Here is a 144,179-nt window from a genome sequence, read left to right as displayed (position 1 = left end):
TAAAGCAGTTGTAAAAACAGCGCATGTATTCGCAGTCCCAAAAATGTAAAGAGTAAATGGGATCAAATGAAACTCACGCATATAAATATTGTAAAACAGTTAATAAACATTTGCATGTATTCTCAGCCCAAAAATGTAAAGAGTAAAAGGGATCATATGAAACTCACCATACTGTATTTTGTAGTAAAAATACGTATAACATCATTGAACAAATGTAAGGTTGGCCTCGGATTCATGAACCTATATCGGATATATATATTAAAACATATAATTGTAATCAAACAAATTTATTTATTGTTAATTCTATAAATGTTATTTTAATTATGTGTTTCATTAGTAACCTAATTAATTACATTTATTTTGTATACATTAAATAAATAATTATAATATAGTTTTATTAAGTATGTTTTCTTATGTTTAATTTTTGTTGTAAATACAATATTAAAAATAATGATACTTATAATAATGATAATAAAAATAATGATAATAATAATAAAAATAATATTATTAAATATAATAACAAAATCATGTTTAATGATAATAATAATATTAATGATAAAAGTAATAATAATCATGATACTTTCAATAATAATAATAATAATGATAAGTTTAATAAAAATGATAATTTTTCTAATAATGATAATTTTTCTAATAATGATAACTTTAATAAAAATGATAGTTTTTAACAAAAATCATAATTTTAATGATAATTCTATTAATAATTTAAATGATGATTTTAATAAACATGTTATTCTTAGTAATAATGATAATCTTAATAAAAATGATAATTTTATTTAATCACGACTTGATTGTATTTATATTCATCTTTACTCATAAACGTACTTATAACTATACTTCTCGGTAATAATTACCTTAACAATATTCATGATCACAACCTTAATCGTTTTTAATTTAACATTCGAAATCCTAATTATATTAGTGTTAATAATATAATAATTATGATATCTAGATTGGTATTAATATAATAATAATAATAATATTAATAGTAATAATAATAATATAATAATAATAATAAGAGCAATAAGAGTAATAATAATACTACCTCACATGAAAAAGCTCCAAAAAGAAAATAACTGTCTTTGACAGGGCTCGAACCCGAGACCTTTCGCTCACTCACAACCACCCATAACCATGCGGCTGCTTCTGTTATTCTGATTTAGTTTGCTACCCAAAACTATTTAACCCGATTAAGGAGCCCACTGAAATCTTGACCCAACTACATTTAATTGGCCCCATCATGATTTAATAACTATATGGCCCGAAGTAAAGTGATGTCCCAACTACAAATCTGTAATCCATTCGGTAATTTATGGCCCAAGGATAATCTGATAACGTATCATCATACTTCGTTATTATTGAAAGAGAAAAAGAAAAATAAACAAGTGGGAGTTGCTGTAGTCACCAGGTAGGGTTTTTATGTTCGCTTTCTTTCTCTCTTTTTTTAATCGAACTTTAACAGCTCATACAGCACTCGTTGTTTATTAATCATTATCATTGTATTGCTTTTGTGGGGGCTCGGTTTAATAACAATCTTATAAATGAATTAGAACAGAAAAAAATATGAGGGAGAGGGAGAGATAGAGAGATGATGGTTGTGGTGTACGGTTATTAGTTGAAACAGAAACAGTAATGTTAGCAGGTATCGGGTTTACATGGTGGTGTGAGTGTGGGTTGCAACAAATAGAAAACAGAAACGTGTAATAGCAGTAACCACGATGATGGTGCGAAATATTCGATGATTTTCATGGTGAACGGAACAATAGTTAGCGAAGATGGATTGATAGATGAGAGTTTGTTGATCACGAAAAAAATTTAGAAGTATAGCAACAGCATAAATAAAGTGGTCTATTTGTATAGCAGCAGCATAAAAAATTAGAAGTATAGCAGCATCATAAATAAATTGGATTCGTTCGTATCAATTAGGTAGACAAATGTCAACAGAGAAGATAGCGATTGAAAACGGGAATTGTAATTATCTGCAATTATATTTGTATATAACTGTATTCATATATATATCTATATTTATATTTCTGTAAATTTTGTAATATTAATTAATAATATAAATCTATTAATAAATCTGTGAATGTTATAAATTTTAATAATAATTGTAATAATAGAAATATAATAATAACATTAATATTAATAATAATTTTATCAAAATTATATTAATAATAAGAATAAAAGTAATCATAAAAATGATACTAATCATATTATTAATGATACTAATAAGAATACTAATTATAATAATGTTAATAATAATAATATAACAATTTATATATGTATCCATTTTCATATTAATAATACTAATATAAATATTATTATTGAAAGTAGTAACTATAACAACTATAATTTAATTTTTAATTAAACTTATTATATTAGATATTAGTATTACATATTATTAATTATGTAATATATGTACTAACATACATTGAATATTTAATATTCGAATATTACAATATATAGAATTCATAGAAATATTCAACTTAATAATTCTATATATTATTTTATATATTTAACTCGAATGATTTAAGTTTATTTTATTAATTTCACATATTATATATACATTTATATTTATATTTATATTTGTATATACATACATTTACATATTTATATATATATATGTTTACAAATTTATTTGCACACCATCGTTCGTGAATCATCGGGTAAGGTTCAATGGGTAATTGATGACATGAATATAGATTTCAAAACTGTCGAGACCCAACATTACAGATTTTGTATATCGTGTCGGAAACATATAAAGATTAAAGTTTAAATTTGATCGGAAATTTCCGGGTCATCACACATATTGCTCTCACTACTGGTTCTTGGGTCCCCTCTATTGCTAATGAAAAGGAGGATGTTCTTGTCCGCTATACTAAAGATGATATTAATGAAGAAATGGATGTTGAACCTAAGACGGTTGCTACTATCATTGTTGTTGCTGATACTAAACCAGTTGCAACTGATACTGCGACTGCTGTTTCTACACCACTTGCCCCTGATTCAGAAATGGGCACTGGTTTTGATAATGATGCTGACAAGATTGGTTCCAAACCTTCTGATCAAGGCAAGGGTAAAAATGGTGATGATCATGGTGAAATGCACATTGATTAGAACTTCTTCACCTCCACCAAGTTCTTTAAAGGTGGATGAAATGTAAGGTTTAGTCATTCTGGATGTTCAGAAAGTTGTCTCACAACTGCTACCTTCAATAGAGCAGCACATTTATCATGCAATAGGCAAGACTTTTTAAACAGTTACTAACTTTGTTGCTCCGCGTGCCTCCATTACTGTTGAAGGCCATCTTAAACAATTGGTTGACTTCTCAAATCTCGTGGCTCGGGACATCAATCACCATCGGGTAGCCTCTACTGAACTGGGTGACAAGCTGTTGACCCATGAAGAATACATTGTTGATATCTCAAATCTTAAAGCTGAACTTAAAAGGGATAGACGAGTCAATCATTATCTCATTGAGGATAATGTGCTCTTAGAAGAAGAAAATCCCAACCTGCAAAAATAGGTTGTTGCCCGAGTTCCAGCTTTTGAGTTTGTTCAACATCTTTACACTCTCGGGCAGATTGTTGAATGGACTACTGATTAGGGAGCTGAAATGGAGGGTGTCACTAGGATAGCCTTCAGAAATGAAATTAGAAATGTAAATCTGTGTCGGCATACTTTTGAGAGTGACCCAACAATAAATATTTCGCGTGTTGATGTTGAATGGAATCATCATGTCTTGTCTAGAGACAGTGATAGTGACACTGAGCTCTCTGTTCCCCTAACTTCTGCTTTAATCCCTCATAATGTCAAAAAAGGGGAGAAGAAACAGCATGAAAAGAATAAGAAAACTATTGAGGGGAGCATGAATCTGAGAAGGCTCCCAAAAGGCACAAGAAAGATGAGGGTGATGATGATGGTACTAGTAGCTCACCAATAAAGCTCAATGATCGGTTCATAAATACCGATCGTATTTGATATTAAGAGATGGATTTTACGCATGCATTTGAAGTTTAAAAAGTCATTTTATAAGGTTTTCATAATGGGTAACAAGTCAAGACAAAACGCGAAAACGAGGGTTAAAACGAGAAAAAGACGCGAAAAATGGAACCCAGCCGCAAATTGTGGCTCGTGGGCGCAAGGAGGCGCCTGGCCTGGGGTCACAAACTATTCAGGTGGAATTCGAGCATAAGGAGGCGCCTGGAATTGGCGCCCGGGCGTAATTTGCGCCCGGTGAGCATAATTTACGGCTGAGGCTATTTTTGGATAGAATTTGAGGCCGAATTTGAGGGATTTCATGCTTGGGGAATACCCTACTTCGCCCCTATATAAGGTAAACCCTAGGCTATGAATTCCACACCTTTTCCATCAGTTTTGAGAGCATAAAATACAAAAAAACACACCATCAATCATCATCAAACAAAGATTCAAGCTAGGATTCAAGGAGTGTTCATCATGCAACTTCAAGAAATAACCATGATCATCATCACCAACATGCTTGGCTAGTCTCTTTTACTTTATTCCTTACATGAACAATTATTGTATGTTTAGTTCTTCAATTACTTATGTGATTCTTGATTTTGTAATCCTTATGTCTTTTGGTTTATAATTTCATTGAATCTTTTGAATTATCAATTAATGCAAGTTTGAAAGTTATTGATTGTTGCAAGACAAGTGATTGATATTTAACATCTTGTGCTTAATCCAACCTAGTTATAATTTAGTATAGGGATAAAGACAACGTGTGTAAGTAGCATTGCTTGTGCCCAAGATAATCATAAATTAGAAAACTGAAGAAGTCTTGTCTATGAGATTTAGTTGATAATTTGATAGCATAAGGATTTGTTGAACTAATGCATGCATAATTGGGATTGTAAAGGAATAAAGTCTTCCATCCAATTGATTACAACCTTTTCATTTAGCTCATTGTTTATGTTCTTAAATACTCAAAGTTTACATTTGTTTAGTAATTGTTAATCTATTCTTTACATTAGTTAATTTTCGTTAATCACAAACAAACCAATCTTGAAATTGCTTGCTAGTTAACTATAACTTCCTGCGGAATGAATCCTGCTTACCCTATCTAAAGTAGAGTAATTAGGCTATTTTTGACCGGCCCTTCGACACCGATCAAATTTTGGTGCCGCTGCCGGGGAAGTGTGCGCTTGATTGCAAGCTCTTATTTTATTTGCTTTCTTGTTAAATTAGAAAAACCATAAAAATCATAAAACATAAAAAAACCCAAAAATATTGTTTTCTTTTATTTTGATTGTTAGTTTTACGCTCGGTATTCTTGTTTCTGTTGAAGTGCAGGTTAGTGTATGCAAACTCGGAGTTCAGGAGATCAAAATCTTGAACCTTTAAACCCGAAAATCGAGAAATCTGCAAAAGCTAATCGAAAAGCTACAAGGATTCTTAAAAGCTCGACGGTGGCTTCAGCTTCAACACAACCACCACCCGAGTTACATCCTATCGTTCCACCAAACTCGCCTAAATAAGACTCCGACGTCGAAGAGGAAGTTTTTGTTGAACAAACCAAAATGGTTGTCCGTGAAAGAGGAGTAGACTCCTACTACCAACCGAGTGATTATGCGGACCATTCACCCATTGTTTTTCCTGCACCTGCAGGAGGAAACACACGACGATTTGAGGTCCGACCTCAACTCATATCGATCTGGCCAACCTACCGAGGTATGGCCAATGAGGAACCATATGAACACATCACTGAGTTTAATGAAATATGTGCTACTAATCAGGTAAACGGTTTCACTGATGAGAAGGTACACCTTCGCTTATTTCCTTATTCATTGAAAGATAAGGCAAAACGTTGGTTTCTCTCTTTACCCGTCCGGAGTATTAATACTTGGGCGGAAATGAAAAAGAAGTTTTTAGAGGAGTTCTACCCGATAAGTAAGACCTCGGAAATGCATACGCAAATAAAATCTTTTAGGCAATTTCCTGGTGAACTTTTTCATGAAGTGTACGAACGTTTGAAGGAATTACTTAGGGCATGCCTACACCATGAGATACCAAAGTGGGAATTGGTTAAAGTTTTCTATGATATATATTCCCAAAATAGGCAATTCCTTTTGGTGGCTAGTGGTGGGGCGTTTTTAACTCGATCTAGTGATGACAAATGGACCTTCTTTGAGCAATTAAGCAAGGGTTCGAAAACCCAAGCTTCAGTCAATCGGAAACAACCTAGTACTTCCTGAGTGAATCATGTTTCCGACTCAGGTGGTTCATCTAGTAACTTAGAACAAGAACTAGATGATTTGAAAATGCTTATATTTAACAACCCAAACCAGGGTCTTGCTTGTAATGTTTCGCAGGTTCAGGAAGTTTGTGAGATATGTGGAGATCCTTCTCATTTTGCGCACAGGTGTAGGAATGGGATTCCACCAGTGAATCAACAGATAATGGAAGAACAGGTTAACGAGGTTCAGGGAAGGAGATTTGATCCATACTCCAACACGTATAATCCGGGATGGAGAAATTATCCAAACTTTAGTTGGAGCAACAACAACGCTTTAAATGCTAACAATCAAGGAACACAACCAAGACCTCAAAACAACTTCCAAAATCAAAATAACTTCCAAAATCAAGGGAACTACAAAATTTTTTATACCAAAACCCTTATCCCAATAACCGAAACCAAAACCAAAACAATTACCAAAATCAAAACCAAAACCAAAATCAAAACGGTTCTCCACCCAATAACCATCAATCTTGGATGCCAAGATGGACGCGTTTATTTTCGAAATGTAGAAAATAGTGGAGGTGCAAAACAAGTCTATTGGTGCATTGGCTAAAGAAATTGGTAATGTAGTATTAAATCCAAATCATAAGGACTCGAGCAAAGGACATAGTGTGAATGGTAATGTAGCGGAGAGTAAGGGAAATCGGGAGTCGGGTACTATTCTGAGTTATACAGTATTAAATCCAAATCATAAGGACTCGAGCAAAGGACATAGTGTGAATATGGTAGGCACCTTGCGAAGTGGAAAGAAGTATGACAATAAGGTTGGTGAGAAAGAGGTAGCTCAACACGATGCACGTAAGTCTCCTATCATTCTTGATGAGGAGGATGAGGTAAGTGAAAATAATGACTTTGGGAAAGGGGTGGAAAATAAAGAACCCGTCATTGAGGAAATTGGGAAATTGGGTACGGAACCAAAACCCGTCCCATTTCCCAAAGCCTTAGAGTCACCGAACCACTTCCCTTATGGGAAGAAGAGACCACAACCGGAAGACATGTGGGAAACATTTAAATAGGTTAAGATTAATTTGCCCCTTCTCGATGCTATTAAGCAAGTCCCGTCCTACGCTAAGTTTTTGAAAGACCTTTGCACTCAAAAGAGGAAGCAAAGGGCGACTTTACCCAAGAAGGTGGAGCTAACCGAGCACCTAAGTGCAGTTGTCTCGGGTACACTCCCACCTAAGTTTAAGGACCCAGGGACCCCATTGATAGCGGTGACCGTAGGAAACATAAATGTGAAAAGACGTTATTGGACCTAGGAGCTAGAATTAATATCTTACCTTTTTGCCTAGTTGACCAATTTGAATTAGGATTGATGAAAAGAATAGATATAATCATTCAACTAGCAGACGAATCAATCAAAACACCTAGGGGTATGTTAGAAGATGTGATAGTAAAAGTGGAGAATTTCTATTACCCGGTTGGCTTTGTAGTGATGGATATTGAACCTAGGAATAGAGATACCCAAACCACGATAATCTTGGGGCGCCCAACTTTTGGCCACTATAAATGCCCATATAAACTGTAGAACGGGTGCCATGGACATATCATTCAGAAATAGGAAAATGAGGATTAATATCTTTAATCCTCTTCATGTCCCATATGTCCATGAATGCTACCAAGTAGAAATAGTTGATGAGCAGGTGGAAAAACATACTTCTCATTTGATAACAAATGATGTGGTGGAAGTATTTTGCTTAGGAGATGAGGATGACATTGAGTGCGAGGAAGTTAAGGCAGTTGAGTTGGCCATAGCAAGTATAATGGACTCTAGGTTACCACCTTAAACTCATAAATATGAGCCATTACCCAAGTCCATAGATACCAACACAAAACCTTCGTTAGAGTCACCACCGACCCTTGAGCTTAAACCGCTACCGTCCCATTTAAAGTATGCATTCTTGGGTACTAATGGCACTTTGCCAGTTATTATTGCTTCAGATTTGACAGGTGTGCAGGAACAAGCTTTAATGGAGGTGCTCAATAAGTACAAAGCTGCAGTGGGATGGACAATAGCTGATTTGAAAGGGATAAGTCCCTCAGTGTGTATGCATCATATAGTGACAGATTTTGAGGTTAAACCTTCTCGTGACACTCAAGAAGGTTAAACCCGAACATACAGGAGGTTGTAAAGAAAGAGGTGCTTAAGTGGTTGGATGCAGGGATTATCTTCCCTATTTCGGATAGTCAGTGGGTGAGTCCCACTCAAACAGTGCCAAAGAAAGCTGGAATCGCGATCATGGAAACCGAGGAAGGAGAAAAGATCACAACTCGTCCCGTGACAGGTTGGCGGGTATGTATTGATTATAGGAAGTTAAATGCCACAACTTCAAAAGACCACTTTCCCTTGCCTTTTATTGACCAAATAATTGAGAAGTTGTCAGGTCAAAGTTTTACTGTTTCTTGGATGGGTATTCGGGATACAACCAAATACCTATCCATCCTAATGACCAAGAAAAAACAACTTTTACTTGTCCATATGGAACTTCCACTTTTAGACGATTGCCTTTTGGTTTGTGTAATGCACCTGCTACTTTTCAAAGGTGTATGATGAGTATTTTTTTAGAATTAATAGGCGAGTCTTTAGAAATTTTCATGGATGATTTCTCAATATTTGGCAAGTCTTTTGAATCGTGTCTAAAAATGTTTGAAAAGGTTTTAAAATGATGTACCGAGACCAATCTCGTCCTTAGTTGGGAAAAGAGCCATTTTATGGTAAGGGAAGGGGTGGTTTTGGGACACACTGTGTCAGAACGAGGATTTGAAGTAGATAGAGCCAAGGTGCAACTAACTTCAACGTTGCCACCACCGACCAATGTCAAGGGGGTAAGGTCATTTTTGGGACATGCGGGGTTCTATCTTAGGTTTATTAAAGATTTTAGTGCGATTTCTAAACCATTGTACAACTTGTTGTTAAAAGCTGCACCGTTTGACTTAGATGACCAATGTCAGGAGGCCTTTAGCACCCTTTAGCGTAAGTTGACCGAGGCACCCATTTTGCAATCACCCGATTGGACCGAACCGTTTGAAATCATGTGTGATGCAAGCGACTACGCAGCTGGGGCTGTTTTAGGGCAAAGGGTTGATAGGAAGCCGGTAGTTATATACTATGCTAGTAAGACTTTTTCGGAAGCCCAAGTGAATTACACCACAACCGAAAAGGAGTTATTAGCGGTAGTATTTGCCTTAGACAAGTTTAGATCATATTTGTGGGGATCTAAGGTAGTTGTTTTCTCGGACCATAGTGCATTGAGACATTTGTTAGAGAAAAAGGAGACCAAGCCTAGATTTATTAGGTGGATCTTTCTGTTGCAAGAGTTTGATTTGGAAATAAGGGATAAGAAGGGAATAGAGAATGTAGTGGCAGACCCTTTGTCTAGGATACCCCCGCCACCTTTTGACCCTGCTAAACCAATCCAGGAATGTAACGACCCGGATTTTTCCGATCGTTTTACACTTATAAGATTAATATTTACATAAATTAAACCTTACCAACATGATAAGCAATCTAAATTGTTGAGACTTATGTTTTTGAAAAGAGTTTTACACAACGTTTGACCGTCCAATTTGACCGATGATATCACGAACTATATAACATACGATAATTATACGTTGGTGTATATATATGTATTTATATATATTTAACATGATCTAAGAATGTTTTAACATCTCATTGTGTACTAATAACAATGAGTTATAAGTATATTTTGAGACTACTAACTTAAGTTTTCAAAACGATAACTATATGTGACGTTCTTCGACTTAAATACTTAAAACTTATAATGCTTATACATGTATCGTATAGATATGTATTTTATCACTTTTAAAGGATTTATATACATAAAACAATATAAGTATATTTACAAAAGATAGCTATATTTGAATCCTCGTTCCGTTTTCTCAAGATTTTTATACGTATATCTAGGGTATATGTACACGTATCATACCCAGCTTCTATACGTATTTACTATTAGTATATACACATCACAATCACTTTATTAGCAGCCATGAGTCAGCCAATTTTGGATCTTAGCATGCATGATTAATCAATTTGGCATATTACAAGACTTTTGCATAATATTACAAATTTATACATCTTTTCACCACCATTTATACTCCATTCCATTTTCATTTTTACTACACATTTTCTCTAACCAAAAACACACTCTTAGGAACCTTAAGTGTTCTTCACAATCTCAGCAAATAACCATGAAGATCTAGCTTCAAAAACAACCCTTAATCATCATAAGAAAATCCATTCAAGAACACTTGAAAAATCCTTCCAAGTAAACAAGTTTACTTCCAACCTTTCAATCCAACTCCACCACTCTTTTGATTCTAGGATTTTTCTCATCTCTTATAGTAACTTTGTCCAAGTAACTTGAGGTAGTAACCTTATTCATAATCTTATTCAATTCATATTCATATAGCTATCTTATTTTGTGGTATAAAATTTTAACAACAAGAACATAGTTTGAATGATTTCAAACTTGTTCGCAAACTAAATAGATCCTTCTAACTTGACTTTTAAAACACTTTAAGACCTGTAATATATCATAATGATATGCTAACTTAACAAGATATAACTTGGTTTTACAAAGAACACCTTAAAAACTGAATCTACGTCGTCGGAGTGCAACCGGGGGCTGTTTTGGGTTGGATAATTAAAAACCATCTTAAGCTTTGAATTGGAAGTTCATATTCTGGAAAAATGATATTTCTTATGAATATGTTACACATAAAAATTTCATTGTTTAACTCAAAGTGTAAGTATTTTTAGAAAAATGATCATTAAATGTTGTTTTTATGATGGAAAATGATCACTTTCATAAGTTTCACCAAAGTTTGACCTATAACCTGTGATTTCAAATACAACCTAAGGTATTTTCAGTTCATATTCTTAAAATTTGACTCGATCCAAGGAAGTGGCAAGTTGAACCAACAAAAACGGAGTTGTAATAAAGAAACTACGACTAAAACAAGATCGGGTATGCGAAGCTAGTTTAGCTACGAAAATATTTGGAGAAAAATTAAATTAATCATATATTTCTAATTAATATGATATTTCATATATATTTACTTATGATTTGATTTTATATATTTCAGGATCACCCGTAAACAACACGAGAAGATTAATCATAAAACCTCATGATTGTACGCAACACGTCATTTGACAACACGGTACTTTATGTACGCAACACGTCATTTGACAACATGGTACCATGGGTCAAGATTAATTCTGATCAATACGAATACGATGGGGTCTTTATTTATTTTATTGAGCAACTAATTGTGGACCACTAACATCGGACTGCTAACTACGGACTAAGAAAATATTAAAAGTATTAAAAGTATATATATATATATATATATATATATATATATATATATATATATATATATATATATATATATATAACGATTACTTAAAAAGAAAATATGTTGATATATTATATATATGGTTAGGTTCGTGATATCTATCGGAGACCAAGTCGTGATAAATACCTTCAAGGCAAAAGTGAGTATATAGTCCCACTTTTAAACTCTAAATATTTCGGGATGAGAATACATGCATTTTATGATTTACGTTATGGACACAAGAGATTAAAAATATATATTCTACGTTGAGTTGTACCACTGGCATACTTCCCTGTAACTTGGTAACTATTATTTACATGAGGTATTGTAAACGCGAATCCTGTTGATAGATCTATCGGGCCTGACAACCCCAACCAGACTGGACGACCAGTATTCAACGGTTGCACAGTACTTCGTTTCGGTGACTACACTTGGTACGGTGTAGTAAGATTTCATAATAAAGGGAATATGCGACGTTGATTAAATGTTAAGTATGGTTATCAAGTGCTCAACAACTTAGAATATTTTTATTAAAACGTTTATATATGAAATCTTGTGGTCTATATTTATAACGCTGCTGGCATTAAACCTATATCTCACCAACTTTATGTTGACGTTTTAAGCATGTTTATTCTCTGGTGATAACTAAAAGCTTCCGCTGCAACATGTTGAATTTAAGCAAGATCTTGAGTATGCATATTTGTGTCAAAAATAAAACTGCATATCGGAGGATTTGTAATGTAAAATATGTTGGAGGTCGTATTGTTATTATCACATGTAAAGTTTGTAAGTCTAAGATTATCGCTAAACGATAATCATTATAAAGTTGTTTAAACCTTGTATTTGTAATAAAAGCTATGGTTTGTATTGTAAAAACGAATGCAGTTTTTGAAAAATGTCGCATATAGAGGTCAATACCTCGCGATGAAATCATATGTTATTGTATTCGTCCTTATGGTTAAGGTCGGGTTATGACATGTGGTATCAGAGCGTTGGTCTTAGAGAACCAGAAAATTTGCATTCGTGTGTCTTATCGAGTTTGTTAGGATGCATTAGTGAGTCTGGACTTTGACCGTGTTTGATTTCGAAAACTATTGCTTATCCTTGTTGGTTAAAAAAAATTAATATGTAAATATTATGTGGTACTAACGTGCTAGTTGTTATGTGATAGATGTCTGGCTTAGAACTTGTTATCACATTCAGCGACTCCGAACCAGAATCTTTAGATGGTGTTCCAGTCATTAACCTGTCCGATGATAAAAATGATACCTTTGGGGAAGACTCAAAATTTTTGGATGAATCAATTGAAGAGGATCCGGAAAGTGATCCTGAGGAGGAAGAAATACAGGAAATTACGAAAGACAAGTTTGAAAAAGGAAAGAAACGAAAGGCTACTGAATTGGAAAATCCAAATCCCAAGTTTAGTGAGGATGTTGTGGCACCAACTCCACCAGACACTTCCACCCCTATTCCCGCTATTCCTATTAGTTCTATCCAGGCATCCAGTTCTTCAGCCCCTCCGCCAAAATGTAGGGAGACAGTCAAGATAACCTATAAGCGATTTCTTTGAACACAAACGTTTTGGGTTAAATGATGCGCTGTTGTTTTAAACCATGGGATCATATAACGTTTTGTATAATATTACTAGTGTGGTTTGCTTAATGTTTGATGTAAGATAAGCATATGTAAAATAGTGAAGTGTGAAATGCAATAATTTTCCATGGTTGAGTATTATTTGGGTGATAGTAATTGATTTCTGTACTAAGCTATTAAGTATGAACTTTAACGGGTAGGTACTACCCTAGATATAATTATAAAACGCTTATAAGAAGAAAAGACTTTTATAATAATAACTGGTTCATATTATTAATAAGCTACGATGTACTGTAAATACATACTACATCTATAATATTCCATGTGAATAATTTTTTTTTTTCATTCTTATTGAAGATTATGGCGCGATTGAACCGAATGACGGAACAAGAAATCGAGGAACTCATCAATCAGCGAGTGGACGACAGAATGTTATGGGTCGAGGCTGTGAGAGGTGCTGCAGTTAACCCAAATCCTCGTGTGGGATGTACTTACAAAACTTTTCAAGGTTGCAAGCCCTCATCATTCAGTGGAATAGAAGGACCAGTCGGTTTAACCCGGTGGATCAAAAAGATTGAGTCTGTGTTTAAAATCAGTGGTTGTATTGAGAAGGACATGACCAAGTATGCATCGTGCACCTTACAAGATAGTGCACTCACATGGTGGAAAAACTATGTGAAGGCCGTAGGAGGAGATGTAGCTTATGATACTCCCTGGGAAGAATTCAAAACAATGCTAATCAACGAGTATTGTCCAAGGAATGAGGTTAGGAAGTTGGAAGCCTGAAAGTTGTTGGTACTGAACTCACCAACTACAATCAGCGATTCATGGAATTAGCTTTGCTATGTCCCAAATTGGTACCAACCGAAGAACGGAAGATAGAACTGTACAAAGATGGTTTACCTAAAAATGTCAAAGCAAATGTTGCAGCATCAAAACCTAAGACTATTCACGAAGCCATCACCATGGCGAACGAGTTGATGGACCAGATTATTCTGGATAAGAACACCGATGTCAAGACATCGGGAAACAAAAGAAAGTGGGAAGGTAATCATCAACAATCCAACAAGAAACAAGAAACCACGCAAGGTGCGGGTAGCGGTTCGAACTCAGGTTACAAAGGACGAAATTCTTTATGTAACCGATGCCACAAACATCACTCTGGTTATTGTAATGTGGTGTGCGAAAATTGTAATCGAAGGGGTCATCTTGCTGAAGATTGTCGGATTCCTGTTACAAATACAAATGGCACCAAGACTCCTGCCACTAATGCAAATAGAACTGCCTTGGCCACTGTTACCTGTTATGGGTGTGGGAAACAGGGTCATTATAAGAGCCAGTGTCCGAATCCAGAGAAGAATAATGGATCTGCACGTGGAAGAGCATTTGTTATTAATTCTAGAGAGGCGTGTGAAGACCCGGAGCTTGTTACGGGTACGTTTACCATTAATAACTTATCCGCATCTATTATATTTGATACTGGTGCTGATAGAAGTTACGTGAGTAGAGACTTTTACGCTAAATTGAATTGTTCATCATTACCTCTAGATGCTAAGTACATGATTGAGTTAGCTAATGGTAAACTAATTAAAGCCGATAAAATTTGCCATGATTGTAAAATAAATTTAGCTTGAGAAATATTTAAGATTGATTTGATACCCGTAGAATTAGGAAGTTTTGATGTAATAGTCGGCATGGACTGGATGTCCAAAATAGGAGCTGAAGTTGTGTGTGCCAAGAAGGCAATTCGCATTCCTCGTAAGGATAAAACGCCAGTAATGATTTATGGAGAGAAGGGTAACTCAAAGCTAAAACTCATTAGTTGTTTGAAAGCTCAAAAGTGCTTGAAGAAAGGGTGTTATGCTATCTTAGCACATGTTAATAAAGTCGAAACGAAGGAAAAAGTGAAGAGCATCAATGGCATGCCTGTGGCAAGAGATTTTCCTGAAGTCTTTCCGGAAGAGTTGCCGGGATTACCTCCATTTAGATCTGTAGAATTTCAAATAGATCTAGTACCAGGAGCTACACCAGTGGCTCGTGCTCCATATAGACTTGCACCATCTGAGTTAAAAGAACTTCAGAGTCAGTTAAAAGAATTACTGGACCGTGGATTCATACGACCAAGTACTTCACCGTGGGGAGCTCCGATTTTATTCGTCAAGAAGAAAGATGGATCTTTTAGGATGTGTATAGATTATCGTGAATTAAATAAGTTAACTATCAAGAATCGGTATCCACTACCGAGAATTGACGACTTATTTGATCAACTGCAAGGATCATGTGTGTACTCGAAAATCGACTTAAGATCGGGCTATCATCAATTACGTGTCAAAGAAGAAGATATTCCGAAAACTGCTTTTCGGACACGTTATGGTCATTACGAATTTTTGGTTATGCCGTTTGGGTTGAATAATGCGCCAGCTGTATTCATGGACCTCATGAATCGAGTTTGTAGTCCGTATTTAGATAAGTTTGTTATCGTTTTCATTGACGATATTCTTATCTATTCCAAGAGTGAGCAAGAGCATGAGCAGCATTTAAGGTTGGTATTAGAATTGTTAAGAAAAGAACAGTTATACGCCAAATTTTCTAAGTGTGCATTTTGGTTGAAAGAAGTACAATTTCTTGGCCACGTTGTTAGTAGCAAAGGAATTCAGGTTGATCCAGCTAAAATTGAGGCCATTGAAAAATGGGAGACTCCTAAGACACCAACGCAGATACGCCAATTTTTGGGTTTAGCTGGTTATTATAGAAGGTTTATTCAAGATTTTTCCCGAATAGCTAAACCATTAACAGCATTAACGCAAAAAGAGAAGAAGTACGAATGGACTTCTGAGCAAGAAAGTGCATTTCAATTACTGAAGAAGAAGTTGACTACAGCACCTATTTTATCGTTACCTGAAGGGAACGATGATTTTGAGATATATTGTGACACTTCGCGACAAGGTTTTGGTTGCGTCCTTATGCACCGGAAGAAAGTTATAGCATACGCATCTCGACAATTGAAGATTCACGAGCGGAATTATACGACGCATGATTTAGAATTGGGAGCAGTAGTGTTTGCATTGAAGATATGGAGACACTATTTATATGGGGTTAAATGCACTGTGTTTACTGATCATAAAAGCCTTCAACATATTTTTGATCAGAAACAGCTGAACATGAGGCAACGTAGGTAGGTCGAGCTGATAAACGACTATGATTATGAGATTCCCTATCATCCCGGGAAAGTGAATGTAGTGGCCGACGCTCTAAGCAGAAAGGAACGGGAACCAATTCGAGTACGAGCGATGAACATAAAAATTCGCATGAATCTCAACTCACAAATCAAAGAGGCTCAACGAGAAGCTCTTACTAAAGAAAACATAGGAAATGAAATAATGAAGAAGTATGGGAAACAACTCGTTATACGGGAAGACGGAATTCGATATTTTGCAAACCGTATTTGGGTACCAAAGTTGGGTGGATTAAGGAAGTTGATATTGAACGAGGCACATAAGACAAGATACTCGATACATCCTGGAGTTGGAAAGATGTATCAAGATCTTAAGACGCATTATTGGTGGCCTAATTTAAAGACAGATGTTGCAACATATGTTGGGGAATGTTTAACTTATTCCAAAGTCAAAGCAAAACACCAGAAGCCGTCAGGGTTACTTCAACAACCAGAAATCCCAGAATGGAAATGGGATGGTATTACCATGGATTTCATCACAAAGTTACCTAAGACTGCCTGGGGTTATGACACCATTTGGGTAATAGTTGATCGTCTCACCAAATCTGCACATTTCTTGCCTATAAAGGAAATAGATAGAATGGAGAAACTATTACGATTATACATAAAGGAAATTGTTTCAAGGCATGGAATACCTATTTCCATTATATCCGATCATGATAGTAGATTTACATCAAAGTTTTGGCAATCACTACAGGAGGCCCTGGGAACTCGTTTGGATATGAGCACCGCATATCATCCACAAACTGACGGGCAGAGTGAAAGAACAATTCAGACTCTTGAAGACATGCTCAGGGCATGTGTGATTGATTTTGGAAACGGATGGGATAAGTATCTACCATTAGCAGAATTCTCGTATAATAACAGTTATCATGCGAGCATTAAAGCTGCACCATTGGAAGCACTGTATGGAAGGAAGTGTAGATCCCCTATCTATTGGAATGAAGTAGGAGATCGACAATTAACTGGTCCCGAGATCATACACGAAACGACTGAGAAGATAGTACAAATCAAGGAGAGATTGAAAACAGCCCGTAGTCGCCAAAAGAGCTACGCGGATGTCCGAAGGAAACCATTAGAGTTTCAGATTGGTGACATGGTTATGCTAAAGGTGTCACCTTGGAAAGGTGTAATACGTTTTGGAAAAAGGGGTAAACTGAACCCAAGGTATGTAGGCCCGTTTAAGATCATCGAACGCATCGGACCGGTAGCCTATCGACTCGAGTTACCACAACAACTCGCCGGAGTACATAATTCATTTCACATCTCAAACCTCAAGAAATGTCTTGCAAAGGAAGATCTCACCATTCCTCTTGAAGAAATTCAAGTCGATGAGAAACTACAATTCATAGAAGAACCAGTCGAAATCATGGACCGTGAAGTTAAACGGCTCAAGCAGAGCAACATACCAATCATTAAGGTTCATTGGAATGCTCGAAGAGGTCCCGAGTTTACTTGGGAACGAGAGGATCAGATGAAACAAAAGTACCCATATTTGTTTCCCGAGAACGCAAAATAGGTACAACTTTAAAATTTCGAGACGAAATTTATTTAACGGGTAGGTACTGTAACGACCCGGATTTTTCCGATCGTTTTACACTTTTAAGATTAATATTTACATAAATTAAACCTTACCAACATGATAAGCAATCTAAATTGTTGAGACTTATGTTTTTGAAAAGAGTTTTACACAACGTTTGACCGTCCAATTTGACCGATGATATCACGAACTATATAACATACGATAATTATACGTTTGTGTATATATATGTATTTTTATATATTTAACATGATCTAAGAATGTTTTAACATCTCATTGTGTACTAATAACAATGAGTTATAAGTATATTTTGAGACTACTAACTTAAGTTTTCAAAACGATAACTATATGTGACGTTCTTCGACTTAAATACTTAAAACTTATAATGCTTATACATGTATCGTATAGATATGTATTTTATCACTTTTAAAGGATTTATATACATAAAACAATATAAGTATATTTACAAAAGATAGCTATATTTGAATCCTCGTTCCGTTTTCTCAAGATTTTTATACGTATATCTAGGGTATATGTACCCGTATCATACCCAGCTTCTATACGTATTTACTATTGGTATATACACATCAAAATCACTTTATTAGCAGCTATGAGTCAGCCATTTTTGGATCTTAGCATGCATGATTAATCAATTTGGCATATTACAAGACTTTTGCACAATATTACAAATTTATACATCTTTTCACCACCATTTATACTCCATTCCATTTTCATTTTTACTACACATTTTCTCTAACTAAAAACACACTCTTAGGAACCTTAAGTGTTCTTCACAATCTCAGCAAATAACCATGAAGATCTAGCTTCAAAAACAACCCTTAATCATCATAAGAAAATCCATTCAAGAACACTTGAAAAATCCTTCCAAGTAAACAAGTTTACTTCCAACCTTTCAATCCAACTCCACCACTCTTTTGATTCTAGGATTTTTCTCATCTCTTATAGTAACTTTGTCCAAGTAACTTGAGGTAGTAACCTTATTCATAATCTTATTCAATTCATATTCATATAGCTATCTTATTTTGTGGTATAAAATTTTAACAACAAGAACATAGTTTGAATGATTTCAAACTTGTTCGCAAACTAAATAGATCCTTCTAACTTGAATTTTAAAACACTTTAAGACCTGTAATATATCATAATGATATGCTAACTTAACAAGATATAACTTGGTTTTACAAAGAACACCTTAAAAACTGAATCTACGTCGTCGGAGTGCAACCGGGGGCTGTTTTGGGTTGGATAATTAAAAACCATCTTAAGCTTTGAATTGGAAGTTCATATTCTGGAAAAATGATATTTCTTATGAATATGTTAACACATAAAAATTTCATTGTTTAACTCAAAGTGTAAGTATTTTTAGAAAAATGATCATTAAATGTTGTTTTTATGATGGAAAATGATCACTTTCATAAGTTTCACCAAAGTTTGACCTATAACCTGTGATTTCGAATACAACCTAAGGCATTTTAAGTTCATATTCTTAAAATTTGACTCGATCCAAGGAAGTGGCAAGTTGAACCAACAAAAACGGAGTTGTAATGAAGAAACTACGACTAAAACAAGATCGGGTATGCGAAGCTAGTTTAGCTACGAAAATATTTGGAGAAAAATTAAATTAATCATATATTTCTAATTAATATGATATTTCATATATATTTACTTATGATTTGATTTTATATATTTCAGGATCACCCGTAAACAACACGAGAAGATTAATCATAAGACCTCATGATTGTACGCAACACGTCATTTGACAACACGGTACTTTATGTACGCAACACGTCATTTGAAAACATGGTACCATGGGTCAAGATTAATTCTGATCAATACGAATACGATGGGGTCTTTATTTATTTTATTGAGCAACTAATTGTGGACCACTAACATCGGACTGCTAACTACGGACTAAGAAAATATTAAAAGTATTAAAAGTATATATATATATATATATATATATATATATATATATATATATATATATATATATATATATATATATATATATATATATATATATATATATATAACTATTACTTAAAAAGAAAATATGTTGATATATTATATATATGGTTAGGTTCGTGATATCTATCGGAGACCAAGTCGTGATAAATACCTTCAAGGCAAAAGTGAGTATATAGTCCCACTTTTAAACTCTAAATATTTCGGGATGAGAATACATGCATTTTATGATTTACGTTATGGACACAAGAGATTAAAAATATATATTCTACGTTGAGTTGTACCACTGGCATACTTCCCTGTAACTTGGTAACTATTATTTACATGAGGTATTGTAAACGTGAATCCTGTTGATAGATCTATCGGGCCTGACAACCCCAACCGGACTGGACGACCAGTATTCAACGGTTGCACAGTACTTCGTTTCGGTGACTACACTTGGTACGGTGTAGTAAGATTTCATAATAAAGGGAATATGCGACGTTGATTAAATGTTAAGTATGGTTATCAAGTGCTCAACAACTTAGAATATTTTTATTAAAACGTTTATATATGAAATCTTGTGGTCTATATTTATAACGCTGCCGGCATTAAACCTATATCTCACCAACTTTATGTTGACGTTTTAAGCATGTTTATTCTCTGGTGATAACTAAAAGCTTCCGCTGCAACATGTTGAATTTAAGCAAGATCTTGAGTATGCATATTTGTGTCAAAAATAAAACTGCATATCGGAGGATTTGTAATGTAAAATATGTTGGAGGTCGTATTGTTATTATCACATGTAAAGTTTGTAAGTCTAAGATTATCGCTAAACGATAATCATTATTAAGTTGTTTAAACCTTGTATTTGTAATAAAAGCTATGGTTTGTATTGTAAAAACGAATGCAGTTTTTGAAAAATGTCGCATATAGAGGTCAATACCTCGCGATGAAATCATATGTTATTGTATTCGTCCTTATGGTTAAGGTCGGGTTATGACAAGGAAAATTTCTCGAACGAGTGTTTGTTTAGTGTTGTGCAGGTACCTTGGTTTGCTCATATTGTAAACTATTTGGTGACTAAAAAAGTACCGGAGCATTGGAACAAGCACAAGAAGGATTACTATTTCTCACAGGTTAAGCATTACATTTGGGAGAACCCGGTTCTTTACCAAATTGGACCCGACCAAATCATAAGGAGATGTGTAGCAGAAGACGAGCATAAAGACATACTAGCTCATTGCCATACTTTTGCATGCGGAGGGCATTATGGAATAAAGAAAACCGGGTACAAAGTACTCGACTCAGGTTTCTTTTGGCCTACTATTTTCAAAGATGCAAGTGAGTATGTTAAAAATTGTGCCATGTGTCAACGGATGGGGGGAATTTATAAACGTAATGAAATGCCCATGAACCCAATTTTGATTTGTGAAATTTTTGATGTTTGGGCCATAGATTTTATGGGACCTTTTCCATCGTCTTTCGGGTTTGAGTACATATTAGTAGCTGTTGATTATGTCTCCAAATGGGTGGAGGCTGAGGCTACTCAGACCAACGACCACAAAGTTGTCCTTAAGTTTGTCAAGAAAAATATTTTATGTCGTCACGGTGTCCCAAAGGCTATAATTAGTGATGGGGGTTCACATTTCAAGAACTCCCATTTTTCTAAACTCTTAAGGGATTATGGGGTAAATCACCGAATTGCTACGCCTTACCATCCCCAAACAAGTGGAGAAGTGGAAGTATCTAATAGGGAATTAAAAAGGATTTTAGAAAACCGTAAATCCTAATGGCAAAGATTGGTCTTTAAGACTAGACGATACGCTTTGGGCTTACCGGACAGCTTATAAAACCCCTATTGGTACTTCACCTTACCGACTTGTATATGGGAAGGCATGTCACTTACCTGTTGAAATTGAGCATCGTGCAGAGTGGACTATTAAACAGGTGAACATGAACATGGATGAGGCGGGAAAAGCAAGGAAGTTAGACCTATCGGCATTAGATGCATTGCGACGCGATGCTTATGAAAGTTCAAAAATCTACAAAGAGAAAACGAAAGCGTTTCATGATAAGTAACTCGTAAGGCGAACGTTTGTGGTAGGACAAAGTGTGTGGTTATTTAATTCAAGGTTGAAGTTGTTTGCGGGAAAGTTGAAGAGTAAATGGAACGGGCCATACGTTGTCACCAAGGTTACTCCACATGGGGCAATTGAAATACAAGATCCAAAAGGTGGAGAACCGTTTTTGGTTAATGGGTAACGGTTGAAAATTGCTCTAAACTCATCACTTGAAGATTCCAATGTAGTTGAAACGGTTCACTTTGAACCCATGAAAGTCCATCAACTTAGAACAATTTGGATGGATGAATCAAAGAATTATGTTAGTAAAGAGAGCATCAATGCGTGGCTTGATCAAAATGTTACTATTAGTCGTATGCCCGATTGTGACACTTGGGATGATGATGGGCGATTTGATGATGCACCCGATGACGCGGTATCTGAGGTTATTTCGGATGAATGTTTCGATGAGTTTAATGAAAAGTTGTCATTAGAAGAAGATGTTAAAGGAAGACCGGAGATCCTTCGTTAAGAAGAAGATCCGGGCGAGGTATTGTTCGAATTAAGTTTCATTGGGGTATTACCTCACTTTGCTAACGACCATCGTGAATTCAAAGTGATTGCTGACACGGGATCTACAATTAATATTATGTCATACGTGACGTACAAGCGATTATTTCACGACAAATGTACTCTATGTTCATTGATTAAATCCGATGCGACACTTGGCAACAATACTAAGTGTAGGGCACTCGGGGTACTTTGTGATGTGATGGTTAGTGTGAAAGGTGTTTTCCTTGAGGTACCATTCATCATTTTTGATATGCCAACGGATGAAGATGTTCCATTATTAGTAGGGCGTGGATTCATTGCAACCGCGGGTTGTAAAATAGACCCGGGGGCGAGTTCTATCACTTTTGAAGGAGGGAACGGAGCTTTTAGATTTTGTAATTCGAAAAATATACGGTTTCCCTCGGCCTATATAGTTGAGAGAGAGTTTGATGATGACTATTGCATGATGCTTGGGGTACAAGAGGTTGACACGAATGAAGTGGTGAGTGAAGAAAGGGTTGATGATACTATAGACATGGATGAGATCTATCAAATTGTTGAGTGTGGGAGAAATCGACCCGATCAACGCTTAAATTCCGAGTTGAGTGAAGATGAGAAAGCTGAAATTTTGTATGATTCCATGAAACAAAAGTATAAGGAATTCAAGAAAGCTAGGGGTGACCACAAGCTAACCGAGAAGATGTTGTTTGAGCTAAGACCGGAAGAACGTGATGTGCTTCTAGAGATTGTTGAGGAATAAAAGTCTTTTCACTTCTACTTGGAAAGACAATTGAAGAGGAAGAGCGATGAGAGTTCAAGCAAGGTTGAAACCATTTGTGTTAACACGGTTAATGAAGCACCCGAATTAGAAAAAGAACCGGATGTGGATGTAGAAGAGATTCGTAAGACGCTTGAGAGTATGTGGGGTAAAGAAAACACGGACAAGTTCATGAACAACACCAAAACGTCTTTTGTTAATAATGAGGGTTGGACAATTGAAGTTGAGTACGTTAAGCCTAAACCACAATGTGAATTCAAGCCTCGTATAAAATATAGAGATCCGGGCGAGTTTTCAGTTATGTGTCAATTTAAAAAGAAGAAGACTTACTTGGCGTTGTTAGACTCGGGTGCGAGTGTTAATATGATGCCAGCCAAAGTTGCAAAATCGTTAGGCATTCGGGAGTTAGTTCAAACTAATACGAGTATCCGGTTTGGAAACCAAACCGTTGATGATCCAAACGGGGTTGTGGTAGATGTCCTTTTTGTTATCCACGGTATTGGTTATAAAGAAGATTTATTCATTATGGATTGTGAACCGGATAAAAACACTCCAATTGTGTTGGGACGTGGATTTCTAGCAACCGCGAGGATGTCACTAGATTTTGATATGGGGACATTGATAATTAAAAATGAAGATAACATGATCACTCTCCATATGGAAGATGGATTCGGCTCTAGCACCACGGGAGTCGAGGATCTCGACGCGTGCTAAATATGGAAGAGGAGTCGAGTGCGCGACTCAAAAATAAATACCGCACCCTCATGTAAAGTTTGTAAGCTTTTTTTTTTTTCGTGCATACGGGCGGAAAAAGGACCACATTTATGAGGGAGTCAGGTTAAACTTATGGACTATCTCTATTTTAGAGCATTTAGGACAATGCTTTGCTCTAAGTGTGGGAGGGGGTCAAAGAAAAAATTAGTCCCGACAGCTATTCGAAAAAAAAATGAAAAGGGGGGTCCCAGCCGCAAATTACGGCGGCCAGCCGGAATTTGCGGTTGGCGTTTTTCATAGGAACCACTCAGGTAAAAAAATGGCGCAAGGAGGCGGCAGCTTTAGACGGCCCAGGCACAAAATACGCCCACCCACCGCAAATGGCGGCTGGGTCGGGTTTTTCAGCACTTATATAAAAAAAAATAAATAATAAATTTCAAAAACCCCCTTCTATTATACCCGCTAGTCGACGGTTCCACCCCAAAAACTCAAACTTTTTTTATTTTCTTTTCACAATCCACTCATAATCCATTGATTAATCTTAACATAATACCAATCCAACATCAGACCTTCATCAAAATCAAAAGTTTTTGGGATTAATTGGGTGTTCTTGAAAAAAAACCCAATTTCAAGGGATTTAAAAGTTGGGTTAATTTTGCCACTAATTGAGTAGATTGTTTCAATCATTCATCAAGGTACTTCAATTCCTATGTTCTTTTCTCTTTTTCTTTGTTTAATTTTTAATTTTTGATGATAATTATGTTTAGGGTTTGTGTAAGGTCCGAATTTGTTAGTATGCTTGTTCATATATTATTTAATTTAATTTTGTTTGTCTAATAGGATGTTTTAGGGTATGTCTAAGTTCGAATTTTGTGACGATCGCTCCAAATCCATATGGACAATACGTCATTCATTGATTTCATTGCGAGGTATTTGACCTCTATATGATACGTTTTGTAAACATTGCATTCTTTTGAAAAGGCACACCATAAATGAATATTTAAATCAAAGGTTTTCAACATCTGATGATTTCTACATATAGACAATCACTGTAAATAATAGTTTACAATAGTACTTCCGTTGACAGTGCAGTCAAAATAAGATACATGGTGATGATTTGGTGAATGCAACATTTCCTTGAAAAATATGCCATGTATGACTCCATGCACATAGCTTGTCTAACATATAAGCAAACAGCGGAATACTTCTAGGAAACCTGAGAATAAACATGCTTCAAGTGTCAACACAAAGGTTGGTGAGTTCATAGTTTTAATATTACACATAATCCGTATATCAATGTGGATTACAAAAGTTCAGTTGTTTTATTCAAAACGTTTATCAATAGGTTTTACATAAAAGGGGGATCACAAGATTTCAGTTGTTTCATCTGAAACGTTTATCAATCGGTTCTACAAAGTTGAGGACCCTGGTAACTAAACTTTAACGTATATATAATTTGTACCCTTTGTATAATCATCTTAATAATACACGCAAACCAACGTGTACGCTTATCAAATAGCATACGTCCGTTAAAAGGCTAGCGCTCTAGCTCGGACGGGGATGTCAAGCTCTATGGATCCATATACTACTACTCGCGCCCACCAGTTCTTATAACCGGCAGTTACTAGTTACCAAAGCTAAGGGATTTTCAGTTCAAACTCGGTGTAGAATTTAGTATGTACTTGTATCCATTGCGTTTAAAAATAAAGTGCATGTATTCTCAGCCCAAAAATATAGATTGCAAAAGCAATTAAAAAGGGAGCAAATGAAACTCACACAAAATCAGTTTTAGTATTTGTATCCATTTAGTAAAACAGTTTATAAAACTGCGCATGTATTCTCAGCCCAAAAATATAATTTGAAAAAGGGATCATATGAAACTCACAGTTTAATACAATATTGCAGGAAAGCACGTAGACGCATTGGAGATAATAAGCACGAGGTTTGATTCACAAAAATACCCCCGAATATTACCCATAACCTCCTTGGCAATAACCCATATTTTCCTTAGCTCTAGCTTTCTCGGAAACTCGTTTTGAAAAATTACTTGGACAGCACTCCGTCGTAATATTTTATGTACATTATTATTTTTGTATCGCAAAAATAATAACACTAATAATAAAAATAATAAGATTAATAATAATCTTATTAATAATAATAATAATAATAATAATAATAATAAAATAAATAAATACGGAGTAAAAATAATATATATGTGTGTGTGATTTATCTGGCCAAAACTCGAGAATTTATAGCACTTGGCCTGAAATTTTGCCTCATGCGATCGCATGGATTTTGGGCATGATGGCCATGCGATCGCATGGCCTCAATTTCCAGCTCAGAATCATTTGTCCATTTGTTTGTCGACATGATAAAATATTAATATAATATATATAATTTAAATAATTAATTATATATTATATTAAATTCACGTGCATAGTTGACTTGTAATTTTTGTTCCGATAAGTCGTACGTCATCACTCGACTTATGTCCCGGTTCCAGTTTTTCGAATGTCCTTTCGTACCTTTAGAAAACTTGCATTTTACGTTTCGTGTCACGTACCTTTGTCAAAATATAGTCTTAAATTATCCATAAACTATACCACTCATAGTATATCTTAAACTTTCAAATGTTTTGGTCATTTACTTCTATAAATCATCGTCTCGCTATTTGTTAATATATATATAATATATACATTTTCATTTTGAAATAGTGTTACTGCAGCAAAGTTACTTTCAATAGTGTAGCAAATACTGTAGCAAAGTTACTTTCATTTTTTACTGTAGCAATTCACTGTAGCAAATAGTGATTTTTGAAAACACTGTAGCATTTTGGGTACTGTAGCAATTTGAAAATACTGTAGCAAATTAGTATTTTACTTGTTCATCTTAAACGTTTTAGTTAACTTATCTAAATATCAATCGAATCAATAATCAAATGTTACTATCGTTTACTAAATAACTTGAAATCATATATATTCAAATAGATATATAAACCAATAAGTTTAATGTACGGTATCATGCAATTAAAACTTTGTTACGTTTTCAAGTTATAGTATATATATGTATCTGTTTACATATAATGGTTCGCGAATCGTTGAGAACAACCGAAGGGTAATTGAATAGTTCAAAATTTTGAGATTCAACTTCATAGGCTTTGCTTATCGTGTCGAAGTCATTAATCATTTAAGATTAAGTTTAAATTTAGTCGAAATTTCCGGGTCATCACAAATTTGTTAGTGTTTTGTTTATTTATTGTTTAAATTCGAATTTGTTTTGTTTAATAGAATGTGTTAGGTTATGTTTGCATAATTGATTCATGATTTAGGGTGAACCTGAGAAATTACTTGTTAGTAATTGACTAGGTTTACCTTTTTAAGATTAAATCGATTATGTATTGTGTTTAAGTGAGTTTCTTTTGTGTTTATCGCATACCTTGATGATGATAAAGAAAGTTTGTGGCATAAGTGTGATATCTTTTGAAGCATGAATAAGTAAATATGTATGGCTTTAGGAGTTTAGAAGTGATGAATTGGGGTATATTACAAGTTAAAGTGCATGATTTTGTAATTGTTAGTGGAAATAAGATTCGAAGGTAGAAGCTAAGAATGCATGTTTTGCTTTGTAACTTGAATGATTATTATTTAAGCAAATACATGTAGAGTGAATGTTTGTTTGGATACTAACCGTGTGATTAAGTGTTGCTTTTTCAGGAATAATGAAACGAGTGCGTGTGAGCAAAGGTAAGGAAGTAGTTGAGGGCTCAAGTTCTAACTTGGACTTGGCGGATTTTTCAAGGCTCAAAGAGGCACCGTATGAGGCACAAGCTCAATTATACTTGCAAAGAAAGACCACGTTGCTAAAAGGGTTATTATATGAGAGGGATTTAACTCGGGTAGCATGGTGAAGGTATGTTGTCTTTATGGTATTTCAAAAGTGGGGTTGGAAAGCGACTCATAAACTGGTGTTATGCGGTTGGGATGATAATCAAATCCCGATCAAATATAATGTAGGTTATCCGAATCACGTTTTAAAGTGGATGTCCATGTTGAAATCGGAAGAAGGAGATGATTTCCCGATGACACTTAAGCTAGTAGGGAAAGTGAATAATAAGGAGATTCCACTAACAATGGATACGTTCAACCAATTAGCACACTCACAATTGCAATATGATGCGGGTATTGATTTGCATAGCCGAACTGAGTATGACTATCCCACAAGGGAACAATTGTTTGAACCTCCAGCGGATATGTATGAAGAGATGATTCGGGAATTGTTTCATGTACCACAGGGTACGGTAATTCATAGGTTCATGCTAGAAAAGAAGAGGTTAAAGATAGTGCCCAAGCTTCTCTTAACAGTGATTACAAGTAATATATTGCCACGAAGAAGCGACTTAACCGAGGTTCGGATGTATGAGCTTCCTTTGTTATATGCCATGGTTACCAATTCCGTGGTACCATCTTTGAGGTTATTAATGATGTACTGGATTTGGGAATGTTGAGATTTGGTGAAATCAAGGGCTATTATTCCATACGCCCGGTTTTTGTCATTTTTCTTGTTTAAAAAGGGAGGAGTTCCAGCAAGCACAATACCCTTTGTAGCAAAGATACAATATATGAGGGATAACGTTGTTGGGTTAACCTTTAATCACCAAGAGCATGTGTATAAAATTGAGGATCGAGATAATGAGGAGATTCATATTCATGGGCTAGAGGATGACTATGTGTTAGGATCGGATGAAGAGGAAGCACATTCAATGTGTACGGAGGGGTGTATTATGAAAGGTGTAGGAAGAGCAGATGATGTAGGTGATGAGGATTACGACCTGAATGGGGAAGGTACTAGCGAAAGGAGAAACCGGTATGTTATGATTGAGGAAGAAAGGTTGGTTCGAATGGAAGAGAATTGTGCTAGAGCTCTTGAGACCGCCCGAGCCCAACTTTATTTGACCGAGTATTATAGGCAACGGGATTATGTTCGGGATAACCGTAGATGACAATATGACGATGTGATGAATGGACGTATGGCTACCCCTTATCATGAGCCTATTGATTATATTAACTATGCCTCATCTTTTCATGACGAAGCGGAGTATGTCGAACCACCCGCACCGTGTATCTCATCCACCGTTGTTTTTCCAACAACCGGAACCACTTCCCGAAAATATGGAGCGTGCTAGAGAGGAAGGAAGGAAGAGTGTGTTTGACATGTCGCCATTGTCCAAGAGCATCTTCGAGAGTGTGTTCGGGCCCGATCATAGGATGGGATGAGCCTCGCTGATTAAATTCAGGTCCGGTTCTCCGTTTGTAATAAAAACCGTATGTACTATGTTCTTTTCTTTTATTTATTTCTTTTTATTTTATTTAGTAGGTAAATGAACTTTGTGGGTATGTTCACTGCAAGCCCTCACGAGACAAAACTCCTCCACCCGAGGGAATCGGGTGGTTTAAAGCGGATCCCTCCGAAAGTGGGCTAGTTAGATTTTACGTTTTTCTTTTCTAAGTTGTAATGGAAGGATAAATGTAATCGAATGGAATGCGTGATGATGAATCAAAATGATGTGCGATGGTTACTATTAGATGGTGAACTTGCGAGTATCTCGGTAATATGTTAAATTTGTTCCTTTTTCTTTTCACATAAGTATTGTAATATTCTAAACATGCGTACGAGGGCGTAGCATGATTCAAGTGTGGGGGAGAGGGGAGATTTTAAATTTTTTTGGGATACATTACTTGGTTTGAAGCTTAAAGTGAGTAAAACATTATGGTTATTAAAATTGAACAAAAATTTTATCATAATTTTATAACAAACCAAGTGTGATTTTTGTGAAAAAGAGTTGAAGAATAAGTGAAGTGGCATGGTACTAATGGGTATTAAGAAAAAGTTGATGTTAGCACCTAAATTAAACAAAAAGTTTCAAAGTGGAAAAGTTAAGAAGTAAAGTCTTCTTAGTTGTGTTATCAAGGTGTTTTCAAAAAGGAAGTAAAGTCTTCCAATTTATGTTTCATAAGCATTTTTAGTGCAGCTTTTTACCCATGAATTGACGAAATTGAAAAGTATAAAATGTCATTTCCTGTTCATTCACATCTTGTTTCGATACCGGGAACAAATGCTAATGCTTGGACTTGTTCTGTGTCGCTATCTAAAACCAGGATTAGCTGTGGATGACACTAGCTATACCCGCAGTTCGCTGCAAAACAGCCAGTTTAGAGGCTGGATAAATATTCCTAAACGAGAGCCATGCTTGGGGCTAAAACCACAATACGAGAGCTCGATGGAGCCAAATCCATAAAACAGCCAGTATAGGGGCTGGATAAATATTCCTACACGAGAGCCTTGTTGGGGCGTATAATACCGTTAAAATAGAGCTAGATGGGGCTAAATCTACAAAAACTATTTCTCATTATAAGTCACGTGGGACTTAAATTCCACGACCATTCTTCGATTGTCCACCCTGCTCCGAGAGTCACCGGAGTAGTAGTTGGGACATGAGATGAGTGTCGTGATCCTAAAACACCGGGAGAACCAAAAATGGTGTCTTCGGACACTCTGGCACACCAACTTTCAAAACAAAAATGGAATTAACGGTAACGTTTCTAGCTTAACAACTAGAGCGTAGTATGTAACTTGTACCATGGCTCTCACTTGACTTATGTTTTATTTGAAGATCATCAAGTGTGATGACCCGTCCAAATCCATTTGGACGAATACATCATTCGTCGATTTCACAGTGAGGTACTGACCTCTACATGTTACGTTTTGTAAACATTGCATTCTTTTGAAAAGGCACACCATAAATGAATATATAATTCCAAGGTTTTTGACATCTGATGATTTCTACATTAGACAATCACCGTAAATAATAGTTTACAATACTACATCTGTTGATAATACAGTCAAAATAAGATACATGGTGATGATTTTGTGAATGCAAAGTTTTCTTGAATAAAGCATGAATGACTCCATGCACATAGCTTGTATAACGTATAAGCAAACAGCGAAAGACTTCTAGGAACCTGAGAATAAACATGCTTAAAAGTGTCAACACAATGGTTGGTGAGTTCATAGTTTTAATGTTGCGCATAATCTGTATATAAAGGTGGATCACAAGATTTCAGTTGTTTCATCCAGAAACGTTTATCAAAATATTCTACGAAATTGTGCACCCTGGTAACTAAACTTTAACGTATATATAATAAGTACCCCTGTTTTAACATACATGCAACCAACATGTACAATACACGTAATCCAACGCGTACTAAACTCAAATAGCATACGTCTGTTTTATAGTTCAGGCTAGGGTTTCTAAACCTGGAACAGACATGGATGTCAAGCCCTATGGATCCATATACAACTATTCACGCCCACCAGTTCTTATAACCGGCATCTACTAGTTACCAAAGCTAAGGGATTTTCGGTTCAAACTCAGTGTAGAATTTAGTATGTACTTGTGTCCATTGCGTTTAAAATAAAGTGCATGTATTCTCAGTCCAAAAATATAAATTACAAAAGCAATTAAAAATGGAGCAAATGAAACTCACCTTAGCAGCACATAAGGTCATTCACCGAAATGTGATCGAAACTCGGAATGCAATATATATATATATATATATATATATATATATATATATATATATATATATATATATATATATATATATATATATATATATATATATATATATATATATATATAATATATGTTGGTCAATACATGTCTAACAAGCTAGGTCAGGTCATAGTGTATCACAATCCTAATGCTCGAGACCGACATGCAAAAGTTAACAAAAGTCATCTCAAAAGTCAACCTGACCCAATATGATCTTTAAATCTCTACATGTTTATTATATTAACATAGTATAAGTCTTGATAATTGAACGAATTTATAGTTTATCAAACTCAAAATATTATTTATTTCAGGAGCTATATTATATTTGAATTATCATGGCAATCGAAAATATTTTATTATTTCACATAGTTTTCCAATACTTGTAAAATCAGATTATAGTGTTTATAAAGTTTTAAAACATGATAAGACAGTCAACTTTGATAATTGTTTAACAAAACGAGACGTGCCTTATATAGAAATTCATTTACTCAATTATTAATATCTAAAAATCCAATTTATCAATCTCATAGACAAGTTGTTTAAATATTAATTTACAGTTTCAAACACAATTTCAGTTAACGTCAAACATAATTCAGTTGACCATATATTTTAATCCGTTCATCGAAATCACACGATTTCTAAATGAAAAGTTATTAATTTTTCGATAGCTTTCCAACGACATGCATATCATATACTTTATATCAGTAGCATATGTATCAAATTCGTGATTCATCATAAACTATCTAACGACAAAATTAAAGCATACAAGCATACATAAAAATATATACTCGAGCACTAGACATGGATACACTATTAATATAAAAGATAAGATATGAATGCTCACGTATCAATATTGTGATTCAATATTGCAGGAAAGTATGTAGACGCAATGGAGATGATAAACGCTAGGATGACCTTTGACTAATGATCATAACCCCCAAGCAATACTCATAATTTCCTTAGCTTTGATGTGACACCGCAAAAAAAAATTTTTTTATATACACGTGTCGGAAGCATTTATTTATTAATTACAAAATAAACATTAACTTATGTTAATACAACCAGTGTCACGTGTCATTAAAAAATACATGTTTATACGGACAAGACGTATTTACAATATGTTTACAAAAGATTATTGTTTAAACAAAGCAAGACAACATCAGGGTTGACTCCTGTCAAACATAACATCACCATGCCCGTCTTCTCCCCAAAATGCACCACTTACAAAAGCTAACAACCTGCAGGGAGAGGATGGAGGGGAATTAGCACGAAGCTAAGTGAGTGAGACTAACTACAGACAATAGTATACAGGAACCGTCATACTAATCATGTCACAAAATCTAACACACAAACATCACCCGAGTGCCGTCTACAGAGACTCTGGCCGGCTCGGCCAAACCATTAACCACCAGCTGATCAGACTGGGGCTTACCAGAAGTTCCTCCACCACCGTGTTGAATATATATAATCTACAATCGACGGACGCGTTATTCACATATATATATACACCACGATTGTCTAGGCCACCACATGAGGAACCCAACCCCAGGTTGATCTCTCCTACCGAGGCCACCACACAATAGGGACGCACTGGGCTCCAACAGACAAGCATCAACCAACATGTAGTCATCACAATGTACTAACTAACTGTATCAGTATGTATAGCTAACAAGCATGGCAATCATAATATAACATGCTACTCTATACTATGTTCTCCAGTTAGTCCTACTCACCAATTACCAGCAGCCAGCTTAGATAATCTACTACTGAGCGGCTTCTTTATCCTTATCATCTGAACATAAGGCAAATCAAGTTAGTTACTATCCGTTAACACCAAATAACACAGTACGGAAATTTTTGTATCAGAAAGCGTCCGCTAAAATTTTTTGCTTAACACTTATGCACTTTCAAAATTTGCACTTTCAAAATTTACATCTTGATCATCAATATACAAACGGGCAGCATAACAGCTAGGAAAAAGCTAAATTTCACTATAATGCATCCTTGATCTACATCCGTACGGTTGCACATGCATCCGTACGATTACAGCCTATATCCGTACGGTTACAATATGTAACCGTGCGGTTGCAAGTTTCTGGCCCGGTTGCACAACACTGCTGCATCAGTACGGTTACACTTGCATCCGTACAGTTACACCACGCAACCGTGCGGTTGCAATCTACAACCGTGCGATTGTATTCATCGAGCTACAACAGCAGAAACTGACGGGTTTCGCACCAAAATCACCCAAATCTCGATTTCTGGACGTTTTGACACCAAAATTCGTTTAGAAAATATTTATAACACTTATAGAAACTTAAACCCCAACAAATTATGCCAAAACAACACCAAAATCACAAGATTTGACCAAAAACCCCCATTTTGAACCAAAACCAAATTAACAACACAAAACTCACTGATTTGAACACGAATTCAGTTGAGATATACCTTGATTAACACACTGAAATCACAAAGAACTGATTACCCACAAAGATTCAACACAAAAACTAGATTTAAGAGATTAGGGTTCTTGAAGATGAATTAGGTAGGTGTGTGTGTGAAATGAAATATCCAGAAGCTTCACAAAAATGAGCTGTAGTTTACTTATATATTTAGGCTAAACTCAATACCCCATCACACACGGGTATTTATCAGTTATCTGATATCTTTCGTACATTATTTGGAAACCTAAACGAAGTCTAAATTAAATAAACAAACCTGTTCTGTGACCCTTGTCACAAACTGGTCCTAGCCACATCATTAAATAATCATAAATATAAAATAAAATTCAAAACATATATTAACACAATACTAACTTAAGGGCAATTTAGTAACCTTACATCTAGGCCCAGTTGAGGATGTTACAAATCTACCCCCTTAAGAAGATTCCGTCCTCAGAATCTGGTCAAGGTCAAACAACAGAGGATAGCGCGCCCTCATTAACTCCTCGGTTTCCCACGTCAGGTTAGAACCTAAACTGTACCGCCATTCCACTAATACCATTGGGATCTGTTTCTTTCTTAAATTGGTGACTTTCTTGTCCACTATTCTAACTGGCTCTTCCACTAATTTCTTAATCAAGTCAACTTTCAAATCTTTCAATGGAAGAATCTGACTTTCATCGTCTACTTTACACTTCCTTAAATAACACACATTGAACGTGTTGTGAATTCCCGCTAATTCTGAAGGAAGATCTAAAACTACCGTTTGATCGTTCAAAATTTCCTTGATCGGAAATGGCCCAATAAATCTCGGAGCTAGTTTACCACGTTTGCCAAATCTGATAACCCCTTTCCACGGCGAAACCTTCAAGTAAACACGATCACCTACATTAAATGTCACCGGACTTTTGTCGGTCTCTGGCTGCTTTTAACTTCTCACGTGCAATTTTGACCTTTTCTGCGGTTATCTGAACAATTTCGGGACCTGCAAATTGTTTCTCACCCGCCTCTAACCAACATGTCGGAGTTCTACACTTACGACCATACAACATTTTATATGGCGGCATTCCGATACTCGAATGATACGAATTGTTGTAAGCAAACTCTATCAGTGGAAGATGCGAATCCCAAGAACCACCGTATTCTAAAACACACGCTCTCAACATATCTTTTAGTGTCTGAATTGTATGTTCACTTTGACCGTCTGTCTGTGGGTTATAAGTTGTACTTAGATTCACACGTGTACCCAGATTCTGCTGCAAACTGTTCCAGAAGTTCGATACAAACCGAGTATCTCTGTTGAAAACTATGGACAACGGTACACCATGTCGACTAACGATCTCTTTCAAGTATAAATCTGCCAAATCACTCAACGAAGCGGTTTCACGTGTAGCTAGAAAGTGAGCACTCTTAGTTAGATGATCCACTATCACCCAGATCATGTCCTGTCCCTTCTGGGTTTGGGGTAACTTGGTTACAAAATCCATCGTTATATGATCCCATTTCCACTGAGGAATTTCTAACTGTCATAGAGACCCATACGGTTTCTGATGTTCTGCTTTAACTTGAACACAAATATGACATTTTTCAACGAAACTTGCAACATCTATCTTCATTGTCGGCCACCAATACAACGTTTTCAAATCGCTGTACATCTTAGTACTACCCGGATGTACTGTCAATCTTGATTTATGCGCTTCTGTAAGTATTAAATCCCTCAATTCTTCAAGCATAGGCACCCAAATTCGGTCTTTATAGGACTTTAATCCTCTAGAATCATTGCATAGGTCAAATTTTATTTTGGTCATTTGTTCAGTCTTTAGGTTTTCGTCATTCAAAGCTACTAACTGAACGGTTTTCAATCGATCAACCAAGTCTGAAACTATCTCAATTCTCATAAATTTGACATTTTCGACTGTTTTCTTACGACTCAGAGCATCTGCGACCACATTTGTCTTACCCGGATGGTACTTAATCTCACAATCATAGTCTTTAATCAATTCTTGGCATCGACGTTGACGCATATTGAATTCTTTCTGCGAAAAGATGTACTGAAGACTCTTATGATCTGTATATATTTCATAATGTGTACCATACAAATAGTGTCTCCAAAGCTTCAAAGCAAACACAACTACAGTTAACTCTAAATCATGAATAGGGTAATTTCGTTTGTGATTCTTCAACTGTCGTGAAGCATACGCTATGACTTTATTTCTATGCATCAAAACACAACCCAGACCTGCACGTGACGCATCACAATAAACCACAAAATATTCGGTTCCCTCTGGTAAAGCTAAAACTGGCGCTTGACATAACAACTGCTTGAGAGTTTGAAAAGCCTTTTCTTGTTCATCAGTCCATCGAAAGGCTACATATTTTCTGGTTAACTTATTTAATGGACCTGCTATTTTAGAAAAGTCTTTAATAAATCTACTGTAATAACCTGCTAAACCCAGAAAACTCTTAATTTCTGTCAGTGTTTTCGGTGAATTCCAATTCATTACTGCTTCTATCTTAGACTGATCTACTTTGATACCCTGTTCACAAATCACATGACCTAGAAACTGTACTTCACGTAACCAAAATTCACATTTAGAAAACTTAGCGTACAACTGTTCCTATTTCAGAAGTTCTAACACCAATCTCAAATGTGTAGCATGATGTTTCTCGGTTTTCGAATATATCAAGATATCATCTATGAAGACAATCACAAACTTGTCAAGATACTGACAACACACCCTGTTCATTAAATCCATAAACACTGCTGGCGCGTTTGTTAACCCGAATGGCATAACTAAAAATTCATAATGACCATATCTAGTTTTGAACGCTGTTTTCGGTATATCGTTCTCTGCAACACGTACCTGATGATACCCTGAACGTAAATCAATCTTTGAAAAGTAGGAAGCCCCCTACAACTGATCAAATAAGTCATCTATTCTTGGTAACGGATACTTATTCTTGATTGTTCTCTTATTCAAGTCGCGGTAATCTATACACATTCTAAGCGACCCATCTTTCTTTTTCACAAACAACACACGAGCACCCCACGGTGAAGAACTTGGTCGAATAAACCACTTATCTAACAGTTCCTGAATCTGAGACATCATTTCTCGGATTTCTGACGGAGCTAATCTGTAAGGAGCTTTTGCAACTGGTGTAGCACCTGGAACCAAATCAATTTTATACTCTACTTCACTTACTGGAGGTAACCCTGGTAAATCATCTGGAAACACTTCTGGAAATTCTGACACAACTGGAATGTCGGTTACCTGCTTCTTTTCTTTCTTAACATCAATCACATAAGCTAAGAATGAATCACACCCTTTCGATATCGCCTTCTGAGCTTTCATTAGTGAAACCATAGGGAAGTTAAATCCATTGCGCTCTCCCCTAGATATCACTCGGGATCCATCGGCCAAACGGAAAGAAATCATATTCTTATCACACTTAATATTAGCCCTATTAGCTCTTAACCAATTCATGCCTATGACTACATCAAAGCTAGGTATAGGCATCAACAAACAGGTTAAAGGGAAGGAATTGTAGAGACCCGTCCTAATCCATCCGGACGAAGTCCACATCGATTATAAATGATTCACAATAGTTGATTACATCGCGAGGTACTTGACCTCTATATGATACATTTTACAAACATTGCATTCGTTTTTAAAAGACAACTTTCATTTCATCGTCAGTTGACAACATGCATACCATTTCGTAATATATTTTACTATATTTGACTTAATAATAATCTTGATGAACTCAACGACTCGAATGCAATGTCTTTTGAAATATGTCATGAATGACTCCAAGTAATATCTCTAAGATGAGCAAATGCACAACGGAAGATTTCTTTCGTACCTGAGAATAAACATGCTTAAAAGTGTCAACCAAAAGGTTGGTGAGTTCATTAGTTTAACATAAATAATCATTTCATAATTTTAATAGACCACAAGATTTCATGTTTCCATTTCTCATAACATACGTCCCATGCATAGAGACAAAAATATCATTCATATGGATTGAACACCTGGTAATCGACATTCACAATATGCATATAAGAATATCCCCATCATTCCGGGATCCTCCTTCGGACAGGATATAAATTTCGAAGTACTAAAGCATCCGATACTTTGGATGGGGCTTGTTGGGCCCGATAGATCTATCTTTAGAGTTCGCGTCAATTAGGGTGTCTGTTCCCTAATTCTTAGATTACCAGACTTAATAAAAAGGGCATATTCGATTTCGATAATTCAACCATAGAATGTAGTTTCACGTACTTGTGTCTATTTCGTAAAACATTTATAAAAGCAGCGCATGTATTCTCAGTCCCAAAAATATATATTGCAAAAGCATTTAAAAGGGAGTAATGAAACTCACCTACTGTATTTTGTAGTAAAAATACGTATGACGGCATTGAACAAGTATAGGGTTAGCCACGGATTCACGAACCTATATCATGTATATATTTATTAAAAGATATAATCATAATCAAACAAATGTATATATATTTAATTATGTAATTGTTATAATATTTTATAAGTTTTATTATCTAATTATGTATTTTCATTTTATATAAAGTTGGTAATATAGTTAAGTTGTGTGTAAAAATATATATATATATATTTTCTTTATATATATATATATATATATAGTCTTCATTTTTATATTTATAATCTTAACATTGTTATTAAAACCTTTATCTTCATAGTCGTAATTATTTTAATACTAATACTGATAATAATACTATTTATAAATTAAATTTTTTTACTGCTACTACTAGTTAAAATAATGATCCTACTAATAGTATAATAATTATGATACACATGGTGTTATTAATACTAATAATAACCTAGTAATATCAATAATAATGATAATAATTATTATTATAATATTAATAAGAACAAGAACTATAATAATCATAATAATAGCAATTATAATCAAAGTAATAACTAGTAGTAATAATAATAATAATAATAATAATAATAATAATAATAATAATAATAATAATAATAATAATAATAATAATAATAATAATAATAATAATAATAACAAAATTAACAATAATAATTTATAATTAATAATTAATAATAATAATAATAATACTAATAATAATAATAATAATAATAATGATAAGACTACCTTAGAAGGAAAAAGCTCCAAAAAGAAAATAAATTGCATCAATCCGGACTCGAACCCACGACCTTCTGTTCAACAACCACACCCTTAAACCAATGAACCACTAATGTTTTTCTGTATTAGCTCGCGTTACCAAGTATAATATAGGTACGTCGATTCAAGTGGCCCAACTATAATAGCAAGTACTCGGCCCAATATGCCTCGGCCCAACAGTGAATTACACAAGCCCACGTTGTAATCCATTTATGTTCTCATGAAGCCCAAGTTACAACCATTTAAGGTTTAAGTGACCTAACTTGTGTGGTCACTTGCTGGATAAAAAATATATATATATAAAACGTAGCCGCCCAGATTCTAACTTAGGACTTCTCTTTAAACTAACAACACCCCATACCACTCCTCTATCTTAATCTTTCTATGATACTTAGAACATTTAATTCTATATTACATAAGGGGTTGTTTATCATCATCAACTAACATTATTATCCCCATCATCTGTAACCATCATCATTGTTAATCAAATCAATACCGCATCATCATAAATCATGACAGTCACCATAACCTCATCATCATCATGTAAATTTCATCACACAACATCATCTTCTTCATAGAATCATCATCGACAACCGTCTCTCCAGCTCGTCACTACCATTATCATCATCATTATCCTTATATCCTTCATCATCAGTATCACCATATCATATTCATCATCGTATCACTCGCTTATCATTACTATACCGTAACAGTAAAATCATGTATTTCCGTCATCATTAAAGCATCACCACCGTTATCATCTTTATCCATTTCTATGTTCCTTCGATTTCCTTTTTGCAATACACAAAAAAAAAACGAAATGGAGACTGTAGCAGCAACGACGTCGAGAGAGAAAAAAAAATATAAATGTGGTGGTCTTTGAAGGTATGGAAGATGGCGTATGGAGGTGGCTGAAAAAATGATCCCGGTTGTTCAGAGCAACAAAAGTATCATGAAGAAAAGGAAACAAAGAAAGAAAAAAAAAGTGGTGATGGTTATCGTGACTGTTTGAACGAGAAGGTTAGAAGTGTTCATGGCGGTAGGTGGTACGGTTGTGGAGTGGTGGTGATGGAAGGTGTTGGAAGGTGAAGCTCATGGTAACGTTGTCATGATTGTTGCAGAAAACGAAAGAGAAATATGGTAAGATATGGAGGGTGCTGGTGGCGGTTTATGGTGGGTTGAGGTGATGATTGCCGATTGAAGGAGGTGGTGTTTGCCGGAGTGGTGCTCCGGTGGTGGATATGGTGGTAGGCGAGATTGGTTGTAAACGTATTCTCCTCTCTCTCATTACCCATGCTTAACATATAGATGTATATATTAGGTAATATATCTAATATTTAATATTAATAATTAATTATAATTATAATAATAAAACTTTAATTAGGTGGATGATTAGAAAAACAGTAACTAGTGCACATGGGTTTTTTTTCTTCTGCCGACATGTCTTCGCAGCCCATGTGTCGTGTACTATTTGAAATCAGGGGCGGATAAAAGTCTTCGGAAAATTTCCAAAATTTTAATTTATGTATCTTTATTTATTTAGGTCATTATGGTATAAAGTTTGGTCATTAACTATTAAATAAAAATTACTTCAACTGTCCCTCTCATTTATGGGTGAAAAAAAATAAAAAGTGTTGAATTTTAATAACTATGTCCTAAATATAATTTTTGTAAGCCTAAAATTTATAGAACTCATTTTTGTATCACCGTTTATTTTAAAATTACAATAGTTTGAATTTAACTTGTTTAATATCAATCGGAACATCAAACGAGTATTACAACCATTTAATATTTATTTTTAATTTACTTTATATATATATAGATATAGATTCAGGTTTTATTATATAAATAAATACATTAAGTATATATTTTCAAATAAATAAATTTAATATTTAATCTTATATATTTATAATTAATATTCATGTACATATATACATACATACTTAAATGTATATGAATCTATTTACAAATAGTTGTTCGTGAATCGTTGGAAATAGTCGAAGGTCAATTGAATATATAAATATAGTTTCAAAATTTTCGAGACTAATTATTACAGACTTTGCTTATCGTATCGAAATCATATGAAGATTAAGTTTAAATTTGGTCGGAAATTTTCGGGTCATCACAGTACCTACCCGTTAAAGAAATTTCATCCCGAAATTTGAGTGAGGTCGTCATGGCTAACAATAAATATGTTTTCTTGACGAATATGAGCTGATAAATAGAGTTTTATCATTATTGAATAATACAAATAAAATAATTTGATTATTCGAAGAGCATGAATGAAGCTATCACAAAAGAGTGAAATGAATGAATGTATATTGGTCATATCTTTTGACGTAGATAAGATTGATTTCCGAGATTTAAGGGATTTGAAGAAAATTTTTGAAATCTAAAAGATTTGATTCCTCGGCGAATAATTAAATTAAGATCTCTATAATTAAATACGGTGATCTGCCTCAAATTCTCCGTCTGGTAATTTCCATTATAAATTAAACTCTTCCAGTTCCATAATTTTCACCATTCTTATATTTTCTTTCATAGTTCTTACATCCACAAGATTGTGAAAATGTTTAATCCAGTTCTGATCCTTGTCCTTATCCTGACTATTGCAACAATCATTCTCTTTTTCTAACTTCCACCGGAGGAATCTGTTTTCTTTTACTTCGCCCTTGAGGTTATAGTGTTTCTAATTCTCCCGTGTCTTTATGTTGCGATAAACATTGATATACACTGTCTGTAATTTCCGTATTGTTATTGGGCTTTATATCTCCCCTTATATTTCAATGTCCCTATTTATGTTTCCTATAATCATTGTTATCCACAGTTAATACTCCCTCCTATTTACTGCGATTTATACTCCACTTTCTATTTCGGAGCTTTGTCCCTTCGTTTCTTCTTCTTGCGATTGGGCATCTCTTGTAATGGTCCAGAATTTGCGGATATAAGTTTCAGAATGAACATTGTTAATGTTCTAAGAAGGAAATGGTAATGGCACGATCTTGATTTATTAAATTACCAAAATACCCTGGAAAAGACCGAATCATCAAGGAATATTTTCTTGATATTTTAGAGGTTTAAATAGAATACAAGAGTCGTGTAACATGGCACATGATGACATTAGAGTCTGTGAATCATCATGTTTCATTAGAAACTCAGCATGACTTACTGTAATATAATCACGTTGATCAAGTGTCATTATATTATACTAACTCATGCATCAGTTCCCAACACTACTTCAAAAACATTCATATTTTAAACTCGAAAGTTAACAGAATATAGAAACTAACAGTTTCTATATGATGTAAAACTGATAGCACGAAGAGATTATTGATTTCAGATAAGAATAGTTATGAAAATATCTTCGGAAATATGGAGGATATTTATAATGAAAGATACGATGATATCTTAGAATTTCTAATATCGAGGGATGATGAAGAAGATTTATCCGTAAGGGTTTAGATTCGGAAGCAAGGTATTCGTTAAAGATTTCATCAGAAACAGAATCATTTGGATTCTTTGAAGTCAAACTTATTCTTTGTGATTTATCCACGGCTTCTTTCATAGTTTCGCATAATCCGCTTTTCGGTACTAAATTTTCTATCGAGCGTTCCTAACACTCCATTCTTTATCATCGAACTTCTGATGGTTAAGGTCATTTACGGTTGTCTACTGTTTCTGCTGCTTCATTCAGCTTTTTCAACATTCAGAGTATTGATTTGTAGACTGAGTGCTTTTCAGGATTTCAGATGAAAGATCATAATTCTAAGAGATGAATGTTATACATATAACTGTTGATGTAGATATGCTGTGAGTTTTCAAAGTACTGATTGCTGATTCCCGGTAATTGGTATGTCAGTTCTCGTTACAAGATGCGGATGAGTACATGATGAGACTTCAATAGATAAATATAGTGATTTGTCGGAGAGATTTAAACCAAGGAGCAACGAGGTTACTGGTACGTCTGCTGGTAATATGATGGAATATAAAAGGTTCCCCGGTAACAATAAGAGAGCACGCATATATATCAAGGTTATAATGAGGTTATTTCGAACGAAAGGTCGAAGTTGACTTGTTGGAGCTGTGACAAAATTTGCTACTTTGAAAAGGAATTGCAAAGTTGTTTCCGGTAATAACAACGCTAGAGGAATTAGCACAGCTACGCATTAATCGTTTACTCAGTTGCCGAGTGTTTCTTAGGTGAATAGCTATATGCATCAATCTTTTCTTCGTAGATGATTTGTGGTTGGTTCATCCTCTAGATGGAGGTGTTTTCAAGAATTATGTAGGATTTGAACGCAGATTGTAATCGTCAAAATACAAATGAGGTTTAAGATGAAATCAAGTGGCAAACTTGAAGAATCGTTTAGTTTCATATGTTATAATCAATATTTTAATTCATTTTAATTGTCCAATGTTGGTAGTCCACAGTTGATAGTCCACAGTTAGCAATTCAATAATTCATATATAGTTTAATATATAATATTTGAATTAATTAATACGTATCGTGACCCGTATTCATCTCAGACTCGATCACAACTCAAACTATATATATTATTGTAGAATCAACCTCAACCCTGTATAGAGAACTCGATCATTACTGCATATAGAGTGTCTATGGTGATTCCAAATAATATATATAGATGCGTCGATATGATATGTCAAAACCTTGTATACGTGTCCCGATATTTAAAGTGCGTAAAATGAATAACAGAAAATAAATGATGATAAATAAAGTGCGTAAAGTAAATAACAGAAATTAAATGACGATAAATAAAATTGCGAGAATATAAATTGCGATAATTAAATTACGGTAAATAAAATGTAACTAGTTAGCTAGGAACAGTTAGCGTGGATTCTTAACAATATTTCAATTAGTTAATTCGTTTGTTTCTAACAAATTTTATTTTGTTCAATGTTTTCTTCATTATGCCACTTGTTGGATTCTGAGAAGTCAAAATCCAAATATGAAATTGAATAAAAAATGTTATTCTGTGGTGAACGGATTCGTATATCAGTGGTTGTAAATAGGATAGTAAATGACTGTTGAATCAGATTCGAAGAATGTACAATATAACTTATTAATATGAAATCTAAATATTCCTCGGGTATTACCTACCCGTTAAAATATTTTCACCATTAACAGTTTGTACAATAAAACTTTTAATTACAATCTTTATGAAAATATATATACATATATATTTTCTTCAGACGTAATCATGGATTTAATGAGTCAATGTGATATTAAACTCATCAGATTTACAGCTAGAACTAGAGTACATAATCTCTAAAACATTAGAGATTACATAATCGCCATGAAGGACGAAGATAGTTTATGTAGAACGATTCGTAGAACGATGATTATGCTAGGTGTAGATTGCGATATTGAGGCATGTGATGTTGGTGGTATTGGTGCTGTTGGTGCTGATGCTGGTGGTGCTGTTGATATCGGTGATGTTGCTGAAGCTGGTAATTTTTGCACCACGTTTTCCAAATTAATTACTCGAGTGCGAAGTTCGTTGACTTCTTTGATTACTCCGGGATGATTGTCGGTAAGAACGAACGAATAAATAAGGTTGGGGATTTTGGATATCATATAATCATTGCTAGATATCTTGGAAATGAGGGTAAATATGGTGTTTCGGACTGGTTCGCTGATAAGTGCTTCAGGTTCATCGTCAATAGGTAAATTCGGTTGGTGAAAAGGATCACCTTCTTCGCGTCTCCATTGATTAAGTCAACTACGAACTCATCAGATGAATTGGGGATGGATGATTGGTTGATTCATTCTGATGACACCGCTTTCGGGGCTTAGGTGAATATCCATGTTGGAATAGCTGTCGGAATAACTATCGGAATAGCTATCGAAATCTGAGGGACTCGAACTGGTTGAGGGATTCATCTCGTACGATCAGACGAAGGATTTTCGATAAGAAATAGATTATAGGATGTAGATTAGTACCCTGCAATACATAATTTACATATGCATATATAATACTAAAATCTCATAAGTTACGGAGGAATCTACGGAAGCTATTAGGCAAAGGTAACAATAACAGATACGCTAAGATATGAATTTATCTATACACTGTCTATGCAATAGAGGCAGTAAGACGTGTCTAGACTTTAAGGATGATAAGAAAATAATTTTTGACACTATTGATAAGCAAAACTTTTGACATGCAGACACGGTCGAAGTCAAGACTCACTAATGCATCCTGACGACTTATCAGTTATACACACTAATGCAGACCTAGTTCGCTAAGACCACCGCTCTGATACCAACTGTAGAGACCCGTCCTAATCCATCCGGACGAAGTCCACATCAATTATAAACGATTCACAACAGTTGATTACATCGCGAGGTACTTGACCTCTATATGATACATTTTACAAACATTGCATTCGTTTTTAAAAGACAACTTTCATTTCATCATCAGTTGACAACATGCATACCATTTCGTAATATATTTTACTATATTTGACTTAATAATAATCTTGATGAACTCAACAACTCGAATGCAACGTCTTTTGAAATATGTCATGAATGACTCCAAGTAATATCTCTAAGATGAGCAAATGCACAGCGGAAGATTTCTTTCGTACCTGAGAATAAACATGCTTAAAGTGTCAACCAAAAGGTTGGTGAGTTCATTAGTTTAACATAAATAATCATTTCATAATTTTAATAGACCACAAGATTTCATGTTTCCATTTCTCATAACATACGTCCCATGCATAGAGACAAAAATATCATTCATATGGATTGAACACCTGGTAACCGACATTCACAATATGCATATAAGAATATCCCCATCATTCCGAGATCCTCCTTCAGACATGATATAAATTTCGAAGTACTAAAGCATCCGATACTTTGGATGGGGCTTGTTGGGCCCGATAGATCTATCTTTAGAGTTCGCGTCAATTAGGGTGTCTGTTCCCTAATTCTTAGATTACCAGACTTAATAAAAAGGGCATATTCGATTTCGATAATTCAACCATAGAATGTAGTTTCACGTACTTGTGTCTATTTCGTAAAACATTTATAAAAGCAGCGCATGTATTCTCAGTCCCAAAAATATATATTGCAAAAGCATTTAAAAGGGAGTAATGAAACTCACCTACTGTATTTTGTAGTAAAAATACGTATGACGGCATTGAACAAGTATAGGGTTAGCCACGGATTCACGAACCTATATCATGTATATATTTATTAAAAGATATAATCATAATCAAACAAATGTATATATATTTAATTATGTAATTGTTATAATATTTTATAAGTTTTATTATCTAATTATGTATTTTCATTTTATATGAAGTTGGTAATATAGTTAAGTTGTGTGTAAAAATATATATATATATTTTCTTTATATATATATATATATATATTTATATATATATATATATATATATATATATATATATATATATATATATATATATATATATATATATATATATATATATATATATATATATATATATATATATATATATATATATAGTCTTCATTTTTATATTTATAATCTTAACATTGTTATTAAAACCGTTATCTTCATAGTCGTAATTATTTTAATACTAATACTGATAATAATACTATTTATAAATTAAAAATTTTTTTACTACTACTACTAGTTAAAATAATGATGCTACTAATAGTATAATAATTATGATACACATGGTGTTATTAATACTAATAATAACCTAGTAATATCAATAATAATGATAAGAATTATTATTATAATATTAATAAGAACAAGAACAATAATAATCATAATAATAGCAATTATAATCAAAGTAATAACTAGTAATAATAATAATAATAATAATAATAATAATAATAATAATAATAATAATAATAATAATAATAATAAATAATAATAATAATAATAATAATAATAATAATAACAACATTAATAATAATAATTTATAATTAATAATAATAATAATACTAATAATAATAATAATAATGATAAGACTACCTTAGAAGAAAAAGCTCCAAAAAGAAAATAAATTGCATCAATCCGGACTCGAACCCATGACCTTCTGTTCAACAACCACACCCTTAAACCAATGAACCACTAATGTTTTTCTGTATTAGCTCGCGTTACCAAGTATAATATAGGTACGTCGATTCAAGTGGCCCAGCTATAATAGCAAGTACTCGGCCCAATATGCCTCGGCCCAACAGCGAATTACACAAGCCCACGTTGTAATCCATTTAAGTTCTCATGAAGCCCAAGTTACAACCATTTAAGGTTTAAGTGACCTAACTTGTGTGGTCACTTGCTAGATAAAAAAAATATATATATAAAACGTAGCCGCCCAGATTCTAACTTATGACCTCTCTTTAAACTAACAACACCCCATACCACTCCTCTATCTTAATCTTTCTATGATACTTAGAACATTTAATTCTATATTACATAAGGGGCTGTTTATCATCATCAACTAACATTATCATCCCCATCATCCGTAACCATCATCATTGTTAATCAAATCAATACCGCATCATCATAAATCATGACAGTCACCATAACCTCATCATCATCATGTAAATTTCATCACACAACATCATCTTCTTCATAGAATCATCATAGACAACCATCTCTCCAGCTCGTCACTACCATTATCATCATCATTATCCTTATATCCTTCATCGTCAGTATCACCATATCATATTCATCATCGTATCACTCGCTTATCATTACTATACCATAACAGTAAAATCATGTATTTCCGTCATCATTAAAGCATCACCACCGTTATCATCTTTATCCATTTCTATCTTCCTTCGATTTCCTTTTTGCAATACACAAAAAAAAAACAAAATGGAGACTGTAGCAGCAACGATGTCGAGAGAAAAAAAAATATAAACGTGGTGGTCTTTGAAGGTATGGAAGATGGCGTATGGAGGTGGCTGAAAAAATGATCCCGGTTGTTCACAGCAACAAAAGTATCATGAAGAAAAGGAAAGAAAGAAAAAAAATAAGTGGTGATGGTTATCGTGACTATTTGAACGAGAAGGTTAGAAGTGTTCATGGCGGTAGGTGGTACGGTTGTGGAGTGGTGGTGATGGAAGGTGTTGGAAGGTGAAGCTCAGGGTAACGTTGTCATGATTGTTGCAGAAAACGGAAGAGAAAGATGGTAAGATATGGAGGGTGCTGGTGGCGGTTTATGGTGGGTTGAGGTGATGATTGCCAATTGAAGGAGGTGGTGTTTGCCGGAGTGGTGCTCCGGTGGTGGATATGGTGGTAGGCGAGATTGATTGTAAACGTATTCTCCTCTCTCTCATTACCCATGCTTAACATATAGATGTATATATTAGGTAATATATCTAATATTTAATATTAATAATTAATTATAATTATAATAATAAAACTTTAATTAGGTGGATGATTGGAAAAATAGTAACTAGTGCACATGGGTTTTTTTCTTCTGCCGACATGTCTTCGCAGCCCGTGTGTCGTGCACTATTTGAAATCAGGGGCGGATAAAAGTCTTCGGAAAATTTCCAAAATTTTAATTTATGTATCTTTATTTATTTAGGTCATTATTGTATAAAGTTTGGTCATTAACTATTAAATAAAAATTACTTCAACTGTCCCTTTCATTTATGGGTGAAAAAAATAAAAAGTGTTGAATTTTAATAACTATGTCCTAAATATAATTTTTGTAAGCCTAAAATTTATAGAACTCATTTTTGTATCACCGTTTATTTTAAAATTACAATAGTTTGAATTTAACTTGTTTAATATCAATCGGAACATCAAACGAGTATTACAACCATTTAATATTTATTTTTAATTTACTTTATATATATATATATATATATATATATATATATAGATTCAGGTTTTATTATATAAATAAATACATTAAGTATATATTTTCAAATAAATAAATTTAATATTTAATCTTATATATTTACAATTAATATTCATGTACATATATACATACATACTTAAATGTATATGAATCTATTTACAAATAGTTGTTCGTGAATCGTTGGAAATAGTCGAAGGTCAATTGAATATATAAACATAGTTTCAAAATTTTCGAGACTCAACATTACAGACTTTGCTTATCGTATCGAAATCATATGAAGATTAAGTTTAAATTTGGTCAGAAATTTCCGTGTCATCACAGGAATGGCCGTCGATTTCGATGGTAATTCCAGACACAGATGATGTGCATGGAACCATTTTACCATCAGCTACTTCTATTTCCAAAGGCGCATCTAACATCATAACAAGCAACTTCAACTTATCACAGAAGCCTAAATACATAAAAGAACGATTCGCTCCTGAATCAAACAACACACGAGCTGGCAAGTAATTAACCAAGAACATACCGGTAATGATGTCATCTGTAGCGGTTGCAGCATCTACCGTCATCTGAAACGCCCTCGCCTCTGCTGTTGGAGGATTCTTTCTCTTCTGCTCTGCATTAGAAGCAGAAGATCCCCAGAAGTTACTGACCTCGCCCCTGACCCTGCCCCAGAACCGGGTCTTGACGTAGATGGACAATTCGATGATCTATGACCTACCTAATGACAACTCTAACAAACATCAGACTTAAAGGAACAAGTTGTTATTTCATGACTTAATACTCCGCATCTCAAACATCTTCGGGTCATTGGAGAACATGGACCGGCATGAGTCGACTTACAAACGTTACACCAACCAGACTGACAAGAACCCGATCCACTCATACCAGACTTACTTTTCTATTTAAACCCACCTGACTTCTTACCACGAAAACCCGATTGCTTACTTGACTGTTGAGTAGACTGACCACCAGTTTGACTTTCTGATATTCCCCCAAAAGATCCACCTTCTGAACTTTCTCTTTTCGATGCCATTATATCACCTTCTGTAACTTTAGCCATCTCATGAGCCTGCGCCAAGGTTGTTGCAAATCTCGTAACGGTTCTGTACTCCGGCTTAATCACCCGCATGAAATGCTGAATTTTATCCTTTTCAGTCGGTACCCATTGTTGAACAAACCTTAACTTCGATGTGAAATCTCTGAAAACTTCATCAATCGTCATACTTTCTGTCATCTTCATACTCAGAAACTCAGTTTTCAATCTTTCCATCTCATACTCAGAACAATACTGCTTACGAACCTTAGCAGCAAATTGTTCCCAGGTAATCTGGCTGATCTGTTCCTTGGGTAAATATGCAGTAATAGAATCCCACCATTCCATTGCTTCACCCTTGAGAAGCCTATTAGCAAATAACACCATAGATTCAGGTTCACAAAAGCTTGCTTCCAACGCTCGCTCTACTTCTCTTAACTAATTGAGTGTCATTGTAAGGTTTGTGTGACCACTGTACTCAGGGGGTTTGCAGTCTAGGAACTATTTATACGTACACTTCTTTCTTGTCTCAGGGATTTGAAATAGGTAGATCATCTGATTCGGAAGGGCGTGGTTAAACGGGTATGGCATTGCGAGGTTTTGATAGGTGGTTTGAGGAAACTGTGACTGAGAACTGCCACCAGCTTGAGTATAAAAGTTAGGAGGAAAGGTTGTGTTTAACGCAGTGGTATTAGGGTTCCATTGTGCCCGTTCTTGTTCCAATTCCTTAATTTTCTCATGAGCTTCTAGCAATCGACTTTGAAGGTTTATAACTTCCTGTGAGGTTTCCTCTTCTGATGATACGTGTCCATCTTCATCGGGAGCTCTGAAGATTCCAGTTCCAGGGGTGGAAGGGCCAGTAGCGTTAGCTTCATTATCTGCCATTACTGCACTACCACAACACTCACACCAAAGCTTAGTATAAATCCTATTAGTACTAACAACTAACACACATCCTGTCCTAATACTCACTTAATCCATCCCTAGCATGTTATGTTTGACATGACTCTACTAAGTTTGGGAACATAACATTTAAATCACAATGCACATGCTGCCAAACTAAGCTCTGATACCAACTTGTGACACCGCTAAAAAAAAATTTATATACGTGGCGGAATCATTTATTTATTAATTACAAAATAAACATTAACTTATGTTAATACAACCAGTGTCACATGTCATTACAAAATACATGTTTATACGGAGAAGACGTATTTACAATATGTTTACAAAAGATTATTGTTTAAACAAAGCAAGACAACATCAGGGTTGACTCCTGTCAAACATAACATCACCATGCCCGTCTTCTCCCCAAAATGCACCACTTACAAAAGCTAACAACCTGCAGGGAGAGGATGGAGGGGAATTAGCACGAAGCTAAGTGAGTGCGACTAACTACAGGCAATAGTATACAGGAACCGTCATACTAATCATGTCACAAAATCTAACACACAAACATCACCCGAGTGCCGTCTACAGAGACTCCGGCGGCTCGGTCAAACCATTAACCACCAGCTGATCGGACTGGGGCTTACCAGAAGTTCCTCCTCCACCGTGTTGTATATATATAATCCACACGCGACGGACGCGTCATTCACATATATATACACCACGATTGTCTAGGCCACCACATGAGCAACCCAACCCGCAGGTTGATCTCTCCTACCGAGGCCACCACACAATAGGGACGCACTGGGCTCCAACAGACAAGCATCAACCAACATGCAGTCATCACAACGTACTAACTAACTATATCAGTAAGTATAGCTAACAAGCATGACAATCATAATATAACATGCTACTCTGTTCTATGTTCTCCAGTTAGTCCTACTCACCAATTACCAGCAACCAGCTCAGATAATCTACTACTGAGCGGCTTCTTTATCCTTATCACTTGAACATAAGGCAAATCAAGTTAGTTACTATCCGTTAACACCAAATAACACAGTACAGAAATTTTTGTATCAAAAAGCGTCCGCTAAAATTTTTTGCTTAACACTTATGCACTTTCAAAATTTACATCTTGATCATCAATATACAAACGGGCAGCATAAAAGCTAGAAAAAATCTAAATTTCACTATAATGCATCCCTGATCTGCATCCGTACGGTTGCACATGCATCCGTACGGTTACAGCCTACTTCCGTACGGTTACAATATGTAACCGTGCGGTTGCAAGTTTCTGGCTCGGTTGCACAACACTGCTGCATCCGTACGGTTACACTTGCATCCATACGGTTACACTACGCAACCGTGCGGTTGCAACCCGCAACCGTGCGGTTGTATTCATCGAGCTACAGCAGCATAAACTGATGGGTTTCGCACCAAAATCACCCAAATCTCAATTTCTGGACGTTTGACACCAAAATTCGTTTAGAAAACATTTATAACACTTATAGAAACTTAAACCCCCACAAATTATGCCAAAACAACACCAAAATCACAAGATTTGACCAAAACCCCCATTTTGAACCAAAACCTAATTAACAACACAAAACTCACTGATTTAAACACGAATTCAGTTGAGATATACCTTGATTAACACACTGAAATCACAAAGAACTGATTACCCACAAAGATTCAACACAAAAACGAGATTTAAGAGATTAGGGTTCTTGAAGATGAATTAGGTAGGTGTGTGTGTGAAATGAAATATCCAGAAGCTTCACAAAATTGAGCTGTAGTTTACTTATATATTTAGGCTAAACTCAATACCCCATCACACACGGGTATTTATCAGTTATCTGATATCTTTCGTACATTATTTGGCAACTTAAACGAAGTCCAAATTAAAAAAAAAACCTGTTCTGTGACCCTTGTCACAAACTGGTCCTAGCCACATCATTAAATAATCATAAATATAAAATAAAATTCAAAACATATATTAACACAATACTAACTTAAGGGCAATTTAGTAACCTTACATCCGTGCCCAGTTGAGGATGTTACATTTGACTCACTAGAAGACTTGTTTTGAAATCGTTCGGGCATAACCTCGTCGTAATATTTTATGTATAATAATACCAATAATACTCTCTAACTATAAGATTAATAATAATATTAATCTTAATAATAATAACAATAATAATAATAATAATAATAATAATAATAATAATAATAATAATAATAATAATAATAATAATAATAATAATAATAATAATAATAATAATAATATATGTTTACAGAGAGAGTAGATGGAAAGATATCTTGTTCGACCAAAACAGAAAACGAATGAATTTATAGGACTTTTTCTGTCCATGACAGTCATGCGATCGCATGGCTTCCTAGCCCATTTCCCATGCGATCGCATGGGGTGGGTTTCCAGCTCACGTTGAATTTGTTTTGTAGTTTGTCGACATATTATTATAATTATATATAATATATATAATATATATTAATTAATTATATATTATATTATATTCTCATGCATAGTTGATTTGTAATTTTTGTTCCGATGACTCGTACGTTATCACTCGACTTATGTCCCGGTTTCGGTTTTTCAAACGTTACTTCGTACGCTTTAATAACTTGTACTTTATGTTTCGTGTATTGTACCTCTATCAATAACAAGACTCAAATCAATGAAAAACTATCTCACTCGTAATGTAGCTTGTATGTTTGAGTGTTATGGTCATTTGCGTTTATAAATTAACGTCTTAATATATAATAATATTATTTTAAATCAAAATGTTTTATATCTAAGTTAATATTATATTTTATAACATTTGTAAAATATACATACATTTTCATTTTGAAATAGTGTTTTACTGTAGCAAAATGATTTTTACGGTATCAAATATTGGTTTTTGAAAACACTATAGCTTTTCGGGTACTGTAGCAATTCAAAAATATTGTAGCAAATTAGTGTTTTACTTGTTCATCTTAAACGTTTTAGTTAACTTATCTAAATATCTATCGAATCAATAAACGAATGTTACTATCGTTTACTAAATAACTTGAAATTATATATATGTATATATCTTTATTTAATATACATAAATAAGTTTTTAAATACACATTGCAAGTTATTAATAATTAATTTTAATAATTAATATTCCAACTTATTATATATATATATATATATATATATATATATATATATATATATATATATATATATATATATATATATCTATTTACAAATAGATGTTCGTGAATCGTCGGTCAATAGTCAAAGGTTAACTGAATATATAACATTAGTTCAAAAATTTTGAGAATCAATATTACAGACTTTGCTTATCTTGTCGAAATCATATAAAGATTAAGTTTTAAATTTGGTCGGAAATTTCCGATCGTCACACCAAGTTTGAAGTTTTGTTACATTTTTGAAGTATTTGCTCGAGACGAGATGTTCATATAATCGAGAAGCTAAAGTTGATTAAGTGAGAGCCATATCGGGGGAATTTATGTTTCACATTGAGTTCACAGACTTTGCATACATTCTTTCGAAGATTTATCAGTTGTCAAAAGTTCAAGGTTAAAGGTTCGAGTCGAAGATTTGAGTTTGAGAATGTTTGAGGACAAACAATGATAAGTGTGGGGGAGTTGATTGGTTCATAAATACCGATCGTATTTGATATTAAGAGATGGATTTTACGCGTGCATTTGAAGTTTAAAAAGTCATTTTATAAGGTTTTCATAATGGGCAACAAGTCAAGACGAAACGCGAAAACGAGGGTTAAAACGAGAAAAAGACGCAAAAAAAGGAACTCAGCCGCAAATTGCGGCTGGTGGGCGTAAGGAGGTGCCTGGCCTGGGGTCACAAACTATTCAGGTGGAATTCGGGCATAAGAAGACGCCTGAAATTGGTGCCCGTGCGTAATTTGCGCCCGGTGAGCATTGTTTGCGGCTGGAGCTATTTTTGGATAGAATTTGAGGCCGAATTTGAGGGATTTCATGCTTGGGGAATACCCGACTTCGCCCCTATATAAGGTAAACCCTAGGCTACGAATTTCACACCTTTTCCATCAGTTTTGAGAGCATAAAACACACAAAAATACACCATCAATCATCATCAAACAAAGATTCAAGCTAGGATTTAAGGAGTGTTCATCATGCAACTTCAAGAAACAACCATGATCATCATCACCAACATGCTTGGCTAGTCTCTTTTACTTTATTCCTTGCATGAACAATTATTGTATGTTTAGTTCTTCAATTACTTATGTGATTCTTGATTTTGTAATTCTTATGTCTTTTGGTTTATAATTTCATTGAATCTTTTAAATTATCAATTAATGAAAGTTTGAAAGTAATTGATTGTTGCAAGACAAGTGATTGATATTTAACATCTTGTGCTTAATCCAACCTAGTTATAATTTAGTATAGGGATAAAGACAACGTGTGTAAGTAGCATTGCTTGTGCCCAAGATAATCATAAATTAGAAAACTGAAGAAGTCTTGTCTATGAGATTTAGTTGATAATTTGATAGCATAAGGATTTGTTGAACTAATGCATGCATAATTGGGATTGTAAAGGAATAAAGGCTTCCATCCAATTGATTACAACCTTTTCATTTAGCTCATTGTTTATGTTCTTAAATACTCAAAGTTTACATTTGTTTAGTAATTGTTAATCTAGTCTTTACATTAGTTAATTTTAATTAATCACAAACAAACCAATCTTGAAATTGCTTGCTAGTTAACCATAACTTCTCGTAGAACGAATCCTGTTTAGCCTATCTAAAGTAGAGTAATTAGGCTATTTTTGATCGCCGATCACTCAAGCTGAAGTAGAAACTAAAGCATAAATCCATGTTGTCTCTGAAATCATTGAAAAATCTACGAAAAATAAGACATAGAGGCATCAGAGGAAGCCAATCTCTATGATGAAAAAGATGAGAAAAACAAAAACATGATTGAAGAGAAAGTGCATATTTATCTGAAGCTTATAAAGATGTCTCCTGTAGAGAAGTTTGATGCACTCAAAGACTTTCCATCTTCTAAATCTGCTACCTCACAAACTATGTCAACTGAACCAGCATTAATAACAGAACAACAACAGCAACAACCAGTAGAGGCTAGTTAGTCCTCTGCTGGCCAAACTATTCCAGTAGGAACTAATCAGTCATCTATTGAGGGGGAGCCTCACATGTCTACTCCCTTTATGGCAACACAAGAACCAGAACTAACACAAGTACCATCACAGGAACTCGAACCATTAGAAAAACCAAGGGTCAATTCAAAGCCCAGTGACAATCAAGCTCTAAGGTGAAAACCTTGTTTAAGTTAGGTGATGAAGGTGTTGAGCCAAACATTCATCTAATTATCCAGGTGATTCTCCTCTTAGTGACAAATTGAAAGCTCGTGTACCTTCATCAAACTTGGAATAGAGATTTCAAGATTTAACTGGAGAAGTTGAGATAGAAGACCCAACACGAAGTGTGTTGCTGGGTGAACGAAGTGTTGAAGACCCACACATTCGGTTGAGCCGGGAATTCAAGAAAAAGTTCCAAGTTCTACTACAGGACCATCTACAGTCTCTGGTGATTAACCAGTTGCACCTTCTATTACCATTTATCCAGAGACTACTGCACAACTTTTAAAAAATTATGAAAACCCTTCAATAAGGGGAACCAGCAGGTCCTGCCAACACAGCTAAACCAAAGGTAATTCATGTACCTCCACCATCATCTTCTTAAAAAATAAATGACAAGCATGTAGTATGTGAAGATGGTGAACCTGAGAAATCTCCATCCCATCCACATCTGTTCTAAGAAGAAAGGGAAACTCAAAGGCTTAATATCTTTGTTGAGGAATGGCAGAATATCCAGAGGATTCGAGTAACTTACCATCCTCTAGACCAAGAACATTATGTGATAACCCGGAAATTTCTGACCAAATTTAAACTTAATCTTTGTATGATTAACATTTCCGACACAATAAGCAAAGTCTATAAAACTGAATCTCAATATTTGTAAACTACTTTCATATATTCAATTACCCATCGACTGTTCTCGACGATTTCGCGAACAATTATATGTAAATAGATACATATATATACTATAACTTGAAAGCGTAACAAGTATTAATTGTATGATACTGTGCATTAAAATTATTGGTTTAAATATCTATTTGAATATTTATGATAGGTTGGAATATTAATTGCATGAATAACTTACGACGTGTATTTAAAACGTGTTTATCGAATATGTATTAACTTGGTTATAAAACGTTTGATAATACTATTATTGTTGTAATTAACGAGAAGATGATTTATAAAAGTAAATGACCAAAACACTCAAATGTATAAGTTATATTTCGAGTGATATAGTTTATGGATAATTTAAGTCTATATTTTGACAAAGGTACGAGTCACGAAACGTAAAGTACCAGTTTTCTAAGCGTACGAAAATGCGTTCGAAAAATCGGAACCGGTACTTAAGTCAAGAGTCAACGTACTACACATCGGTGTAAAAATTATAAGTAACCTATGCACGAGAATATAATATAATATTTAAATAATTAAATAGATTAAATATATATTTATATATAATATTAATATATTATGTCGACATGTTAGAATCAAACGTGCATAAATTGGAAATTTAACCTCCGCAATTGCGGAGATGAAAGGAAGAAAAGTCCGCGATCGCGGGACCGTCAGTGGCAGAATTTGAGTATAAATCGAATTCGTTGCTACTTGAATCCATCACTCTATCTCTCTGTCTAATTTACTCCTTAACATTATTTTATTTTTATTATTATTAAGATTAATATTATTAATCTTATTATTAGTAGTAGTATTAGTATTATTATTATTATGAGTATTATACATAAAATACTACGACGGAGTGATGTTCGAGTTATTTCAAAACGGGTTTTATGAGCGGGATATAGTTAAAGAAATTATGGGTTATAGCTATGGAGGTTATGAGTATTGTTCGGGGGTATGCTCGTGAGATCAAACTAGTGTTTATCATCTCCGTTGCGTCTACGTACTTTCCTACAATATTGATACGTGAGCATTCATATCTTATCTTTTATATATTAATAGTGTATCCATGTCTATTGCTCGAGTATATATGTTAATGCATGTTTGTATGCTAAATTTAGTCGTTAATGAATCACGAATTTAATACATATACAACTGATATAAGGTATATGATATGCATGTTTTGGGAAAGCTGGCGAAAAATCAATAACTTTTCATTTAGAAATCGCGTAATTTCGATGAACGAATTAAAAGATATGGTCAACTGAATTATATTTGACGTTAATTGAAATTGTGTTTGAAATTATAAATTAATATTTAAACAACTTGTCTATGAGATTGATAAATTAGATTTTTAGATATTACTAATCGAGTAAATGAATTTCTATATAAGGCACGTTTCGTTTTGTTGAAAAATTGTCAAAGTTGAATGTCTTATAATGTTTTAAAGCTTTATAAACATTATAAACTTATTTTACAAGTATTGGAAAGCTATGTGAAATAATAAAATATTTTCGATTGCCATGATAATTCAAATATAATATAGCTCCTGAAATAAATAATATTTGAGTTTGATAAACTATAAATTCGTTTAATTATCAAGACTGATACTACGTTAATATAATAAACATGTATAGATTTAAAGATCATTTTGGGTCAGGTTGACTTTTGAGATGACTTTTGTTAACTTTTGCATGTCGGTTTCGAGCATTAGGATTGTGATACACTATGACCCAACCTAGCTTATTAGACATGTATTGACCAACATATGCTCTCTAGGTTGAGATCTACGGTTAATTTTGCATTCCAAGTTTCGATCTCTTTTTGGTGAATGACCTTATGTGCTGCTAAGGTGAGTTTCATTTGCTCCCTTTTTAATTCCTTTTGCAATCTATATTTTTGGACTGAGAATACATGCACTTTATTTTAAACGCAATGGATACAAGTACATACTAAATTCTACACCGAGTTTGAACCGAAAATCCCTTAATTTTGGTAACTAGTAACTGCCGGTTATAAGAACTGGTGGACGCGAATAGTGGTATATGGATCCATAGGGCTTGACATCCCTGTCTGTTCGAGGTATAGAAACCCTAGCCTGAACTATAAAACAGACGTATGCTATTTGAGGTTAGTACACGTTGGTTTGCGTGTATTGTACATGTTGGTTGCATGTATGTTAAAACATGGGTACTTATTATATAGATGTTAAAGTTTAGTTACCAGGGTGCTCAATCTTGTAGAATAATTTGATAAACGTTTCTGGATGAGACAATTGAAATCTTGTGATCCACCTTTATATACAGATTATGCGATACATTAAAACTATAAACTCACCAACCTTTGTGTTGACACTTGTAAGCATGTTTATTCTCAGGTTCCTAGAAGTCTTCCACTATTTGCTTATATGTTATACAAGCTATGTGCATGGAGTCTTGCATGCTTTATTCGAGAAAACGTTGCATTCACAAAATCATCACCATGTATCTATTTTGACTGCATTGTCAACGGAAGTATTATTGTAAACTATTATTTATGGTGATTGTCTATATGTAGAAATCATCAGATGTCGAAAACCTTGGATTTAAATATTCATTTATGGTATACCTTTTCAAAAGAATGCAATGTTTATAAAACATATCATAGAGGTCAAATACCTCGCAATGAAATCGATGAATGACGTATTCGTCCATATGGATTTGGAGTGATCGTCACAGTTGGTATCAGAGTGTTGGTCTTAGCGAACCAGGTCTTGCATGAGTGTGTCTAACTGATAGTTGTTAGGATGCATTAGTAAGTCTGGACTTCGACCGTGTCTGCATGTCAAAAGTTTTGCTTTTAATTTCTTGTCGGAAATTACCTGTCTATCATCTTAAGTCTAAACGCATCTTATTGCATTGATTGCATAGATAGTGTATAGACAAAATTCATATCTTGGCATACCTATTACAGTAAACTTTGCCTGACATCTTTCGTAAAATCCTCCGTAACTTATGGGATTCTGGTATTATAAATACATATGTAAACTATGTATTGAGAAATACCAAATTAGTCCTATAATCTATTTCATTCCAAAAATCTTTTCCTTGATTACACAAAATGGATCATGTATCTAGGTCAAATTCCTTAGATTTCGACAACTATTCCGATATGGATTTCCACTCGAGCTCCGAAAGCAGTGTGACCGGAATGGATCAACCAATCAGCCATCATCTATTCTGGATGAATTGGGGATGGGTTCGTAATCTACTTAATCATTGGAGACAAGAAGAAGGTGATCCATTCCATCCACCACATTCACCACTTGGCGAAGAACCTGAAGCACTTACCGGCGAACCTGTTCGAAACACCATTTTCTCTCTCATTTCCAGAGTATCCCATCACGATTATATACTATCTCAAATTCTGAATCTTATTCATTCACTCGTCCGAACTGACAATCATCCCGGTATAATAGAAGAAGTCAACGAGCTTCGCGCTCGAGTAGTGACTTTGGAGAACATGATGCGCAACTTGCAGGCATCACAGGCACCACCGGCATCAGCGGAAATAGTACCACCAACAACAACACCAACAGTACCATTACTGCCACCAACAACATCCACATCACACACCTCAACATCACAATCTGTACCTCGGATATCAACATCATACGCACCATAGGTAGCAAGGAGTACCAGCAACAACAAACGATGAAGTACGGATTCATAACTTCATCGGAGAAATATTCTACGGCGATTATGTAATCTCTAAAATCTTAGAGATTATTTATCCCAGTTCTAACTGTAAATCAGATAGAGTAGAGATGATAGAAGGAAGAATAGAAACCCTGACAGGAATGGAACGTGATTTACAAGCTAGACTTGTTATACAACATCACCAGAAGTACCACTAGCAACACCTGTATCACCACAAGCTCCACCAGCTCCATAACCACCGACGATATTGACACCACAATCACCAATAGGTATATTGTAATAATGAGTTATGAAGTATTAACTTATTATTTCCAAAGAATTTATAAATTATATATATATATATATATATATATATATATATATATATATATATATATATATATATATATATATATATATTTTGAAACCATAATATATCTTTTCTTACTAAGCTATTACGTATGAATTTTAAGGGGTAAATATTACTCGGTTAATTCATATTACTAATATGCTATAATGTACATCTTTCGCTAACGACTTAACCATCGTTAACTACAATCTCTGTTTCAACTCAATGAATTCCATTTCCTAAAAAACCAAGTGTATTATTCAATTACATAATTGATTTTACATTTTCATTTTCGATGTACTCAAAACTTTCCAGAAAACATCATCTGTGCCTTGTAAGGTTCACAAAAATTCCACGAGCACCAACATCCTTCACCAAGGAATATCAATAAGAATAAATAATGAAGTATTGATTTCATTAGTGAAATATTCCGCGAAGATTATATGATCTCTAATGTTTTAGAGATTATTCAATTCTAATTCAAGCCAAAAATCAAATGAGCTTAATATGATATTAACTCATTAAATCTGTATTACATCTGAAGAAATATATATACATATATTTTCATAAAGACTGTAATGAAAATTCTTTTGTACAAAATATTACTTGTGAAATCTTTAACGGGTAGGTAATACTCGGAAAATATATAAGTTCACAACTAATATGTTACACTATACATTCTTCAACTTTGATTCAAAAATTATTAACTATGCTCACAGCGATATACAATTGTTTCCATACAAATTCAATTACATATTCTGACAGAACAGAATCCAAGTCAAGATTTAACAAGTGACATCATTCTTAGATCTCTACAAAGCTATACTTTGACTTCAAAACTGTGAAAGATCCTTTAGCATTGTTATTACCGAAAATAATCTTGCAATTCCTTTTCAAAGTATCCAGTTTTACCACATTTCCAACCAGTCAACTTCGACTTTTCAGATTAACCTTATTATTACCTTGACATATACGTTCTTGTTATCGGGGAACCTTTCATGTCCCACCACATTAGCAGTAAATTTACCAACAACTACATTGATCCTTGACCTTCCGAAAAATCATTATACTCATTGAAATCCTATCATGTACTCATCCACATCTTGTAACGAGAGTTACCATACCAACTACCGGGAATTAGCAATCAGTATTTCGAATCTCGCAGCATTTCTACATCGACAGTTATATGCATACATATAACATTTATCTCTTAGAATTATGATCTTCCATTCTGAAATTCTGAAAAGCACCCAGTCTACGAATCAATACTCTGAATGTTGAAAAAGCTGAATGAAGCAGCTAAAACTGTAAACGACCTTAACAGTAAAAGTTGGCAAAGCTCAGAAAAGTTAGAACTGGAAAACGGATTGAGCAAACCATGAAGGAGGTTGTGGACAAATCACAAGGACTACACCTGCCTTCTGTCATACCCCGTCCAAAATCTTCCGAACGAATACAATAACATATGGTACCATCGCGATGAACGGACCTCTATATGCCTTGAACGACTCCATGTAATGTCTCTAAAATGAGTAAATGCACAACGGAAGATTTCTTTCATACCTGAGAATAAACATGTTTGAAAAGTGTCAACCAAAAGGTTGGTGAGTTCATAGGTTTATCGTAAACCATAAAATTCATCATTTTGATAGACCACAAGATTTAAATGCTGCATGGTACAAATGGGCCCGAATCCTATACCCACCTGTAATGTACACGCAATATCTTTTAACTACAGTACACATTTCTCGTGTACGAAATCCTTTTTCATAAATCTTAGTAACCGTACACATATCTCGTGCACAAAAATAACATACACATAACATGTGTATAAAATCATTCTCTCGATACATAACATTCACTTTTCATTGCTTTCATAACTTGGCTTGGTAACCGACCTTAACATATAATGCGCATAATAATATCCCCAAAACAGAACATCTCGTCTGTATAATAATCATATAAACTTCGAAGTACTAAACACCACGCCCACTAGCCCTTCCGTCTAGTGAACATTCTGGGTGGGGGTGTTAAACTCGGTAGCTACCTTTAGGATTCGTGTCAATTAGGCGTGCAACAATTCTCAAAATTAGTGATGTTCCCTAATTCTTAGGTTACCAAGCAATAATAATCAGGGGAAAAAATTCACAACAATTAGTGGCAATTATCACGTCCAACTAATTCAATAATAATCCACAGAACTTCCGTCTGCATAATAATTCATTCGAGGAATGTTTTGCTTATGTCTATCTCGTCAAACATTTATAAAAGCATTTCATGTATTCGCAGTTCAAAATGTATTGCAAAAGCATTTAATAAAGCAGTTGTAAAAACAGCGCATGTATTCTCAGTCCCAAAAATATAAAGAGTAAAAGGGAGAAAATGAACTCACCATACTGTATTTTGTAGTAAAAATACATATGGCGACATTGCACAAAAGTAGGGTTGGCCTCGAATTCACGAACCTATATCATTTATATATATTAACACACATAATCGTAATCGAATAAATTTATATATATGTATATATATATATATATATATATTAAGTAAATATTCATATTTAATATATTTAAGTTTTGTATTAAATATATATGTATATATATATATTTATATATCTATATTTACTTTATAAATATTGTCACACCCCCAAAATAGTACCGGGGGTAATCTGTGACTAACCAATACCAAAACACAAGTGTAAAGCGAGAACGACTCTATATGAGATGTTTTAATTTAAATCCAATGTATTAACGCAGCGGAATGTATTAAGTCATTACAATGTAAATTCCAAATGTAAAGGTAAATTCAAATGTTTTAATGCAATAATGTAAATGATAATATGCGGACTCCAAAAGCAGCAAAAGTCCAAATAGCACACAAGTCTTTAGCAATCTTCACCTGAGACAAAACATGCTTAAAGAGTCAACCAAAAAGGTTGAGTGAACAACATAGGTTTAATATATAGTTTTAGACCACAAGATTTAGTTATCAAAAGCAGATGCTGAAAGTTATGATATCGATACGTAAACAAAGTTACCCCAGGACACCTTGAACTGTCAGTGTCGTTTAATCATTATTATGTAACCAAAGACCAACGGTCAAATGGATAGAGACGTCACTCTCAATAGCGCTATTCACAATAACTAAGCTTTCCTTTATAAGTAGCAATTAACGATATCATGGTAGGGATTTAGCATGAATCAAAGCATGTCAGCACAGTTAAATAGTTTGCGGGTACTTATGTCTAAGCGTAAAACAGTTTAAAAGCAAGCATGTGTATCACCCCAAAAGTTCAAAACAAGTATATAAAGATAGTTAAAAAGTGGGGCTATGAAGTTCACCTTAATAGCAAGCAAGCAAATCCACGCAAGTAGTATGAATGGAGTGTGTAAGCAGAGATCTCAACCTAGAGATATAGTATTCAATTAGGTAATGTCTAATAGACATAAAGTTTGTTTATTAATATAGTAAACTATATTAACAGTGACCGTTTTCGAGAATAGTTATATTTATATATGTGATAATATACTTAGTATATTTAAATGTTACTATATATGTATGTGTAATGTTATTACTAATAATAGTATTATTATTTACTTTAATTAATTACTATGTATCTATCATTATATGTTACGTGTATAATTATATCTATGTGATACATACATATATATTCATTATTTATTATCATACATGTATTTACTTTAAACTATATGATACATATATGTTGTAAGTGTAGGTGTTACATATACATAAGTGTAAGATGTTATATATACATATACTTACTACTTTTCATTATTTAGTTTACTAACTTATTACTTATATAATACACGTCCACACATACATGCTCACGTACATACACATACATATATACACATACATATACACGTATAGTGTATACATGCACATACGTACGTATGCATGGATACATGCACATGTATTATTATTATCATTACATGAAATCATAACCTAATCTTTTAATCACAACCTTTATAGTTTTAACATAAAATCATGAGTTCTTAACTTAACAACTAGTAATCTTTTTAATCCATATCAATTCATAATCTTTTACTAACTAATTAACCATCTTTCACATAAAATCATATCTTTTCTTCATAATTAGTAGTTACATTCATTAACCCTAATCACAATATTCATAATCATTCCCATTATTATTTTTTTACTAATCAACTTTCATTAAACCTTCTTAACCTTATTACTCCATAATTTTAATTCATACATCTTTTATCATTATCACAACTTAGTTACTACATAAAATCATACCTAATAATAATACTTGATCCAATTTTAACCTTTAACAACATCATAAATCTTTATCTAATTTAAACATACTTTTTATTCATCTCATAACACAACATAAAATCATAACCTTTTACCTTAATACTTATATTTATTATCTAATAGCTTTAAGTAGGAATTAACTAGGGATTATAGACTACCTTAGGAAAGATTGAGAGGATGATGATGATGCGAAAACAAAACAGAAACTGAAGCAACTGCAGCAACAAAGTCGACCCAGATCAGCCTATTTGGGTCAGGTTCACTCGACAGAAACGAGCAACAAGTAGCAGCATGTTTAGCAAGCAATACACGATCACTAGGGATTTCTTTTGGGTCGATCTTCCTGAGCTGTTTTGGAACGAAACAGAAGGCTGGACAGGTGCTGCAACAGACGAATGCAGAAGCTGGATTGCGGGTTGATTTGTTGGCGAAATTGGACAGGCTCTTTGTGGTATTTTATCGACTGCAGATGACTGGATAGCAGGTTCTTTTTTCGACAGGACGGTTGAGGAAAAAGCAGGAGGTAATCGACAATGAAACTTGGAGAGAAAGCAGGTATTTTAATCGACTGAATGCAGGTGAATCTGTGGTGATAAATCCTGGAACTCACGATAGTTTTTTTATAGCTAATTTGGGGTTTCCTAATTGCACTCTAACTCTTGAGGATTAAGGAAAGTATTTGAGTTTAACTAGGCTAAAGAGACTTGGAGATCAAGCTGCAGCATATACAGCCGTTCCATATCAGATAACTATGATCTTATTTATTTTTTTTATATGGCTTCCTTTTTTTTTACTTATTTATTTATGTATTGTATATATTTTCTTTTATTATTATTTATTAATATTATAAATATTAGGGTTACATTTATTTATTTATTAGTCCTAGTCTTTTATAAATTTTATTTGTCCCAAATAGTTTGTATTAATTTTTATAGTTTATATAATAACACTTTTAAGTATTAATATATATATAGCTTGTATTTATAAAGATAATACACAAAAACATAAACTTTATATATATTAGGAAGTATCGATCAAAAGTTAATATTTAATCAATGCTGTTAAATACACGAAGTTTACGTTTACAAACAATCCTATTAAGGGAACAGAAACAATAGGTATAACAGAAATGTAAAGAAAAATTGAGGGTTGTTATAGTACCTCCCCGTTAATAAAAACTTCGTCCCGAAGTTTTAGGTGGACTTCTCGGATACATCTGCGGTTGAGAAGAGATGGGGATATTTCCGTCTCATTTGGTCTTCACGTTCCCAGGTATACTCGGGGCCTCGTCGCGAATTCCAACGGACTTTAACAATAGGTATAGTACTTTGTTTTAAGCGTTTCTCGATTTGATCAACGACCTCAATTTGTTCTTCAATGAAGTGCATCTTTTCATCAATGCGAATGTCATCCAAAGGAATAACGAGTGTGTCATCAACAAGATACTTTTTGAGATTTGAGACGTGGAACACGTCGTATACCTTACTAAGCTCGGCAGGTAGTTCTAATCGATAAGCCACGGGACCAATTCTTTCGATAATCTTGAAAGGTCCAACAAAACGCGGACTTAGTTTGCTTCGTTTACCAAAACGAACGACTCCTTTCCAAGGGGATACTTTCAACATGACTTTATCACCAACTTGGAATTCTAAATCTTTCCGATGAATATCAGCATAACTCTTTTGTCGGCTACGGGCAGTTTCTAACCGTTTCTTAATTTGGACGATCTTTTCGGTTGTTTCATGAATGATTTTCGAACCAGTTATTTGTCTATCCTCTAGTTCATCCCAACATAGTGGAGATCTACATTTTCGTCCGTACAAGGCTTCAAAAGGTGCAGCCTTAATACTCGAGTGATAACTGTTGTTATAAGAAAATTCGGCTAAAGGCAAGTGTCTATCCCAACCTTTTCCAAAATCGATAACACAAGCACGAAGCATATCTTCCAACGTTTGAATGGTTCGTTCACTTTTCCCATCGGTTTACGGATGATAAGCAGTACTCATGTCGAGTTGAGTTCCAAGATCAGATTGTAAAGCTTTCCAAAATCTAGAAATAAATCGACTGTCGCGATCTGAAATGATTGAAATAGGAACTCCATGACGCGAGACAATCTCTTTGATGTAAAGTTGTGACAATTTCTCCATCTTGTCAGTTTCTTTGATCGGTAAGAAGTGTGCAGATTTAGTAAGACGATCCACTATGACCCATATAGTATCATTGCCGTTTGAAGTCTTAGGCAACTTGGTGATGAAATCCATAGTGATACATTCCCACTTCCACTGCGGAATATCCGGTTGTTGAAGTAAACCAGACGGCTTTTGATGCTCGGCCTTCACTTTCAAACAAGTAAGGCACTTGCTCACATAATCGGCAATATCAAATTTAAGATTAGGCCACCAATAAAACTCTTTCACATCGTGATACATTTTACTAGAGCCCGGGTGAATAGAATACCTAGTCTTATGTGCTTCATCCAAGACTAGTTCTTGAAGATTTCCAAAAATTGGGACCCAGATTCGGTTACTGAAATACCTTATTCCATTTCCCTTCTGTTCAAGTTGCTTTACGAGACCTTTAAGTCCCTCGAGTTGAACATTTTCTTCCTTCAATGCCTCAAGTTGTGCTTCACAAATTTGAGATGTAAGATTCATACGAATACGTATGTTTAAAGCTCGGACTCGGATCGGTTTAACACGATCTTTTCTACTAAGTGCATCGGCAACTACATTCACCTTACCGGGATGATATTTAAGCTCACAGTCGTAGTCATTTAATAACTCGACTCAACGCCTTTGTCTCATGTTTAGTTGCTTTTGATCAAAGATATGTTGAAGACTTTTATGATCGGTAAACACCGTGAATTTAATCCCATAGAGATAATGTCTCCATATCTTCAATGCGAATACCACCGCTCCTAACTCCAGGTCATGCGTGGTATAGTTCTTCTCATGTTTCTTCAATTGTCTTGATGGAATACCACCGCTCCTAACTCCAGGTCATGCGTGGTATAGTTCTTCTCATGTTTCTTCAATTGTCTTGATGCATAAGCTATAACTTTGTTACGTTGCATTAAGACACATCTGAAACCTTGATTCGAGGCATCACAATAGACTACAAAATCGTCATTGCCATCGGGTAGTGATAGAATCGGGGCTGTGGTCAATTTATCCTTTAGAACCTTAAAAGCAGATTCTTGTTCTTCGGACCACTCAAACTTCTTCCCTTGTGAGTTAACTTAGTGAGAGGCTTGGCTAAAATAGAAAAATCTTTGATGAATCTTCGGTAATAACCAGCAAGTCCTAAAAATTGGCGAATATGTTTCGCACTCTTAGGTACTTCCCAATTCCGAATAGTAGTGATTTTCGCCGGATCGACATGTATTCCTTCACTATCAACTACATGTCCGAGAAATTGTACGGTTCGTAACCAAAATTCACATTTAGAGAACTTGGTATACAGTTATTCCTTCTTTAAGAGCTCTAGAATCAATCGCAAATATTGCTCATGTTCTTTCTCGTTCTTGGAATAGATTAGAATATCGTCGATGAAAATAATCATGAATTTATCAAGATAAGGTTTGCATACACGGTTCATAAGATCCATGAATACTGCAGGAGCATTGGTTAAACCAAAATGCATGACAAGAAACTCATAATGCCCATAGCGAGTTCGGAAAGCAGTCTTAGAAACATCAGTTTCCTTGACTCTCAATTGATGATAACCCGACCTAAGATCAATCTTCGAATAAATACTTGACCCTTGCAGTTGGTCAAACAGGTCATCAATACGCGGCAGAGGATAACGATTCTTGATGGTTAGCTTGTTGAGTTCTCGGTAATCAATACACATTCTCAACGTTCCATCTTTCTTCTTAACAAATAGAACAGGTGCTCCCCACGGAGACGAACTAGGACGAATGAAACCTTTCTCCAAAAGTTCTTGTAGTTGGCTAGATAATTCTTTCATTTTGGATGGAGCTAGTCGGTACGGTGCCTTTGCAATCGGTGCAGCACCGGGTATTAAATCAATTTGAAACTCAACCTGTCGTTGGGGAGGGAGACCAGGGAGTTCCTCGGGGAATACTTCGGGAAAGTCTCTAACCACCGGTACATCTTCGATACGTTTTGATACAAGAGATGATATTAAGTTTAGTACCACTCATGTCTCCTTGAACGATTAGAGTTTCGCCATTTTCTAGAGGAATGTTAATGGTTTTCTCATAACACATGATTGCAGCTCTTAATGGGCGTAAACAATCCATTCCTATGACTACATCAAAGCTTCCTAACACGACTGGCAAAAGGTCGATCTTAAAGTGTTTATCGGCTAGGATCAGATCACAGTTTTTATACACATTGTCTACTTTCATAACCTTACCATTAGCTACTTCTACAAGTCGTTTAATTTCTAAAGCTTGTGGTTTTTCGATGAATAAGGCACAAAATTCAGTAGACACATAACTTCTATCTGCACCAGAATCAAATAAAATAGTAGCATAGATGTTGTTAACAAGAAACGTACCCGTTATCACTTCATCATCCTCACGGGCTTCTTCGGCAGTTATCACAAAAGCACGACTCTTAGCATTACCATTGTTACCCTTGTTCTTTGGACACTGATTGCGGAAATGTCCAACTTCTCCACAATCATAGCAAGTTGGAACAAAAGCGTTTGCCTTTGTAGCGGGAACTTTACAATACTTAGCTATATGACCAGTCTTCTTGCACTTGGTGCAATGAGCCATACACTTCCCACTATGATGCCTATCACAACGATTACATTGTGGTTTTGTCCCAGCATAACCATTTCTAAAACTATCGGCAGCTTTCTTGTTTGAACCTTGGCTTAAACCTTGAGATGGTTCAAACTTCCTCTTACCCTCACTAGACTTAGCCTCGGCTTGTTTAATAGCCGTGGCCTTTCTCCTCTTAGCCATCATTAAGTTTTGAGCCATAAGTATCACTGCATCTAAGGTCTCCTTACTAGCAGCAATAACGTTTCCTTGAATCTCATCAGGAAGACCTTCTATGTATCTCTCAATCTTCTTTTGTTCAGTAGGAACCATATCCGGGCATAGAGAAACCAACTCTATATACCTGTTGGTATAAGCTTCAATGTTAGTACCAATGACCTTCAATTCCCAAAACTCCACTTCTAGCCTTTGAATTTGATTCCTTGGGCAAAATTTATCCGTCATCATTCTTTTCACAACGGCCCATGGAATAGCATTAGCAGCATCTAGCCCCACAGTTTAGGCATAAGCGTTCCACCAAGTCAAGGCAAGGCCACCTAGTGTGTGAGTGGCATACTTCACCTTGTCGGCTTCCGCACAGTTACAAATACGAAAGATTGATTCAACTTTTTCAAACCAACGAGTTAACTCGACTGCTTCCTCATTCCCATTGAAGGATGGAGGCTTATAGTTCATGAACTCCTTGTAGGTGCATGATGTAGGTGGATTCCCTTGGTTGTTCCCTTGATTATTTTTGCCTTGGGAGGCAGCAAGCAGTTGTTGAAATTGTGCGGGTGTCAAAGTGACGTTTGGAAGAGTGTTAGCACCATGAGTTGATTGAGCCATGATCTTCAATACATAAAAACAGTATTAGTTGAAGAGTTATGGTGCTAATAAGTTATAAATTGTTTTATAAATGCACAAATTTCACACAACAAGTAGTAGGGAATATATGTAAGAGAAAACAACAAGATGTAATAAAAACACTTAAATTTTTTATTAAACATCACAAATGTGATGCCCCGTACTAAATCATCATGTACGGACCATCAACAACAGGATCATTACAAGGTTAAGTACTATATGCGATTTCAAAAAGAGTTTGCATTCATTAATAAAAGGTGACGTCATAACTAACGTTAAATGTTTTACAATCCCAAAAGCATGCTTCGCTAAGTAGAAGCAAATAAATAAGTGTACGTGACCCAAAATGGTCGTTACAAAGCATAGTTCAAAAGTACTAAAGTTTGAATGCAAGATAAAGTAGTTCATGCGGTGACAACTCTAAGCAGCGGGTGTGTACAGCATAACAAGTACACAGCGGAAGCTAACCTCAAGCACCTGAGAAATACATGCTTAAAAATGTCAACACAAAGGTTGGTGAGCTATAGTTTAAGTATAACAGTAATGTAAGTAGGCCACGAGATTTCAGTGCTACAACGAGCGTTTCAAAACAGTATGATAAAGTATATGTTAACCGTGGGCACTCGGTAACTAACTTAACGTTTAATAATATATCACCCCCTGAAAGTACACTTGGAAAGTGCGTATGTTTACGAAGTATTAAACACTCGTTAAATGCTAGCGCGACTAGCCCGAGTGGGGATGTCAAACCCTATGGATCCATATCTAAGATTCGCGTTCACGGTTCAAAAACCAATGATTAAACGTTACCGAGCTAAAGGGAATGTTTATGCTGTTGTATAACCCACACATATATAAGTTTAAGTACTCGTGCCTAGCATGTAAAACATAAAATCCGCATGTATTCTCAATTCCCAAAATAAGTTAAAGTAAAAAGGGAATGCTATAACTCACAATGATAATGTAGTCGTAAAGTCGGTTCGGAAAAGGTGTGCAAATAATCGGTCCGAAGGTCCTCAACCTAAGTCAAATAGTACTAAGTCAGTAAATCGTCTTAATAGGTTTAAAAGTATGTAAACAAGGTCTTAAGGGTCATCATCATTCATCATCAAACAAAAGGCGTAAAGTAGGTTTCGTTTATGAAAGTAGTTTAAAACAAAGGCTGACTTCAGTCAGTCACCACGACCTCTACCCTTACTGAAATAAGGTGAGACCAGTTTCCATGGCTCTGTATATGAGTCCTTTAAGTGTGGTAAAATTTCTAGAAGCAAAATCGTCTTTGTTTGACCGTGGCGACGGTCTAAGTGCGAGTAGGTCAGAAATTTCTGCACAACGTTAAAAGGACATAGTGACGATCGGAGGGCCATAAATCCTAAACCGTAACTCGGATTAAGACGAGTCCTATATGAAAAGTTATCTACTCGAAAAGATCTATTTGAAAATCATAATCACAACAGCCCAGGTCTACTGGTCTGTTACAGAAACAGCAGAACAATAGGCAGAGAACAGTAAGCAGATAAATAATGGGTTCCGGTGGGTTTGGTGTTTGATGTTCATCATGGTTCTCATCCTTGATGCCTATAGCTTTAAGTGTACAACTCATTGATGTGTTTACATCATAGTTACCAAGTTTTGACCATCATAACTCCTGTGCAAGTCCAAGACATGTAGCACAACTTCACTTAAGAGTTGTAAGTGTTTTGATGAACCAATGTTACATCAAAGCCTTAGATCTAACACATACATAAACTTTAAAGCTAATAACAAGTTACAAACTTGAAAGTAAACTAACTAATCAAGATCTTAAGATGTAGAACATAGTTCTTAGTTAGATCTTGAAGATCCAAGACCCAAAAGTCTAGATCAAGCATAAGTATACAAAGTTATATTTAAAGAAAACTTATTTATGTGTTCTTGAACTTTTAAGTTATCTTTTAGTTCCAAAAGATATGAGATCAAGACTAACTTGTAGTACTTGACCAACAACAACCAAAATCATAAAATTAAAGTGCAAGTAACACTAAATAAACAAGTAAATGAGTTCATGGATTTCATACTTTAAAGATTCAAACCAAAGTTTGATCTTTAAGAAAGTAAACTTTAAAGCTTACTAACATGACTTACAAGTATGTTTTCACAACACATGAACTTAAGTCTTTGAAACTTTAAAAGTAGAACATAAACTAGTATGTTTATGTTCTTAAATGTTCTTGTAAATACAAGATGAATGAAGAATCAAACTAGTAAGTTTGATCTTGTAACTAGTAAAGAACAACAACAACAAAGTAAGCAACTACAACTAACAATTACAAGTAAGTAAACAATAATCAAGTAACAAAAGATGATGATGATAAAGAGGTGCTAAGTATTCGGTTTTTAAGACAAGAAATGAGGAAGAATGTTCATGTTACTTACACTATTTTGAGAGAAAAGTGAGAGGAAAAGTAGAGAGAAAAATGCAAGTAACTTTGTGTGTGTTTTGGAATGAAAGAATGGAAGTAAGAAGTAAACAAAATTAGAAACCAAACCCTCCCTTTACAACCCCCAAAGTCACGTCCAAAGAGGAAAAGAGGGGTAGGAAATTATCTACTAGTCTCTTACATGTAAAGCCTTTAAAAGTTGGTTAATGAGGGTGCTTACATGGGAAGTATCATGTAACTAGATTCCATACAAGGTTTATTAGTCTAGTTTAATTCTAAGGTAATACTTACATGTTAAATGGGCTAAATAATCCATTAAAGAAGTAGAGTGGGCTCTTTAAGTCCATTAACACCAATAAAAGCCCAAGTTCAAGTAACTAACAAGTTAAGTCCAACAAAGCCCAAGTAATTAACTAAAAGCCTTAGTTAATTAAAATGATTAATAAACTTAATCATGAATGCAAATAATATCTAAAAATATTATTCGTGAAAGTTTCGAGTGTCACAAAGACGTTTCGGGTACTTAAAAGTCAAGTACGGGCAATCATGGCAACATGTAAATGTAATAACATACATTCGTTTAATCACACGTATTAATAATAATTATTATTAATAAATAAATGTTGGAATTTCCAGGGTCGTTACATTACCCACCTGTTAAAGAAAATTTCGTCCCGAAATTTTAAGGAGTGTCCAATAATGGTACCGTATTCGAATAAGAAGGAGCGTATCATAGTTCCGTGAGACCCGTAGGCTCAGAAGTAAGTTATTTACCCTGAAAGGTATTTCGGTGTATGAAAGTAAGAATGGGTACATGCCATTAATTAAGTCTCGTGTCTTAAAAGATCCGCAAATCGATTTCGTTTCTGCTTAACATGAGTATGTCATCTGAATGTATATCCACAAAAGGATAGATGGTGTGTCTAGCCTTACAGGCATCTTCAGTAAGATGGATGCATGAAATGCATCATGAATGTTTCTAAACTCATCTAAAACATCGAGCGCTTATGTCGTAATACAAAGCTAACAGGAAGGATGGAAAACATGGTGATCACAACCATGCGATTTGATGTCTGGATAGCGTTAGCCACGGATTTTACAAAACCCCTTGATTTCAGAAGGAGTCCATAGGCATAAGGAACCCGATATTTAAGAACGTTTCATTTGAATTAATGAGTTGAAATTTTAGCTGAAAGTGACCAATCGGACTTGCAAGCCATAATTATTTAGTGTCTTTAGGATGGTCTGAGCGAAAAATGAAAGGTACCACCCATTTTACCACACTGTAGATGGACTTATCCTTGGATGGAATGAAAGCACAGTTCTGTAATGTAACTTCATCCTTTCAGTTACATGTTGAAGTTAGGGTTAACGTTAACTAGAGCAACATACAGTTGCAACCAATGAAGGAATGAATGTGTAGAGTAACCACATCAGTGTCGTAGATGTTTTAAGCAGTCTCCTCCCAAAGGGGGTAACAAGATTCACAGGTTCTCAGAGTATCTTATATTACATTTCCAAAAGAAAGTCGCACGAAAGGAGTGAGAGTGAACTCCTTGTGTGGTTCGTTCTGAATTTATCTGTGTACTTAAGGGGGCGAGTGGATGAGAAGATACGTGAACTCTTGGTCCTAAAGAATGGTTTATTCCGAGTGAAAAGAATCTCCAAAATGATTCTTGTATCTCAACATATTGATTCATAGAGATATGTTTACGAGGGTGTTGCATTTAGCCGTGAAGTATTGAGAGTGGAAACTCACCTAGTGCTTGTCCTACGATGGGGTGGCTACTGAGTGTACCCTGAAAACTGATTTATCGGCCCGCATTTTTGTCATGTCTAGCTTTAAAAGAACATTTTATGAGTGCAAAGATTTTCTAATAATTTTTTTATAAAACCGCCATCCAAAGTGGCTCAAGAGTTTTTAACAAAAGATCTTAATAGTAAGTTTCATCTCTTAACAGAGGGCGAGAAAAAGTGTGTTCCATACATGGTGTAGTATAATATACGAAAACCTTTAATAAAATCAACTAACGGAGTTTTGAAAAACAAAACCTTTAAATGTTTGTTGTGACAACGTAAACGGAACGAAGTTCCTAGTAAATTTAGAAGTAGGTACAACGTGTACCATTTTACTCAAAACTATTTGACTTAAGTTGAATAACTCGGTAAGGAGCGGTTTTTTTTTTTTTTTTAAATAATTGAAGATATAACTTAGTATCAAAATAAGTAAGTATAAATTTATACATATATGATTTTATAAATCGTTTAAGTAACCGAAAAGTTTTTAGTACTTTCATTGTCTGTAAATCTTGTGAGGACCGCACAAATAAACAATGTGTAAAAATTTTGATAAACATAGGTTTCGTATTTCAAAGGTTACGAGTTGGAAAAGATTGAGTGGAAAATCTTTGAATCATCGGGGGCCAGTTACTAGGAAATGAAAACTAATGACATAAATGTAGTTTTGGTAACAATCGGGACACAAGTCTTTGGGCCAAAATATTCACTTGCGAAGCCGTTGCTAAAGAGTGAGGTACGAAGGATAGAGCACGAGGATGAGAAGTTAATCGCTTCTTGAATTTACAAAATGCCAACCAGGTCATGACTAATCATAAGGTCGGAATACTGATGGTATTGGTATCACTAAATGAGAGTTTCTTGGAATGAGTCAGTATTTAGAGTCATGTAAGACAGAGCATTGTTCTAACTGGTGTGGTGAAACAAATCCATGGGGTAACGCAATGGTTTTTAAATGGTTTAAGTGTCAGTGGATGCCCAAAGGCTCTGAATGATGTGGCAGAAGTGTCTTCAACACATACACACATGAATCTTTCAATTTCAACGGTTGCAAAGTTTTCATGATGACTTGGGTACGAATGAGCAACGAAAAGTTTTATATAATAAGCAACGAAGGTTTTATAAAAATCGTTTATGGTGACAATGTAAGAGAAGGAATGAAGTTCTTAGTAAATTAGGGTTATGTACAACACGTACCGTTCAAAGTATGATATCTTTTGAATAAAAGATTTGATTTGTAACAGTGAAAGTGAAGTTTCATATGTACTTGTCAAAAATTAATACTCATTTACCTTATTTTATATAACGGATACGAATTCAAAAATTTTCATGAATGGCAAACAAAATAAATTTATTTTTATAAAGCTTTAAGAGGATAGCACTGTAAAATAATGTGTGAAAAATTTTGGCAAACAAAATTTTCATATTTCGAGGTTACAAGTTGGAAAAGATTGATGAGAATCGTGTAAAAGACTTTTGAAAATTCGAGTGATATTTGAGGTAATAAAAACCATTGAATTTATATGTGATTGACGACTATTTGTAGGGCATAAGTCTTTTGACCAAAAAAAAAATGCTTAAGTGTGAAGTTGTTGCTTATAAGTGAGATACGAATGGGAGGCCATGAGGATGAGAGTTAACCACTCATTGATTTTTAGAAGGTTTTGAACCGGTATGACTAATATCGAGGTAAGAAAGATGATGTTGCGGTTATCATCGAATAAGAAATTCCTTGTAATAAGTTAGGATTTAGAGTTACGTAAGAATGAGTATCAAATGAGATTCTTGAGAAATCTTCAATATAGAATTTGAATTGCTGAAGTAACGGAATAAAATTTCCTTTACGTATCGTTGTGCAAGTTTGTCCATTGTATCGGTTTCTTTCATGGCTAGGAATTGAGTAGTTTTGGCGAGATGGTCAATAATAACCCAGATGATGTCCTAACCGCCTACCGTCCCTGGTAGTTAGTGATGAATTTCTTCCCATTCCCATTGTGAGATTTCGGGTTGTTGTCATGTAACTAATAAGGTTCAGTTTTCGGGCTACATCTCTCCCCATAATAGTTTCACCATTCTTGCGAGGTATACGAATAAATTTTTCATGATTATAAATAAATTCCTCTTTCATCCTTGAAAGTCAGTTCGTTCCAACTATTTCATCAAACTTCCTAACTTGATGAGTATTAGGTTAATCTTATAGTTCACCCCAAATCAAATCTTACTGTACTACTGTGAAACATTCTATCAATCTTCTCAAATAACATATGCCTGTACGTAGGTAACTAATCCTTTTCAACTACTACATTAAAACTCCCAAGTTTGGTTAATATGAGGTCATCCCCAAATGACCCACCTGTTAATCTTAAAGTACTACCTTAAATTATTCCTCTATCTTCCTCAGTTTACCATTTGCTTGTGTCCTATAGAATACTTAATTCCCATGGTTGTTGATGGTTTATTATTCATGATAATGCTAAGGTTCTTAGATGCAAGGTTTCTATCATTCTAGTATTGAACAACTCTGAAATAATAAAACGTTGTACCGAAACGTACCCTAACGAGAATCAGGATCCATGCAAGTTTTCATAATGGTTTCTTTACCGCAGGTAAGTTTAAAGTTTTTCTTATAGGGAAACTTTTCCTTAAATATACAGGGTGTCGATATCTATAACAAATTTTCGGGTTATCAGTCCTGCAATCAAAGCCCTTCTTGTATAGTATCTGGGCTACGTGGTTATTCTTTTCCTACCTTTAACAGCCTATATTGCGTATGCTCAAGTGATTCCTAACAAATTTTCCCCTGGATCACCCCATATTCCTCATGCAGTAATATTGGAACTTCTGCATGATTTACTTCAATATAATCACGCTGGCCCGGCGTCATTATATTGTACTAAATCGTGCGTTCATTCCAATACCATTCCATATGGTCAATGTAACGTGATCACTTCCAATTATACACAATTTCATCTAACGGTGCTATATCTATGCCATCTCAAAACAGAATCTACACAACTAATCTCACGGTTTCTCAGTGTGGGTGCGTATGTTCCATAGGTCGTGCACCAATGCTTAAATGCCTCGAAGTTTCTTTAAAATATTCGGGTCCAAGTAACGTCGTTAGATTCCTTTCTAGAAATTCAATCTGGGTCTCGTGTTGAGTTGTACGTGTAGCAAATAGTGATACAATGTGTCTCGAGGTGACTCCCAAGTCTTTGGGTATGGCTAAGCATCAGTAGAAGACACTACGACCTTGTTAAAGGGAATGCCTTCCCGACTGCTCCAATGTCTAGTAGTGTTAGGGACCTAAGTCCAGAGGTGTTGTTAGATCGTCGAGCGGTGGTGAAGAATGAAAGAGTTAAGTGACGGTCATGAAAGCGTACAGGGTATGTGTCAACTGAACAATCTTCTAGATTGCGTGAAGTAATGTTGCGATCTCAGGAACGGTGGAGCAGTAGTAACAGGTGGATTACACTACTTGTTCTTAGGGTTAGACGAGCGGGAAAGTAGTTCAGGAAAACATCTGAACTGGGAAGGATAAGTTCTCCACGTCGGTACAACGAATAATAGACATGTAGCAAGCGCGTAATCCAGGCATAACAACTACAGCAGCCTAGATCGTTTACAGCAGCACGTAGCATGGCAATAGTAACAATATCATACCGAAGTAACATGTTAAAAGCAGATAGTGGCATGTAATAATGAGAGTAAGCAAAAGCATACAGCGAGTTTACATAGCAGTAAAAAGGAAACGGTAACATGCAGTAAGTTCATGCAGCAATAGAAGTAAGCAGTAGCATGCAGTAGTAGTAAACAGTAACGTGCAGTAATATAACGCAGTAGCATGCAATCAAAAGCAGATAATATCATGCAGTAGTGTAAACAAGTAGCAGTATACGATATATAGCAGTAAAAGCAAGCAGCAGCATGCAGTAAGTTCCGCAGAAACAAGTAAACTAGCAAGTTGTAGATTAGTCCTATTAGTGAATCCTACTCGGGTCGGTCTTAGACTCACTAATGCAACCTAATTCCCTACAACCAATGCTCTGATACCAAATGTGATGCCCCGTACTAAATCATCATGTACGGACCATCAACAACAAGATCATTACAAGGTTAAGTACTATATGCGATTTCAAAAAGAGTTTGCATTCATTAATAAAAGGTGACGTCATAACTAACGTCAAATGTTTTACAATCCCAAAAGCATGCTTCGCTAAGTAGAAGCAAATAAATAAGTGTACGTGACCCAAAATGGTCGTTACAAAGCATAGTTCAAAAGTACTAAAGTTTGAATGCAAGATAAAGTAGTTCATGCGGTGACAACTCTAAGCAGCGGGTGTCTACAGCATAACAAGTACACAGCGGAAGCTAACCTCAAGCACCTGAGAAATACATGCTTAAAAATGTCAACACAAAGGTTGGTGAGCTATAGTTTAAGTATAACAGTAATGTAAGTAGGCCATGAGATTTCAGTGCTACAACGAGCGTTTCAAAACAGTATGATAAAGTATATGTTAACCGTGGGCACTCGGTAACTAACTTAACGTTTAATAATATATCACCCCCTGAAAGTACACTTGGAAAGTGCGTATGTTTACGAAGTATTAAACACTCGTTAAATGTTAGCGCGACTAGCCCGAGTGGGGATGTCAAACTCTATGGATCCATATCTAAGATTCGCGTTCACGGTTCAAAAACCAATGATTAAACGTTACCGAGCTAAAGGGAATGTTTATGCCGTTGTATAACCCACACATATATAAGTTTAAGTACTCGTGCCTAGTATGTAAAACATAAAATCCGCATGTATTCTCAGTTCCCAAATTAAGTTAAAGTAAAAAGGGAATGCTATAACTCACAATGATAATGTAGTCGTAAAGTCGGTTTGGAAAAGGTGTGCAAGTAATCGGTCCGAAGGTCCTCAACCTAAGTCAAATAGTACTAAGTCAGTAAATCGTTTTAATAGGTTTAAAAGTATGTAAACAAGGTCTTAAGGGTCATCATCATTCATCATCAAACAAAAGGCGTAAAGTAGGTTTCGTTTATGAAAGTAGTTTTAAACAAAGGCTGATTTCAGTCAGTCACCACGACCACTACCATTACTGAAATAAGGTGAGACCAGTGGCCATGGCTCCGTATATGAGTCCTTTAAGTGTGGTAAAATTTCCAGAAGCAAACTCGTCTTTGTTTGACCGTGGCGACGGTCTAAGTGCGAGTAGGTCAGAAATTTCTGCACAACGTTAAAAGGACATAGTGACGATCGGAGGGCCATAAATCCTAAACCGTAACTCGGATTAAGACGAGTCCTATATGAAAAGTTATCTACTCGAAAAGATCTATTTGAAAATCATAATCACAACAGCCCAGGTCTACTGTTATGTTACAGAAACAGCAGAACAATAGGCAGAGAACAGTAAGCAGATAAATAATGGGTTCCGGTGGGTTTGGTGTTTGATGTTCATCATGGTTCTCATCCTTGATGCCTATAGCTTCAAGTGTACAACTCGTTGATGTGTTTACATCATATTTACCAAGTTTTGACCATCATAACCCTTGTGCAAGTCCAAGACATGTAGCACAACTTCACTTAAGAGTTGTAAGTGTTTTGATGAACCAATGTTACATCAAAGCCTTAGATCTAACACATACATGAACTTTAAAGCTAATAACAAGTTACAAACTTGAAAGTAAACTAACTAATCAAGATCTTAAGATGTAGAACATAGTTCTTAGTTAGATCTTGAAGATCCAAGACCCAAAAGTCTAGATCAAGCATAAGTATACAAAGTTATATTTAAAGAAAACTTATTTATTTGTTCTTGAACTTTTAAGTTATCTTTTAGTTCCAAGAGATATGAGATCAAGACTAACTTGTAGTACTTGACCAACAACAACCAAAATCATAAAATTAAAGTGCAAGTAACACTAAATAAACAAGTAAATGAGTTCATGGATTTCATACTTTAAAGATTCAAACCAAAGTTTGATCTTTAAGAAATAAACTTTAAAGTTTACTAACATGACTTACAAGTATGTTTTCACAACACATGAACTTAAGTCTTTGAAACTTTAAAAGTAGAACATAAACTAGTATGTTTATGTTCTTAAATGTTCTTGTAAATACAAGATGAATGAAGAATCAAACTAGTAAGTTTGATCTTGTAACTAGTAAAGAACAACAACAACAAAGTAAGCAACTACAACTAACAATTACAAGTAAATAAACAATAATCAAGTAACAAAAGATGATGATGATAAAGAGGTGCTAAGTATTCGGTTTTTAAGACAAGAAATGAGGAAGAATGTTCATGTTACTTACACTATTTTGAGAGAAAAGTGAGAGGAAAAGTAGAGAGAAAAATGCAAGTAACTTTGTGTGTGTTTTGGAATGAAAGAATGGAAGTAAGAAGTAAACAAAATTTGAAACCAAACCCTCCCTTTACAACCCCCAAAGTCACGTACAAAGAGGAAAAGAGGGGTAGGAAATTATCTACTAGTCTCTTACATGTAAAGCCTTTAAAAGTTGGTTAATGAGGGTGCTTACATGGGAAGTATCATGTAACTAGATTCCATACAAGGTTTATTAGTCTAGTTTAATTCTAAGGTAATACTTACATGTTAAATGGGCTAAATAATCCATTAAAGAAGTAGAGTGGGCTATTTAAGTCCATTAACACCAATAAAAGCCCAAGTTCAAGTAACTAACAAGTTAAGTCCAACAAAGCCCAAGTAATTAACTAAAAGCCTTAGTTAATTAAAATGATTAAGAAACTTAATCATGAATGCAAATAATATCTAAAAATATTATTCGTGAAAGTTTCGAGTGTCACAAAGACGTTTCGGGCACTTAAAAGTCAAGTACGGGCAATCATGGAAACATGTAAATGTAATAACATACATTCGTTTAATCACACGTATTAATAATAATTATTATTAATAAATAAATGTTGGAATTTCCAGGGTCGTTACAACAAAGATAACTAACATCTTTTATTACACGGTACGAAAACTAGGATAAGCACGAAACGAAACTAAGATAGTAGTTTTAGGCAAAGCCTTTACAATGAATGGGAACACTAATACGAAAATGGAAAACATAAACTAGAAGGACACTATCTAATGGTACTCTTTGAAGAAATCTTCAAAATCCATCATTGACTTATCTTGAAGCGCTTTCATGTCGGCCATCATCTTCCCCAATTGATCTTGGTTCTTCTCGACCTTAGCCAATTGGGCACAAACAGGTGCTTGCTCTTTATCCCCTAGGAGATCTTGAACATCTTTCATGAAACCTTCAAATACTTGGTGCTTTTGCCTTTGGTACTTGATAAAATCAGACATGAAATCAAAGATGCTCTCTTGCTCCTTTTCCAACCTATCTTGGCATTTAATGATCATTTCCAAGTCGGTGGTGTCTTGTCTTTTAGTAAATATTCATATGGCAACATTGCACAAAAGTAGGGTTGGCCTCGGATTCACAAACCTATATCATTTATATATATTAACACACATAATCGTAATTGAATAAATTTATATATATATGTATATATATATATATATTAAGTAAATATTCATATTTAATATAGTTAAGTTTTGTATTAAATATATATGTATATATATATATATATATTTATATATCTATATTTACTTTATTAATATTGTCACACCCCCAAAATAGTACCGGGGGTAATCTGTGACTAACCAATACCAAAACACAAGTGTAAAGCGAGAACGACTCTATATGAGACGTTTTAATTTAAATCCAATGTATTAACGCAGCGGAATGTATTAAGTCATTACAATGTAAATTCCAAATTTAAAGGTAAATTCAAATGTTTTAATGCAATAATGTAAATGATAATATGCGGACTCCAAAAGCAGCAAAAGTCCAAATAGCACACAAGTCTTTAGCAATCTTCACCTGAGACAAAACATGCTTAAAGAGTCAACCAAAAAGGTTGAGTGAACAACATAGGTTTAATATATAGTTTTAGACCACAAGATTTAGTTATCAAAAGCAGATGCTGAAAGTTATGATATCGATACGTAAACAAAGTTACCCCAGGACACCTTGAACTGTCAGTGTTGTTTAATCATTATTATGTAACCAAAGACCAACGATCAAATGGATAGAGACGTCACTCTCAATAGCGCTATTCACAATAACTAAGCTTGCCTTTATAAGTAGCAATTAACGATATCATGGTAGGGATTTAGCATGAATCAAATCATGTTAGCACAGTTAAATAGTTTGCGGGTACTTGTGTCTAAGCGTAAAACAGTTTAAAAGCAAGCATGTGTCTCACCCCAAAAGTTCAAAACAAGTATATAAAGATAGTTAAAAAGTGGGGCTATGAAGTTCATCTTAATAGCAAGCAAGCAAATCCACGTAAGTAGTATGAATGGAGTGTGTAAGCAGAGATCTCAACCTAGAGATATAGTATTCAATTAGGTAATGTCTAATAGACATAAAGTTTGTTTATTAATATAGTAAACTATATTAACAGTGACCGTTTTCGAGAATAGTTATATTTATATATGTGATAATATACTTAGTATATTTAAATGTTACTATATAGGTATGTGTAATGTTATTACTAATAATAGTATTATTATTTACTTTAATTAATTACTATGTATCTATCATTATATGTTACGTGTATAATTATATCTATGTGATACATACATATATATTCATTATTTATTATCATACATGTATTTACTTTAAACTATATGATACATATATGTTGTAAGTGTAGGTGTTACATATACATAAGTGTAAGATGTTATATATACATATACTTACTACTTTTCATTATTTTATTTACTAACTTATTACTTATATAATACACGTCCACACATACATGCTCACGTACATACACATACATATATACACATACATATACACGTATAGTGTATACATGCACATACGTACGTATGCATGGATACATGCACATGTATTATTATTATCATTACATGAAATCATAACCTAATCTTTTAATCACAACCTTTATAGTTTTAACATAAAATCATGAGTTCTTAACTTAACAACTAGTAATCTTTTTAATCCATATCAATTCATAATCTTTTACTAACTAATTAACCATCTTTCACATAAAATCATATCTTTTCTTCATAATTAGTAGTTACATTCATTAACCCTAATCACAATATTCATAATCATTCCCATTATTATTTTTTTACTAATCAACTTTCATTAAACCTTCTTAACCTTATTACTCCATAATTTTAATTCATACATCTTTTATCATTATCACAACCTAGTTACTACATAAAATCATAACTAATAATAATACTTGATCCAATTTTAACCTTTAACAACATCATAAATCTTTATCTAATTTAAACATACTTTTTATTCATCTCATAACACAACATAAAATCATAACCTTTTACCTTAATACTTATATTTATTATCTAATAGCTTTAAGTAGGAATTAACTAGGGATTATAGACTACCTTAGGCAAGATTGGGAGAATGATGATGATGCGAAAACAAAACAGAAACTGAAGCAACTGCAGCAACAAAGTTGACCCAGATCAGCCTATTTGGGTCAGGTTCACTCGACAGAAACGAGCAACAAGTAGCAGCAGGTTTAGCAAGCAATACACGATCACCAGGGATTTCTTTTGGGTCTATCTTCCTGAGCTGTTTTGGAATGAAACAGAAGGCTGGACAGGTGCTGCAACAGATGAATACAGAAGCTGGATTGCAGGTTGATTTGTTGGCGAAATTGGATAGGCTCTTTGTGGTATTTTATCGACTGCAGATGACTGGAGAGCAGGTTCTTTTATCGACAGGACGGTTGAGGAAAAGCAGGAGGTAATCGACAATGAAACTTGGAGAGAAAGCAGGTATTTTAATCGACTGAATGCAGGTGAATCTGTGGTGATAAATCCTGGAACTCACGATAGTTTTTTTTTATAGCTAATTTGGGGTTTCCTAATTGCACTCTAACTCTTGAGGATTAAGGAAAGTATTTGTGTTAAACTAGGCTAAAAAGACTTAGAGATCAAGCTGCAGCATATACAGCCGTTCCATATCAGATAACTATGATCTTATTTTTTTTTTATACGGCTTCTTTTTTTTTACTTATTTATTTATGTATTGTATATATTTTCTTTTATTATTATTATTATTATTATTTATTAATATTGTAAATATTAGGGTTACATTTATTTATTTATTAGTCTTAGTCTTTTATAAATTTTATTTGTCCAAAATAGTTTGTATTAATTTTTATAGTTTATATAATAACACTATTAAGTATTAATATATATATATAGCTTGTATTTATAAAGATAATACACAAAAACATAAACTTTTATATATATTAGGAAGTATCGATCAAAAGTTAATATTTAATCAATGCTGTTAAATACACGAAGTTTACGCTTACAAACAATCCTATTAAGGGAACAGAAACAATAGGTATAACAGAAATGTAAAGAAAAATTGAGGGTTGTTATAAATATCTTTTGTTTGTTAACTTAATGATAATAATAATAATAATAATAATAATAATAATAATAATAATAATAATAATAATAATAATAATAATAATAATAATAATAATAATAATAATAATAATAATAATAATAATAATAATAATAATAATAATAATAATAATATTAATAATAATAATAATAATAATAATAATTTTATTTATAAAAAATGATACTTTTGCTGCTATTACAAGTTAGCTTAATAGTTTGAATAATTATATAGTAATAATGTTGCTCGTGATAATATTAATAATAATACTTATTTTAATATTTGCAATTCTATTATTTATAGAAAGGTACTAATACTAATATTTATAAAAATCATAATAATTTGTATTATAACCGTAACAAAAATCTAAATGTTGATATTAATACTAAAATGATAAGATTACTAATGAAAATAATGTTATTAATACTTTTAATAATATAATTGATAATAATTTTTATATTTGTACCTATAGTAATAATAATAATTATTATAACACTAATAATAACAATATTGATAATATTACTAATAATCCTTAATGATAATACGTAGCAATAACAATAATGATAATAATATTAATTACGTTAATGATGATAACAATAATAATGTTTATTAGTAATAATAATAATAATACTAATAATAATAATAGAAATAAAGATAAAAGGGTATACCCCTTTAAAAGCTTTCCCTAAAAAGAAATACCCTGGATCAGGCTCGAACCCGCGACCTCTAGCTTAGACAACAACACTCCTAACCATCCTTCCGTCTGTTTTCTTTCTGACTTAACACGCGATTCATTTCTATTTAACTCGTTTTTCTGTGTTTCCCTTTTTCTTCAAACACGTCATTACCATTACCATTTAAAACCCTATTCGTATCATTTATCTCATGCCATTAATAACATATCATTATCATCGATTCTATTATCTTCATCATCAATTATTCGTTATCTTTTCTTCTTTGAACCCACATAAAATCATCATATAACATCACCACTTGTCATTATTATTTCTTTATTCCCGTTTCTTCCTTCATCATAATCATGCATCATCTTCATCGAATAACACCAGACAGAAAACAGAAAAAGGCAGCAGCATTCAAGGTTTCATGTTTGGACTGGAACAGAAACAGGAACACGTAAAATTACAGCTACATCTGTAACTTGTTTGAAGCCCAATTAGCCAGCTAAATTGGAGCCCAACTCGTGAATTAATAAGCCCAAAATCAGCGTTGGGTTGTGGTTGGATATTTCGGCCATGACAGGAAAAGAAAAAGGGTATGTTAGGTAGTTTACAGCTGGATAATGCTTAACCGTTTGTATCCTTATCTTCCTCTCTATCATAGCGTTTTCTATTCTCAATTAAGGAACCATTTGTTGATTGATGGGACTGGCGCCAACAAGAAAAGAAGTAAATTGCTCGTAACAGGAACACCACAATTAATCATGCACACAACTTTTATCAATTAATTCCCACTTGGTGGGGTTCGAAACTTTATGCTTTCTTAATGTTTTTTTTTTTTTATATATCCGAATGATAGTAATCCCAATATCACATTTCTCCTTTACATTTATTCTTTGTATAATTTGTTGTCTCAAGAAAAAGGAAGAGAAAATAAAGTGCATGGTTCACAAAAAGGCAATTATTTATCGTTTGTTTAAGGTAGCGGGTGAGGTTAGAGAGAGAGATAGAGAGAAGAGATTAGAAGTGGTGTTCAATGATATGGTTATGGAGGTGAAGTGTTGGTTATAAATAGAACGAAACGAGTAATAAATAGCTTAGTGATGATTTTTGGTTCTGGGTTCGAAAGATACAGAAAACATAGGGGTTGATAATGGTGGTTGATTCGGGTAACGGTTAAAGAAGAGGTGGTGATGGGTTACCACAATGGTAGTGGGTTTATGTTGTTAAAGGCGTGTTGTGTTGGATAATCGAAAGAACAAGAATAAGAATGATGAAGTTGTGAGGTGGCGTCGTGGATATAATCAAATGGAGATGGTGGTTTGAGTTTCGATAATTAATCCTAAAAATCTCTCTCCAATTGCATGCGTGTAAGTAATATATATATATATATATATATATATATATATATATATATATATATATATATATATATATATATATATATATATATATATATATATATATGTATGTATATGTATATATATATATGTGTGTGTGTGTGTGTGTGTGTATCTTAATCTTAATATCTTAATATTCTTGTTTTTATTTTTACAATTGCGGTATCGAATATTATTGTGCAATTGATTGATTGAAATAGAACTCGAGGTACGATCGATTGTTTTATATTCAAGAAAGATGTCGACATGATATTCTTGCAGAAGGATTCAGGAAAGAAAAACAAAACAGATAGTGACATGTAACAAATTCGTACACTTATTTATATTTATTTCTGACAGATTGTACGAATGATAGGAATTTGATTCTTGGTTTATAATGAAGATAGAATCATTCAAGGAAGAAGAAAATATGTAAAGTAGATGGGGACTCTCAACTGATTTTGTTTTGATACTGAGTTGAATTCGTTGTGTAATTCAGATTAGATACAAGATTACAAATCAAATACAGATTGATAATAGAATTTGTTTTATAGCTGAAAGGAATTTGATATTTAACAGATATATAGTACCAATCATGAGCTAGAAATAAATTAGATTGATTGTGATGGTTGAATATTACGTGTGATATCAGTATCATATATAAATCTGTATGTTATATAAGTGTCTTTATTTATTTATCTATTATATATTTATCTATTATACATATACGTATTTATTTATATCTGATGTATATCAGTATTTGTATATATATATATGTCTCCATATATACTAATATTAATAATTAATAAGTATAAATATATTAATAATAAAAATACTAATAATATTAAAAACACTAGGAATAATAATAATAGATTTAATAATGATAATAATATTAATAATTATAAAACCTTAATTGTATTAAATTTCATAAACATATATTATAGATAGTAATATCAATAATACTGATATTAACATTCATATTAATATTAATGATAATAATGAACAAATAATATTAGTATAATAATTATATTTTTTAACTTGTAACCCCATTTAATATATTAATACTACAATTTATTATTTATATCGTATACTGTGTAATATCATTCAATGAATATTTAATATCTATAACTTATATATATTACATTATATCTATAATAATAATAATATAAATCATACATCTTTATATATAGATTCATTTTAATTGCAACTTAATTACTCTGTATAGTATATTACTTTATATATATATATATATATATATATATATATATATATATATATATATATATATATACTTATATTTATATTTATATAAACATATACATGTTTATTTACAAAACAATTGTTCGTGAATCGTCGGGCATAGTCAAAGGTTAACTGAATCCATGTAAACAGTTCAAAAATTTTGAGACTCAGGATAACAGACTTAGCTTATCGTGTCAAAATATATTAAATCGTATCGAGAGTTTGGTTTAAAATTAGTCGAAAATTTCCGGGTCACAACAGTACCTACCCGTTAAAGAAATTTCGTCCCGAAATTTGAGTGGTGATAGTTGGAATTGAAATCGAGAATGTTTTAGTACCAGATTTGAACTTAGATTCTTAATAGAAAGATTCTAGTTGTGTAATAATTATACATCGAAGAATAATGATAAGATTACAAATTTCCTCGAGGTGGAAACGCAGATAGTTTTATGAATGCCCTTCTTAGGTCAAGTTCAATTTCATGATGAATTCGAATCAAGTGACATGGTTCATGATGAATACAAGTCAAGTAACACGGTTCGTGGTGATGATAAGGTCGATCAAGCATTACCATCATCACGTTCCATTAGAACTTTTGCATGACTTACTGTAATATAATAACGTTGATCAAGTGTCATTATATTACATTAATTCATGCTTTTATTCCATTATTACTCTAAAATATCCAAGGATTTAAAACTTCGAGGTTTCACTGAAATTTAGAATTCAAAACAGTTTTTGATATGATGTACTAAGGATAGAATGACAGCCAAGATAATTACGAACAAAAACGATATAGAGATACCTTTGAAAATGTCCAGGATATTCATAGTTAAGGATGATATAACGATATCATAGAAATATTGAAGATATTCATAATGAGAAAAGAAGATCTCGATGTTTTTCCGAACTTTTTCCACGTACCATTCTTTTATTATCAAACTTTTGACTGTTACAGTCATCCATAGTTTTTGCTGCTTTATCAGTTGTTTTAATACTCCGAGAATTGATTTTGTAAATTGGGATGCTTATTCAGAATTTCAGAATGGAAGATCATAATTCTAAAAGATACATGTTATATATATAGATATAACTGTTGATGTAGAAACGATGCGAGATTCAGAATAATGATTGAAACTTTTTGGTATGACAACTATCGTCACAAGATGCAGATGGGCACATGATGAGGTTTCGACAAATATAATGATTTTTTTTCGAAAAGTCAAAGATCAATGAAGTTGCTGTTAAGTTTACTGCTAATGTGATGAGATATAAAGGGTTCTCCGGTAACAATGACGAAAGGCAAACTTATATATCCAAGTTATAATAAGGCTGATCCGGATGAAAGTCGAAGTTGATTTGCTGGAGCTGTGATAAAATTGGCTAATTTTGGAAAAGTATTGTAAAGTTATTTTCGGTAATAACACGCCAATGGATCTGGCACAGTTTTGAATTCAAAGTATGTCTTCGAAAGATGTAGGAATCTAAAAGTGATGTCTTCTGTTAAATCTTGCCTTGGATTTTGATCGGTCAAAATCCGAATATGAAATTAAATTTGAATAAAGATAGTCGTTCTTTGGTGAACGGATACGTATATTTGCGGTTTTGAGCAGTATTGTTAACGACTTCTGAATCTGAATTGAAGAATGTACAGTGTATTTATTAATGTGAAATCTAAATATTCATCGGGTATAACCTACCCGTTAAAATATTTTCACCATTATTAGTTTGTACAAAAGAACTTTTAAATTACAATCTTTATGAAAATATATATACATATATATTTTCTTCAGATGTAATTATGGATTTAATGAGTTAATATGATATCAAACTCATACGATTTTCGGTTTGAGCTAGAATAAGTAATCTCTAAAACTATTAGGAACCACATATTCTTCGCAGAATATTAATGAAGTTATAGATTAATACTTCATCGTTCATTGTTGGTGGTACTCCTTGGTATCTATGGTACGGATGGTGCTCGTGGGACAGATTGTGAAATTGAAGCTTGGGATGTGGATGTTGTTGTTGGTGGTACTGTTGGTGCCGGTGATGTTGCTGAAGCTGGTACGTTTTGCACCATATTTTTCAAATTGATTACTCGAGCGCGAAGTTCGTTGCCTTCTTCTATTAAGCCGGGATGATTGGCTATTTGAACAACTGGATGAATTAGGTTTAGAATTGTAGACATTATGTAATCGTTGCGAGATATCTTGGCGATGAGGGTGAAAATGGTGTTTCGGATAGGTTCGCCGGTAAGTGATTCAGGTTTCTTGCTAAGAGGTGAATTTGGTTGGTGGAAAGGATCGCCTTCTTTTCGTCTCATTGATTAAGTTGACTACAGACTCAACCCCAATTCATCTAGAATTGACGATGGCTGATTGGTTGATTCATTCCGGTTACACTGCTTTCGGAGCTCGAGTGGAAATCCATATCGAAATCGCTGCCGAAATCCGAGGAACTTGAACTGGTTGTAGAATTCATCTAGCATGGTTAGATAAAGGATTTTCGATGTGAAATGATTTTCGGATATCGGATGATATTCTAATTACATAGAATACCTAATACTTATATATAGTACAGAAGATTCCGTAGATTAAGGAGGAAATTAAGGAAATGTGTCAGACAAGGTTTAATGTGATGGGATATGAATTTGTCTATACACCATCTATGCAATAATTGCAATAAGACGCGTCGAGACTAAAAATGATAGGTAGATATTTTTCTACATGGAATGATATGCAAAACTTTTGACATGCAGACCAGGTTCAAATCCAGACTTATTAATATATCCTAACAACTACTAGGTCGAAGTCCAGACTCATTAATGCATCCTAACAACTACTAGTTAGACACACTAATGTAAGACCTGGTTCGCTAAGACCACCGCTCTGATACCACATGTCATACCCCGTCCAAAATCTTCCGAACGAATACAATAACATATGGTACCATCGTGATGAACGGACCTCTATATGCCTTGAACGACTCCATGTAATGTCTCTAAAATGAGTAAATGCATAGCGGAAGATTTTTTTCATACCTGAGAATAAACATGTTTGAAAAGTGTCAACCAAAAGGTTGGTGAGTTCATAGGTTTATCGTAAACCATAAAATTCATCATTTTGATAGACCACAAGATTTAAATGTTGCATGGTACAAATGGGCCCGAATCCTATACCCACCTGTAATGTACACGCAATATCTTTTAACTACAGTACACCTTTCTCGTGTACGAAATCCTTTTTCATAAATCTTAGTAACCGTACACATATCTCGTGCACAAAAATAACGTACACATAACATGTGTATAAAATCATTCTTTCGATACATAACATTCACTTTTCATTGCTTTCATAACTTGGCTTGGTAACCGAACTTAACATATAATGCGCATAATAATATCCCCAAAACAGAACATCTCGTCTGTATAATAATCATATAAACTTCGAAGTACTAAACACCACGCCCACTAGCCCTTCCGTCTAGTGAACATTCTGGGTGGGGGTGTTAAACCCGGTAGCTACCTTTAGGATTCGCGTCAATTAGGCGTGCAACAATTCTCAAAATTAGTGATGTTCCCTAATTCTTAGGTTACCAAGCAATAATAATCAGGGGAAAAATATTCACAACAATTAGTGGCAATTATCACGTCCAACTAATTCAATAATAATCCACAGAACTTCCGTCTGCATAATAATTCATTCGAGGAATGTTTTGCTTGTGTCTATCTCGTCAAACATTTATAAAAGCATTTCATGTATTCGCAGTTCAAAATGTATTACAAAAGCATTTAATAAAGCAGTTGTAAAAACAGCGCATGTATTCTCAGTCCCAAAAATATAAAGAGTAAAAGGGAGCAAATGAACTCACCATACTGTATTTTGTAGTAAAAATACATATGGCGACATTGCACAAAAGTAGGGTTGGCCTCGGATTCACGAACCTATATCATTTATATATATTAACACACATAATCGTAATCGAATAAATTTATATATATGTATATATATATTAAGTAAATATTTATATTTAATATAGTTAAGTTTTGTATTAAATACATATGTATATATATATTTATATATCTATATTTACTTTATAAATATCTTTTGTTTGTTAACTTAATGATAATAATAATAATAATAATAATAATAATAATAATAATAATAATAATAATAATAATAATAATAATAATAATAATAATAATAATAATAATAATAATAATAATAATATTGATAATAATTTTATTTATAAAAAATGATACTTTTGCTGCTATTACTAGTTAGCTTAATAGTTTGAATAATTATATAGTAATAATGTTGCCCGTGATAATATTAATAATAATACTTATTTTAATATTTACAATTCTATTATTTATAGAAAGGTACTAATACTAATATTTATAAAAATCATAATAATTTGTATTATGACCGTAACAAAAATCTAAATGTTGATATTAATACTAAAATGATAAGATTACTAATGAAAATAATGTTATTAATACTTTTAATAATATAATTGATAATAATTTTTATATTTGTACCTATAGTAATAATAATTATTATTATAACACTAATAATAACAATATTGATAATATTACTAATAATCCTTAATGATAATACGTAGCAATAACAATAATGATAATAATATTAATTATGTTAATGATGATAACAATAATAATGTTTATTAGTAATAATAATAATAATACTAATAATAATAATAGAAATAAAGATAAAGGGGTATACCCCTTTAAAAGCTTTTCCTAAAAAAAAATGCCCTGGACCAGGCTCGAACCCGCGACCTCTAGCTTAGACAACAACACTCCTAACCATCCTTCCGTCTGTTTTCTTTCTGACTTAACACACGATTCATTTCTATTTAACTCGTTTTTCTGTGTTTCCCTTTTTCTTCAAACATGTCATTACCATTACCATTTAAAACCCTATTCGTATCATTTATCTCATGCCATTAATAACATATCATTATCATCGATTCTATTATCTTCATCATCAATTATTCGTTATCTTTTCTTCTTTGAACCCACATAAAATCATCATATAACATCACCACTTGTCATTATTACTTATTTATTCCCGTTTCTTCCTTCATCATAATCATGCATCATCTTCATCGAATAACACAAGACAGAAAACAGAAAAAGGCAGCAGCATTCAAGGTTTCGTGTTTGGACTGGAACAGAAACAGGAACACGTAAAATTACAGCTACATCTGTAACTTGTTCGAAGCCCAATTAGCCAGCTAAATTGGAGCCCAACTCGTGAATTAATAAGCCCAAAATCAGCGTTGGCTTGTGGTTGGATATTTCGGCCATGACAGGAAAAGAAAAAGGGTATGTTAGGTAGTTTACAGCTGGATAATGCTTAACCATTTGTATCCTTATCTTCCTCTCTATCATAGCATTTTCTATTCTCAATTAAGGAACCATTTGTTGATTGATGGGACCGGCGCCAACAAGAAAAGAAGTAAATTGCTCGTAACAGGAACACCACAATTAATCATGCACACAACTTTTATCAATTAATTCCCACTTGGTGGGGTTCGAAACTTTATGCTTTCTTAATGTTTTTTTTTTTTTATATCCGAATGATAGTAATCCCAATATCACATTTCTCCTTAACATTTATTCTTTGTATAATTTGTTGTCTCAAGAAAAAGGAAGAGAAAATAAAGTGCATGGTTCACAAAAAGGCAATTATTTATCGTTTGTTTAAGGTAGCGGGTGAGGTTAGAGAGAGAGATAGAGAGAAGAGATTAGAAGTGGTGTTCAATGATATGGTTATGGAGGTGAAGTGTTGGTTATAAATAGAATGAAACGAGTAATAAATAGCTTAGTGATGATTTTTGGTTCTGGGTTCGAAAGATACAGAAAACATAGGGGTTGATAATGGTGGTTGATTCGGGTAACGGTTAAAGAAGAGGTGGTGATGGGTTGCCACAATGGTAGTGGGTTTATGTTGTTAAAGGCGTGTTGTGTTGGATAATCGAAAGAACAAGAATAAGAATGATGAAGTTGTGAGGTGGCGTCGTGGATATAATCAAATGAAGATGGTGGTTTGAGTTTCGATAATTAATCCTAAAAATCTCTCTCCAATTGCATGCGTGTAAGTAATATATATATATATATATATATATATATATATATATATATATATATATATATATATATATATATATATATATATATATATATATATATATATATATATATATATATATATATATATATATATATATATATATATATGTGTGTGTGTGTGTGTGTGTGTGTGTGTGTGTGTGTGTGTGTGTGTGTGTGTGTGTGTGTGTGTGTGCGTGTGTGTGTATCTTAATCTTAATATCTTAATATTCTTGTTTTTATTTTTACAATTGCGGTATCAAATATTATTGTGCAATTGATTGATTGAAATAGAACTCGAGGTACGATCGATTGTTTTATATTCAAGAAAGATGTCAACATGATATTCTTGCAGAAGGATTCAGGAAAGAAAAACAAAACAGATAGTGACATGTAACAAATTCGTACACTTATTTATATTTATTTCTGACAGATTGTACGAATGATAGGAATTTGATTCTTGGTTTATAATGAAGATAGAATCATTCAAGGAAGAAGAAAATATGTAAAGTAGATGGGGACTCTCAACTGATTTTGTTTGGATACTGAGTTGAATTCGTTGTGTAATTCAGATTAGATACAAGAGTACAAATCAAATACAGATTGATAATAGAATTTGTTTTATAGCTGAAAGGAATTCGATATTTAACAGATATAGTACCAATCATAAGCTAGAAATAAATTAGATTGATTGTGATGGTTGAATATTACGTGTGATATCAGTATCATATATAAATCTGTATGTTATATAAGTGTCTTTATTTATTTATCTATTATATATTTATCTATTATACATATACGTATTTATTTATATCTGATGTATATCAGTATTTGTATATATGTATGTCTCCATATATACTAATATTAATAATTAATAAGTATAAATATATTAATAATAAAAATACTAATAATATTAAAAACACTAGGAATAATAATAATAGATTTAATAATGATAATAATATTAATAATTATAAAACCTTAATTGTATTAAATTTCATAAACATATATTATAGATAGTAATATCAATAATACTGATATTAACATTCATATTAATATTAATGATAATAATGAACAAATAATATTAGTATAATAATTATATTTTTTAACTTGTAACCCCATTTAATATATTAATACTACAATTTATTATTTATATCGTATATTGTGTAATATCATTCAATGAATATTTAATATCTATAACTTATATATATTACATTATATCTATAATAATAATAATATAAATCATACATCTTTATATATAGATTCATTTTAATTGCAACTTAATTACTATGTATATTACTTTATATATATATATATATATATATATATATATATATATATATATATATATATATATATATATATATATATAAACATATACATGTTTATTTACAAAACAATTGTTCGTGAATCGTCGGGCATAGTCAAAGGTTAACTGAATCCATGTAAACAATTCAAAAATTTTGAGACTCAGGATAACATACTTAGCTTATTGTGTCAAAATATATTAAATCGTATCGAGAGTTTGGTTTAAAATTAGTCAAAAATTTCCGGGTCACTACACCTTCAAAGAATACAAATGATTCAGTATCTGCTGAAGTTATTAACGAATACCTTGCTCCTGACTCGAAACCTTTACGAACAAATCTTCTTCATCATCCTTCGATATTAGAAATTCTAAGATATCATATCTTTCATTATAAATATCTTCGATATTTTTGAAGATATCTTCATAACTATTATTATCCGAAATTATTTATCTCTTCGCGCTATCTGTGTTACATCATAAAAGAAACTATTTTAGTTTCTAAATTCTGAAAATTTCAAAAAATGGATGTTTTTGAAGTAGTGTTGGGAATTGAAGCATGAGTTAGTATAATATAATGACACTTGATCAACGTGATTATATTACAGTAAGTCATGCTGAGTTTCTAATGGAACGTGATAAAGGTTCACAGATCATACCCTCATCATGAACCATGTTACATAACTCTTTCATTCTATATAATCTCTAAATATATCAAGAAAATATTTTTCTTGATGATTCGGTCTGTTCCGGATATTCTGGTAATTTGACAAATCAAGATCGTTTCATTACAATTTCTTTCTTAGAACATTAACTATGTTCATTCCGAAATGTATAGCTACAAATTCTGGACCATTATTCGCTTGACTTAAAGTCGGGAAGAGAAAACGAAAGCATGAAGTTCCGAAATATAATGGAAAATATAAAGCCCGACAACAACACATAAATTACAAACCGTGTATATCAATGCGTATAGCAATATAAAGACACGTGAGAATGAAAAACACTATAACCCCAAGGTAATAGTAGAAGAAAATAACTTCCTCTGGTGGCAGATGAAAAAGAAGAATGAAGGATACGATAGCCAGGAAAATATCAAGAATCAGAACTGGATTAAGCATTTTCACAATCTATTGAGATGTATGAAATAAGGAAGAAGATTATAGGAGTGGTGAAAATAAATGAAACGGAAGAGGTCAATTTATAGCGAAATATCAGACATAGCGATCGAGGCAGGTTACGCATTTAATAAAAGGAAATCTTAATTTCCTTAATTTTCGAAGAATCAAATCTTATTTAAATTATGAAGATTTTCTATTCCTTAAATTCCGAAAATCAATCGTTACTACGTCAAGAGTTAAAACGAATCTCTATTCTCCATTTCACTCTATTACGATAACTTCCCTTATACGCTTCGAGTAATCGGATTATTTTATCCATATTATTCAACGGTGATAAAATTCTAATTATCAACTCATATTCGTCATGAAAACATTTTTATTGTTAGCCATGACGACCTCACTCAAATTTCGGGATGAAATTTCTCTAACGGGTAGGTACTGTGATGACCCGGAAATTTCTGACCAAATTTAAACTTAATCTTTGTATGATTAACGTTTCCGACACGATAAGTAAAGTCTATAAAACTGAATCTCAATATTTTTGAACTACTTTCATATATTCAATTACCCATCGACTGTTCTCGACGATTCGCGAACAATTATATGTAAATAGATACATATATATACTATAACTTGAAAGCGTAACAAGTATTAATTGTATGATACTGTGCATTAAACTTATTGGTTTAAATATCTATTTGAATATTTATGATAGGTTGGAATATTAATTGCATGAATAACTTGCGACGTGTATTTAAAACGTGTTTATCGAATATATATTAACTTGGTTATAAAATGTTTGATAATACTATTATTGTTGTAAGTAACGAGAAGATGATTTATAGAAGTAAATGACCAAAACACTCAAATGTATAAGTTATATTTCGAGTGATATAGTTTATGGATAATTTAAATCTATATTTTGACAAAGGTACGAGTCACGAAACGTAAAGTACCAGTTTTCTAAGCGTACGAAAATGCGTTCGAAAAACCAGAACCGGTACTTAAGTCGAGAGTCAACGTACTACACATCGGTGTAAAAATTATAAGTAACCTATGCACGAGAACATAATATAATATTTAAATAATTATATAGATTAAATATATATTTATATATAATATTAATATATTATGTCGACATGTTAGAATCAAACGTGCATAAATTGGAAATTTAACCGCCGCAATTGCGGAGATGAAAGGAAGAAAATTCCGCGATCGCGGGACCGTCGGTGGCAGAATTTGAGTATAAATTGAATTCGTTGCTACTTGAATCCATCACTCTATCTCTCTGTCTAATTTACTCCTTAACATTATATTATTTTTATTATTATTAAGATTAATATTATTAATCTTATTATTATTATTATTATTATTATTATTATTATTATTATTATTATTATTATTATTATTATTATTATTATTATTATTATTATTATTATTAGTATTATACATAAAATACTACGAAGGAGTGATGTTCGAGTTATTTCAAAACGGGTTTTATGAGCGGGATAGAGTTAAAGAAATTATAGGTTATAGCTATGGAGGTTATGAGTATTGTTCGGGGGTATGCTCGTGAGATCAAACTAGTGTTTATCATCTCCGTTGCGTCTACATACTTTCCTACAATATTGAATCACAATATTGATACGTGAGCATTCATATCTTATCTTTTATATATTAATAGTGTATCCATATCTAGTGCTCGAGTATATATGTTTATGCATGTTTGTATGCTAAATTTAGTCGTTAATGAATCACGAATTTAATACATATACAACTGATATAAGGTATATAATATGCATGTTTTTGGAAAGCTGGCGAAAAATCAATAACTTTTCATTTAGAAATCGAGTAATTTCGATGAACGAATTAAAAGATATGGTCAACTGAATTATGTTTGACGTTAATTGAAATTGTGTTTGAAATTGTAAATTAATATTTAAAAAACTTGTCTATGAGATTGATAAATTGGATTTTTAGATATTACTAATCGAGTAAATGAATTTCTATATAAGGCACGTCTCGTTTTGTTGAACAATTGTCAAAGTTGAATGTCTTATAATGTTTTAAAGCTTTATAAACACTATAATCTGATTTCACAAGTATTGGAAAGCTATGTGAAATAATAAAATATTTTCGATTGCCATGATAATTCAAATATAATATAGCTCCTGAAATAAATAATATTTGAGTTTGATAAACTATAAATTCGTTTAATTATCAAGACTGATACTATGTTAATATAATAAACATGTATAGATTTAAAGATCATTTTGGGTCAGGTTGACTTTTGAGATGACTTTTGTTAACTTTTGCATGTCGGTCTCGAGCATTAGGATTGTGATACACTATGACCCAACCTAGTTTATTAGACATGTATTGACCAACATATGTTCTCTAGGTTGAGATCTACGGTTAATTTTGCATTCTAAGTTTCGGTCACTTTTTGGTGAATGAACTTATGTGCTGCTAAGGTGAGTTTCATTTGCTCCCTTTTTATTGCTTTTGCAATCTATATTTTTGGACTGAGAATACATGCACTTTATTTTAAACGCAATGGATACAAGTACATACTAAATTCTACACCGAGTTTGAACCGAAAATCTCTTAGCTTTGGTAACTAGTAACTGCCAGTTATAAGAACTGGTGGGCGCGAATAGTGATATATGGATCCATAGGGCTTGACATCCCCGTCTGTTCTAGGTATAGAAACCCTAGCCTGAACTATAAAATAGACGTATGCTATTTGAGGTTAGTACACGTTGGTTTGCGTGTATTGTACATGTTGGTTACATGTATGTTAAAACAGGGGTACTTATTATATAGATGTTAAAGTTTAGTTACCAGGGTGCTCAATCTTGTAGAATAATTTGATAAACGTTTCTGGATGAAACAAATGAAATCTTGTGATCCACCTTTATATATAGATTATGCGATACATTAAAACTATGAACTCACCAACATTTATGTTGACACTTGTAAGCATATTTATTCTCAGGTTCCTAGAAGTCTTTAGCTGTTTGCTTATATGTTATACAAGCTATGTGCATGGAGTCTTGCATGCTTTATTCGAGAAAATGTTGCATTCACAAAATCATCACCATGTATCTATTTTGACTGCATTGTCAACGGAAGTATTATTGTAAACTATTATTTATGGTGATTGTCTATATGTAAAAATCATCAAATGTCGAAAACCTTAGATTTAAATATTCATTTATGGTATACCTTTTCAAAAGAATGCAATGTTTATAAAACGTATCATATAGAGGTCAAATACCTCGCAATGAAATCGATGAATGACGTATTCGTCCATATGGATTTGGAGCGATCGTCACACATTACACCAATATTTTCAGGGCACGTATGTCCATTAACCCGTATCTTGAAACTTGTGTCTTAAGGTTAAGTACATATGAAGAGAGACATAGATCTACGACAAGGGACATTCACTGGGCATAAGCATAGCAGAGTATATGGCTACCCAGACACTAGCAGTTCAAAAACAAAGAGATCTTGATGATCAATTGTCAAGAAAAGCTGCTCTACTGCTGAGTGTTGCATTGGATAAGAACTAGGTGCTGAAGAGAAAGTAGCAAAGAAGTAAAAACTAAAGAAAAATATTGTTGTTTCTAATCCACCACCCACGAGTGTTGTTGCTCAAGCATCATGAAAAATGTTCCGAGGAGAAAGTACAAGGATGTGATAACGAGAAGATTCAGCAAGTCAAAATTCTTTAAGTATCAAAGATGCACTGATCACACGGTCAATATCAGCAGAGAAAATTTTGAATTGGAACATATCCATGTCGATGAACTAAGTAATTATGGTCACTATGAGTGGATGGAACTGCTGGAGATCTTCAGATCAAAAAGGGCCACATTGAGAGAAAATATGATCAACACGTTAAGAGGATTATTTGATAAAGCTACAAGGTATGATGATGCACCAGCTGTTGATGTCGATGTTGAGCTTGAGTAGAAGAATAAGGGAACTATTTATAGATCAACTTTCATCAGAAGAGAACCAATCATTCTGCCACGAACTATCCCTATTTTAACCATTGACGAACTCATGAAGATGCTGCCCATGAAGGAAGAAGAAGAATGGTTTGATTAGAACATTCTGTATGGTGTTTAATCTTGTAATAATATAATGCTTGTGATGATTTGTTATTGTATAATATAAATATGTTAATCTTCAAAAATATATCATGTTATAAGATATAGATAACTCGTCAAAAGATTTCAAAAAAGTGAACTAAAAGGACTACTTATTGTGTATTTTTCTAAGCCCTTTACTGCTAAGCCTTAGTGTTTTCTTTTCATGCTACATGTTTTCTCATCATCAAATGGGGGGGGGGGGAGATTGTCGAGTCCCCTAAGTAGTAGAGGATTTAATTATTAACATTAATTTTAATGTGCGGCCAACATAGTTTCACTATGATAGTTCTAAGTCTAGAACAACAATGTATAATGTGTTTTAGTGTTTAAAGTGTGATGCCTTAACTATCATCACAAGATAGTTAAAAGTAATGGGTTCTTCGTGACCAGTATAAGGATGAATGCTGACCTAGCAGAAGACCATAGAAGAACCAGCAGAAGAAGAACCAACACATAACACTTAGAAAAATTATGTCTATCAATGACATAATTGTTTCCTGTCTTGTCTACATTTAGCATGCATATTCAACTAACATCGAAGGCGAAGTTGACTAGAAAAGGACACCAGTCGGCTGTTGACAAGTGACCTTACAAGACAACCCATGAAATGCAGAAGTATATCATACACGCAGTTCGTGGATGTACTTTGTCAACGCCTTGGGAACCCAACATTCTATTTTTTTTACTCAAATAGCGTGTTCGCCCATTTTGAATTGTTCCTAAATTAGCTTCAGAACAAAAGAAGACCATGATAATACGCTACAAGTTACGTTTTTAACCGCGTTATACTACCTGTTTAAAATACTTTATCGAATAAAAATCCCAAAAATTACTTTTTTTTGGCTTATTTTGTAGATATTGTAAAAGCGAATCCAGTGGCGCAAGAATCGAAGAAAACGGATTATAACGAAGAAACCAAAGCCAAAACAGTGAACGATCGAGAAACGCACCCCAGAACACACGTCGGAAGGAAAAACCGACCGGTACACACCCAAAAGGTGTCGGAGCTGACACCCAATGAAATGTCCCGTTCTTATTGATTAAAAACGTTCCATATTAATTGATTTCGTTGCGAGGTTTTGACCTCTATATGAGACGTTTTTCAAAGACTGCATTCATTTTAAAACAAACCATAACCTTTATTTCATCAATAAAGGTTTAAAAAGCTTTACGTAGATTATCAAATAATGATAATCTAAAATATCCTGTTTACACACGACCATTACATAATGGTTTACAATACAAATATGTTACAACAAAATAAGTTTCTTGAATGCAGTTTTTACACAATATCATACAAGCATGGACTCCAAATCTTGTCCTTATTTTAGTATGCAACAGCGGAAGCTCTTAATATTCACCTGAGAATAAACATGCTTTAAACGTCAACAAAAATGTTGGTGAGTTATAGGTTTAACCTATATATATCAAATCGTAACAATAGACCACAAGATTTCATATTTCAATACACATCCCATACATAGAGATAAAAATCATTCATATGGTGAACACCTGGTAACCGACAATAACAAGATGCATATATAAGAATATCCCCATCATTCCGGGACACCCTTCGGATATGATATAAATTTCGAAGTACTAAAGCATCCGGTACTTTGGATGGGGTTTGTTAGGCCCAATAGATCTATCTTTAGGATTCGCGTCAATTAGGGTGTCTGTTCCCTAATTCTTAGATTACCAGACTTAAAAAAAAGGGGCATATTCGATTTCGATATTTCAACCATAGAATGTAGTTTCACGTACTTGTGTCTATTTTGTAAATCATTTATAAAACCTGCATGTATTCTCATCCCAAAAATATTAGATTTTAAAAGTGGGACTATAACTCACTTTCACAGATTTTTACTTCGTCGGGAAGTAAGACTTGGCCACTGGTTGATTCACGAACCTATAACAGTATATACATATATATCAAAGTATGTTCAAAATATATTTACAACACTTTTAATATATTTTGATGTTTTAAGTTTATTAAGTCAGCTGTCCTCGTTAGTAACCTACAACTAGTTGTCCACAGTTAGATGTACAGAAATAAATCGATAAATATTATCTTGAATCAATCCACGACCCAGTGTATACGTATCTCAGTATTGATCACAACTCAAACTATATATATTTTGGAATCAACCTCAACCCTGTATAGCTAACTCCAACATTCACATATAGAGTGTCTATGGTTGTTCCGAAATATATATAGATGTGTCGACATGATAGGTCGAAACATTGTATACGTGTCTATGGTATCTCAAGATTACATAATATATAATACAAGTTGATTAAGTTATGGTTGGAATAGATTTGTTACCAATTTTCACGTAGCTAAAATGAGAAAAATTATCCAATCTTGTTTTACCCATAACTTCTTCATTTTAAATCCGTTTTGAGTGAATCAAATTGCTATGGTTTCATATTGAACTCTATTTTATGAATCTAAACAAAAAAAGTATAGGTTTCTAGTCGGAAAAATAAGTTACAAGTCGTTTTTATAAAGGTAGTCATTTCAGTCGAAAGAACGACGTCTAGATGACCATTTTAGAAAACATACTTCCACTTTGAGTTTAACCATAATTTTTGGATATAGTTTCATGTTCATAATAAAAATCATTTTCTCAGAATAACAACTTTTAAATCAAAGTTTATCATAGTTTTTAATTAACTAACCCAAAACAGCCCGCGGTGTTACTACGAAGGCGTAAATCCGGTTTTACGGTGTTTTTCGTGTTTCCAGGTTTTAAATCATTAAGTTAGCATATCATATAGATATAGAACATGTGTTTAGTTGATTTTAAAAGTCAAGTTAGAAGGATTAACTTTTGTTTGCGAACAAGTTTAGAATTAACTAAACTATGTTCTAGTGATTACAAGTTTAAACCTTCGAATAAGATAGCTTTATATGTATGAATCGAATGATGTTATGAACATCATTACTACCTTAAGTTCCTTGGATGAACCTACTGGAAAAGAGAAAAATGGATCTAGCTTCAATGGATCCTTGGATGGCTCAAAGTTCTTGAAGCAAAATCATGACAAGAAAACAAGTTCAAGTAAGATCATCACTTGAAATAAGATTGTTATAGTTATAGAAATTGAACCAAAGTTTGAATATGATTATTACCTTGTATTAGAATGATAACCTACTGAAAGAAACAAAGATTTCTTGAGGTTGGATGATCACCTTACAAGATTGGAAGTGAGCTAGCAAACTTGAAAGTATTCTTGATTTTATGAAACTAGAACTTTTGGAATTTATGAAGAACACTTAGAACTTGAAGATAGAACTTGAGAGAGTTCAATTAGATGAAGAAAATTGAAGAATGAAAGTGTTTGTAGGTGTTTTTGGTCGTTGGTGTATGGATTAGATATAAAGGATATGTAATTTTGTTTTCATGTAAATAAGTCATGAATGATTACTCATATTTTTGTAATCTTATGAGATATTTTATGCTAGTTGCCAAATGATGGTTCCCACATGTGTTAGGTGACTCACATGGGCTGCTAAGAGCTGATCATTGGAGTGTATATACCAATAGTACATACATCTAAAAGCTGTGTATTGTACGAGTACGAATACGGGTGCATACGAGTAGAATTGTTGATGAAACTGAACGAGAATGTAATTGTAAGCATTTTTGTTAAGTAGAAGTATTTTGATAAGTGTATTGAAGTCTTTCAAAAGTGTATAAATACATATTAAAACACTACATGTATATACATTTTAACTGAGTCGTTAAGTCATCGTTAGTCGTTACATGTAAGTGTTGTTTTGAAACCTTTAGGTTAACGATCTTGTTAAATGTTGTTAACCCAATGTTTATAATAACAAAAGAGATTTTAAATTATTATATTATCATGATATTATGATGTACGAATATCTCTTAATATGATATATATACATTAAATGTCGTTACAACGATAAACGTTACATATATGTCTCGTTTCAAAATCATTAAGTTAGTAGTCTTGTTTTTACATATGTAGTTCATTGCTAATATAATTAATGATATGTTTACTTATCATAATATCATGTTAACTATATATATATAACCATATATATGTCATCATATAGTTTTTTACAAGTTTTAACGTTCGTGAATCACCGGTCAACTTGGGTGGTCAATTGTCTATATGAAACCTATTTCAATTAATCAAGTCTTAACAAGTTTGATTGCTTAACATGTTGGAAACATTTAATCATGTAAACATCAATCTCAATTAATATATATAAACATGGAAAAGTTCGGGTCACTACAGTACCTACCCGTTAAATAAATTTCGTCCCGAAATTTTAAGCTGTTGAAGGTGTTGGCGAATCTTCTGGAAATAGATGCGGGTATTTCTTCTTCATCTGATCTTCACGCTCCCAGGTGAACTCGGGTCCTCTACGAGCATTCCATCGAACCTTAACAATTGGTATCTTGTTTTGCTTAAGTCTTTTAACCTCACGATCCATTATTTCGACGGGTTCTTCGATGAATTGGAGTTTTTCGTTGATTTGGATTTCATCTAACGGAATAGTGAGATCTTCTTTAGCAAAACATTTCTTCAAATTCGAGACGTGGAAAGTGTTATGTACAGCCGCGAGTTGTTGAGGTAACTCAAGTCGGTAAGCTACTGGTCCGACACGATCAATAATCTTGAATGGTCCAATATACCTTGGATTTAATTTCCCTCGTTTACCAAATCGAACAACGCCTTTCCAAGGTGAAACTTTAAGCATGACCATCTCTCCAATTTCAAATTCTATATCTTTTCTTTTAATGTCAGCGTAGCTCTTTTGTCGACTTTGGGCGGTTTTCAACCGTTGTTGAATTTGGATGATCTTCTCGGTAGTTTCTTGTATAATCTCCGGACCCGTAATCTGTCTATCCCCCACCTCACTCCAACAAATCGGAGACCTGCACTTTCTACCATAAAGTGCTTCAAACGGCGCCATCTCAATGCTTGAATGGTAGCTGTTGTTGTAGGAAAATTCTGCTAACGGTAGATGTCGATCCCAACTGTTTCCGAAATCAATAACACATGCTCGTAGCATGTCTTCAAGCGTTTGTATCGTCCTTTCGCTCTGCCCATCAGTTTGTGGATGATAGGCAGTACTCATGTCTAGACGAGTTCCTAATGCTTGCTGTAATGTCTGCCAGAATCTTGAAATAAATCTGCCATCCCTATCAGAGATAATAGAGATTGGTATTCCATGTCTGGAGACGACTTCCTTCAAATACAGTCGTGCTAACTTCTCCATCTTGTCATCTTCTCTTATTGGTAGGAAGTGTGCTGATTTGGTGAGACGATCAACTATTACCCAAATAGTATCAAAACCACTTGCAGTCCTTGGCAATTTAGTGATGAAATCCATGGTAATGTTTTCCCATTTCCATTCCGGGATTTCGGGTTGTTGAAGTAGACCTGATGGTTTCTGATGCTCAGCTTTGACCTTAGAACACGTCAAACATTCTCCTACGTATTTAGCAACATCGGCTTTCATACCCGGCCACCAAAAATGTTTCTTGAGATCCTTGTACATCTTCCCCGTTCCAGGATGTATTGAGTATCTGGTTTTATGAGCTTCTCTAAGTACCATTTCTCTCATATCTCCAAATTTTGGTACCCAAATCCTTTCAGCCCTATACCGGGTTCCGTCTTCCCGAATATTAAGATGCTTCTCCGATCCTTTGGGTATTTCATCCTTTAAATTTCCCTCTTTTAAAACTCCTTGTTGCGCCTCCTTTATTTGAGTAGTAATGTTATTATGAATCATTATATTCATAGATTTTACTCGAATGGGTTCTCTATCCTTCCTGCTCAAGGCATCGGCTACCACATTTGCCTTCCCCGGGTGGTAACGAATCTCAAAATCGTAATCATTCAATAATTCAATCCACCTACGCTGCCTCATATTCAGTTGTTTCTGATTAAATATGTGTTGAAGACTTTTGTGGTCGGTATATATAATACTTTTGACCCCATATAAGTAGTGCCTCCAAGTCTTTAATGCAAAAACAACCGCGCCTAATTCCAAATCATGCGTCGTATAATTTTGTTCGTGAATCTTCAATTGTCTAGACGCATAAGCAATCACCTTCGTTCGTTGCATTAATACACAACCGAGACCTTGCTTTGATGCGTCACAATAAATCACAAAATCATCATTCCCTTCAGGCAATGACAATATAGGTGCCGTAGTTAGCTTTTTCTTCAATAACTGAAACGCTTTCTCTTGTTCATCATTCCATTCAAATTTCTTCCCTTTATGCGTTAATGCAGTCAAGGGTTTTGCTATTCTGGAAAAGTCTTGGATGAACCTTCTGTAGTAACCAGCTAGTCCTAAAAACTGGCGTATGTGTTTCGGAGTTTTCGGGGTTTCCCACTTTTCAACAGTTTCTATCTTTGCCGGATCCACCTTAATACCTTCTTTGTTCACTATGTGACCGAGGAATTGAACTTCTTCCAACCAAAATGCACACTTTGAAAACTTAGCGTACAATTCTTCCTTCCTCAATACTTCTAATACCTTTCTCAAATGTTCACCGTGTTCTTGGTCATTCTTTGAGTAAATAAGTATGTCATCAATGAAAACAATGACAAACTTGTCAAGGTATGGTCCACACACTCGGTTCATAAGGTCCATGAACACAGCTGGTGCATTAGTTAAACCAAACGGCATGACCATAAACTCGTAATGACCGTAACGTGTTCTGAAAGCAGTCTTTGGAATATCATCTTCTTTCACCCGCATTTGATGATACCCGGAACGTAAGTCAATCTTTGAATAAACAGACGAGCCTTGTAGTTGATCAAATAAGTCGTCGATTCTCGGTAGTGGGTAGCGGTTCTTGATGGTAAGTTTGTTCAACTCTCGGTAGTCGATACACAACCTGAATGTACCATCTTTCTTCTTGACAAACAAAACAGGAGCTCCCCACGGTGATGTGCTTGGTCGAATGAAACCACGCTCTAAAAGTTCTTGTAATTGGCTTTGCAGTTCTTTCATCTCGCTGGGTGCGAGTCTGTAAGGAGCACGAGCTATTGGTGCAGCTCCTGGTACAAGATCTATTTGAAATTCAACGGATCGATGTGGGGGTAATCCCGGTAATTCTTTCGGAAATACATCGGGAAATTCTTTTACAATGGGAACATCATTGATGCTCTTTTCTTCAGTTTGTACTTTCTCGACGTGTGCTAGAACAGCATAGCAACCTTTTCTTATTAGTTTTTGTGCCTTCAAATTACTAATAAGATGTAGGTTCGTGTTGCCCTTTTCTCCGTACACCATTAAGGGTTTTCCTTTTTCTCGTATAATGCGAATTGCATTTTTGTAACAAACGATCTCCGCTTTCACTTCTTTCAACCAGTCCATACCGATTATCACATCAAAACTCCCTAACTCTACTGGTATCAAATCAATCTTAAATGTTTCGCTAACCAGTTTAATTTCTCGATTCCGACATATATTATCTGCTGAAATTAATTTACCATTTGCTAATTCGAGTAAAAATTTACTATCCAAAGGCGTCAATGGACAACTTAATTTAGCACAAAAATCTCTACTCATATAGCTTCTATCCGCACCCGAATCAAATAAAACGTAAGCAGATTTATTGTCAATAAGAAACGTACCCGTAACAAGCTCCGGGTCTTCCTGTGCCTCTACCGCATTAATATTGAAAACTCTTCCACGGCCTTGTCCATTCGTGTTCTCCTGGTTCGGGCAATTTCTAATAATGTGGCCTGGTTTTCCACATTTATAACAAACTACATTGGCATAACTTGCTCCGACACTACTTGCTCCGCCATTACTCGTTCCGACACCATTTGTTCCTTTTGTTCTATTAACCCCTGGTCCGTAGACCTCACACTTCGCCGCGCTATGACCATTTCTTTTACACTTGTTGCAAAATTTGGTGCAGAACCCCGAGTGATTCTTTTCACACCTTTGGCATAGTTGCTTCTGATTGTTGTTGTTGTTGCGGTTATTATTGTTGTTGGGATGATTGTTGTAGTTGCTGTTGTTGTTGTTGTTGTTGTTGTTGGGCCGTTTGTTGTAGTTGCGATTGATGTTGCGATTGTTGGGATAATTGTTGCGATTATTGTTGTAATTGCTGTTGTTGTTGTATTGGTGATTCTTATCACCGTTTTCCTCCCACTTTCTTTTGACTTGCTTCACATTGGCCTCTTCAGCAGTCTGTTCTTTAATTCTTTCTTCAATCTGGTTCACTAGTTTGTGAGCCATTCTACATGCCTGTTGTATGGAGGCGGGCTCGTGTGAACTTATATCTTCTTGGATTCTTTCCGGTAATCCTTTCACAAACGCGTCGATCTTCTCTTCCTCATCTTCGAATGCTCCCGGACACAATAGGCACAATTCTGTGAATCGTCTTTCGTACGTGGTAATATCAAATCCTTGGGTTCGTAACCCTCTAAGTTCTGTCTTGAGCTTATTGACCTCGGTTCTGGGACGGTACTTCTCGTTCATCAAGTGCTTGAATGCTGACCACGGTAGTGCGTACGCATCGTCTTGTCCCACGTGCTCTAGATAGGTATTCCACCATGTTAACGCAGAACCTGTGAAGGTATGTGTAGCGTACTTCACTTTGTCCTCTTCAGTACACTTACTTATGGCAAACACCGATTCAACCTTCTCGGTCCACCGTTTCAATCCGATCGGTCCTTCGGTTCCATCAAATTCCAAAGGTTTGCAGGCAGTGAATTCTTTGTAGGTGCATCCTACACGATTTCCTGTACTGCTAGATCCAAGGTTATTGTTGGTATGTAGCGCAGCCTGTACTGCGGCTATGTTTGAAGCTAGAAAAGTACGGAATTCCTCTTCATTCATATTCACGGTGTGTCGAGTAGTCGGTGCCATTTCCTTCAAAATAGTTAAATGGAACAAGTTAATCATACAGAATATTAAGAGTAGTTAATAGTATTTCGTAGCATAATATGAACTCATTTATAAAAGCTTTTTCTTCATATTAGCGTTTTATAAGTTTAAATTCGGGTAGTACCTACCCGTTAAGTTCATACTTAGTAGCTAATATACAATTCAACTACTACAATTCTATATGAAAAACTGATTATAATAATATTTCGCGTTCAAACTTTTATACAATATTTTACAAACTTACAATACCGCTTATTTTACATAAAGCATGAAATATAGCACACAATAACTTTGATACAAGATAGTTGTGAAGACAATTCTAGCTAGTACACAAGTCGTTCAGCAAAGGCAATAAATACACGTAATTCATACGTCCAGAAACAAGTCATGCATTCTGGTTTTACTAGGACTACTTCCCATCCTTGGTCTTGTGCAACATAACCGTTATGGCCGTTGATAAGACAGCGTGTTGTAACGTCATCAAAGGGACGAGGGTTACGTAATGTCCAACAGTCCCGTAATAATCTAAAAACCTCATTTCTTACCCCAATTACCGACTCCGTCACTTGTGGAAACGTTTTGTTTAATAGTTGTAGCCCGATGTTCTTGTTCTCACTTTGGTGAGAAGCGAACATTACTAATCCGTAAGCATAACATGCTTCTTTATGTTGCATGTTAGCCGCTTTTTCTAAATCACGAAGTCCAATATTCGGATATATTGAGTCAAAATAATTTCTTAACCCGTTGCGTAAAATAGCATTTGGGTTCCCCGCAATATATGCGTCAAAGTAAACACATCGTAACTTATGGGTTTCCCAATGTGATATCCCCCATCTTTCAAACGAAAGTCTCTTATAAACCAAGACATTCTTGGAACGTTCTTCGAATGTCTTACAAACTGATCTCGCCTTAAATAGTTGTGCCGAAGAATTCTGGCCGACTCTAGACAAGATTTCATCAATCATGTCTCCGGGTAGGTCTCTTAAAATATTGGGTTGTCTATCCATTTTGTATTTTTAAACTGTAAAATAGACAAGAGTTAGATTCATAAAAAAAAAATACTTATTAATACAAGCAATTTTTACATATATCATAAAGCATAAGAACACTATATTCCATATATTACACCACACGAATACAACTATCTTATTCCGACTCGCTCGTTTCTTCTTCTTTGGTTTTGGTTCGTTTTGCCAAGTTTCTAGGGATATATGATGTTCCCCTAATACGAACCGTCGTTGTCCACATTGGTTTAGAAAAACCTGGTGGTTTAGAGGTTCCCGGGTCATTGTTACAACTTAAGGACTTCGGGGGTTGACGATACATATAAAGTTCATCGGGGTTGGAATTAGATTTCTCTATTTTTATGCCCTTTCCCTTATTATTTTCTTTTGCCTTTTTAAATTCAGTTGGGGTAATTTCTATAACATCATCGGAATTCTCGTCGGAATCCGATTCATCGGAGAATTGGTAATCCTCCCAATATTTTGCTTCCTTGGCGGAAACACCATTGACCATAATTAACTTTGGTCTGTTGGTTGAGGATTTTCTTTTACTTAACCGTTTTATTATTTCCCCCACCGGTTCTATTTCTTCATCCGGTTCCGATTCTTCTTCCGGTTCCGATTCTTCTTCCGGTTCCGACTCTTCTTCTGGTTCCTCTTCGGGAACTTGTGAATCAGTCCACAAATTATTCCAATTTACATTTGACTCTTCATTATTATTAGGTGAGTCAATGGGACTTGTTCTAGAGGTAGACATCTATCACATAATATCAAACACGTTAAGAGATTAATATATCACATAATATTCATATGTTAAAAATATATAGTTTCCAACAAAAATGTTAAGCAATCATTTTTAAAGAAAACACGGTCGAAGTCCAGACTCACTAATGCATCCTAACAAACTCGATAAGACACACTAATGCAAATTTTCTGGTTCTCTAAGACCAACGCTCGGATACCAACTGAAATGTCCCGTTCTTATTGATTAAAAACGTTCCATATTAATTGATTTCGTTGCGAGGTTTTGACCTCTATATGAGACGTTTTTCAAAGACTGCATTCATTTTAAAACAAACCATAACCTTTATTTCATCAATAAAGGTTTAAAAAGCTTTACGTAGATTATCAAATAATGATAATCTAAAATATCCTGTTTACACACGACCATTACATAATGGTTTACAATACAAATATGTTACAACAAAATAAGTTTCTTGAATGCAGTTTTTACACAATATCGTACAAGCATGGACTCCAAATCTTGTCCTTATTTTAGTATGCAACAGCGGAAGCTCTTAATATTCACCTGAGAATAAACATGCTTTAAACGTCAACAAAAATGTTGGTGAGTTATAGGTTTAACCTATATATATCAAATCGTAACAATAGACCACAAGATTTCATATTTCAATACACATCCCATACATAGAGATAAAAATCATTCATATGGTGAACACCTGGTAACCGACAATAACAAGATGCATATATAAGAATATCCCCATCATTCCGGGACACCCTTCGGATATGATATAAATTTCGAAGTACTAAAGCATCCGGTACTTTGGATGGGGTTTGTTAGGCCCAATAGATCTATCTTTAGGATTCGCGTCAATTAGGGTATCTGTTCCCTAATTCTTAGATTACCAGACTTAAAAAAAAGGGGCATATTCGATTTCGATATTTCAACCATAGAATGTAGTTTCACGTACTTGTGTCTATTTTGTAAATCATTTATAAAACCTGCATGTATTCTCATCCCAAAAATATTAGATTTTAAAAGTGGGACTATAACTCACTTTCACAGATTTTTACTTCGTCGGGAAGTAAGACTTGGCCACTGGTTGATTCACGAACCTATAACAATATATACATATATATCAAAGTATGTTCAAAATATATTTACAACACTTTTAATATATTTTGATGTTTTAAGTTTATTAAGTCAGCTGTCCTCGTTAGTAACCTACAACTAGTTGTCCACAGTTAGATGTACAGAAATAAATCGATAAATATTATCTTGAATCAATCCACGACCCAGTGTATACGTATCTCAGTATTGATCACAACTCAAACTATATATATTTTGGAATCAACCTCAACCCTGTATAGCTAACTCCAACATTCACATATAGAGTGTCTATGGTTGTTCCGAAATATATATAGATGTGTCGACATGATAGGTCGAAACATTGTATACGTGTCTATGGTATCTCAAGATTACATAATATATAATACAAGTTGATTAAGTTATGGTTGGAATAGATTTGTTACCAATTTTCACGTAGCTAAAATGAGAAAAATTATCCAATCTTGTTTTACCCATAACTTCTTCATTTTAAATCCGTTTTGAGTGAATCAAATTGCTATGGTTTCATATTGAACTCTATTTTATGAATCTAAACAAAAAAAGTATAGGTTTCTAGTCGGAAAAATAAGTTACAAGTCGTTTTTGTAAAGGTAGTCATTTCAGTCGAAAGAACGACGTCTAGATGACCATTTTAGAAAACATACTTCCACTTTGAGTTTAACCATAATTTTTGGATATAGTTTCATGTTCATAATAAAAATCATTTTCTCAGAATAACAACTTTTAAATCAAAGTTTATCATAGTTTTTAATTAACTAACCCAAAACAGCCCGCGGTGTTACTACGAAGGCGTAAATCCGGTTTTACGGTGTTTTTCGTGTTTCCAGGTTTTAAATCATTAAGTTAGCATATCATATAGATATAGAACATGTGTTTAGTTGATTTTAAAAGTCAAGTTAGAAGGATTAACTTTTGTTTGCGAACAAGTTTAGAATTAACTAAACTATGTTCTAGTGATTACAAGTTTAAACCTTCGAATAAGATAGCTTTATATGTATGAATCGAATGATGTTATGAACATCATTACTACCTTAAGTTCCTTGGATGAACCTACTGGAAAAGAGAAAAATGGATCTAGCTTCAATGGATCCTTGGATGGCTCAAAGTTCTTGAAGCAAAATCATGACACGAAAACAAGTTCAAGTAAGATCATCACTTGAAATAAGATTGTTATAGTTATAGAAATTGAACCAAAGTTTGAATATGATTATTACCTTGTATTAGAATGATAACCTACTGTAAGAAACAAAGATTTTTTGAGGTTGGATGATCACCTTACAAGATTGGAAGTGAGCTAGCAAACTTGAAAGTATTCTTGATTTTATGAAACTAGAACTTTTGGAATTTATGAAGAACACTTAGAACTTGAAGATAGAACTTGAGAGAGTTCAATTAGATGAAGAAAATTGAAGAATGAAAGTGTTTGTAGGTGTTTTTGGTCGTTGGTGTATGGATTAGATATAAAGGATATGTAATTTTGTTTTCATGTAAATAAGTCATGAATGATTACTCATATTTTTGTAATCTTATGAGATATTTCATGCTAGTTGCCAAATGATGGTTCCCACATGTGTTAGGTGACTCACATGGGCTGCTAAGAGCTGATCATTGGAGTGTATATACCAATAGTACATACATCTAAAAGCTGTGTATTGTACGAGTACGAATACGGGTGCATACGAGTAGAATTGTTGATGAAACTGAACGAGAATGTAATTGTAAGCATTTTTGTTAAGTAGAAGTATTTTGATAAGTGTATTGAAGTCTTTCAAAAGTGTATAAATACATATTAAAACACTACATGTATATACATTTTAACTGAGTCGTTAAGTCATCGTTAGTCGTTACATGTAAGTGTTGTTTTGAAACCTTTAGGTTAACGATCTTGTTAAATGTTGTTAACCCAATGTTTATAATAACAAAAGAGATTTTAAATTATTATATTATCATGATATTATGATGTACGAATATCTCTTAATATGATATATATACATTAAATGTCGTTACAACGATAAACGTTACATATATGTCTCGTTTCAAAATCATTAAGTTAGTAGTCTTGTTTTTACATATGTAGTTCATTGCTAATATAATTAATGATATGTTTACTTATCATAATATCATGTTAACTATATATATATAACCATATATATGTCATCATATAGTTTTTTACAAGTTTTAACGTTCGTGAATCACCGGTCAACTTGGGTGGTCAATTGTCTATATGAAACCTATTTCAATTAATCAAGTCTTAACAAGTTTGATTGCTTAACATGTTGGAAACATTTAATCATGTAAACATCAATCTCAATTAATATATATAAACATGGAAAAGTTCGGGTCACTACACCCAATACTTTATTCTGGAGACAAGTTATGCACCTTATTCCCAAGACTTTTCAAGCTGGAAACAAGAATTGAGGCTACAATTAAAGTTAAAATCAATGCGGATGGTCGCGGGCAATGGGAATGGAAAAGGACTCCGACTGGCCGCACAAACCAAGTATTGGATGATCTCTCTAAATTGTTAACTGATCTCTCTATTGATAGAAGCAAAAAAGACTCGTGGAGATTGAAGATGGTAAGTATACTGTTAAAAAATTATCGCGTAGTATTGAAGATAAATAGTTTGTGTCTAATACTTTTGCACAAAGCACCCTTCGTAACCCTTTAGTTCAAAAAAAAAAAGTTGAATTGTTCGTGTGGAGAGCTTTAAAACATATACTACCAGTTAGAATGAAACTTGACAAATGAGGTATTGATTTAAATGGTGTTTGTTTTCCCCTTTGTGATGACAGATTGGAAACAATCGAACACACTCTAATCTTTTGTAAATATGTGTATGAAAACTTGGATCTTATGTGAACCTTATCATCAACCATATATTCCGAGGCCAGTCTTCATCAGAACATAATTTAATGGGGTCTTGATTTTTTTTTTTTTTTTTTGTACTAAATATATTTGAATGTTATTTTTGTGATAGTTACTTTCAAAAAACTAAATATTTGAAAATTATATGGGGTCCGAGTAGTTAAATTTAGTGGTGACCTATACAATTTAAAAGAAAAACAATCAATCTAAAAAATATACGGGGTCCTTCAGTTAAATGTAGTGATGCCGTGTACAATTTAAAGGGTATTTTCTACTAAAAAAACTTCAAACAAGTGGTGTCTCATGACCTCACGGGGTTGTTACTAAACTCGCCACTGGTCTCCACGCATAAATTCTGCCAATGGTGCGATTCTATGGCAAGTCATGGAATGGATTTGTGGGTATTTGCTTTGGAAGAATCGTAATGCAAAAGTTTTTGGTGGCAAAGGTTGGACTACTCCGGGCGCTCCTAACGAAATCAAAGTGTGTTCTTTCGAGTGGATATCAAAAAGATATAAATACAAAAAGATCGAGTGGAACACGTGACTTACGAATCCAAGCATGTACATAATATAGCCTGTTGGGGTGTGTTGCCATCACTACAGCTCCTCCCAAGTAGTTTCTGTTATTGTAATTTAATTTTGTATGTACACAGGGGCTAGCCTTCGAGTGGGCATAGCTGCATGTTTGGGTTTGGGTTGTTTTCTTTCATGCCTATTGCTCCTGTTTGTTTTATTCTAGAGTTTTAATTTTAATAAAATTTTACTTTAATAAAAAAAAAAAAAAACGTATTTTTTTGGCTCTCTTTAAACGGACCAAACCTAGAAATATTTACAAACTTTAGCAACCAAAAAAGTCCAAAATCATGCGTAATTTTTAAATACAAATCATTACCCCCTTTCATTTCATATTCTCACTACACCATCTTCCCAAAACCCCCTCAACAAGAAACACCTCCAATTTACAAAATTACCAATTCACCCCAAATGACTTCTCCGGAAAACCACCTCCTCCACGTCATCATCATCCTCTACCTCCTCCTCCATTCCACCACCGCCACGTCAGACCTAACAACCTTAATCTACAAAGGCTGTGCAAATCAAAACTTCCAAAACCCACTTTCATCACAACATTTAAAATCCCTCTATACATCCCTATTATCCCAATCATCCACCACCAATTTCTACAAAACCACCGTCAACACCGTCACCGGACTCTACCAATGCCGGTCCGACTTATCAAATTCCGACTGCGACACGTGCGTAAAATCGCTCCCTGAAACCATCTCCCGCGTGTGCAACACAAACACCATGGCAGCTCGGGTACAGTTAGTTGGTTGTTACATGCGGTACGAGGCTGTTGGGTTCCCGCAAGCTCCGGGAACTGAACTGTTGTATAAGAAATGTGGTTCGGGTCGGGTTGATGACGAGAAGTTGGATGGTGCGTTTGCGCTATTAACTAAAGGTGTTGGGAAAGGGTATTTTGCTGGTGAGTTTGAAGATGTTTATGTGTTGGGTCAATGTGATGGTGATTTGGGTGGTGGTGAATGTGTCAACTGTGTGAAAACTGCGGTGGAAATTGGACGGAGTGAGTGTCGGAGCTCTGTTTCGGGTCGGGTTTTTCTTTTCCGGTGTTTTGTTAGTTATACTTATTATCCGGATGGTGTTCCCGGGTCCGGTAAGTTTCTACTGATCGCAATAATTAATACTCCGTACTCCGTAATAAAGATAATAACGAATTAAAAATAACTATTTACTTTAATAAATAATGCTCATGATATATTGTTATATAGATATAATATTGGCCGTTAAATGTTAGAAATCAATGGCTGATATTATGTGTTTTTACTTTCCTTTTAATGCCCCTGAGAATTCTGCTCAAGGTCATAAATCATAATATAGAATTAAATGCATATAGATAGATTTATTGTAGTGATCAGGTAAGAGTTTGTTATACGTCGAAATTTTAATAAAACAAAAATAGGTTAATGTTACTAAAAGTTGTTCCCAAATTATATTACTATATTATATGATAAATTAATAACAGAAATGGTCACGTGAGGGATACAATATTCTGTAGGAGAATCAAAGTATTTATTTTGTAGAACATATGGCTGTAGCAGGATTTTGTTATAGGTAAGACCGTAAGACATATAGAGGTACACTTTTTATTCTGAAAGGTACTATAATTTAATGATGTATGATATGGATCATATCTTGTCAGATAAAGTTATTGTGTACAGTAATATGTGTTATGGTGGTGACAGGAGGTGATGGTGGTGGTGGTGGTGGTGGTGGTGGAGTACAGACAGCGGTGACGGAGATAGACAGTGGTGATAACCACGGCCGGAGCGATACGCAGAAAACAGTGGCGATTGTTTTCGGTGGCTTGGCTGGGTTAGGGATGTTAATGGCTTTATTGTTGGTTGTTAAATCAGCTTTCAAAAAGAAAAAGGAACAATACCATAACCAACACCAAAATCAAAATCAAAACCAACACTACTCCTATGGAGGTTACTATCTCTCTTTTCACTTTTTGCCTATTTTAACATATAGGTTTGCATATAGGGTGTTTGGATTGTTTAAGAAATCGTATATTGTATTATGCTGTTACAATTGGAATTTCATTTCGTGCTCTCTTAAGACTGTTTCTAACCGTGGCGTTGACATCAAAATCAAGTGAGGTACTTTTTGGTGATGTGGCAAGGTCAAGAGATGAAGTTAAATAAAGGGGAGTGTCAAATTTGAGGATTAAATTTGTGCATGAGTGATGTGGTAAAATATTATTGGTAGTTGGGTATATAATTTATTAATTAATAATATATAAAAATATGTGCTGAAATCTGATTGGCTGAAAATATTTGACACATCCGTCAACTTATCGACTGACGCCGGACGTCAAATTTTGACGCCGCGTTAGGGGCGTCAAGGGCGTCAAACTACTTGCCAACTGGGATGACGGGAGAAATCTGACGTCTGGTTAAAACAGTCTAATGTAAAGTTTTTCAGTTAAAGTCGAATTTATTTGGTCAGGGTTGACTTTTTCAGTCAAAATTGAATTTAATAGGTCAAAATAGCTAACGTTAAAGTTGGTCAATATCCGATTAGTCCCTGTAAGATCAGGACCGATTAATCACTTATTAGCAATTTTTACAACCTATTTTGACAACCTTGAATACTTTAAATGTATTAAAAGCAGTATAATTAGATAAGTGGATTTGGTCTTTCATGTACAAACTACAATGTTATGTTTTTTTTTTTTTTTTTTTTTTTTTTTGAAAGGCAAGGTTAGTTGTTAGTTGTTAGACTCGAACCCGGGTCACTCTCGAATCCATGAAACATGGATACCAATGAAGCAAGGCCTCATTGGCAACTACAATGTTTTGTAGCTCTTTTTTATTCAAGTGTAAGTTGTAACATATTTATTTATACGGAGTATATATTTATTTATGTCTTTATATGTATGTGGTAATAATACAGGTTACTGAAGAGGGAAAACTGTGTTTGGAGCTTGTGCTAAGTGGACATGAAGAAGCAGCCATTGAAGAATGTAAAGGCAAAAGGAAGATAAAGATTAAAGAACAAGAATTGCTTTGCTTTTCTTTTCTTTTCTTTTTTCAGGGGTTGGTGGGTACTAGTAACTCAAAGAGTTCTTTCTTCACTTCCAAGTTATATTGCCTTTTTAACTTTAATCAATTACTAATATGTTTTAATATATAAATATATATATATAAATGGATAGTCATTGATACACAAAAGTAATATTATTGTATTACCTAAACTTGTGATATTTTTGCTATAAATAGTCATGAATGCAAGCATTAAACTTGCACAATTTCTCACACTTACAAAGTGTTTCTTTCTTTCTCTCCATTATCATCTTTGTTCTTACACTTCATTATTAGTATTCTTAATCAAGAATCAAATCACTAAAGGTAGTTATAAGCCTACCGAATTATAACATCAAGAATCAAACCACTAAAGGTAGTTATAAGCCTACTGAATTATAACACGTTATCAGCACGATAATCTTAATACTAATTATGGTTGGCTCTGCCACCTAAATGATATATGGTCGGTTATACCACCTGAATAATATATGGTCGACACTGTCGTCTAATTATCATTTATGTTACTAACATTTATATTTCAATTATCTAACATTTATATGGTCGACACTGTCGCCTAATTATCATTTATGTTACTAACATTTATATTTCTATTATCTAACATTTATATGGCCGACACTGTCGCCTAATTATCATTTATGTTTACTAATATTTATATTTATGTTATATAACATTTATTAATGATTGCTTACATATGGTCGACACTGTCACCTACTTATCATTTATGTTATATTAAATTTATGTTTAATGTTTATATACTTATGAATATAAAGTGACTATAATTTATCATGTTGTTTGTTTTAATAGAAAATGTCGAATCTGAAAAAGCTTAAATTTACTCCTTTAGAATCAACTGGAAACAACTACATGCCATGGGTTATAAAAGTAAAAAATGCATCTTAAATCAATGGGCATTCTTGAAGCCATAAATGAAAACAACACTTGTTCTGAAAAAGAACAAGCAACGGCATGTTGCTTTATTCATCAACATATTGATGAATGCTTACAAAATAATTATGTGACTGTAGAAGATCCTCATGTTTTATGGGAAGGTCTCAAAAGCAGATTCAATAATCAAAGAGAAATTTTACTTGCAGCTGCTATGGAACAATGGAGAACATTAAGGTTTCAAGACTTTAAGAAAGTAAATGAATATAGCTCAGCTCTGTATAATACATGTTCACAACTTAAATTATGTGGACATGAAATAAGTGATGCAGACATGATGGAGAAAACTTTCTCCACAATGAATGCTGCAAACATCACAGTGCAAAGAAATTTGAGAATGCTAAAGTTCAAAACATATCCTGAACTTAATTCATATCTCTTAGTTGCAGAGCAAAATGATGAGCTATTAATGAAAAATCAGCAATCCCGTCATACTGGTACACTTGCAATCCCTGAAGCAAATACTGCAAATAATTATAAACAGGGACAAGGACGCGGGCAAGGTCGTGGTTATAATAACCATCACCATCATCATGCCAAAAGCCATAACTATGGTAGAAACCATCCTTATGGTAATGGTAATGGGCGAGGACGTGGTCGTGGTCGTGGCCGTGGTGGTCAAAGAAATAATAATCCACGAAAATATAAATATCAACCACAAAATAAGCCCACTAAACAAGATGTTGAAGAAAATTCTTCTAAAAATTCTGAAGAATCTTGCTACAGATGTGGTAGAATGAGCCACTGGGCTAATACTTGCCGAACATCTAAACATCTTGTTAAGATGTATCAGGATTCGCTGAAAGATAAAGAAAAGGAAGTAAACTTTGTGGATAACGTCGATCCAACAGTCACTGAGAAACCATCTGATTTATATGAAGATTTCTTGAATGTTTAAGTTGTGTGTCTTTCGAAAAATAAACGATTTAATATCGTCTGTCTTTGTCATTATGTTTGCTAAATGTTTCAGTACTATCTATTTGCGTTTAAAATATTGTGTAATATTAATGTACTCACTATTTATTTCTTATATATGAAGTTCAATATGAATTTTGCTGGAATACAACATCAATCAAGTGGTGGAGATCTCTGTATAGCAGACAGTGGAACTACACACACTATACTTAAATCCGAGAAATATTTTATTGATCTAAAACCAACGGAAGGAACTATACATACAATATCAGGACCTGCTAACTTGATAAAAGGGATAGGAAAGGCAAATTTCATACTACCAAATAGTACAAAATTTTTAATAAATGATGCCTTATTTTCTCCCAAGTCAAGCAGAAATTTATTGAGTTTCTCTGACATATACCTTAACGGGTATGATTATCAGTCAGTGACAACAGAAAATGAGAAATATTTAAGTATCACTGACAAGAGTCATGTGGTTGAAAAACTGCCAAGACTTAGTTCTGGATTACATTATACACATATAAATGTACCAGAAATACATATGGTAGTTAACGAAAAATATATTGATCCTGGTGTATTCAGTTTATGGCATAACAGATTAGGCCATCCAGGATCAACAATGATGAAAAGGATTATTGAATGTACTCATGGACATCCACTAAAGGATAGAAAAATCCATCATGATACAATGGTTCCATGTACATCTTGCTCTCTTGGAAAATTGATAACTAGACCCTCACCACTTAAGGTTGAGAAAGAATCACCAATGTTTCTTGAAAGAATTCAAGGTGATATATGTGGACCAATTCATCCACCATGTGGACCATTTAGATATTTCATGGTTCTAATAGACGCATCTAGCAGATGGTCTCATGTTTGTCTGTTATCAAGCCGTAATGTGGCATTTTCAAAATTTCTTGCCCAAATTATTAAATTGAGAGCTCATTTTCCTGATTACACCATTAAAAGGGTGAGACTTGATAATGCTGGTGAATTTACATCTCAAGCATTTAATGACTATTGCATGTCTATAGGAATTGTTGTTGAACATTCTGTTGCTCATGTGCATACACAAAATGGTTTAGCCGAGTCATTGATTAAACGTTTACAGTTAATCGCTAGACCATTGATAATGAGAACAAAACTCCCTGTATCTATATGGGGTCATGCAATTTTACATGCTGCTGCATTGATTCGCATCAGACCAAGTGCAAGTCATAAATATTCCCCCTAAAACTTGCTTTTGGTCAAGAGCCAAATATTTCCCATCTTAGAACATTTGGTTGTGCAGTGTATGTTCCAATTGCGACACCACAACGTACAAAAATGGGTCCTCAAAGGAGGTTGGGAATATATGTTGGATATGAAACATCTTCAATATTAAGGTATATTGAACCTATGACAGGTGACGTTTTTACAGCACGTTTTGCTGATTGTCATTTTAATGAAACATTGTTCCCTAGATTAGGGGGAGAAATGAAAAATAAAGAAAATGATGTTTTATGGTGTGAACCTCAATTAAAGTATCTTGATCCTCGCACAAAAGAATGCGAGACAGGAGTTCAAAAGATAATGCATATACAAGAACTTGCAAATCAATTGCCTGATGCATTTACAGATACAAAAACGGTGACAAAATCATATATACCAGCAGTAAATACTCCAGCTCGAATTGAAATTCCAAAAGCTGGCAATAACGTCACTCATGAATCTTTGCCACGTCAGAAACGTGGAAGACCAATTGGTTCAAAGGATAAAAATCCCCGAAAAAGAAAATTAGCTGATAATGAAGTAAAAGAAAGTGTTCAAGAAGAACCACAAATCAGTACTCCTACTGCAGAGGAGATTGATGATGTCAATACAGAAATTGCAATCAATTATGCATATTCAAAAATATTATGGAACCGAAATGAAATGAAAAATCTTGATGAGAAATTTTCATTTAATGTTGCATATGACATCATGAATAATGATGATGATCCAGAACCAACATCTATGGTTGAATGTCAAAATAGACATGATTGGACTCAATGGAAAGAAGCAATACGAGCTGAATTAGAATCACTCAATAAAAGAAAAGTTTTCGGATCCATCATTCTCACTCCTAAAGATGTGAAACCTGTAGGATACAGATGGATTTTTGTCCGAAAAAGAAATGAGAAAAATGAAGTTACAAGGTATAAAGCTAGACTTGTAGCTCAAGGTTTTTCTCAAAGACCGGGAATTGATTATGAAGAAACTTATTCCCCTGTTATGGATGCAATTACTTTTAGGTATTTAATCAGCCTGGCAGTTTCTAAAAATTTAGAAATGCATCTCATGGATGTTGTGACTGCTTACCTATATGGATCACTTGATAGTGATATATATATGAAGATACCTGAAGGATTTAAGGTACCAGAAGCATCAAATGCAAAACCCAAAGAAATGTATTCGATTAAATTACAAAGATCTTTATATGGGTTAAAACAATCGGGACGTATGTGGTATAACCGATTAAGTGATTACTTGATAAGCAAAGGGTATACAAATAACCTTACTTGCCCTTGTGTTTTCATTAAGAAAACAACATCCGGATATGTGATCATAGCTGTTTATGTTGATGATCTTAACATCATAGGTACAAATAAAGAGATCTATGAAGCCATTCAACTTCTAAAGAAAGAATTTGAAATGAAAGATCTCGGAAAAACCAAGTATTGCCTTGGTTTACAAATTGAGCATATGCCTAATGGTTTACTTGTACATCAAACAACATATACTGAAAAGATTTTGAAACGTTTCAATATGGACAAGGCAAAACCATTAAGTACTCCTATGGTTGTTAGATCACTCAATGTTGAAACTAATCCATTTCGTCCATGTGAAGATCATGAAGATATTCTTGGACCAAAAGTACCATATCTTAGTGCAATTGGAGCTCTTATGTATCTTACAAATTGTACAAGACCTGACATTTCTTTTGCAGTTAATTTGTTGACAAGGTTCAGCTCTGCTCCTAACAAAAGACACTGGAATGGGATCAAACACATATTTCGATACCTTCGAGGAACTACTGATTTAGGATTATTTTATTCTAACGAATCAAAACAAGATTTGGTTGGTTATGCTGATGCAGGTTATTTATCTGATCCATATAAAACTAAATCTCAAACTGTATATGTATTCCTAAATGGAGGTACTGCAATATCATGGCGTTCTCAAAAACAAACACTTGTTGCTACATCATCAAATCATGCCGAAGTGATTCCATTACATGAAGCTACTCGGGAATGTTTTTGGTTGAGATCAATGACACAAATCATTACTGATTCTTGTGGACTAGAACGCGATAAAGTTCCAACAATTATCTATGAAGATAATGCAGCTTGCATAGCACAGATGAAAGAAGGGTATATCAAAAGTGACCGAACCAAACACATACCTCCTAGATTCTTCTCATACACTCAAAATCTCATTAAGGACAACGAGATTGAAATGAGATATGTTCAATCCAGCAAAAACTCTGCTGATCTTTTCACGAAAGCACTTCCAACTGCTATTTTCAGAACACACGTTCATAACATTGGCATGAGACATGTTCAAAAGATGTAACAACCGAAGCGATGTCTACTTGAGGGGGAGTCAACTCCATGCTGCACTCTTTTTCCCTTAGCTAAAGTTTTTCCCACTGGGTTTTCTTTAGCAAGGTTTTTAACGAGGCAGTAACTTACAGTTGATCTTCAACAAACAAAATTGCTATCCAAGGGGGAGTGTTATAATATATAAATATATATATATAAATGGATAGTCAATTATTGATACACAAAAATAATATTATTGTATTACCTAAACTTGTGATATTTTTGCTATAAATAGCCATGAATGCAAGCATTAAACTTGCACCATTTCTCACACTTACAAAGTGTTTCTTTCTTTCTCTCCATTATCATCTTTGTTCTTACACTTCATTATTAGTATTCTTAATCAAGAATCAAATCACTAAAGGTAGTTATAAGCCTACTGAATTATAACATCAAGAATCAAACCACTAAAGGTAGTTATAAGCCTACTGAATTATAACATAATAGTGTTTATGTACATGCTAACAACTCAGATATAGTTTATTTAGTTTGATAATCCAACCATATTATTAATCGTAATCGTAAAGTTGAAACTTTGCGCGCAACACATCTACACTTCACACTCATCACATCTTGATTTCATGAGCAAAATTTGGTCACATTTTATGTTAGTTTTGAAACGAAATTTGGAGTGATAGTGTTGATTTTGATACCTATCTCAAGATAGCCTAGTTGTTAGGGCCTTGATTTCTTTACAAGAAGTTACATGATCAAATCTCACTAGCAACATATATATATTAGGTAGGTCATGCGAAGAAAAGGATTGAAAACAGTTACTACATAATCCGGTTAGGTCACGTACATGCAAGTAAAAACCGGATAGCCTGAACACAGTGTTTCTTTGATGAACACTTATGAACGAATTTATGATTTGCAAAAGATGAATTGTATCTTCATTAGCTTTTGGGGCATATCATGTGGGTTCATGGATTCAGAATTATTGGCTTTATATTGAGCATTATAGTGATCTAGTGTACATTTGGAAAGCCTTGTTTCGTTGACACTTCTATTTGGCTTACTTTATATGTTCCCTTTTCCTGGTGTTGTTACTTTAAACTTTAAAAGTAGGCCTACAATAACACTAACACTTTATAAAACGAGCTAGTTAATCAGTTATGATCATTACTTGAAAATTGAAATATAATGATTGTAATATTGTATAGTATATATCTCAAATGAAATAACGAGTAATCATGGCCCTCAAGTCACAAAACTTTACTAATCATAAAGTAAAAGTCGTTTTAGTGTTTAATACGCAATTTATTTACTTTTGAAATAGCACGTAAACAAGTACATAATTATAGTATTATGTTCAGTCGTGATTCTTAACATAATAACTCTAAGACCATTCGTAACGGGGCAAAGTAACGGGGTCACTTGCCCCCGTGGCAGCCAAGAAACGCGGAAACCAGCGGTAACCCGGCGTGACTTGCCGGCGTCGGCGAAGAAGAAACAGGGGAAGAAACGCGTGTCTTTGACACATGGCTGAACGTGATTGGTTGGTGGTTTTTGACCGTTGAGCATTTGACCTTTTTTTTTCCATTAATATTTCCCTATATATATTTACATATACACTACAACTAAACACATCCACTTCGACTACACATCCAACTTAAACACTTTCATTTTTTTTACACACACTCAACAAAAAAAAATGTCTAATTCTCCCAAAACCCCAAACACGCCTCGCAATCAAGTTAGTGATTCCGATCCACAAATGAACAACACTACTTCGTTTACGAATCTAATGATTTTCGGTAGTCCAAATGCTCCCGGAGTTTCAAACCGACCGATGCTTACACCTAGTCCGCAAAATTTGGCGAACGTCGGTCGTAATTTATTCGGTGTAAATCAAGCGTTAACTTATGAACAACAACAACAATGGGCGTTTTATCAACAACGAATGTATCAATCACAACCGCAAATGTTTCCAAACCAACATCAACAAATTTTACCAAACAACAAACGCTACCACAAACACAAGATCCGCAAGCGATGGATACACAATCCCTACCACGGGCAACGCGAAAACACTCTAAAAAGGATAAAGGTTCGATATATTTTATATACACTATTTTTATTTATATATAGTATTATATTATATATTTAGTGTATATATATATATATATATATATATATATATATATATATATATATATATATATATATATATATATATAGTTAACTGTTAGTATATATATATATATATATATATATATATATATATTAATTAATAGTTTAATTATATAATTATATATGTAGTTTACTGTTTAATAGTATAATTATTTTAGTATAATTATATACATATATATTTATTAACATATTTATTACTAGGGAAAGCGGTTGAGGAAACTAGTTCGCGGCAAAAACCACAAAAATCGTGGTCGACGAAAGAGCTTGTATAGTTGGCGGAGTGTTTTTGCGACACGTCGGAGAATCCAATTGTTGGTCGAGGCCAAAAGGGTAATACTTTTTGGGGGTCGGTTATGGAAAAGTTTAACAATAATGAATATGGATGGTTCCGAAATGAGGATTCTTTACCTTCGAAATAGCGAGGGGTTGACAAGGCTTGTACGGAGTTTTTACCAATTTTCAATGATATAAAGGATAATTGTATAACTTCCTAAAACTCAGACCAGAAAACGAAATTTTTTTTTAAACGAGTTGACCACCCAGCCCAGTGATATGCCGCGACGCGGCTATTCTGGGCGCGGCGCGGCGCGGCAAGACAAAGAAATTCAGGTCAGTTTTTCAGTTCTCCTGTTCCCAAAACACTCTAAATGGCGCGGCGCGGCTTAGGGGCTCGCGGCGCGGCTTAGGGGCTAGCGGCGCGGTCCTGTGCTGTCGCTGGTGCTGAACTTAATTTGCCTTAAAATCACTTTCACAACTTGTAACATCACACAACATCCTTTTTAACATCGCAATACATTAACAAACTTAACGAAACAGTTCAACATCATTAAGTGTTACGAAAATCATTTAGTCATGCACGACCCATTTACATATCTTCAACATAACACTTTGACCCAAATCGCCTTATATGTCAAACTTGACCCATTTTGACTCATCCCGTTATCAATCATACTTTATTTGAACATACTTAAATTATTCATCATCCTCATTACAAAACCTTGACCACTTAATGAACATAACTCATACGTCAACACATGCAATTATTCAAACATAGATTAATTAGGAACTTACCCGAATTAGCACCTTTCTTCAAATTTATTGTATTCTCCTTACTCTTTAAAAACTTGTTACACACTCCTTTTAAATGGTTTGTTAATTTCGTATTTCCTTCCTTTACTCCATACTATCGTACAAGTCTCCCTTTTTACATTCTCTTACCGCTTCTCAAGAACCTACAACGTGTCAACAATTAATAGAGGTAAGCTTTATGCTTAGTGAGTATATAGGATGTATAAATCAAATAATATAAGATCATGTTTAGATTGTAATAATTCCATCCATGGCCTGCTTGTATGGTAACTAGTCTCTTTTACAAAGGTTGCATATCCTTTCTCCTTCGTCAACGCTTCATGATACATCATACACGTCACCGCTAAATCATCGTAACATCTCGTATCTACAACATAATAAATTCACAAAAGTAACATTACAATAATCATATTTCAACATACTTGTAAACTTACCTCGCTCGTCCATTTCGTACTATGCATTGTGTATCCCCACTTACCTAATTTGATCCTCGTGATTCGACTTGTCCTCGAGGGGCTCTATCTTCATTGGTTCACCCTAAACTCACTTCCCAACACTTTACCCATATTCTTCATCCTTAAAAGAAATATTTCCTTGACATCTTAAAGTTTTATTATCGAATCTTATTAATTTATCATAACCAAGATAATTGTTTTGTTCAATCTTAACCTTCGTGAACATAGAAGAGCGACACATCATAATATCGAATATATATATATACACATATATATAATTAACACATTAGTTAGAACATGAGTCTACCTATGAAACTCACATTGGTCTTCTTTTGGCAAATTGGAGCGCTTTTCCTTCCTTTGATTAGCTCTTAATAACAATGCTAATCATGTTAATTTCTTACTTAATACATAATCATTCATTCACATCTAAGTTAACTCCATTAGTTAACTTTGACACAACACATATACAAACTTACTTGTTCTTACCTTTTAGCCCCCATTTCATTCTTAATAGTTAATTATTTAACACATTTTATTATTGTAATCACATTCTTTCAAGTTCACTATTCTTTCATTCATTAATCCATCCTATTTTCATACAACATAACAATTCTAGACTATTTTTAGGTCAAAACCATAATAAACTTCATTGAGGCATTCCATCAAACACCTTATATGCATAAGTATGTCATGTTCTTTAACATCACAACAATAAGTCTTTAATCCATAATATCACTTATGAAACTCAAAATCATGAATAATTAGACATAAGCATCATCAAAGATTCGTTTTTAACAATATTACGTACCAAAACCTTACAATTCAACAATAACCCATTAGCAAATACTTTAAAAATCGCCTCTTGCAAACCCACCAAATTTAAATTCGAATTTGGCTATCACCTAGCATAAACTATACTCAACAATGGTAACTAGACACCATTTAAGCATAAACATTTATCAATTTCAATTATTCAATTCATACCTTACTTTCTTCTTCAAAAGCCCTAACTTTAGCTAGAAAAGATGAAATTTAATGAAACAACTTGGCACTCTTGAAAAGTAGAGGTGGCTAGGGCTTAGATTCAACTATTGCATGTGATCTAGGGCTTGAATCCCTCCTCTTTTCTTCTTGGTCGATTTTCACACTCACACACACACACTTGAAGCATTTTTTTTTTTTTTTTTTTTTTTGCAAGACTTCAAGAAAAATGGTGTCTTTCTTCTTATTTTCATATTTTATTAAAGACACTTTGCCATTTTGACAACTTTAGTCCCTCCCCACCAATTCTTATTGGTGAGAGTCCTTAACTTAACTTAGCATCACTAGTCCTTAACAATCTTTAATTAACGGTCTGCATATTTCTTTTTCTTTTTATTAGAAAGTACACAAAACACAATAATTCATTAATAAATTCTTATAAAGTATTTTCCTTAAATTTATCTTATTAATTTCAAGAAAAATATCTTGAAATTTGGGGTGTTACAACTCTCCCCCCGTTGGATTGTTCGTGTCCTCACGAAGCGATTCTATCATACCGATCATAGCTAACCGTCATTTATTACACATAAACGAAGTGAATTCGCATCACTTCCTTTATACCACTACACTGTTCAGTAGTCTCTAACATAACTTTTACTGTGCAAATCATGAATTTTTTATTCTTTTAAACGGTTTCTCTTAAACTAACATCTCAATCAATAACCATATTTTACAAGCTATTTCTATCAAATGCATTTTCTTATGCAAATACGCGAAAGGTGTCATAAAAAAAATACATCAAGTTCCTTGGTATTGCCATACTTCCTTCAATTTACGACAATATGACTTTAGTTCAACGACTCTACATAACTTAACTATCTTCTTATTTGCGGAAGCGTACATTTGTCTCACTCTATTTCTTCCCAATTTACTTGCATAAAATGTATTTACACCTGTGTGGTATATCCTCTTTGTATCTGTTCTATCAAAACAGAAATGTTGAAGTGACTTCCCGTCAACTCTTACTCATTTTCAACTAATTACAACTAACCATATTCAATTATGGAATCACCGTTTTATTTTTAGCTTCATCTTGTAACTTTCGTGACAATGTAAACTTTCTTATTTATTAAGAAAAATCTTGCTAGCTATCTTCACTTTACCTAACATTAAACGCGTAAGCATAGAATAAGGGCACCCATCATGGCATTTTGGCGTGTTAACTCACGCGTTTACTTTAAGCATAATATTCATTCTTTTCTTTTCTTTTGCATAGTCTATTACATTTCTAAGTCCATTCTACTTTAAGGTCATACTTCCTTTCTATCTCAGTGTTCCATTTTATTAAAAGTCTACCTATCTACATCGTCTGGTGATCAGTTCTCTCATCTCATAATTACCGTTAATTATGCTAAACTTTCTTAACGCTCGTGACCCACAATACTTGTGGGGTAATATTAATCATAATTACAACCCTCGGGTTTTCTTTAATCAACATAAACATATAATCAACATTATATATATATATATATATATATATATATATATATATATATATATATATATATATATAATATATATTCACTTATCTTGTCGACGCGTCGAGTATACTAAGCGTACGGATTCACATCCACTTAGTCATCGCAGATTCCTGCCTTTGTGCTTTAATGACTATTATATATACTTCTCAATCTTATCATCTTTCATATGAATAATTAACATAACTTACAAGAAATCAAACCTTGCTTATTGTGTGCACGACACGAATTTGGTAGTCCTTTATTACGTATCCTTCATCATTTAAAGTAAAGCTCTTTTAAACATTGATACTCTGATCGATAGAGTCCGTTCAGTTGCCTTCGGGTCTTTTCATCCATGAATTATGCATTTCATAGTTCCTGCGACTTATGATCCTCACATATTACATATTCTTTGATATAATACTTAGATTTCATCATTTACATAAATATCATTTAACGACCACATTAACATTTATATCTTTGCAACTTTGACTTTTCGTATAACCATAAGTAATCCCTTGCTTGGTGCCATCCAGAGACTTAAGTCTACCTTTTGCAATTTAACTTTTATCAAGCATACAAACTTTAACTCATTTAACATTTCTTATCAACTCGTTCTTTAACACCATTCAACTAAGTCAAAACTTGTTTAGCACATTATCGTTACATCGTTGTTAGTCATCATCGCTTAAGGGTACATTCATTATACTTTTGACAACTACTTTACATGACAGTTTCTATTCATTTTTGATCATGCACGTATGATGTTTATTACGAGTCATTGGTCCCCACCGTATCATCATGATATACTTCATGTGATGTCAAAGATCGATTTCGTAAAAATAGCTTGTTCTGCATAATGTGTTCCGCTTCATTGTTATTATTTTGCTTAGCCTCACGCTAAGTCTTGCACCTATTCATGTGTTTGTTCATCTTAAACTTGCTACTTACATCATCCTATATAGAACTCGTGGTCACGAAAACCCAAGAGCACTCTTAGCATTAGCATAATCATAACCAAAAACATAACCTGTCAACCCGCAAGTTTCTTTCTTGTATTGGATCCGGTCATACCACACCATAGACACAACTTACTAGGGATGACCTAGGATTGTGCCTAAGCTAAACATATATCCATAGACATAAGGTCTAAACTCATCAAAATTAACATGGATGTCTAGTCTAAGCTCGTCATATTAACATAGACATAAGTCTAAGTTTTTCACCTAGTGATCTTGATCATCACCCTCTTGCACGGATGCAATCCGGGAGCATCAAGTCACTCATGACATCATATTTCATGTTCATGATAAAATTATGAACATTCTTTCATACATAATCATAACCTTTCAACCCGAAAGTTTCTTTCTAAAATCTGATTCGATCATATCATCTATAGACATATGGCCTAAGCTTATCACAATTTACATGGACATAAGTCTAAGCTCATCATCATTAATATGGACGTAAGTCCAGGCTCACTAATGAAAGGATCCGTTCATATCGATTATAAACGATTCACAATAGTTGATTACATCGCGATGTATTTGACCTCTATATGATACATTTTACAAACATTGCATTTGTTTTTAAAAGACAAACTTTCATTACATCGAAAGTTGACAGGCATGCATACCATTTCATAATATATCAAACTATCTACGACTTAATAATAATCTTGTTGAACTCAACGACTCGAATGCAACGTCCTTTGAAAAATGTCATGAGTGACTCCAAGTAATATCTCTAAAATGAACAAAATGCACAGTGGAAGATTTCTTTCATACCTGAGAATAAACATGCTTTCAAGTGTCAACCAAAAGGTTGGTGAGTTTATAGGTTTATCATAAACAGTAAAATTCATCATTTTGATAGACCACAAGATTCAAATACAGTACACCTATCTCGTGTACGAAACCATTTTTCATAATGCTTGGCAGAGTAGGTTCGTATCCTTTTCTCCCCCGTAGGTTGCCTCGCGATTTTTAATAACCATACACATATCTCGTGCACAAAATATAATACACATAACCTGTGTATAAAAATCATTCTATCGATACATAACATTCAATTTGATTTCATTGCTCAACATGGTAACCGACCTTAACATATAATGAGCATCAATAATATCCCCAAAACAGAACATCTCGTCTGTATAATATATAAACCTCGAAGTACTAAACACCACACCCACTAGCTCTTCCGTCTAGTGAACATTCTGGGTGGGGGTATTAAACTCGGTAGCTACCTTTAGGATTCGCGTGAATTAGGGCCATACCCGTTTTCTAATTCTTAGGTTACCAAGCAATAATAATCAGGGGAAAATATTCACAACAATTAGTGGCAATTATCACGTCCAACTAATTCAATAATAATCCACAGAACTTCTGTCTGCATAATAATTCATTCGAGGAATGTTTTGCTTGTGTCTATCTCGTCAAACATTTATAAAAACATTTCATGTATTCTCAGTTCAAAATATATTTCAAAAGCATTTAATAAAGCAGTTTTAAAAACAGCGCATGTATTCTCAGTCCCAAAAATATAAAGAGAAAAAGAGAGCAAATGAACTCACGATACGATATTTTGTAGTAAAAATATGCATACGACGATACTGAACAATGCAGGGTTGGCCTCGGATTCACGAACCTATATCATTTATATATAGATTAACACATATACTTGTAATTAACAATTTATATATTATTATTAGTGATATATCTGTTATATTGATAAATTAGATGTCTTCTTAATAAATTAATTAATTATCTTTATTTTATATACCTTAAATAAACAATTACTAAAATTTTACTATGGTTGTATTAAATATAGTTTTATATAATTAATAGTTATAAAATAAAAAGTTGTTTCATTTTATGATAATGATGATAATAGTTATTATGATAATAATAATAATGATACTAGTATTAATAAAAATGATAATAATAATAATTTTGATAAAAATGATAATTTTTCTAATTCTGATAATAATAATAATAAAAATGATAACAATAATAGAAATGATAATTTTAATATTTTTAATAATAAAAATGATAATAATAATAATATTAGTAATAATAATAACTATAATAATCATAATTTTACTAATAACAATAATAATAATAATCATATTAACACTTATAATACTTATTCTAATAATAATAATGATATTAATGATATTAATGATAATAATAATAATAATACTAATAATAACTATTAATCATAATAATTATAATGATAATGTTAATAATAATACTTATATTAATAATAACTTGATAACATTAATAATCATAATAATAATAGCAATCATAATAAAAAAAAAAATACTACCTTAGAGTAACAAGCTTTAAAAAAAATAAACGTCCATGCCCGGGCTCGAACCCAAGACCTTTCGTTTAACCCCAACAGTCCAAACCATCTATCTGTCATTTCATTTCTTCCTTTGTTCATAAAAAAAAATATAACATTCGCTGCTTCAAAATAGATGGGAAATACTCCGGCCCAACAAAAGTCTAGTACACGGCCCAAGACTCCAACTGAATTAACTCGGCCCAATAAATGGCATTAAAGGGTCACGACCCAAGTTTCAAGTGTTTATTTGGTTAACTGGATATAAAAGCCCAATAACATGTTTTAAATCAATTGTTCGACATGTTTAGTGGGTGTGGGGTTCACCTGGTAATCAAAAACACAATTGCATCTACATCATGATCAATCGTCACAGTTCATTATCACTATCATGTGGGTTTTTGATTTGAACCGTAAAAAGAAACATAATCATAGCAGCAGTAGTATAAACGAGGGTTTAGGTGGTGGTTTGGGGTTGTTTATCCGTCGGAACAGAAACAAACAGCCATGAGTATAGCAGCAGTGATTCAAAGGGTTTTATAGTGGTTTTAATACAGAAAATAGTCGGACGGTGGTTCAATGGTGGCGTCAATGGATTTTGATGGTGATGATTGATGAATATGATGTTTGGTGTTGTATGGTCGAACAACATAAAACCCAGATGGGTTTCGATCTATCTTACACAGGAAAACCGACTAGAATGGTTCAAGTAGCAGCAGGTTATGTAAGTAGGTTTATGGTTAGTAGCAACAATAGAAACTCAAGTGGTGATTGTAAAAAAATGGTGGTTGTATTCAATGGTATTGTATCATGAAACAGAAATTTGAAGATGATGGGTTTGAAGTGGCTTTGTTTAATTGAATATGGCCATGGTGATGGTCATGGTGAGCTTGTGGTGGCGGTGAAGTTGAGGTTTTTGGTTTAAACAGAATCAAAGAAAAATTACATCAACGATGGTTGTTTGGTTAGGTTGTGGATTAAATACGAACATGAAATAGAATATGATAGGTAGCAGGAGATTTCCATGGTGATCAGTAAATCAAGTGGGTTTTGCTATACAATGATGATGACGGTGGTTTGTAATAATTGAAGATGGTTTCGTTCAAGTGGGTTTCATTTGAGGTGATGCAAAGTGGGTTTGGTTTGGTGACCGGCTGTAGAGGTGGTGATGTTTAAACGAACACAAAAACTCTAAAGTGATGGTGGTGACTTGCGGTGGCGACGGTGGTCATGGGTGGCGGACATGGTGGTTCCCGGTGGTGGTGTTAGAAGGTAGTGAAAGGTGTGAAGTGGTTTTTTTGTCTTCCTCCTCAATCTCTCGATACATATATATATAAGATGTTATATATTAATTATAATATTAATAGTAATTAATAATAATAATAATAATATAATTATAATATAATAATAATAAATTTTATGCATGTGTTGGATGAAAAAACACAGTAAGCCATCACAAATAATTCATTCTGCCGACAGTTTTCACGGACTGTGTATCGCGCACTATTTGAAATTAGTGGTGGATAAAAGTCTTCGGAAAATTCTTAAATTTTTAAATTAACTTCCTTTATTATTTTTTTGGTCATTATGGTATAAAATTTGGTTATTAACTACTAAATAAAAATTACATCAACTGTCACTCTCGATTCTGGGTAAAATATAAAAAAGTGTTAAAACTTAACAAATAGTTCCTAAATACATTTTTAATAAGCCTAAAATTTATAAAACTCATTTTCGTATCACCGTTTATTTTAAAATTACATAAGTTTGAATTTAACTTGCTTAATATCAATCGAAACATCAAACGAGTATTACAATCATTTAATATTTATTATTAATATACTTTATTTATATATAGAGATATATTTTAAATAAGAGTTAATTACACCGATCGTCCCTGCGGTTATTACTTAATTACGGTGGTAGTCCTTTATTCTTAAAAATTATATCGATGGTCCTTGTGGTTTTTTAAAAAAACGGCGCTGGTCCACTTTCAGGTTTCCGTAACCTTAAACTGTTATCTGTAGTCACATGTGTAGTGACCCGAACTTTTCCATGTTTATATATATATATATTAAATGAAATTGTTATTTACATGATTAAGTGTTTCCAACATGTTAAGCAATCAAACTTGTTAAGACTTGATTAATTGAAATAGGTTTCATATAGACAATTGACCACCCAAGTTGACCGGTGATTCACGAACGTTAAAACTTGTAAAAACTATATGATGACATATATATGGATATATATATATAGTTAACATGATACTATGATAAGTAAACATATCATTAAGTATATTAACAATGAACTACATATGTAAAAACAAAACTACTAACTTAATGATTTTTAAACGAGACATATATGTAACGATTATCGTTGTAAAGACATTTAATGTATGTATATCATATTAAGAGATATTCATACATGATAATATAATAATTTAAATCTCATTTGATATTATAAACATTGGGTTAACAACATTTAACAAGATCGTTAACCTAAAGGTTTCAAAACAACACTTACATGTAACGACTAACGATGACTTAACGACTCAGTTAAAATGTATATACTTGTAGTGTTTTAATATGTATTTATACACTTTTGAAAGACTTCAATACACTTATCAAAATACTTCTACTTAACAAAAATGCTTACAATTACATCCTAATTCAGTTTCATCAACAATTCTACTCGTATGCACCCGTATTCGTACTCGTACAATACACAGCTTTTAGATATATGTACTATTGGTATATACACTCCAATGATCAGCTCTTAGCAGCCCATGTGAGTCACCTAACACATGTGGGAACCATCATTTGACAACTAGCATGAAATATCTCATAAAATTACAAAAATATGAGTAATCATTCATGACTTATTTACATGAAAAAAAAATTACGTATCCTTTATATCTAATCCATACACCAACGACCAAAAACACCTATAAACACTTTCATTCTTGAATTTTCTTCATCTAATTGATCTCTCTCAAGTTCTATCTTCAAGTTCTAAGTGTTCTTCATATATTCTACAAGTTCTAGTTACATAAAATCAAGAATACTTTCAAGTTTGCTAGCTCACTTCCAATCTTGTAAGGTGATCATCCAACCTCAAGAAATCTTTGTTTCTTACAGTAGGTTATCATTCTAATACAAGGTAATAATCATATTCAAACTTTGGTTCAATTTCTATAACTATAACAATCTTATTTCAAGTGATGATCTTACTTGAACTTGTTTTCGTGTCATGATTCTGCTTCAAGAACTTCGAGCCATCCAAGGATCCGTTGAAGCTAGATCCATTTTTCTCTTTTCCAGTAGGTTTATCTAAGGAACTTAAGGTAGTAATGATGTTCATAACATCATTCGATTCATACATATAAAGCTATCTTATTCGAAGGTTTAAACTTGTAATCACTAGAACATAGTTTAGTTAATTCTAAACTTGTTCGCAAACAAAAGTTAATCCTTCTAACTTGACTTTTAAAATCAACTAAACACATGTTCTATATCTATATGATATGCTAACTTAATGATTTAAAACCTGGAAACACGAAAAACACCGTAAAACCGGATTTACGCCGTCGTAGTAACACCGCGGGCTGTTTTGGGTTAGTTAATTAAAAACTATGATAAACTTTGATTTAAAAGTTGTTATTCTGGGGAAATGATTTTTATTATGAACATGAAACTATATCCAAAAATTATGGTTAAACTCAAAGTGGAAGTATGTTTTCTAAAATGGTCATCTAGACGTCGTTCTTTCGACTGAAATGACTACCTTTACAAAAATGACTTGTAACTTATTTTTCTGACTATAAAACTATACTTTTTCTGTTTAGATTCATAAAATAGAGTTCAATATGAAACCATCGCAATTTTATTCACTCAAAACGGATTTAAAATGAAGAAGTTATGGGTAAAACAAGATTGGATAATTTTTCTCATATTAGCTACGTGAAAATTGGTAACAAATCTATTCCAACCATAACTTAATCAACTTGTATTGTATATTATGTAATCTTGAGATACCATAGACACGTATACAATGTTTCGACCTATCATGTCGACACATCTATATATATTTCGGAACAACCATAGACACTCTATATGTGAATGTTGGAGTTAGCTATACATGGTTGAGGTTGATTCCAAAATATATATAGTTTGAGTTGTGATCAATACTGAGATACGTATACACTGGGTCGTGGATTGATTCAAGATAATATTTATCGATTTATTTCTGTACATCTAACTGTGGACAACTAGTTGTAGGTTACTAACGAGGACAGCTGACTTAATAAACTTAAAACATCAAAATATATTAAAAGTGTTGTAAATATATTTTGAACATACTTTGATATATATGTATATATTGTTATAGGTTCGTGAATCAACCAGTGGCCAAGTCTTACTTCCCGACGAAGTAAAAATCTGTGAAAGTGAGTTATAGTCCCACTTTTAAAATCTAATATTTTTGGGATGAGAATACATGCAGGTTTTATAAATGATTTACAAAATAGACACAAGTACGTGAAACTACATTCTATGGTTGAATTATCGAAATCGAATATGCCCCTTTTTATTAAGTCTGGTAATCTAAGAATTAGGGAACAGACACCCTAATTGACGCGAATCCTAAAGATAGATCTATTGGGCCTAACAAACCCCATCCAAAGTACCGGATGCTTTAGTACTTCGAAATTTATATCATATCTGAAGGGTGTCCCGGAATGATGGGGATATTCTTATATATGCATCTTGTTAATGTCGGTTACCAGGTGTTCACCATATGAATGATTTTTATCTCTATGTATGGGATGTGTATTGAAATATGAAATCTTGTGGTCTATTATTATGATTTGATATATATAGGTTAAACCTATAACTCACCAACATTTTTGTTGACGTTTTAAGCATGTTTATTCTCAGGTGAATACTAAGAGCTTCCGCTGTTGCATACTAAAATAAGGACAAGATTTGGAGTCCATGTTTGTATGATATTGTGTAAAAACTGCATTCAAGAAACTGATTTCGATGTAACATATTTGTATTGTAAACCATTATGTAATGGTCGTGTGTAAACAGGATATTTTAGATTATCATTATTTGATAATCTACGTAAAGCTTTTTAAACCTTTATTTATGAAATAAAGGTTATGGTTTGTTTTAAAAATGAATGCAGTCTTTGAAAAACGTCTCATATAGAGGTCAAAACCTCGCAACGAAATCAATTAATATGGAACGTTTTTAATCAATAAGAACGGGACATTTCAGTTGGTATCCGAGCGTTGGTCTTAGAGAACCAGAATTTTGCATTAGTGTGTCTTATCAAGTTTGTTAGGATGCATTAGTGAGTCTGGACTTCGACCGTGTTTACTTGAAAAATGATTGCTTAACAAATTTTGTTGGAAACTATATATTTTTAACATGTGAATATTATGTGATATATTAATCTCTTAACGCGTTTGATATTATGTGATAGATGTCTACCTCTAGAACAAGTCCCATTGACTCACCTAATAATAATGAAGAGTCAAATGTAAATTGGAATGATTCGTGGACTGATTCACAAGTTCCCGAAGAGGAACCGGAAGAAGAGTCGGAACCGGAAGAAGAATCGGAACCGGAAGAAGAATCAGAACCGGATGAAGAAATAGAACCGGTGGGGGAAATAATAAAACGGTTAAGTAAAAGAAAATCCTCAACCAACCGACCAAGGTTAATTATGGTCAATGGTGTTTCCGCCAAGGAAGCAAAATATTGGGAGGATTACCAATTCTCCGATGAATCGGATTCCGACGAGAATTTCGATGATGTTATAGAAATTACCCCAACTGAATTTAAAAAGTCAAAAGAAAATAATAAGGGAAAGGGCATAAAAATAGAGAAATCTAATTCCAACCCCGATGAACTTTATATGTATCGTCAACCCCCGAAGTCCTTAAGTTGTAACAATGACCCGGGAACCTCTAAACCACCAGATTTTTCTAAACCAATGTGGAAAACGACGGCTCTTATTAGGGGAACATCATATATCCCTAGAAACTTGGAAAAACGAACCAAAACCGAAGAAGAAGAAACAAGCGAGTCAGAATAAGATAGTTGTATTCGTGTGGTGTAATATATGTAATATAGTGTGCTTATGCTTTTTGATATATGTAAAAATTGCTTGTATTAATAAGTATTTTTTATTATTTATGAATCTAACTCTTGTCTATTTTATAGTATAAAAACACAAAATGGATAGACAACCCAATATTTTAAGAGACCTACCCGGAGACATGATTGATGAAATCTTGTCTAGAGTCGGTCAGAATTCTTCGGCACAACTATTTAAGGCGAGATCAGTTTGTAAGACATTCGAAGAACGTTCCAAGAATGCCTTGGTTTATAAAAGGCTTTCGTTCGAAAGATGGGGGATATCACATTGGAAAATCCATAAGTTACGATGTGTTTACTTTGACGCATATATTGCGGGGAACCCAAATGCTATTTTACGCAATGGGTTAAGAAATTATTTTGACTCAATATATCCGAATATTGGACTTCGTGATTTAGAAAAAGCGGCTAACATGCAACATAAAGAAGCATGTTATGCTTACGGATTAGTAATGTTCGCTTCTCACCAAAGTGAGAACAAGAACATCGGGCTACAACTATTAAACAAAACGTTCCCACAAGTGACGGAGTCGGTAATTGGGGTAAGAAATGAGGTTTTTAGATTGTTACGGGACTGTTGGACATTACGTAACCCTCGTCCCTTTGACGACGTTACAACACGCTGTCTTATCAATGGCCATAACAGTTATGTTCCACAAGACCAAGGATGGGAAGTAATCCTTGTAAAACCAGAATGCATGACTTGTTTCTGGACGTATGAATTACGTGTCTTTATTGCCTTTGCTGAACGACTTGTGTACTAGCTAGAATTATCTTCACAACCATCTTGTATCAAATTTATTGTGTGCTATATTTCATGCTATATGTAAAATAAGCGGTATTGTAAGTTTGTAAAATATTGTGTAAAAGTTTGAACGCGAAATATTATTATAATCAGTTTTTCATATAGAATTGTAGTAGTTGAATTGTATATTAGCTACTAAGTATGAACTTAACGGGTAGGTACTACCCGAATTTAAACTTATAAAACGCTAATATGAAGAAAAAGCTTTTATAAATGAGTTCATATTATGCTACGAAATACTATTAACTACTCTTAATATTCTGTATGATTAACTTGTTCCATTTGACTATTTTGAAGGAAATGGCACCGACTACTCGACACACCGTGAATATGAATGAAGAGGAATTCCGTACTTTTCTAGCTTCAAACATAGCCGCAGTACAGGCTGCGCTACATACCAACAATAACCTTGGATCTAGCAGTACAGGAAATCGTGTAGGATGCACCTACAAAGAATTCACTGCCTGCAAACCTTTGGAATTTGATGGAACCGAAGGACCGATCGGATTGAAACGGTGGACCGAGAAGGTCGAATCGGTGTTTTCCATAAGTAAGTGTACTGAAGAGGACAAAGTGAAGTACGCTACGCATACCTTCACAGGTTCTGCGTTAACATGGTGGAATACCTATCTAGAGCAAGTGGGACAAGACGATGCGTACGCACTACCGTGGTCAGCATTCAAACACTTGATGAACGAGAAGTACCGTCCCAGAACCTAGGTCAATAAGCTCAAGACAGAACTTAGAGGGTTACGAACCCAAGGATTTGATATTACCAAGTATGAAAGACGATTCATAGAATTGTGTCTATTGTGTCCGGGAGCATTCGAAGATGAGGAAGAGAAGATCGACGCGTTTGTGAAAGGATTACCGGAAAGAATCCAAGAAGATATAAGTTCACACGAGCCCGCCTCCATACAACAGGCATGTAGAATGGCTCACAAACTAGTGAACCAGATTGAGGAAAGAATTAAAGAACAGATGGCTGAAGAGGCCAATGTGAAGCAAGTCAAAAGAAAGTGGGAGGAAAACGGTGATAAGAATCACCAATACAACAACAACAGCAATTACAATAATAATCGCAACAATTATCCCAACAATCGCAACATCAATCGCAACTACAACAAACGGCCCAACAACAACAACAACAACAACAACAACAACAACAGCAACTACAACAATCATCCCAACAACAATAACAACCGCAACAACAACAACAATCAGAAGCAGCTATGCCAAAGGTGTGAAAAGTATCACTCGGGGTTCTGCACTAAATTTTGCAACAAGTGTAAAAGCAATGGTCATAGCGCGGCGAAGTGTGAGGTCTACGGACCAGGGGCTAACAGAACGAAAGGAACAAATGGTGTCGGAACGAGTAATGGCGGAGCAAGTAGTATCAGAGCAAGTTATGCCAATGTAGTTTGTTATAAATGTGGAAAACCGGGCCACATTATTAGAAATTGCCCGAACCAGGAGAACACGAATGGACAAGGCCGCGGAAGAGTTTTCAATATTAATGCGGCAGAGGCACAGGAAGACCCGGAGCTTGTTACTGGTACGTTTCTTATTGACAATAAATCTGCTTACGTTTTATTTGATTCGGGTGCGGATAGAAGCTATATGAGTAGAGATTTTTGTGCTAAATTAAGTTGTCCATTGACGCCATTGGATAGTAAATTTTTACTCGAATTAGCAAATGGTAAATTAATTTCAGCAGATAATATATGTCGAAATCGAGAAATTAAACTGGTTAGCGAAACATTTAAGATTGATTTGATACCAGTAGAGTTAGGGAGTTTTGATGTGATACTCGGTATGGACTGGTTGAAAGAAGTGAAAGTAGAGATCATTTGTTACAAAAATGCAATTTGCATTATACGAGAAAAAGGAAAACCCTTAATGGTGTACGGAGAAAAGGGCAACACGAAGCTACATCTTATTAGTAATTTGAAGGCACAAAAACTAATAAGAAAATGTTGCTATGCTGTTCTAGCACACGTCGAGAAAGTACAAACTGAAGAAAAGAGCATCAATGATGTTCCCATTGCAAAAGAATTTTCCGATGTATTTCTGAAAGAATTACCGGGATTACCCCCACATCGATCCGTTGAATTTCAAATAGATCT

General features: G+C 33.8%; 1 protein-coding gene across 1 annotated transcript; it reads left to right on the top strand.

Annotated features, from left to right (window-relative positions):
* Positions 1-117,378: 117,378 nt before the first annotated feature.
* Positions 117,379-118,715, top strand: LOC139843861 (plasmodesmata-located protein 2-like; the record flags this gene model as incomplete). The annotated part of the gene is made up of 2 exons (XM_071834034.1): positions 117,379-118,112; positions 118,702-118,715. Coding segments are annotated over exons 1-2 (705 nt in total), but the record flags the coding sequence as incomplete, so codon positions are not given.
* Between the last annotated feature and the right edge of the window lie 25,464 nt (positions 118,716-144,179).

Source organism: Rutidosis leptorrhynchoides, chromosome 1, assembly GCF_046630445.1.
Source record: "Rutidosis leptorrhynchoides isolate AG116_Rl617_1_P2 chromosome 1, CSIRO_AGI_Rlap_v1, whole genome shotgun sequence".
NCBI lineage: Eukaryota > Viridiplantae > Streptophyta > Magnoliopsida > Asterales > Asteraceae > Rutidosis > Rutidosis leptorrhynchoides.
This window is presented reverse-complemented; position numbering and strand designations above follow the sequence as displayed.